The sequence below is a fragment of the Battus philenor genome, unplaced genomic scaffold (assembly GCF_028537555.1).
Source record: "Battus philenor isolate CCGP_79_NKW_IND1 unplaced genomic scaffold, ilBatPhil1.0.hap1 SCAF_10, whole genome shotgun sequence".
Taxonomy (NCBI): domain Eukaryota; kingdom Metazoa; phylum Arthropoda; class Insecta; order Lepidoptera; family Papilionidae; genus Battus; species Battus philenor.
The window spans coordinates 1,396,484-1,540,662 of record NW_027181662.1 but is presented as its reverse complement, the minus strand read 5'-3'; the positions used below and the strand labels follow the sequence as shown (position 1 = coordinate 1,540,662).

At 34.6% G+C, this 144,179-nt stretch overlaps 7 protein-coding genes across 7 annotated transcripts; 3 read left to right on the top strand and 4 right to left on the bottom strand.

The window, feature by feature from the left end:
* Positions 1 to 38,565: 38,565 nt before the first annotated feature.
* On the bottom strand, positions 38,566 to 47,328 carry Mpc1 (mitochondrial pyruvate carrier). The gene is made up of 4 exons (XM_068768801.1): positions 47,223 to 47,328; positions 46,833 to 46,902; positions 46,233 to 46,333; positions 38,566 to 39,267 (listed from the first exon to the last, which is right to left on the bottom strand). Exons 2-4 carry the CDS (start codon positions 46,895 to 46,897, stop codon positions 39,092 to 39,094), a joined length of 342 nt encoding a protein of 113 aa, XP_068624902.1. The 5' UTR covers positions 46,898 to 46,902; positions 47,223 to 47,328; the 3' UTR covers positions 38,566 to 39,091.
* Positions 47,329 to 51,927: 4,599 nt separating this feature from the next.
* On the bottom strand, positions 51,928 to 65,150 carry LOC137923724 (uncharacterized). Its single transcript, XM_068766982.1, has 11 exons — positions 64,262 to 65,150; positions 63,077 to 63,210; positions 61,686 to 61,815; positions 60,154 to 60,319; positions 59,535 to 59,715; positions 58,352 to 58,469; positions 57,563 to 57,683; positions 55,977 to 56,096; positions 54,775 to 55,063; positions 53,956 to 54,073; positions 51,928 to 53,568 (listed from the first exon to the last, which is right to left on the bottom strand). The coding sequence occupies exons 1-11, from the start codon at positions 65,033 to 65,035 to the stop codon at positions 53,314 to 53,316; spliced, it is 2,406 nt and encodes an 801-aa protein (XP_068623083.1). The 5' UTR covers positions 65,036 to 65,150; the 3' UTR covers positions 51,928 to 53,313.
* Positions 65,151 to 66,318: 1,168 nt separating this feature from the next.
* Positions 66,319 to 73,201, top strand: mRpL1 (mitochondrial ribosomal protein L1). The gene is made up of 8 exons (XM_068766519.1): positions 66,319 to 66,395; positions 66,476 to 66,525; positions 66,600 to 66,730; positions 68,504 to 68,717; positions 69,593 to 69,760; positions 71,487 to 71,720; positions 72,257 to 72,354; positions 73,032 to 73,201. Exons 1-8 carry the CDS (start codon positions 66,377 to 66,379, stop codon positions 73,162 to 73,164), a joined length of 1,047 nt encoding a protein of 348 aa, XP_068622620.1. The 5' UTR covers positions 66,319 to 66,376; the 3' UTR covers positions 73,165 to 73,201.
* A 482-nt stretch (positions 73,202 to 73,683) lies between these two features.
* Positions 73,684 to 94,331, top strand: Rab11 (RAS oncogene family member Rab11). The gene is made up of 6 exons (XM_068766507.1): positions 73,684 to 73,983; positions 74,395 to 74,516; positions 89,002 to 89,234; positions 89,738 to 89,853; positions 91,139 to 91,268; positions 93,353 to 94,331. The coding sequence occupies exons 1-5, from the start codon at positions 73,944 to 73,946 to the stop codon at positions 91,264 to 91,266; spliced, it is 639 nt and encodes a 212-aa protein (XP_068622608.1). The 5' UTR covers positions 73,684 to 73,943; the 3' UTR covers positions 91,267 to 91,268; positions 93,353 to 94,331.
* A 2,559-nt stretch (positions 94,332 to 96,890) lies between these two features.
* Positions 96,891 to 108,624, bottom strand: LOC137926479 (glutathione S-transferase 1-like). The gene is made up of 5 exons (XM_068770088.1): positions 108,599 to 108,624; positions 99,605 to 99,782; positions 98,904 to 99,101; positions 97,753 to 97,955; positions 96,891 to 97,173 (listed from the first exon to the last, which is right to left on the bottom strand). The coding sequence occupies exons 2-5, from the start codon at positions 99,749 to 99,751 to the stop codon at positions 97,044 to 97,046; spliced, it is 678 nt and encodes a 225-aa protein (XP_068626189.1). The 5' UTR covers positions 99,752 to 99,782; positions 108,599 to 108,624; the 3' UTR covers positions 96,891 to 97,043.
* A 10,591-nt stretch (positions 108,625 to 119,215) lies between these two features.
* Positions 119,216 to 121,465, top strand: LOC137924063 (glutathione S-transferase 1-like). The gene is made up of 4 exons (XM_068767381.1): positions 119,216 to 119,375; positions 119,878 to 120,075; positions 120,458 to 120,660; positions 121,184 to 121,465. Exons 1-4 carry the CDS (start codon positions 119,229 to 119,231, stop codon positions 121,311 to 121,313), a joined length of 678 nt encoding a protein of 225 aa, XP_068623482.1. The 5' UTR covers positions 119,216 to 119,228; the 3' UTR covers positions 121,314 to 121,465.
* Positions 121,466 to 123,638: 2,173 nt separating this feature from the next.
* LOC137925563 (glutathione S-transferase 1-like) lies at positions 123,639 to 138,579 on the bottom strand. The gene is made up of 5 exons (XM_068769030.1): positions 138,512 to 138,579; positions 136,481 to 136,628; positions 131,886 to 132,086; positions 125,318 to 125,523; positions 123,639 to 123,985 (listed from the first exon to the last, which is right to left on the bottom strand). Exons 2-5 carry the CDS (start codon positions 136,619 to 136,621, stop codon positions 123,874 to 123,876), a joined length of 660 nt encoding a protein of 219 aa, XP_068625131.1. The 5' UTR covers positions 136,622 to 136,628; positions 138,512 to 138,579; the 3' UTR covers positions 123,639 to 123,873.
* Positions 138,580 to 144,179: the final 5,600 nt, after the last annotated feature.

Below are 144,179 nucleotides of genomic sequence, written 5' to 3'. Positions count from 1 at the left end.
ATGTGAAATTTGACCAACATACATGACCAAAAATAATTGTTTTACAATATAAACAAGGTTTTTTTTATTCCCAAAACACCTCTCACTATTCGATAGACACATACAAATAATTAGTCAATTAATTTATGTTTGGATTAAAACATAATAAACGTTATAACATATTATACTTGTTAAGTGTGAGTTGGGCATATAATACTTTTTTGTTCTTTTTTTTCTTGTCATGTTTCTTCAATTAGCACACCAGTTAAAACAAATTGAAACTATAATATATTCTTATATATAAAATAGTAAAATATAATTAACTATTAAAGTAAACGACATGGTCCATAGGGTTAAAAACTTGAAATGGCAATAAGCAGAGAACAAATAGTAGGTGAGGGTTATGATTTAGAAATGGAGACATCGGAGCAGCAAGCGCAGCGAAAGACACTGTCAAAGAAGATGCTGGATGCTCGATGCTCCGAAAGGGTCTTATTGAAGATCTCGGAAGAAATCTGAAGAAGGAGTCCATGTCCAGCTTGCGTCTTGCGCCCGAAATAATAATGATGCTTATATAATTTTATAAAAAGAAGACTGGCACAATGCGCAGACGCATTTTAAGGGGATCTATACGAGAGAAATAAAATCGCTAAATAAGAAAAAAACATTATGAAAATACTGTACCGTAGGAGAGATTAATGTGTAGAGGACATTCTAATTTAGCATTTTGTATTACGTCAAAGTATAAACCGGGAAAAAAGTCGATGTTTGTTTCTCAGATTCAGATTCATACTGAGATTAAGATTCAGATTAAAATTGAGACTCGGATTCAGATTCATATTGAGATTGAGGTTGAGATTTAGATTGTCATTGAGACTCAGATTCAGAATTATATTAAGATTGAAACTCAGATTCAGATTCATTTTGAGATTGAGATTGGGACTCTGATTCAAATTCAAATGCTAATTCAAATTCAAATTCTTATTCAAATTTAAATTCAAATTCATATTCAATTCAAATTAATATTCAAATTTATAATTCAAATTCAAATTCACTTATATTCAAATTTAATCCACAATCTAATTCAAATTCACTTCTAACTCAAATTCAAAATGAAATTAAAATTCACTTCTAATTCTAATTCTTATTCAAATTTTATTCTAATTCAAGTAATAATACTAATTCAAATGCATATTCAAATTCAAATTCAAAACAATTTTATTTCTAATTCAAAATACCAAGGTTTCGAATCGTCAATTATTTTAACGTTATAAGTAATAAGCTACCACCGGCTAGTAATGCTCCTCCGTAGAGTAGAAGGGCCTAGAAACGAAAAAGTTGATCTTTTAAATTAATGTTAAGAATATTTTTTTTATGTGCATAATAATATCAATCATGTAAATGAGTCAACAAACCAAGTTCAACACGATTCGGTCAACTAAAACTCTTAAATACCATAATTAATTTTATTATAATAATATACTTTTAATATTAGATTTAAAACTAAGAGAAGGCAGGTTTGAGATATCTCGTGGAACTTTATTACATATGAGTAAAACCATAACGTGAAGAATTTGTTAAATGTTTGTAGACAAAATACAGGCGTTACGTGTTTATTTTTATTTCTTGTATTTATACCCTATCACTATTTTTTATATAAAATTCTAAGCATACCTCCACCAAAAATCACCACCATGATCGCTATGTCAACATTCAATCTATCGAGTGAGAGGCCTATTCACGATATTGAAAGACCTTTCATTATTCATTTAACATGTTCTACGTAAGAACATGCTATATACATAAGAAAAGGACCAATATTTAGCCACTTCCGCACATGGTAGTCGTGCAATAAAATGCACCGCCCGCCAGCCCGCTCATAAATGCGTATGCGGCAAACAATGCGAATCAAAAGCTAAATATTGGTCCTTTTCTTACTTAGGATGGACTTCCGTGAAGTAACGCCTGATTCCATTAAATATACTATATACGTGTGTTAAGTTAGTTCTCACGATATATAACTGGATACAACATATTTTCATTACTTACAATATAACATAATAAACTAAAAGATTTTGTATTCAAAAGATTATGTTTTACTCTTTCCGGCCGGACGATGTCATGTCCGGAAACGAGTGTCCGGATACACGAACAAACCCTCGGCGGCCACTCGACCGTTGACAAGTGCAGGCACGACATGAAACTGCTAGGGGTTCAAAACTCACACAGACACGTGACTTTAAATAGTGACTTAGTTGTATCGACTATTTATGTACATGTTAAAAATACGACGAAAGTCTACTAATGTATTATCGGTGATAGATGACAATGAATTATACAGCCGTATAGAAAAATGAGATTTAAAGAGAGAGGAGAGCCAAAAGAGAAGGTAGAATGTATCAAGAATTAGAGGATTCAGGCAAATTAAAGACATAGCTACATGGCATGCAGAACAGATTGCCACTGGAACTCTAAGGTTCTGGAGTTGACACCACCGACCTGCAGACACAGTATAATTTAATCCACTCACAAAGTTAATAGACTTTACAGGCCTCTTCCTCCGGTTCCTATTCGGAACCTATGAGTGAGGCCTATTCCCAGCTGTGGGCGTTCCAAGGCTGTGTCGCGTATTGATTACTTTCATTCTTCTCCGGTTCTCTATATATGATTTGTCCTAGAAAAATTCCGAGCATCACCACGGCTGGTCAAATGACGATAAGATCAATTCTAGTGTTTTTAATATTTGTAATTAAAACACGACCTGTAATAGGGTTGTTTTAACACGCGAATTGAGTTTCCTGAATTTGAATTACAGTCCATTATCTCGCTGTACCTTTGCATTAGCTGTCTTAGCATTTAAGAGCACAGTGGCAGTTATATTTGACTGAACAAGTTCAATGTGATTTATCAGTTGGGCTCTCTAGAACGGTAATCAACAATGTGGAGACGCGTGTGTGTGTGTATATGAATGTGAGCGCGCGCGTGTGTGTGCCATGTGTCATAAATTGTTATCCATTTCCAGTCACCTTAGAGTGATCACTCTGAAACATATAACTTCATCAATTTTTTTCTATGGAAATGCGACCATCCAATACTGGTAGAAACAGATGATAAACAATAATTTAAATTTGGAAATCCTATCAGCAAATGAGATGTACATTCACCAGCTGAAAGCTTTTACATTCGAAATTATAAATCATTATCTTATTAGTTGTAAGACGACCACAGCTGGGCATACGCCTCCCCCATAGATCGGTTGGAAAAATCTTACGTCCAGCTTATTCCGGTTACCTTATCAACATCCTACCTTACGCTTGTCGTCCTGTGATTCTTGATGCTCCAACGGCCACTTTACATTTATATTTATATATACATACATGTTATGTTTATATGTATATAAACGTATGCACATATCAAGGTAAAAAAATAAACATTAATTTTTAATTAACTTCGGTTACAGTGAGGTTCAATTAATAAACATTAATTGAACTTCACTTAATTTAAATAAAAAAAACTTTACTTCAGGAAACAAAGCTTTATGTTATTTATTTATTTATATATATATATATATATATATATATATATATTATACGACTTTTTGCCCGTCCGAATGTTATATCATGTCCGGGCTCGGGCCGTAGATACTTCGTTTGTGTTTCTCCGTTGAAAGATCGTAACAGCAATGCTGACATCTGGGAGTTATCTGTACCCTTTGCGTTATTACGAATGCCGACAACGCTTTGCAAGGCTGCAGGGGGCGGCGAACAAAGCGAGCGAGCCGTCCGTCTAGACGGCGGTGCATCGGAGATGAGGAAATTAAATAATTAAATGTATAATTATCTGTATATATTCATTTTCTAAACTCAAAACATCTTTATTCAAGTACGTATTTACACATACTTTTGGATCGTCAATTATTGTAATATTATATGTAAGTTTACGGGTGGCTGGGAATGTTGATCTGCTACGAACAGCCAACGAGAAACTCGACGATTTTTCTTTTTAACACGTTCACTGCGGGCCCAATTTTGAAGAACTTTCAGCGGGTGTGGCTGAGGTCGAATCAGCCTCAAACTGAACTTCCTAGTAGTGCGGTTGAGGCCTTTTCTGCCTCATGTTTCAATCATTTTTTTACAATATTGAGTTAATGCTTCGCAGACATAAAGAAAGAAAAATATTTGTTTTTGTCATACCTCATACGGTTGAGTGTAAACAGCCGCCGCACTAGAGAGAAAACACGAGTTTTACACGCCGCACCAGTGCAAAGTCTACCATGAGGCTGAATTTTATATGTACATTATAATATCAATCATTTAAACGAGTCAACTAACCAAGTTCCACACATTTCGATCAACTAAAAACTCATGAATGTTGTAGTAAGATTTATTTAATAATAAACTTAAAATTTTAGATTTAAAACAATGAAACTGTAGGTCTGAGATATCTCGTGGAACTTTATTGTATATGCACAACCTAACCTCTGAAGGATTTGTTAATTTTTTGAAGACGAAATTTAGGAGTTCACGAATTAATTTTTATTTCTTGTATAATATATACGAGTACATATATTCCGAATTATTGTCCGCTGCACTAAAGGGAGTCTTCAAGCTGAACTGGAGCAGGCTCGGCATCAACATACAACGTACATCCTAACCTAACCTAACCTTTTTTTTTTTTTTTTTCGGTGGGGGAAATCTTCCGGTATTCAAGATGCCCTGCCTCTGGGGGAAGGACAGGGGTATGTGGGATTCCTACCCACTAAAACCCCCCCCGGTGGTCGCCCTCTGCGCTAAACGGGGGACCGCGGTATCTCCCGGTCAGGGATCGCCACGCGGTCTTCCCTTGCGCCTTGCTATTTTTCGATAGCCCGTCCCGGGGTATGCGTGGATACACTACCCCCGAAACCCTCGTGGTACTATCACGATGGTTCGGGACCACGTCGAACCATCGTCCGCCTCAGAGTCGCCGAAGCTAATGGGAGTTTAGGGCCCCCACCCTAAACTCCCGCGACTCCGAAGGCCCCGTTCATGGTAGGGGAGCACCATTCCTCGGAGGGCCGTCGCGAGGCGCGTCTCTGCGCTGACGGCGTCGTCTCCGAGCGGGATCTGTCCTCTGCCGATCCCGTTCGGCTGCCTCCTTCTGGACCATGACGGTTTCACAAAAAGAGGCCACGGCCCTCCACGCCGATGACCCACTCAGCATCGCCGACACGATTGCTGGCAAGGAAAGGTCCTGTCCGATCTCGTCCGCCAGAATTCGCCGCTCCGACTGCCACGCCGGGCAGACCGCAAACGTGTGCGAGGCGGAATCCTGGGCGGCTCCTCCGCAGTGGAAGCAGTTCGCCGTCGCTTCGCGACCAATCCTACACAGGTAATCACCAAAGCATCCGTGCCCGGTGATCATCTGCGTAAGCCTGTAGGTGAGCCTTCCGTCTCGTCGCTGCATCCAGGCCTCGAAGACGGGCAGGATCGCTCCAACGACGCGTCTGCGCGCATAGCGCTCTTCCGAGAGCTTAGCGCGCCACGTCGCAAGCGCCCTGCGCCGTTCCTGCCGTCTGACCGCCTCGAGCACACGGTTCGGCTCGCCACCGCCGTCTCGGCGGAGGGTGCGGATTTGGTCGTAGACCCTCGCATCCGACTCCGCTAGAATGTCCAGGGGCGGAAAGCGCGCCAGGACTGTCGCCGCCTCGAACGATATCGTGCGATATCCGCGTACGATCCGTATGGCCATCCTCCGCTGGACGCTGTAGATCTTAGTTCTGCAGCGTCGAATCGCCAGCCTTTTTGCCCACACGGGCGCCCCGTACAAGGCTACGGACCGTACGACCCCTGCATAGAGGCGGCGGACTTCCTCCGTGGGTCCCCCGAGATTAGGCAGCAGTCTATGCATGGCACCCGCTATCCTCTCAATCCGGGGGACGAGGCGATCGAAGTGCTCTTCGAAGCCCCAGCGGCTGTCCAAAGTGAGGCCGAGGTACTTCATGTACCGCCCCACCGTGACATCGTGCCCACCGACGCGAACGCGCGAGTCGGGAGGTTCCCTCGTTTGAGGCAACCGGTGGAACCATAGCGCCTCGGTCTTGTTTGGCGCTATTTCCAACCCCAGCCCGCGTATTTTAGCGACGACGACTTCCGTCCCAAGCTCGGCGAGCTCCCTGGTCCTCTCGAAGTTGTCTCCGCTGGCGACTACCAGCGTGTCGTCGGCGTAACAAACGACGCTCACGCCGGCGGGGAGACTGACTTGCAGAACAGCATCGTACGCGAGGTTCCACAAGAGTGGTCCTAGGACCGACCCCTGCGGCACCCCGCGCTTGATCTCCCTCCGGTTACTCCTTCCGTTTTGGTCCATGTACACGATGTACCTGTCTCGCAAGTAATCGCCGATGACGCCTCGCAGGCAGGGAGGTACCTCATGCTGGATCAGTCCCTCCCTTATCGCATCCCAGGGCAGTGAGTTGAAAGCGTTGACGATGTCGAGGCTTATCGCCAACGCTACACCACCCCGCGACACGGCCTGCTCCGACAAGGACCGAACGCGCATGATCGCGTCGACGGTCGAACGCCCTCGACGGAAGCCAAACTGGCTGTCGGCAAGATCGGGGCCGACGCGAGACAGATGCTCGCCGATACGAGCGGCAATTATCCTTTCGAACAGCTTGCCGCACTCGTCCAGCAGGCATATGGGACGGTACGCAGAGGGAGATTCTTCGGCCCTGCCTTCTTTCCTCAAGAGGACCAATCGTGCCTCCTTCCAAGGCGTGGGGAACGTGGCTCGGCGGAGACAGCTCGTGAAAAGCTCCGCCAGCTTACCCCCCAAAGACGCCAGACTAAGTACCCAGACCCGACCCGGTATTCCGTCGGGCCCCGGCGCGGTGTTTCGCGCTCTGAGACGGCTCACGGCTCGATCCAGCTCCTGCGCCGTTACCCTCGTCTCATCCGTCCACTCCCACGGCTGTGCCGGGGGGTGCGCGGAGGGACTTGACCGATCTTCCGGAAAAAGAGTATCTACTACCCTCCTCAGAAAGACCGGTTCTAAGGTCTCCATCGTCGGGGGCATCCATGGCCGGAGTTTTCCCAGCACTATTCGGTATGGACGCCCCCACGGATCCCTGTCGAGTCCCTGCAGGAGCTCGACCCAACACCGAGCCTTGGCGCCAGCTACCGCCTTCTGCAACGCCTTTGTAGCCGCCCGGTACTCCCTGTACAGTCTGGCCATCTCCTCCTCCGGAGCTTGCCTTCGCCTCCTTCGGGCTCGGGTGTACCGGCGGCGGCTCAGCAAGCAGACCTTGCGGAGTTCCGCAATTTCCGCCGACCACCAGTGCACCCCCCTGCGCTTGGGACGACCGGCCCGGGGCATCGACGCGTCGCAAATTTGCGTCAATATCTCCCGGAACCAGTTCGCTCCCCTCTCCGGTTCGGACAGAACCTCTTCGGCGTTCGGCCAATCGGCGACGCAGGCGGCGGCCTCTAGCCGGTCTTTGTCTAGCCGCTTCAAACACCAGCGTCGCGTAGTGCTGCCGTCACGGCCGCCAGAGTCAGCGACGGGCCTGCGGATCGCAACATCGAAAACGATGTGGCGATGGTCAGAAAGAGTGACCACCTCCTCTGCAACCCACCAGCCCGAAAGCATACGCATTGCAGCGGGAGTCGCCCATGTTAAGTCCACGACCGACTCCCCCTGCCAGCGCACGCATGTGCTGACGGATCCCCTGTTGACAAGTCGGAGATCCAGTCCGGCCGCCCACTCCAAGACGGTGTCTCCCTTCGGATCGTCCCTAGTATTCCCCCCCGCCCTGCTGTGGGCGTTAAAGTCTCCAAGGACGATCAACGGACAGGGGAGGCAGGCCGCAGCGCAGTCCGCCACCCTATCCAGGTACTCCTCGTAGTCGGCGCGAGACCTGCTGGGAGACACGTAGCAGCCTATCATGGCCAAGGGACCCCATTTAACGGCGACATAGCCCTGTCCCTTAGATAATAAGGTGCAGGGTGGGGAACCTAACCTAACCTAACCTAACCTAACCTTTTTTTTCGGTTGGGGAAATCTTCTGGTATTCAAGATGCCCTGCCTCTGGGGGGAGGACACTATCACACTATCACGATGGTTCGAGACCACGTCGAACCATCGTCCGCCTCAGAGTCGCCGAAGCTAATGGGAGTTTAGGGCCCCCACCCTAAACTCCCGCGACTCCGAAGGCCCCGTTTATGGTAGGGGAGCACCATTCATCGGAGGGCCGTCGCGAGGCACGTCTCTGCGCTGACGGCGTCGTCTCCGAGCGGGATCTGTCCTCTGCCGATCCCGTTCGGCTGCCTCCTTCTGGACCATGACGGTCTCACAAAAAGAGGCCACGGCCCTCCACGCCGATGACCCACTCAGCATCGCCGACACGATTGCTGGCAAGGAAAGGTCCTGTCCGATCTCGTCCGCCAGAATCCGCCACTCCGACTGCCACGCCGGGCAGACCGCAAACGTGTGCGAGGCGGAATCCTGGGCGGCTCCTCCGCAGTGGAAGCAGTTCAACCTAACCTAACCTAACCTAACCTAACCTAACCTTCAAATTGCCGATGATATAGTCGTAACGGCTGAAACCATGAAGGACCTGGGGACAAGGCTCGATGATCTCGGTAGAGCCTCCGTAGAAGTAGGCTTCAAAGTAGACATGGACAAGACGAAAGTTACGTCAAATGTCCATGTCGTGCCTACTCGGGCTGGCGGGCGGTGCACTTTGTCGCACGACTACCACTGCATGTGCGGAAGTGGCTAATTATTGGTCCTTTTCTTAGTTAAATGAATGTAAATAAATAATAGTAAAAACATTTCAAATCGTGTACGCAATGGAAATAAACAAGTAAATCGTCAGTGAGCAATATACTTGTTGACGGCCGGGCCTAAAGGCTTGTCTACAAAAGCCGATTAGCGAGGCAGGGTGGATATAAATAATTCAACACGCGCCTCGCAGTCCGGCCTCAGGATATTTTGCTTCCACCCTCATCGTGATGGAGACGAAGCTTTATTTCTTTTGATTCCATTTTTCTCACGTCTCTCTGATATTACAAGATCAAATAAACTCGCGGAACTTTGAATTATGCAATAATGTTCTTCTGTTTTGTTCACTGTTGGGATAACTGGTTTTGTACGAAGACATGGCGCGGGCTTATATCGCTCTCGAGGGTCCGGTTTGAGGTCTTGATTTGATGTATAGATTGCTTTACCAATTATTTTAATTTTATACTAATACTATTTGGAATGATGTATGTATGTGTATATATATACATATATATATGTACATATATACATGCGTGTACACATTGCCAACGCATAGACGCCCGTTGCAGGACGTGGGACTTCTCTAGGAATATCTATTAGGTGATATACAATAACCGCCACACTTGGTATTGTGGTATTAGGAAATATATATGTATGCTTAGGAAACAATGTTTGTGAGTAGTGGCAATCTGATATAATTAGTGAACAAAGTGAATTGTGTATAAGGCTATCACAGGAATTGAACCCGCGACTTACGACCGAAAACTCTCTTAAAACTTTTACATCTAAAACAATGAACCTGTATATATTGTTATTTAAGTAGTCGCATTAAAAATGTTATTTCGGTCTTGTCTTTTCTTTTTATATGTTTTCTATGATCTACAATACCTTTTACATTCAAATTAACCAACTTTGAATATTACTAACAAATTTGTATGAAGTTTTTTTCTCGACTAGAGATGGCGCTGTTCTCAATTTACAAAGCTTCCTATTTCGTGCCACGAAAACATCTCAGTAGCTAGGTGTCCCGGTTTGAGATATATTAATAATTCAGCAAACGAACCGGCGGGCCGGATTTCCTCTGTCATTTTTACATGTACCATTTAAAGGAACATGAATTACCGAAATCTTTATACTCTGTTTTCTTTATTTTGATATACTATTGAATAGAATCTCGTATTTTGTTTACTGTTTTTATATTTATTGCTTATGTTTATGATATATATAATACTTTATGACATTTGTTAAATCAAACACGGTTATTTCTGAAATGAAAGTTTTATTTTCGTTAATACTATACAGCACACAAATTTAATACGAGAAAACAAATTAAAGATAATTACATGAAACGTAGGTAACGACATTCAAAGCATTTAACTCCTATTAATTAGTTTTAACATTAATTCTCTTGATTAAAGATTGAAGGTTAGGAAAAAAAAACAAAATTTTCACGCAAGTCATTGACACATTGACAATTTGACATTGACAGTTTTTTTCATTAATTCTAATTTGTATCGCTAGTGTTTTTTTACAATATTTTTCTTCGCTTTTACTAAACGCAGACAGTTGGGAGAGTATTGCCGCTATTTGATACGAATCTTTCTTCTCTCAACAAGTCAGCGTTTTCTCATCATTTACAGTTTTTCTACTTACACATAAAACTAAAATGTATACATATAAACAATACAATTTGAAGGTTTTACTAAATTATGCATTAATTGGTGCATTATTTTATATCAAGTCGCTGCCCAAACGCTATAGACCGGTAAATGCCTTGAGCTTTAGGACAATATGCCGTGGCCAACTCATCAAAAGTTCTGCCGTAGATTTTTTATTTAGAAAATCCGGTAAGTTGAACGGTGGTATATTAAGGTTTTCACATAAGGTCACGTGGTTACGTCTTTTGGATTCGAATCGGTAGCAGTGTCTGCACTGTGGAGTCGTCATATGGGCAAGTATCGCTGTCGATTATTTTAAAACGGTGCAGGTACTGCTTGCAGTACTCATGCCTGCTTAGTAGTAGTTGTGTGAGATGGAAAGATGTCTTAATGAGTTTTCGCAGTTTATGTCGAAGAGTTTCGAAAGGAGTCCTATGGTGTGTCGACCCCGAACCGAGCTCTCGTATCTAGCCTGCCAATGAATATATATTAAAATCATTCGTAGGACTTGAGTTCCACCAGCCATGCCGAATTGATAATCAGTAAATCGATGTCTTGAAGTTTTTGTTTAACAACGCCACCGAATTGGTCCGAGTACGAGAGAGTTCGAAACTGGTCTCTGCCGCCAAGGAAAATGCCTTTTGTAATGACAAGGATTCGGCATCAACGTCACTTGCGAATACATCACTCGCCTTTGGCTTGCTATCTTCATCATCATACCAAAATCGATGAAGTACCTCACGACACGATAAATATACGGCGTGTTTAAATACAAAATAAAATGTTCATAAGACACGTGAGTATACAGCCCATATCCGGTTTCCGAACGAAGCGACGATGCGACGCCGTCTGTCGTCCGGTTCACGTCAAAATGGCGCTGGTTTAACGAAAAAAAGGCGGGAAAAATAAACAACCATTTATCTACATATAACATGATCGTCTACATACTTATAAACATGCTGATTTATAAATTAACAGTGATTTATATGAAAATTGGTAATTATAGTTAGTTATATATTAAATTTAAAAATTCATAAAATTTCGATCTTATAATATGTCTCAAAGTAACCAAAAGAGCAAAGGAGAGAGTTTTGCACTGAGTTTCGCTGCGAGATCTAATTAGAAATAATAATATTTGCAGTAGAACCAAGATCATCGACTAATGACAGAGTTAAGACAAGTTACGGGAAGTCGAGACGTGCCTCGCGACGGCCCTCCGATAAATGGTGTACCCCTACCATAAACGGGGCCTTCGGAGTCGCGGGAGTTTAGGGTGGGGGCCCTAAACTCCCACTAGCTTCGGCGACTCTGAGGCGGACGATGGTTCGACGTGGTCTCGAACCATCGTGATAGCACGACGAGGGTTTCGGGGGTAGCGTATCCACGCATACTCCGGGACGGGCTATCATAAAATAGCACGGCACGAGGGAAGACCGCGTGGCGATCCCTGACCAGGAGATACCGCAGTCCCCCGTTTAGCGCAGAGGGCGACCACCGGGGGGGATTTTAGTGGGTAGGAATCCCACATACCCCTGTCCTCCCCCAGAGGCAGGGCATCTTGAATACCGGAAGATTTCCCCTACCGAAACAAAAAAAAAAGTTACGGGAAGTCGCTAGACGCGGGCATGCCGGGGCATGTATGCGGGTCTTTGAACTACGCCTTGCAGTGGGCATCCATCGGCTGAAAATAAAAAGAGAAATAATAAGCAAAAAGATAACAAAGATATATATGTACTAGCTGATCCCGCAAACGTTGTTTTACAAAAAAAAATATTTTTAATTTTCAATTTAAAAATAAGAGTTGATCGTAGAGGGGTGAAAATTTAGGGTTGTATGTATTTTTGTATGTTGTATCATAAAAAAATAAAAACCAAAAATTTCGTCAAAAAAAAAATTTAAGGGTGAACAACCCTTATCACTTAGGGGTATGAAAAAAGATAGTAGCCGATTCTCAGACCTACTTAATACGCATATAAAATTTGGTAAAAATCGGTCAAGCCGTTTCAGAGGAGTTCAAGTTCGAACACCGTGACACGAGAATTTTATATATTAGATAAGCGCTACTGTGATATTGCGCCTGTATTAAATTACCATAGTAGTGATGCACTTTATCGATATTAAAGTAAATTGAATTGTATTTTTTACTTACAGAAAACATTTAGTTAACTAGCAATAGTTAACTAAATGTTGAAAGGTTTTTTTATTACAATCCATAAACAAGATGATTGGTTACAGGTGTTAAAAATTTAAAGAAGTGAACGCATAGCTCAATTTTAAGTTTTTACACTATTTCACTGTTTCTATTCAGCTTGTCACAATGAAATTTGTTGCATTAATTATAAAATAATGATTATTGTGTCTGTTTTTATATATATATATAAAGTCGCTTTCTTAAGTTAAATTTACACGACTACATTTTTAACAAGTTTTTATTTCTAATCATGAATATCTTCGCCTTCATTATCAATATCCTTTTGCCATCTAATATACAAATCAATGCTGGAGCGGTAAAATCAATCAGTTTTTCTGTAAAATATGTCGACAGAAACGACATTACTTTCCGGTACCCCTAATATATTCTTCATTAAACTTTTCTCTATTAAAGCCCTGTTCATAATTTTCAAAATTAATCCTAATAAAATTACAAGAGCGGAGAGTTTAATAATATGATTAAAAATAATAACTCCGAGTAAAAAATCATAATACCCTCAACACCGCTCGAGAGAAGTCTGTCCATCTCGCAGCTTTAAGTCGGTCTAATAAAAATAAATGTCTCGGAGCAAATTAGCGAATAATGAGTGTCGACCGAACACCAGAGCGGACGAATTTGCATAAAATTAACACGATGAAAACATACGGGTGTAAATTCGGACCTCAAAAAAAATATTTTACTATTACCATACCTTTCGTTTTGCTACTTAAAATTTATGATTCCAACCCCACAAGCAGGCTAGGGTATATATGTATGTATGTATGTATATATGTATATATAATATATATATATATGTATAGGGGCTAATCACTCGCTTACCCGAAACTAAACGATTAAAGAAACTTAAACAGTACATAACCGGACCGATCGAGCAACGACGAACTTTAGCACGAAAACACGGAAACGAAGTGCGTGCTGGAACGTACGAACACTAAACGGAGATAGCCGATAAGCCCAAGCAGAAGCAGATATGCTAAAATACAAGCTGCATATACTCAGTGAAATGCGCAGAAAAAAATACGGATAACTGAGAACGCCCAGCGGCCTTACATTTCTTTTCTCGAGGAAGGAGGATGAAGAAGGAATACGTGAAAACGCAGTGGGATTGGGAGACGTGGAAGGTTGCCGAAGATATCACGCGTCGGTTCCAAGTCTTCGTTAACAACTGTCTTCGACGTATTCTCGGTATATACTGGCCTGAGAAAGTCTCCAAAGTAGATCTCTGGAAACGCTGCGGTGAGATGCCGATCGACCAGCAGATCAAACGCCGCAAGTGGAACTGGATACGCCACACTCTCCGAAGGGACCGTGCTCACATACCGAAGCAAGCCCTTGAATGGAATAATCTTAGTTATTATTTATGAATCACATTATTAAGATATAAAATATAATATTTAAAACGTAGAAAGCTCACGTAAGTTTTGTTTGTCTTCCAAAATCTCATAACCAGTTTCTTAAAAATTAACACTCACTTTCTGTCTCTAAGGAGTAAGATGTCCAAAAGACTGGAAGTGTAATGTATAATTTAGTTATTGAAGTACCGGCATATTTATGTATACTTGATTATATTAACATCATTTTTAATAATTGAAATTAATCATCTTTTTATTTTTTCAGCTGATGGATGCCCGCTCCAAGACATAGGCTTTATAAGATGACCACGGTGGCCACGATCAGGTCGTGGTCACCAGTCAAGATCGAGCTATGTGCGCCGTTCTCTTCCACATCAGACGACCAATTCTTCAAACTATGTCAGTGATCTTAATTCTTCTGTGGATCTCCTCGTTTCCAAATAGATCTCGCAATGAAACTCCGATCATCTCCCTCTCCATTTCTCTCTGGGTTACCTTCAAACTTCTTATAAGGCCCGTCGTAAGTGACCACGTCTCAAATGATTTCGTAAAAATAAAATAATACACTTTATATACGATTTTAGGCCTACGTTATCTACTGAACATTGAATTCCTCAGTAGATTTCCAATGGGACTAGTTGAAAACAACCAGAATCAACCATTTTCCAACTTTTAAAAAAAATATATAGGGATTACTAAGTACGTTAATACATGATTGCTGCGATTGATCAATTTGAATCTAGAATAAAAATTATGTTACGAATAATAACATTATTCAACTTAAAGATTCGAGGGTTCCAAACGCATCTCGGACTGAAAGCCCAAAACAAACACAGACGAATTTTTTCTGATCACGTCACGGCCATAGACGCCCACTACTAGGTATAGGCCTCCCCCAGACAAATCTATGGTATATACCATAATCACCACTCTCAGCAGGCGAATTGGAGGAAAGAGGAAAGTGATATTACATTACACAGAGAAGGTTGCTGCCCATTATTTGAAAATTTATTTGCAAACAGTGAAAATCCTATGTAATTAATGTACAAGTTGTGAATTATACAGGGTGGGCCTCGGAGTTTTGCGAATTTAAAAAATTCATAAAAAACTAAACAAAAGTAATACTAAAATAAATTTATTTTTAAATTAAAGTAAACATTTGGGAAAATCGTTTTTTGAAAATAACATCATCCAGATGCGCACCATCCCGCTGCAAACATTTTTTGAATCTCGTCTTCAAATTGCCGAAAACTCGTTCGCACATGGCGCGCGGAATTGCGGCCATTTCTCCGTGGATATTGGCCTCCAACTGGGCAATTGAGGTCGGATTATTACTGTAGACTCTACTCTTCATGTAACCCCACAGGAAAAAGTCTAGTAGGGTTAAATCCGGGCTCCTAGGTGGCCATGGAATGTCACCTCGGCGCGAAACGAGTTTTCCAGCGAACTTCTTCTTTAAGACTGCCAAACTCTCGTTAGATGTATGGCATGTGGCGCCATCTTGTTGAAACCATGTCGCACTATTGTACCCTTGAAATTCTGACAGCGGCGGGAAAAAGAAATGGCGTAACATGGCTATGTATCGCTCAGTATTTACTGTCACAGAATTCCCTCGCTGGTCTTCAAAGAAAAAGGGTCCGATGATTCCGTGTGCTGAAATAGCCGCCCAAACTGTCACTTTTGGCGAATGCAAAGGCTTTTGGTGTTTGAAACGTGGATTGTCTGAGGCCCAATAACGACTATTTTGTTTATTTACGTGCCCATTTAAGTGAAAATGGGCTTCATCTGAAAAAAGAATATTGTTGAAGCGCCGAAACCGCTCAAACATTGTTTTGACGAAATCACGTCGTAAATTGTGATCATTCGGCTTCAAATCTTGCACTAGTTGAAGTTTATAGGGGTGCAATTTTAAATCTTTCTTCAAGATTCGGCGCAAAGTCGTTCTTGATACAGAGAGCTCTACTGGTCGCTTGCGAGTTGATTGCCCAGGCGGAAGCTCTGACTTCGTTTATGTTTTCCTATGACCTTGTTGTCCTTTTGGGCCCCTTAGGTTTCTGATTGAGGGTCAAACCGATAGCCTCGAACTTCCTGACCCACGCCCTAATCAAACTTTCACTCGGACACTGTTTAAAGTCATGCAATCCATAGTGAGAGCGAAATAAACGTCGAACAATAACGCCCGAATCGGCATTTTTGTAATAATTTTTAACACAGAAGTTGTATAAGATTGTATCATGAGAATGGAATCTGCGACCTACGATCGCAAGTGTAACCCCCCTACCGCTGGACTATCTATGTAAACAAAACATTCCCAATTCGTACTCCCAATCCCAAGCCGTAGTATTACTTAAAATACTCTGCACAGTAATTTTTTTTTATTAATTTTTCTTTAAAGAGCTTTGTTTATTTATTATATCATAATTCGATTACAAGATTACAAGATAGTATATTATTAGATTGTACATGATTGCTTACAAAGTAGTAACTTATTTTATAAATATTTAATGTCAATAATCAGGCGTTACCTCGCGGAAGTCCATCCTAAGTAAGAAAAGGACTAATATTTAGCCACTTCCGCACATGCAGTGGTAGTCGTGCAACAAAGTGCACCGCCCGCCAGCCCGCTGATAAATGCGTATGCGGCAAACAATGCGAATCACACAACCGCTACCGCCAAATTACTCAACACGTGTTTCACCCCTCCACGGGCCATCTTCAGGAGTTATGTTACACCGATTAGTGCCGTAGTAGAGTAGAGACTCTGTGTTTGACACTTTATTGCACGGAAGTGGCTAAATATTGGTCCTTTTCCTACTTATTTTTTAAAAAAAGTATGTGTTCATTTCTATAATGTCCTTTTTTATCTGTATCTGCCCACCATTATAAACTGTACCCGAAATATCTAATATCTATGCGATGTCATTATGCATACAGTTATAGAAATTTTAATTAAAACTATTTATGTCAAAAAAAAGTTATAAAATTTTTAAAACACAAAATTTTTCACAAACTCTCCGCGATAGAATTTAAATAAACTCTGAAGTTATAAAAACTGACAATTTGAATTTAAAATTATGGCGAAAAAATTCACGCAAACGTCGGAAGCGAGTCAGTTGAATTTGGTACGACTTCCGCTTCTAAAATGGCACTGTTTCCGATAATAAAACTCATTAGGCTGTCAGCGCTTTTGGTGTAACCGCAGCCGTTGTACACGTGATTATAATTGTAATTAAACCGAATTAACTAATTGCAATCGATGACAATACATATTTTTTTATGTATAAACCAAGCTACCTTGCGTGGAGAAAATCTACCATAAAGGAAAAAATCTACCATAAAAGAGAAAATCTACCGGATTGGCGATTACCGTGTGGTATTGTGGTACGCAGAGGACGCTGCTGTTCATCATCTGGAAATTTGTGATCCGTGGCAATTTTATATGCTATACTTAATTAATGCACAAAGAGTGAATTATTTAATATAGTAAGATAAGTATCACGGGAATTGAATCCGCGATGTAGGATCATAAAACCCAGAAATCCACCGCTGTGCTACCATTGCTTAATACCACTAGTCTACTAGTATGAATTTATTTATATCAAGTTCCATTTATTTTAAATAAATGTTCATTATTTATTGTAATATTTCTCAAAATAATATACAGAGTGATTGTTATAGGTGTAAAATGTATAAAAGGGTGAATGTATAGCTAATTAGTTGTCAATTTATGGTAAACCCTATCCTAAATTAATTGTTATAAAAATAATAAAGAACGTATGATTACGTTTATTTAATAATTATTGTTTACTGTCTATCCCTGCAGAGCTTCTTTTCCAGAAGTTATTGGGCCAGACGCATTAATAAAGAAAAAATAAATTAATGTAACATGTTTCAAAGCATTCATATATTTAACTGATTACACTGTATAACAAACGAGAAGTTTGTATTCCAAAGAGGTGAGATATGTGGTTTCAACGAAACAAAAATCTTCCGGATGGCATAATTTCACAGAACTAGCGAATATTCCTATATTAGATTATTGTAGTAAATGAAATCTAAGTTACTTCTACTTAAAGTCGCGGGGGTGAATACTGTTACGTACTGTGGGTTCTAACTCGAAATGAAACACCTCTGGTTCACAAGGAGTCTTTTATTTACAAATCAGATGGTCACCCTACTTTAACACAAAGTATACTTTCGCTTAACTCGTTCGCAACCAGGGTCTTCTGGGAAAAACGTCCACAATAGCCCAACATTTTTTTGGTGGTTATATTAAATGAATTGAAATAGATTTTACGTATGTATATTTAGAACAGTCTAAAAAAGTAAAATAAGTATTCTTTTAAACTGACCCAAATATGTGACGCTGGGCTATAGATAAAAACTAAACCCTGTAGCCCACGTGTCACATATATATGACACATTAAATTATAAGAAATTGATTATAAGACAAAATAAAATTATAAATACAATTTATCGATATGAAATTCATTTTATTTTGTATGATAAATTTTAAAACATTTGTCAACGCACAATCCAATCGGTTGTCCATTGTTTGTTTTGCAAATCTCACAGGCGTAGAAAGTAGCTTTGCGCTGTTTGTTTTTGGCACATACATGGCATCTAACTCGTTTCTCCAGCTTTTTCACAAAGTGCTGTCTATATAAATTAGGGCCGTGTGAAAACATAGGTATTTCGCTATCAGAATTAAGTAGTGTGAAGGCAATATCATCTCGAAACTCTAAATAAGTTGTTTTAGTTGAATGAATTTTATTGTGCATCCAACAAGAATTCCAAATTGCCACGTCAAGAATATGAAAGAAAAGTTTTAAATACCAGCGTATCGACTTCCTAGGGGTAGAATAATAGGAAATCATTTGGTCCGCTCTATCAATTCCCGACATATTTTTATTATAGTCTGCTACAGTGGAAGGCTTAAGTTTTGTATGCCCTCTTTTGGACACTACTTCTTGAAGTGACGCCTTATGTTTTGTAGATATTGTCAGGACATCCCGACGATCTTTCCATTTCTGCACTAAAATATTTCCTTTTCTTGCAAAAACAGATTCATTCTTTTTTAATTTTTTTTCAATTACAATTGTCGGGTTGCCTTTGCGATATCTGCGAAGTGTCCCTGCAACGAGGGTTTTATCGTTATAAAGAGAAGTAGCTAATTTGACACTATTATAATAATTGTCCATAAATATAGTATGCCCTTTTCCTAAATATTTTTCCAACAACTGATAAACGACGCAGTAAGAATGTCCATCTTCGTTACTTACAGTATTCTTTCCGCTGTAAATAATAATATTTAGCACGAATCCATCAGGTGTACATAGCTCATATATTTTAATTCCGTATTTGGCTTTCTTTTGTGGAATATATTGTTTAAATATTAAACGCCCTTTCCATAATAGTAAAGCCTCGTCTATTGATAAGTTCTCACCAGGGTAATAAACCTTTTGAATATTTTATAGTATATGATTCAACACTTTATCGATTTTATAAAGACGATTTGTTTGATCGTCTGTTTCATCGTAAAACCTTAGGCAGCGAAGTATTGATTTAAACCGATTTCTACACATAATTTTTCCAAATAAGGGATGATTATAAAGCATATTTGTACTCCAATATGCCTTTAACGAAGGCATCCGAATATTGCCCATCACGATACATAGTCCTAAGAATTTTTTTAATTCGTCCTCTGTAACCTCAGTCCACTTTTTTAAATTTGAATTAGATGAAATATGTGTGGTATTCAGCAAAACTTCAGCGTGAGCATTTGTCCAATGCACGATTTTTCCAATGAGAACGTTATCGAATAATAACGAAAAGGCGTCAAAAGGTGACCTATCTATTGATAGATTTGCTTTCAAACCCTCTTCTCCAATAAAACCGTGCAAAACAGGGTCTATATCGTCTTCTGACCAGTCTGAATTATTTTCCTGTACTCTGCTATTATCATTGTTAACACTGCTATAATTATCTTCGATGGAGAAATCATCGTCATTTTCATCACTAATTATTGAATTTGACGAGCTGCTCATTTCTTCACAATCCGTAATAGAAAAATTATCAGTTGGATCTGGTACTGGTATATTCTTATTAGATTCCATGTCATCACTGGAATATATTATGCATCTGTTCTTCATTTGGGGTTTCTTACGAAAATTATACATTTTGTTGAGGGATATGTTTCTGTTAAAAATCTTATTTATTTGGCTTCACAAATTCTTTTTCTTTTTAATTTTAATTTATTGCCTACTAATTTCACTAACCTTGCTTAACCGACCTATTCAACTGCTATAAAAACTGTAAATAATCTAATACGAGAGCAGACCAACTAGAGATTTGATGCATTTTATAGTTTTAGAACTTAACAATTTAGTTCAATACTCAACATGTTCAAACATGCTTTTGTAAATTATACAAAAATATCTGTCACATATATGTGTCGCCGGGCTGTGGTAAAGAAACGCGGTGACACATATATGTGACGATTGGTAGCGAACGAGTTAATCCAAACTTCGCTTCCAAATCGCTCAAGAAATCACTGTACAAATAACTTACCAAATTGACACTTTGTATCACTGATCGTAAATCTTAATCTTATAACTCGAAAAACTACATTAAACTGTCGACATGGGAATACACTTATTTATACTACGGATAAGGTTCTAGTAAGTTCGAGATAGTACTCGGTTAGATTTTCCGAGAACCGTACACAAAAAATTATGAATAATTTCAAGGTCACGTATGTTCTTGATCCTAGGGTTAAGTGTTTATTGTTTAGAAGGTTCTGTAACTCGTGCTTTGTAACAATACTTAAAATTTAAAATTTAACTTGGCATTTCGGAGAAAATAACTTTAATAATTTACTCCTTTAAGTCTTTGACAAACTTCGATATAGTAATTCAAAGTTTTTTCCTCTAAAAGCCGCGGGTGAATAATAAAAAAAATTTGAATTTTCTTTCATCAATTATTTACATAGGTTCTACTGTTTTAGTTGGATATAAGTTATAAAATTTTAATTAACTTTAGTAAAGGAACCTTAAACATTTACGAATGTATTTTTAAATCCTAAACAGACGGTACGTTTTACAAACTTAATTAATATGGATTTTTCAATATCAACATAGTTTTCTTTGAGTCAAAATATAATAATAAATATATATGAACGCCATTTAGTTTTTTATCTCGTTGTAAAAGAGTCCAAATATAGTAACAATTTTATATGAAGGCCATTTACTTTTCTATCTCGTGGGAAAAGCCGTAAGAGTTAAAATAATACTGGACATATAACAATTTCAATGATATGCAACCACAACATGAAAAATACAAAATAAAAAAAAAAGATTTCCGCGTCTTCTACCCACTCCAGAACCTTCCAGCTTGATATATTTCGGTTGCCACTTCTACGAGCTTCTTCGAGGTACATCGGTCACTTTGTTTCTTCTGCGTTTTATAAGTTTGATATCAATAAAATCTTTAGAAAAATTAAAATTTTAAGTAAGAAAAGGACCAATATTTAGCCACTTCCGTACATGTAGTGGTAGTCGTGCAACAAAGTGCACCGCCCACCAGCCCGCTGACAAATGCGCATGCGGCAAACAATGCGAACTACACAACTGCCACCGTCAAATCACTCAACACGTGTTTCCGATTAGTGCCAAACACAGAGGACTCTCTGTTTGGCACTAATCGGTGTAACATAACTCCTGAAGATGCCCCGTGGAGAAGTGAGGGGAAGTGTCTAAATATTGGACCTTTTCTTACTTAGGATAGACTTCCGCAAGGTAACGCTTGATTCCGGTAAATAATTTTTTTTAAAAACTTGGTGTGTTTTTATTCAAATTTATCTTTATATCAGCCATATTACGTCCAGTATTGAACATAGGATTCCTCCAAATATTACTCAAGCGGTCTCAAGTATTTTCCAACGACCGAATCATGGTTTTCACTCCAGAACCTTAGGGTCCCAGCAACTACACGCTCCGCGTGACCTATCACCGCTTGAACTTGGCAACTTGATAAGGCATTTAAATTATAAAATATTTTTTATTATAAAAACTTTTTCCCACATATAGAATGACCTATCATCTCAAAATCGTCGTTCAACGGCTGAAAATATGATGACGATGGTAATAATTGCAACTAAACTTAAACTAAAGGAGTATATTAAAATACCCATGTATATTTATAGACCTTTTACAACATAGGTGGTAAAAGTTTTAAGACGGATTTTCAAAAGGGTACCTTTACGAGGGTCATTATTCGCTAATTTTCTTTGGACCTTTACTTTCAGCTAACGAAATCTCTGCGGAGGTACCCGCTTCGAGTGCCCTAGAAAACTCAAGATTTAAATCCTATTATTTATCTCAAGTGTATTAAAAAAAAGAAAATCTATTCAAAACGTTCGAAATTAAGTTCGAATATTTAATAAAGATAAGGGCTGGCTGACTTTAATAAACTGAAGGTTAAAATTGAAATCATTGCAAGTGAAATAAATTCTTTTTTGCCATCCCTGAGATATATTTAGCAATTATAAATATCGAACACATCTATTTTGCTTGTAGGGGTGAGGGGTGGTCGTTAGTACGGGCCCCTCCTTCCGTAATAGATAATTAGATGTAAATAAAAACACTTGCCGGATAGTTAAACTTATATAATATCACAGCAATAAATCTCAATCTAAGTTACAAGTATTTCCTTTGTCGAACAGCGGTTGAAGCGACACGTCCGCTCGGTAGCGGGGCGCGTCAGAGAGAGGGCGAGATGTACCGAGTGTAAGAAGGGGCATGCAATAGATGCGTTCACAGATAATAAATTTGGGTGCGTTCTAATGAACGCTACAGGGGCAACATTACGTCATCATCAGCGGCGCATCGAAATGGGGAATTCCACAGAAATATAATTGTTCACTTATGTCGATTTAAATACGGGCGAAACTCAAACTAATATCCCACAGCAATAGTCACTCTACTGACGTCGGCTCACCGCATGGCAAAACAAGTGCAATCCTCAAAAGCCAAGCATAACATTCTCCACTGTGCGATACGCAAACGGTGTCGGCCCTACCCCATTGTCATTAACAGCGTGGGCGATCCGAGTTAGGATCGATATCCTTCCTTAGATTGCCGAGTGGTAACCAGGTAAGCCTCGTCTCAGCTGCTTCAACCTTCATCAGAGTGTCAAAGGTAGATTCTGAAACACGAATGCTATAGTTCTAAGTATAGTTCACTGACCCTTCCGCTCCGTGAACTCATATCCGACGAAGCTGTAAAAGCCCTAGGGCTAGGAACATTAACTTCATCGAATAGAATAGAAATAAAATGAATATACACACTTCTACTTATGGCTTTGGTTTGTAATACCTCAAAACCTACCGGCCCTTAGAAGAAAAAATCATCGTAAAATATATTCCTGTTCCAAGAATAAGATAGGGGAACCAGAGATCCCCAATAAGAGGAGTCATAACAAAGTATGAGGTCCATATAAGAATGTGTAGAAGACCAGTGCGGTGATGATCAGTCAATATAGGCTGATAGGAACACTGCGACTGAGATCGTTTTAATTTTACGTATTCTTATTAAAGACTTTTAAATTTATTTAACGGGAAGTAACTTTCCGCTCGAACTAGCTTTTAGCAGTGCACGGTACCTGAATATTAGATTGATTAGAAACGGGTGGAGTGTTACATTTAGTTATCGTTGTAATGGAGAGAGGATGCTCTTAGTGTCTCTACAATTCTCTTGCTGTAATTAAGTTTTTCAAGAAGCTCTACGGTTTTAAAACAGTTTCTTTATTTTTGAAAAGAAACTACCTGAATAAGATAATTACGAAATTGTTATAATAACGTTAGGTGGTTTATGGTCAAGATGTATGTATGTACAATAAAATTCCACATTTTTAATATTTAAAAACAATATTAAAAAAATATGTCCAAAAGTAAGTTTTTCAAGAAGCTCTACGGTTTTAAAATAGTTTCTTTATTTTCGAAAAGAAACTACCTGAATAAGATAATTGCGAAATTGTTATAATAACGTTAGGTGGTTTATTGTACAAGATGTATGTATGTACAATAAAATTCCACATTTTTAATATCTAAAAACAATATTACAAAATATGTCCAAAAGTAAGTTTTTCAAGAAGCTCTACGGTTTTAAAATAGTTTCTTTATTTTTGAAAAGAAACTACCTGAATAAGATAGTTACGAAATTGTTACAATAACGTTAGGTGGTTTATTACACAAGATGTATGTATGTACAATAAAATTCCACATTTTTAATATTTAAAAACAATATTACAAAATATGTCCAAAAGTAAGTTTTTCAAGAAGCTCTACGGTTTTAAAATAGTTTCTTTATTTTTGTAAAGAAACTATCTGAATATGATAATTACGAAATTGTTATAAATATGTTAGGTCTTTTATTGCACAAGATGTATGTATATACAATAAAATTCTACATTTTTAATATTTAAAAACAATATTAAAAATATGTCCAAAAGTAAGTTTTTCAAGAAGCTCTACGGTTTTAAAATAGTTGCTTTATTTTTGAAAAGAAACTACCTGAATAAGATAATTACAAAATTGTTACAATAATGTTAGGTGGTTTACTGCACAAGATGTATATGTGTACAATAAAATTCCACATTTTTAATATTTAAAAGTAATATTAAAAAAATATGTCCAAAATAGTATATTATTATATTCAAGAATACTATACTGATGTTAATGCGTAGAATTAAATGTTGTCGATGCTCGCTCAGGTAGGTAATTATTGTCGCGGACTCTTTATAAAGCTGTATTTGTAAAGAGCAAGTGTTGAGTTTCTCGCCGGCTTTTCTCTGCAGAACTGTCTTCCGAGCTGACGGTAGCTTTTTTGTTTTTACTACAATAATGTCGACATGTTATGTTGCTTGACGATTCAAAAGTGCTTGTTGCCTATTCAAATATATTTAATAGTTGTTTTAAAACTTACGGATGTTGTTTGTTAAAATATTTGGAAAAATAATGTATACATAGGCAATATGTCCAAAACTTAAATACACGAAATACAACTACTTACAAAACGTCACATAGGTAGTGTGCGACAGAGATAGTGCTCTAAGAAGCCGAAATTAGCCGATTGTCTCTTTCCAAATGTCGATGTGCAATATTTATCGTCGGGTACTGTATTTATAAATCAAGAATCAAAAATAAAAAGTTTTTATAAAAGTTTTCGTTCAATAAGAGTTCTATTATTATTCTATTATTTCAAAAAATTCCTTCGTATTCTAAACTACCGAATGCATTGCCCCCGGGATTCTTATAAAATGTTTTTAAACAGATACCGAATGTTATCATTGAAGGATCGACGTTCTCTAATGGACGCCACTATACTTCAAAATATTTGTGGTGGCCATGTTAACTATTCGGAACTGTTGTCCGAGGTAAACTTTCGAATTCCTGCAGCAAGAACGCGTTCTAGATCTCTCTTTTTTATCAACGGCTAGGACAAATATCGGTAAACATGCACCCTTATACAGAATGTGTGACTTCCACAATTCATATGTTAGTGATATTGATATATTCTCGTGCTCTCTCGTATCTTTTAAAAAACAATTTCGTTCGAAATTATTGAGTACATACAATGCAATTTAAACCATAACATAAATATAATTCAAATATATAAACAAACGTAATATAAATATATAAACCATAGTCTTTGATCCCTGTTTAGTAATGTTTTTATTTTTATTTACTTTTTCATTGTTTGACTATAAATCATTATATGTTCTCAGTGAGATAGTTATAAGGTAACAACTGTAACTAATTTTATATTTCTAAGCTTCTAAGTTTGTACTTTCTTACTGCCTTTTGTTACTGTCTATCTAAAATAAAGTAAATAAATATTAAAAGTTCAAATATTCAATAAATGGATAATATCTTTACCTTTTAATAATTAAATATATACTAGCATATAATTAAAAAAAGCTTGAAACTAACAATGGAATTTATTAATGTGATTTGCAAATTAATCTGAATTCGTTAGCAAATAAATCTGTATACATACAAACAGTAGGTTTGTTGGCTTGTTGGCAAACTACTCTAATTGCCGACAGCGGTACATGCGGCGGTGTTGATTGCGCGATGAATAAACTGTATATTTATTTAAAATATATTCCGACACTTATTTATTATCTTTTTCTTTATTATAGCTTTAAGACATTTAAAAACAAATCAAGAAATTACGTGGGATTACTTCTGTTCACAAACAAGTTTCCAGAAGATCAGCTGCAACGTTCTCTGTGTACCGTAATACCAAAGTTCAATCGCCAAACCGCTTGCCAAATGTTGCGATTACCTCATATCCCCCATAGATATCTTTGGGGGAGACCAAAGAACAATGACGACTTATACATTAGATAGAATATTGTGTTACAATGTCAATTTGAAGTATCAATTAAGTTCACCTATCCTCCGATTTACACGGTAGATACGTTCCTGAGAAAAACGTGTAAATCGAAAATCAAAAATTTTCAAGTCAAAACCGTGTAATTCGAAAAACTCGCAAAAAACGCATAATTTTGCTATTTAACAAATGTGATTTTTTTCACCTTTTACTTTTAGGTGTACACATAAATAAAAATAGAATGCATTGATAAGTTAAAATATTTAATATATTACGGAAAAACTGTTTTTTTTTTAATTTAATTACAATATACATTAAACAGAAGAACAAAAAGTTAATTACTCTCATTCTTTTTTTCGGAATCGAAGGTTCGAATTCACTTTCATCACTCGAAGTTATTTGTGCCGATTCGATGTTTGAAGCAGAAACATTTACATTATGAGAGATGATAATAAAATCGGTTATTAAAACAAAAAAATAACTTTTTTGGAAAACCGTGTAAAACGAGTACCGTGTAAATCGGGGAATAGGTGTATTTAACACTTTATTGTAAATCGAAGACAAAGGAAATTATAATCAGCCAATCACACTCTTACAGAAAAAAATAAAACATATTTCACAGTGACCAGTTCATTTATTTATTTAATAATAAATTTTATTATACAGGTAATTTTTTATTTCATCACTTGGAAAAAAGTGTCCCATAGAGAAAATAATAACGAGGAACTTCTTTTTTAATCTGTCGTAAATCAATATGAATATAACCTAATCAAATCAAAGACACGCCATAGATAACAATAACGCGCCTTCCTTTTTGACGTCAAATATTTGACAGCTGGGAAGAGATGTTTTAATCTACTCTGTGATTTGTTATTTAAAAGAAAAGTTATTTTTTTTTACTTGGTCACGCTGTCAGTATAATATAATATACATTTTTATAAGTTTTATAGGTATACGACTTTATATAAGTGAAAACTACATACAGTAAATATTAAAATATAAAATACATTTCGCGTTTGAAAATCGAATCGAAGACTCTAGATGGAATTATTATGAAATATTCCTGGCTTATTAAATTAACCTATTTTAACATTCATCACATTCCTGCACTCTTGTCAGAGTGGTAGTGGTCATGGTCCAGTCTATTCTGGTGCCCCTGCTGTTCTCGCTAAACGTCGCCATGTAGCTCATTATTTAATGGAATTAGGCGTTACCTCGCAGAAGTTCATCCTAAGTAAGAAAAGGAGCAATATTTAGCCACTTCCGCACATGCAGTGCGCTATGATTTTTTCGCAAACTCACTCTCTCTCTCTCTTTCATTCCCCTTTCATACTTCATATTTTCTATCTTTCTCACAACATTTATTTACATTACATTCACGCATCGCTTCTTATCACTTTTCACATTTCTTGTTACATTTAGTTACATCATCCACCAACCAGCAACAAAACCGTAAGAAAGTGTGACTTTTTTATGACCCCCCTTATTGGTGACCTCTCGTTCCCCTATGTTATTTTTGGGAATATATTTTACTATGATTTTTTCGCAGAATTTCTCACTTTCACTCTTTCACATTCATCCCTCATTCATCATTCATATTTTCTATTTTTCTCACAACATTTATATACATAACATTCACGAATCGCCTCCCATCACTCGCAACATTTCTTGTAACACAGTTCTGTTTTGCTTAGTTTTATCACTCATCACCCTACAACAAAAACGTAAGAAAATATAGCGGCTTTCCTCCTTCTGAAAGGGATGCAATACTACATCTATCTCCACACATTTCCACTTCACAAAACAGCAACAATACATTAGGCCATTCATTTTTATTTATGTCTATATTATCAAAACATTAAGGAAATCAAAGACATCGATTCAGCTCCGGTCGCGGAGCTTAAGCGCCCGTTAAACCATAAACTTTTGTCGAAGTGCTTCCTAAAGCACTTGCATACCTCCGCTCGGCATCCACAACGCACTACATCACTATTGTAAGTGTCAATAAATAGCCTAAATAGCCTATTATAGTATATTACCAAATATGTATTATTGAAATACATTTTGTAATATATTTAGTATCATCAACATTAGCAATGGAATGTTCAATACTGGGCATAAGCTTTCCACATAGATTTCCAATAACAACGATACGACTCTAACAATATCGTCTGTCCTTCTTGTGGGTAGTTATTCTTCATTACTCTTGAAGTTCCATACTACTCCAGTAACTTACTTCTCCGTGGTCATCTACTGCGTGCCTTCGATGTCGAAGATAAACTCCAAGCATAGATCTGTCTTTGGCTTTTTGAGCGACTATATCTTTCTAATAACGGCCGAAATAAGAGACCATTTGTTCTGTTATTAACTACTTACTAGTTTAGTATATTATAAATAGAAAGTATGATTAATTGGAATAGATCATGGAATGGATATAAGAGAAAAATAAGGAGAATTAGGTTGTGAAGAAATGCCTCCCGAGTTGTAAGACGCAATAGGGCGCGGATGTCAAAACGCACACGATGTATTTAAGAACACCTGACTCAAATACCTAAAGATGTGACTAGTTTTTCTACTATACATACAAGATACAAGTAAACATTGAATATAAGTAATAATATAAAAGTAAAAGTAATATTCATTTCTATTTCTACCTCTGTTTATTCTTTCTGAGGCAAGTGCAATCCAAAACAATTTGATGTTTTTATTTATTTTTGTATTATGTTTATAAAATGTAGTATACCTTATTTATTATAAGTATATGTGCTATGTGTTTGTGTATATATTTATGTGTGTATGTATGTTTTGTACACGTTAACTACCTATTATTTATACTTCTATCTTTTCTTTATGGTTGTTTGTAAGAGATTGCCTTTTGTGATGAGACCGCCCAATTTACTCTTTTATATATTATTATGAAACTATTTAAATGTATCCTACCGTATACAATAAAGAACATTAAATAAAAAATAAATTAATAAGTAGAATAAAACAGCCATGAAACATGAAAGTAAAGTTTTGGAACAGACACCATAGATCGACAAGTAGTGTGAACAGATGTCCTTGTTTAGAAAAGATGCAGAGGTCTTCCACGAGAAATATGTGGGAAAGACCTGTGTCCAGATATGGACGGCTTACAGCTGAAACCTTGGCCCTATCGTATCTTCATCTGTACTGCAAGGCATAAGCTGCAAAGATATATATGGTTGATATACCATGATCGTCTCATTTGACAGGCAGATTGGCGATGGATGTGTGGTATTATGGTACGCAAGGAACGCTGCTGAACACGCAGATAATAAATGCACAAAGTGTGAATGTATATAAAATTATATGTGATACCACTGCTCGATAACACGACCAAATTAAAAAGTATGTCAAAAAAAACCACCATTGACCAAATTTATAACCTTGTTATAGGATCGTCTAAACATCGCTTTACGAAACAAGAGAAATACAAAAGTGTTGTTCGTATAACAAGCCATAAGCCATCTAGCCGATTACATTCTGATACTGTTTTAATAATTCATGCGACGTCCCACGACCAGCTGCGTTGGATGATATCTCCTAAATCGTTCACAGAGATAGCATTCTTACATGTACAAGATATCTTTTGTTATTTGTCATTACAATATAAACATTTCCGGCTTTTAGAGAAGAATGTATACATATTTCGTCACATTATTTAATTAGAATCTTTTATAATGATTATATACCGTATCCTTAATAACGCTTTTGCAGTTAATGTTTCGATTAGTGTTTTAATTTTAAATGAAGTTTATTCTATGATTTTTCGAGGAAAAAAAAGTGTATATTAAGGAACCTAAAAACCGCCAAATCTATCGAAATATTGGCTAATACATACAGTGATCAATAAGTATCTTAAAATCAAATTAATCTTTTTTGTGTGTGTGAAGTTAAAAATGTACTATTGGTGATCATATCCCAGTAACAACAATGACATTTGCACGAAGATGGACTATACCTGTGTAGGTGTATAGTGTAGTGAATGAGGTGTAGTGTAAGTTGTGCAAAATGAGGACTATTCGGCGGTAGGAAGGAAAGCGGACGGTGTTGGAAAAATTTAGCTTAGTTTAATTTACCTTAAAATAGTTTAAGGTTTAAGTTAGCAAATAGTTTAAGAAGAAACTTGAATAACTGTCACACGCAAAAACGTGAGCAAAAAAAATTTCCGAAATATTAAACGTAAATGTAAAACAAAGGCACTGGTGCTAATTTTTATAAAATATAGATTCCAATAATATATCTCAGTATACTTACTTTACTATTTGTTATCTAGGTGCCGTAAATAAACACATCGAAAGCGGGGAATTCCACAGAAATAAAACTGTTCATTTACGTCGGTAAAAAACGGGTGAAGCTTTTATTTCTGTGGGATTCCCCTTTCCGATGCGCTGCTGATGAAAACTTAATGTTACTACCATAGTACCGATCTAAATAAACGATTATATTTCTACGGAATTCCCCTTTTCGATGTGTCGCTGACATTGACATAATACTCTACAAGATCTTCTGAGTAAAAGCGACATTTTTAATTCGAGACTAATCCTAACTATAATAGTTTATAAGTGTACTTATTTTCACCATTAAACTGTATATACAGTTTGATCGAAAATTAAAAAAAAAGATAGAGATATTGTATGCGATAAATCGGTTCATTTATCTGTTGAATTGTAAGTTCGTATTTTGTTTTAAAAAAAAAAAAACAAAAATCATTTGTTACATTTCCCGCTATTCCAGACAGCGCCGTATTCATTTCGCGGGTAGGTGAATATAATTGAAAAACTTCGAGTCACGGCTACAGCCTCCGCTCTAAGTATCCCCTTTAAATATAATATAACCGCGGTTCAACTTAAACGCTACGAAAGTTTAATGCGGGAATTGTTAGTTTTAAAAGCGTTAACCGCTCTATTCGCTGAACTTAAACCGTCAAGTTTAATAGTTATGTGTAAGTTGAACAATTTGTTTTGTTTAAAGTAACAAATATATACTTAGTTGATTTAAATGTTCTGAAATGATAACGCATCGGATTGGCAAGTTAGTGATAATACAGGCCACATAGCGTACAGAACTGCTAGCAACAAGCCTTCAGATTCTCTTCTCTTGGTAATATATGACTTAGACTCGTGTCGTCCCATATCTGAACGATAATTATACATTATATAATTTTTAAACTATTTATTTATTTTAAAACTTTTTTACATATATATATATATATATAACGGTCAGTTAATGCACAAATAATTTAACCCTTAATAGCCTAGAGTTTCAATTTTGATACCAATCTGTTAAACCGAATGTTCACATTACTATTAGTTTTTTTTTATACGTTGGCTGTACGAATTTTACTGTTGTATTCTTTCCAACGAAATTTAAAAAAATGTATTTTCCCTTCATCTAGACCCTCAAGCAAACACAGTAACATAAAAAAATCACTTTCGTACTTCAGGCTATTAAGGGTTAATAAAAGCAGGTGATACAAGTAAAATCACAAAATAAAAAAATAGAGAAGGAAGTGAATCGCGTAAAAGTACCTTACATAAACATACTAATGGCTAACTTTTCTTACTATATATAGAAATACAATGACATTCTTATACAAAACAAATGTCAAAATTGGTACAATTTTTTTTTGTTGGATAATTAAAATCATATTGACTCATTAATCGATTTTAAATATTCATTAAATATGTATAGACGAAATCGATTTTTTACTGTCAAAACCTATTGTTGCTACATAATGGCCACTAAAAAACACAACTGTCATAAAGTCATTTTGACGTTTATTATATATGTCATTTACACACATTGACACTACACACGGATATTTCCTCTGTTATGGCGATGTACGTTTGCGACTGTATTATTACTAATAAACATTGGAGTGATAACAAACGCGAGGTTTCATTCTGTATCACCTCCCAAACTATTATAAATTATTAAAAAATACGGTGAATATTTTTATACTAGTAACTACTGTATTTACGTTCATTTAAATGTACACGTTTGATAGTCTGATTCATTAAGACCAGGGGTGAGCAACCTTTTTAGGTCGGAGGGCCGCAGTTTCAAAAATAGTGGGACATGAAAAAAAATAAAGTATATATTCAAGGTTCAAACCATGTTCTAAACGTAATTTATGATATGTATGTATGTATCTCTTATATTCGACTAACCGCGTAACGTTCATTTACTTTTCCGGCAGTTATTTCCACACTATAATATATTAAATACTTACCATATAATTATTTGGTAGTGTAAACATCACCCTTAACCTCAAAAATTAACTTTGACACAAGCTCATTAAGGTTAACCACACTAGCGCTATTAACGCATCGTTAACGCGCTATATAATCCCCCGCTATATGCTAAAACGTGTTAAACTGCTAAATAGCTTAAACGTATTGCACGCGAACCGTAATATCCGTCAAATTTGCATGTATTTTACGAAATAAATTGATATCACCTGAGTGGACCAGTATACAGGGTGGTTGGTTATAGATATAAATAACTAGCTGATCCCGCAAACGTTGTTTTGCAAAAAGGGTTGATCGTAGAGGGGTGAAAATTTAGGTTTGTATGTATTTTTGTATGCTGTATCATAATAAAATAAAAACCCAAAAAATTGTCTAAAAAATTAAAAATTAAATTTAGGAGTGGACCACCCTTATCACTTAGGGGTATGGAAAATAGATAGTAGCTCTTCTCAGACATACTAAATACGCATGTAAAATTTGGTAAAAATCGGTCAAGTCGTTTCGGAGGAGTTCAAGTTCGAATATCGTAACACGAGAATTTTATATATTAGATTTGGCGTGAATTTAAAGGTGTTCGGAGAATAAAGGTGAAGGGCCGAGACGAGAATTTATAACGTAAATTCGAATTAGCGCCGGCGTGTAAGATGTCACTTAGCTGATGAACATGGCCCAAGCCAGGCTTCTCCCGGGCAATAGATCTACACTCCTGTGGCTGGTGCGCGGGCGCATTGAAATGTCTGTTATAAAAAGATCCACCGAGCCAATAGCGCGCTTCCACAACCTCACGCCATTTGACACGTACCGTGCCCTTTCAAGTGTTCAAATATTTTTTACATTATTACAAATTATGTGACATTTCTACCATTTATATTTTTTGTTAAAACTTTAATTTAAACATATGAAACAATAATATTACAGTTACAAGAGGTAGAGAATGCGTTCAATTACTAAGCGAAGAGGGTAGGTGGTTTCTAACTAAAATGTAATATCGACTACATCGAATACACACTTGTGAATTAATTCAAAAAAAACATATACATTACTTATGAGCTAAGTAACCATTTAAGTTCATTATAAGCAACACCGAACACTAATCTATAGTACATTAAACTGAAAAGCGATGTGAGAAGTCAAATGCGCTTGAAATCTGATTTGTTGCCAACGCTCTCGTGTAAGATGCATCTAAATTGATTGAACCGTCTGATATTGAACCCTGCATTCGCTTTACGCAGAAATAATTCACACGTCACCTACAGAGATGCTAATGACGCATAATCTAATAAGGTTTATCGCTTTCCTCGTCATTCCGACGCCGTCAACTACTGAAGCAGCATATGTATATACGAATACATATATATATTTCAATGTGACCGCGTTGTACTTTTTATTCGCCTGTATGTCTTTTTTACCCTTACATCTATTTCATTCTATTTCATATCCATATCAATATATATACATATATATGAGTGTGTGTGTGTACACGTACATATGTATATATATATATATATATATATATACTGAGTTGGAATATCATTTATCTCTTTCAGCCTATCTTGGAAGATGTTTTGTGTCTCAAACGCATCAAGTCCCGATTGGTCGATGTCATATTGGTTCTTCGAGGCTTTATTGCCAAAAACTCGAAAGAGTTCCGCAACCACGGTATTCAACTGGTTTCAATCCGTACGACTTCCGGCTATTCAGCAAAATAAAAAGGTCAGGACGCGGGGAGAAATGCGGGGACGCCGTATTGATGTGAGGAGATAAAGACCCAATCGAAAGTCTTGAAGACTATATCGGAATAAGACTATTCCAATTGTTTCCAGAACTGGATAGTGTTGGCAAAAGTGCGTTTTATCTGACGGAAACTCTTTGAAGAGGATAAAATTGATTTGGAAGTCTAAATAGAGAATGTACATTTTATCAACAAACTCACCTTACTTCTTTATCACAGCTATATACTGTACCTTACTGCTATAATTTCGTTGCAAATCTCATAGTAACATCATCATATTAGTTTATATAGTTATGTCGACAGATATACGTGCGAGACGATAACTTCAATAATTGTCTTCAACTGTCACTTCGGCATAATCCAGCTGATTGATAACTTGAAGTGGCAATGGGCAGACTACATAGTCCGTAGTACAAAAGACCACTGGGACTTAGAGGTTCCAGAGTGGAGATAACAGACCTAGCAAGTATTTAATGTAATCAGGCGTTACCTTGCGGAAGTCCGTCCTAAGTAAGAAAAGGACCAATATTTAGCCACTTCCGCACATGCAGTGGTAGTCGTGCAACAAAGTGCACCGCCCGCCAGCCCGCTGATAAATGCGTATGCGACAAACAATGCGAATGACATAACCGCCACCGCCAAATCACTCAACACGTGTTTCATCCCTCCACGGGGCATCCTCAGGAGTTATGTTACACCGATAAGTGCCAAACACAGAGATCAACTCTGTGTTTGGCACTAATTACGCATTTATCAGCGGGCTGGCGGGCGGTGCACTTTGTTACACGACTACCACTGCATGTGCGGAAGTGGCTAAATATTGGTCCTTTTCTTACTTAGACCTAGCAAGAACAAGCCTAGCATAGGACGTCAGACAAGGTGAATGGCGCTGGACGCAGTCCGCTATCAACCGGTCCTAACCCATGGGAGAGGCGTATGTCCAACAGTGGACATCTTATGACTTAAAGATTATAATACACTATATCGTTTTAATACTATTTCCACTGTAAGTATTAGGGGGACCGAAAAGTAATGTTTCTGTCGACATATATTAAAGAAAATTCAATTGATTTTTATCGCTACTTAAAATTTGTATACTATATGGCAAAAGGTTGTATATAACGAAGGTGAACATATTTTTGATTAGAAATAAAAACTTGATACAAATGTAGTCGTGTGAATTTAACTTTACTAAGACACACAAATATCAAACTTAATTATTATTATTTTTTTCGCTTATAGACGGACAGCGAGTAAGATAGATAATTATAATGATATTGACTCATTAATCCATTAAAACCTCCATTAAATATATATATAACAGACTATATTAATATCAATAGCATTATCTGTGGTAGCATCTGTCACCGCTCCGTTTCCCGCCAACGTGCAGGTGGCGTACGAACAATGGCTGCCGTCCGGAGACGCAGACAATAAACTACATCTCGATTGTCTTTAGACAAGTGCGAATGTATAAAGGCCAGGTCGTTAAACAAGACATATGCTAAATATATTTGTGATTAAAATCAGCTTCTTTATTCATATATAATATTTACTTTAGTCGTTGATAAACATGCGTACATTTTTAAACGGTTTTATTTAGTTCAACCTGTACCGAATTTGTTTATTTATTTGGGTCAAAATAATAAATTGAAATTTAAGCTCCTTCCCGTTGTCAGATTGATCTAGAATTTGGTACACACATTTAATTTAGATGACATTACAATATAATAAAATCAATAACATTATAAATCTAAGATGGCCGCCGATACAAAATGGCGGATTACATATTTTTTCTTAACCCGCTCTATATGGGTATCAAATGAAAGGGCTACACTAGTAAAACACGATGATTATGTCAAAATTTAAAATTCAAGATGGACGCCGTTCTAATATGGCGGACTAGGTACATATTTTTTCACAACCACCACAGTATGGGTATCAAAAAACCGTTTAACTTAAAAGTTTTTTAAATGTATTTATTTCTAAAAATTATTGAATAAATACCTTAATTTTCTTCTGGTAGAAATGTTACGTATTACTCCAATGTAACGATATACGGGATGTTTATAGATGTAAATGCTTTGAATTGATGAATGTACAGCTCCTTTGTACAAAGTTTTTAAAACTGTTTTCATACATATTCATCACTTTAATTTTTTTATTAGTATGCTACTGGCCAACAACTTCTGTCATTATGTAGGGACAGTTTAGTAAAAAATATTTAATTTGAATTTGTAGATATCCAAATTAGGTTATTGTAGGTTCCATGCATTATTTGACAGCAAATGAGCTATTTATTCAACCCTTAAAGCATTTACATCTATAACCAATCATACTGTATACAAATAAAATTTTCAATAATTTCATTGGGATATTTTTAACATTTAATCGTATGGTAAATAATGTCGCCCATGTGTAAAGTCAAACCCGCTTCAAATATAAACAACCTAAAAGGTAGTAAAAATTAATAAATAAAAAACTTTTTTATTCATAAATCAATCTATAAAATGGAAGACAAAAGAAACAATTCGTAACAGATCAATAACAGGGTATAATTTGATTAAATCACAATAAATATTCGAAAAATATAAATGTTACAATACAAACAACGGCATCTAACTTTGCGACCACAACTTAATTCGCTAAAAAAAAAATTATGCGTGTTGACATGGTAACACTGTGAACGAACTAAAATAACTGCAGCAAGAATAAAATAGACATCATTTTTATTTATAATCTGTTTCTCATGTGACATGTCTTTATTTAACAAGAAAACCTTAGAAATGTACAAAAAAAAATCTTTATTAATGCTAACGAGAATAAACTTTCTAAATATATGACATCCAGATATAAGCCTCGTGTTCCAACAGATTTAATTTCAAAGTAACATAAATATGCTAGAAAAACAAAAAAAATATTTTCTTAGGTTAGTCAATGTTCAATAAATATCTACCCTCACATATAAAAACATGCAATTGTTTTACAAATACGTTCACAGTACACAACCTTCACAAAGCAACCTGATATGTTTCTAAAATGACATTACAGATTAAATATAAACACGATTAAGTCATTTTTTCTTACAGATATAACAAAATTAACATCTCCCGTGAATTTATTTCTACCCTCGCCGACATCAGTTGTGGCCGCGGCGTCGAGTGTATAAAGAATTGACTACATCTACTTCTGTTTTTAAAATTGTCTACACACAGATGAGCACCGAAAATAGAATGGGCACAAAGGTGAATTTGCAACGATCCTATTTCTAAAACTACCTGCATTCATTTCGAATTTACTAATCTGTCGACATTGTCATACATATCTTTGTTGATCTTATTTAAACCCATCTGAGTTTGTTATATTATCTTCTATAAGTGCATTTGGAACCCTCAGTGCTTTATTGGAGTGCTCAATTTTATTCTAATTTCTCTTTGAGTTCTGACATTACTCTCATCGTCATGGCCTCTTTCGACGTGTGTGTAATCTTCTTAGATTTATATTGAATAATACAAGATTTTTTTTCTATATAAATGGACTCTTCAAACATTTTATTTTTATGGCATACACAAGTGATCACTAAATCGCTCTTTGTGGATAATCATCATTCATCAGGTTACTCATCTTTTCTGTATATTAAATAATATCACAGATTACATATGGGTAACTTTTCCTTCTCGATTGTACGTATCTCTATATATATATTTATTATCTGCTTATTAATAATTTCCCTAACTGATCCGATCACTAAAGAGAACATAACAGAAACTTTTGATTATGGTTAAGATTTCAATGAAAATATAAATTCTGTTCGAGACATACCTAAACATATATATACATCAACGCATGTATGGTGTACCCTTTACATTAACATAGAAAAACATCTACTCGAATATAGTGCTAAACGGGCAAATCGTTTTGTTAAAATTATTAACACCACAGTGACACATGTCAAACTTCAAAATTTGACACTTACGAGATATGTGTTACCATAATAGCATTAAAAAAGGTAACATACACCATCGCAGTGCTGCTACATTATAAAACTGTGGGTAATTATAAATCAGAGTTGCCAATGTCAATGTATCTTATTACCTGTATTTCAAACAATTAACTATCTGGTATCACCAAAACATTTCGTAGTTTTTTTTTAATAATTCATACAGCTAATCAATAGTAATTTAGTCTGTGTTATTACTATTCTAGTGTACACCAATTAACTCCAAATCGAATCGAGTTAAAAATTCTTGTCAATTATGGTGACAGATAGCTTTAAAACTCTAGATTTCTGTAACGCCAACAGTGGGCATATATATTATCGTTACATTTTAAAATCCTTTGAATTCAAAATATTGGCAAAGTTTTAACCTACTAAGATTTGTAATAACCATAATATTAATTTTTAAATCAAATATACCCGCATTTATATATATCATCATATCTCGTGTATATACTCGGCTACCTAAGAAGATTTGTGCGCCAAACACTGGCATTTACGGGGAATCCCATCCAAACAGTCAACAGACAATCACAAACAGTAACGGTCGTAAATTTAAATAAACATTGTCGACAGATTAAAAATATAAATTCGCGATTGATAACGTCATAGACAACAATAATCGATATGTTATATATCGATTTTATATTGGTGAATAATCGATACGAATTCACCAATGTGCTCAGACCTAAATCATATTTCATATTGCCTAGTTAAAATTTCCGCTACTTTTTTAATTCGTCTTTCTTCTTCTCGCCTTGCACGTAGTGGTAGTTGATGAACCTCGCACCTTGTGTAAGCTGAGCGCACTCGTTGGTGAAGTGGCAGGCGAAGAGCAGCATGTTCCTGGGCTGCACCCTCCAGGCAAACCTCATGAACATCAGCGAGTACAGTGTCAGAGCTGCAATCAAACCATCAATTAAACATATATACATATCGAATTAAATATGACTCAACTAGAACATTTTTTATGCCTTGAAGGTTAAGACAGGGGTGACGAACCTTTTTAAACAAGAGTCTAATATAAATTTTAAAATTATTTGACGGGCCACACATAAAGTAACACTTATTTATAATCTACAAAACATTATTTATAATAAACATTAGAATAAAAAAAAATGTAAAAATAGCGTAAAAATATATGAAAACAGTCCTAAAAAATTATTAATTAAAATAATAAAATTAAAGTTCCATTAGGTACTAATAGTTTTAAATTCATTTTGAAACTACAATAAAATTTTAAAATAAAAAATATTTACGAATGTGGATAAATCAAAATGTAAAAATAAGAATAAATCCAATAAAGGTTCTAATTCATATTTGGCTGTAAATTAAATAAAAGGTATCTTCGTAATAATGAAAGAGGTGTGTTGAATTAAAAATTTCTTCTTATATAATTAAATATTACATTCAATTTTGAATAATTTAAAATGGATTTAAATGGTGAATACCTTTAGTAATTGCGTTTATACCTAAATAAAACCTACCAGTATCCTCCATACTAAGTTTGAATTAAGTGCATCCGTTTTTATGCGTGAGTGAAAGAGACAAAAGATGAGGAAAATCCTGTACGTCAGGTGTTTAATGAAGAGGGTTAGGAAAGGCATTGTCTTTTATTCTATTTCTAATATAATAGGAGATAAAACCTTTATGGTATATTACTAAACTAACTGGCCTGACTGTACTGATGTCATTGCCTACTTAATACGAAAAAAAAATAAACATATTTTAAAGTTTTTTTTTTATAACAGACTGCGCACCGGACAAAACATTTTTAAATTAAGAACTCTTTTGGTATCTAAAGGCTGTATCCTGTTATACATATATATATTTTTTAATTTAATGTGGTCTGATCTTTTCTACGATGTTATATATAGTAATTTTTTAATATTGTGTCAACTATAAAGGAACACATAAAATAATCATCGTTAATAGGGTAAGTTTTATTGTACTTTTAACTTGTGTGTACTGCTGGTGTACCTTAATAAATAAAGTAAACTTATATTCATTATGTATTATAATTAATAAATTGGTTTATATTAACCACTTCACTGCGGAGCGCCTAAAAATTGAATTACTCTCTCAGCCATTTATCCATGATAAGGGCAAAATTGATGTTTTTGGTTGTATTTGGTCTGTTTGTACGCAGCTGTCGCGTCTATAGTCGAACGCCAAAAGGCGCTGTTCGCTGATAGAGAGCGTCTATAGCCAAACGCTAAAAGGCGCTGTTCGCCGAGAGAAAGCGTCTATCGCCAAGCGCCAAAAGGCGCTGTTCGCTGAGAGATAGCTCCTATAGTCGAGGGCCAGAAGGCGCTGTTCGCTGAGCAAAGTATCTATAGTCGAGCGCCAGAAGGCGCTGTTCGCTGAGAAAGTGTCTATAGACGAGCGCCAAAAGGCGCTGTTCGCATCAACGGGATTAATTCACTAGTATAGTTCCTAGGTAAGGAATAACTGAAAGAAGATTTATAATAGCAGTAGATCTTTAATATGTATATTAAGAGTTAGATAAACTTTTAATATGTATATTAAAAGAATTACCTGAGGAACACCTCCAGATGCTTCATGGAAACAGGCAGAAATAGTAAAACTCATTTCTTACATAATCTTTGAAAGATATCCATCCACGTGCCATTGATAAGGCGTAATGATAATGCTGTTATTAGACCGTCGCGTTTATGTACCGAGGTCTACTATAGCAAATAGCATATGACAATTGTTACTCATGTAACCCTTGAATTTATACAGGATGATTGGTTATAGATGTAAAAACTTTACAGGTGTGAATCAATAATTGAAGATTATATAATGTACTAGCTGATCCCGCAAACGTAGTTTTGCAAAAAAAATATTTTTTATTTTCAATTTAAAAACAAGGGTTGATCGTAGAGGGGTGAAAATTTAGGGTTGTATGTTATTTTGTATGTTGTATCATAAAAAAATAAGAACAAAAAATTTCGTAAAAAATTTTAAGGGTGAACAACCCTTATCACTTAGGGGTATGAAAAATAGATAGTAGCCGATTCTCAGATCTACTAAATACGCATACAAAATTTGGTCAAAATCGGTTAAGCCGTTTCAGAAGAGTTCAAGTTCGAACACTGTGACACGAGAATTTTATATATTAGATATATCATATCTTATACTCCATTGTTAAGTAATATATAACGTAATGTTAATTTAGTAAAAAATACTGATATACTACATATTACAATTATTTATTATATACTATCTGATCCAGACTTTGTACTTCCAGAAATTAATGACAATAGAAACTAAATTCAAACAGAAATAGAAACTAAATTAATGTAACTTATTTTCGAGTGATCACTTTAAAATACTTGGAAATATGTGTTAAAATTTCAACGTTATTCGCTGGAACATGTGCTATACATTAATCAAACACCAGGGGCGACTTGACCTATAGTGCAGGGTGTGCAATGCACACAGGCGCCGCAGTCTCAGAAATTCGACGGGCAGCGAAACAGAAATTAGTTACATTTTGCTTCTATTTCGCTGACCATAAAACTTAAAACACAAGACGAAACATGAACAATCACGATACGCCGCATAGTTTCGCAACAGAGATGTGCTTCAGGCATAAAAACAATGAGTGTTATTCTGCCGTCATAAAAAGAAAGGCTGTAACAAATACCATACAGTCATTTATACCTACATATTAAATAGCCTGGAATACGAAAAAACTTTCTTGTTACGACGGCAAAGTTAATAGTTATAGCCGCGGGGGGGGGGGTCAGGTCTAGGGGGCGCCAGGGTTTCATTGCACACGGGCGCTACACGAGCTAGAGCCGCCCCTGTCAAACACCCTGTGTTGAACATCGATGACAATGGTAGAACACTGAGACTTGCGATCATAAATCGTGGATTCCATTCCCGGAATACAATCTTATATAATTCACACTTTTGTGCATAAATGATATAGGATGGCCACTGCTCACAAATAAGTTTCAAGAGTATTGGCAACAGCGTCCTCTGTGGACCATAATACCTAATTACTATCGCCCCTGATATCCCCAAGGAAGGCCTATGCCTTACAGTGTCTATAGGCTAAACCAACCTCTACAATAGTCATCTACAATATAATTCAATTAAAAATATTCCATTAAAAATCTAACAATAATTGAATTGTAAAACAAAAAAAGCAGTTAATTCGCTTTAAACATATCTAAAATCTGAGAAACATTGATAAAGAGTTATACATAAGATAACAGACATTCTTCGAATTTATCACTTGTTACAGAAAACTCTAAGAATTGTTATAAATGAAAATAAATAAGATTTTTTTATTTTATGATTAATTCGAACACAGAAAGACCGGTAAGGCGAGTATAATAAGGGTGGAGAGGATTTATGACCTACTTCTCCCAATTCGACTTACTGTATACAAATTGACTAGAATTGTAGAAACATGAGCAAAGGTACGAACCTTAGTAGGTTTAGAATAAGGCTAGAATATCTTCTGCCTGTCAGAACAGGCGAATAAAAAGGCATAGTGGACGTTGAGCGTGGGAGCCTACATTGCCTCCACAATGAGATCCTCAGAAGGGCAGGAATGCGAAGTGGTCTGGTGTTGCTGCGGTACAGCGATGATGCTATGGGAAGACTGCTTGCTCCCAGGATGTGTCTTGGCACAGCACTGAAGGTCAGCTTCTAGTTTCGGCGACCCATTCAAAGGTACCGAAAATTACTACCAAGGAGGTTTAAGTTGGTAAGAATCTCACATAAACCTATCCTTCCTCCAGAGGGCAGTGTATCTCGAATCCACCATAAATATTCCTCCCCGATACTAAAAAAAGAATTACTTAACTTCAATTAAGTTGAAAATATTATAGGATTTAAGTTAGGAAATAGTTTAAGATACATAAAACATTGTGATATGAAGAAATGTGTACAAGAAAACATCAGGAAATACTAAACATACTAAAGTTATAAAGACACGGATAGTAATTTGCAAAAACCAGCCCGCAGAAACAAGACAAGGTACATTATTGAAAACAATGTTAAAAAACAGATGGTTTTGTTTGATATACATACAATAAATATCACCCTGTATAGGGTAAGGAACTGTATCTTTCATATAAAAAATAATGATTTATGTCTTTAAATTTATCTATCAAATAGTCAATAAAATTATAGTACATTGTAAAACGTTTTATATATCTCAGCTTATCTGTATTCATGTTTATCAGATATAATTTAATTTTCTCTGATAAATCAAAACCAACAATCCCATATCTAAAGTGTAGCTTGCACTACTGTGCGAAAATCAGCTGATAATATATATAATATGCAAAATCAAAAGTATACATACTTCCTCTGAGATGAAATAGATTTTATTTATTTATTTTTCGTTTAATACTTAGGATTTTGAATTTATATTTACACAGGGTGATTGAAAATATCTAGTCTAAGGCGTGAATGTTCAAAAATCAATGGTTTCAGAAATAATAAATAATCTAGTGGTAACATAGTAAGTAAATGATTTTCATAATTAGAATTACTACAAATAAAATTATTTTTTACCATCGTTGTCTAAAAAATCAATTAATGCCACGTATTTCTAAGTGATCACTTTATACAGGTGATTTTAGGGTGTAAACACATTAAAGCTTTTAGCTGTCGTATAAGCTATACATTGAAACACAGTACATACTTCAACCCAATTAATAACTGACATATAAAATATTCATATATAATTAAAGTCTCATTTCTCATTTCAGCCCATGGATGTCCACTGCAAGGGATAGGCCTCCCCCAAAGATCGCCACGACGACCAGTCCTGTGCCTAGTGGACCTCGAGAACCTTTCAGCTCCAACAGCCAACGGTTACTCGAGTGATTTGCCATTGGCACATCAGACAAGCAATTCTTTGAGAAACGTTGGTGATCTTAGTCCTTCTGCAGATCTCTTCATCACTGATTCAATTTCGCAGCGAAACTTTGAGCATAGCCCTCTCCATTGCTCTCTGAGTGAACTTCAGCCCTCTCATGAGGTAAATCATAAGTGATCACGTCTCGGATCCTTGTCATCATTACTGGAGTTTCACTACAACCTAAATAGCTTTTGTAGTTAGACTCACTAATCATTGAAAATATGATTGAGACCTAGAGGTCTTTTAGGCTGGACCTAATGTGATTTTTAAAGTAACAAAATACACGTCATTCCTATAGTAACCCTATGGAATACGAAGTAACATCTCTGGTAACATTTAAACACCAGACTATTTACATAAGTTTCTCAGTATCTTCATCATTACCAGTATAATTTACACATATACTCAATGAACCTCAAGTTACCGAAGGTGCATACCTATCCCATATATACACAGTGTCTTTAATCTAGTTATGATGGTAGGAGAAATGAAAAATAAATAGACCAGGTCAGACACTATCACTGTATCAATAAACAAAAGTTCATTACTAGACATAATAACCTAATGAAAAAGTTAGGTGAATTTTATTTATAGAATATAAATTATTTATTTATTCTTCTAAATCAACTTCATCACTGACAAAGTAATCCTGGTCTAATAAAAAACTCACTTTTGCCAACCCTTTCTCTAGTTTTGAAAACAGTTGGAATAGTCTTTTTCCAGTATAGCTTACAACAAGACCTCCTTCGATTAGATTTTTATCTAGTCAATCATGTGAAAACAGCATCACCAAACTGGCTTTTTGAGTTTGCTGAATAACTAGAAGTTGCACGGAGTCAAATCAAGTAAATACGGTAGTTTCAGAACATCATCCATCGAGTTTTTTGAAAAAAAAAAACATTGCAAAGAACCAATGCAGTATGACAACAACCAATCAAGACATTTGAGACCCAAAACATCCTTTAAAATGGTTTATTATTCTATGATCACAGTACAAGGTATCTAGTAAAATTCTTCACAGTATAGGACCATTTCCAAAGTTTTTCTTTGATTTAATTTTGATGAAAGTATGAAATATAGATTTTGAGAAGCGCTAGTGAGTCAAATGTTAATTTTATCCAAAGGTAACTGAGTCCTAGCAGGAGTTCCCTGGTCATATCACTATGTATCTACATCAGTGATTCCCAAAGTGGTCTATATCAACCCCTAGGGGTCTATGACAACCTGCAAAGGGTCTACGTCAGCGAAAAAAAATTGGGGGTCCATGAAATGAAAATGGGGGTCCTTGATAGTGGATCTCAACACATACACTGATAGTACCTATTTACTTACATCATACTATCTTATAATATCAAAACATTTACATTATTTATAAAAGTACCTATGAAGTAAAAAAATATTATATATGTTTATAAAATTGTGTAAGTTGTAGGATGTTGGTATTCACTTTGTGGTTGCAATTCATTTTGAATATATACACTTTTGAACTATACATTATACTTCACTACAGTTAAAAATTTACAGAAAATCAACATCAGGTAAGTAGAGGGTCTACCCAAAATACAAAAAAGTTTGGGGAACTCTGATCTACATCATATTAAATTCATTTTGGGCATTGTTAAACTGCATCGAGCTTGAAAATTATAAGCTGTGATATTATGAAAACAAGTGAGATATTTTTTGCCTGTTATATTGTTATATTAGATGTACAAGAACTATACATTAGTCATCAGAGGGAAGCGTGGAACTATTTTTATTTATAACATTCACAAACAAGATCTGTGCCTTGAGAGAATCATATTGAATTAAACCATCATTTCTATCAAAGGATGTCCACAGATGGACATATACTCCTTTATAGACTTAAAATAAGACTGGTTACTAGCAGCCAGTTTATGCTATCATTAAAGCCCTTATTATGTGTATGAAAAAAAAAGTTTAGAGCGCAGGCTAGGAAATCATAAAGAATATCATACCAAGTGTCATTTTGCCACTAATAAAAGCGGGATCCTTTTGTGTGTCCGCTATTGCTGCCAATGGTATGCCCCAGTTTGCCACAGGTCCCCAGAAATGTGTGCTGTAAATAATATTAATATTTATTTAATATAAATACAAGCATGTCTTGCTTAGTTTCAACAAATATGTAAGTAAAAGATATCCTAGCAATTATATTAAACTACAATTTGATAATATATGTAAATTGTTAGGTTCCATAAATTTTGTATTACACTTAATGAAGGCATTAAAATGATTATTTATATGATCATAAGCTTTTAGGGTACATTTAATAAAATTGGTTTAAAGACAACATTTGAAAAAAAAAACAATTTTATAATGGGCAAGTGATACAAATAAATATGTCTCCTCCTTGTGTGTGAGACTTTACAGATTAAAAATAATTATTTTTATTAATTTATCTATCATTAAATCATTGTTTCAACTGACTCCATCATACCTTAACAATAAAAAAAATTACTTTAATTTATCAGCCTTATTATTCAAAATGTTAAAGATGGTTTATGACAAAAATTGGATATTTTAAATCATAATGACAATATCAAATTATTTTAACAAACCTCATCAAATAATTTCTAAATTCCTTGCTTTTTAGGCTATCGAGTAGTTTCCTTATGTAGCTCATGATTGCTGAAAAATTAGGGAAGTCGTTATCAAAGAATTTAAAGAATACGCAATTTGTATAAATTTAAATGTTAAACTGTATTATAGACACGTTATAAATTTTACATATATGTTATTAAATAGAAAAAAAATCTATATAAACGAGCGAAACAAGAGGATAATTTATACTTTTAAAATAATAATTAGGGTGTAGTTAACGGCATATATAATAGAATAACGTGTTTTGTAACTAAACATGTCAAGGTTATACAATCCATGTATTTTCATTTAGTAATGAATCAAAATATATAACAAATAATTGTTAATTATTAATTATAATAGCTTACCTCTGTACTTTTTACTTTCCGCACACTAAAAATTTAATTTACCTAAAAACGACAACGTCCTCTATCACTTTTTTTCGTACTGGGCCAATGTCACTGACACTGTCATTAAACTGATAAGTGATAATGAAATAGAGATTGAACTAGTACAAATAACACTTAAATTGAAATGAAAATTTCAATTTGAGTATTATTTGTTAATTAAACCATTATTAACACTGTTTTATTCGTACCCGATAACTCACTAACTATAAAACGTCAATGAAAATATTATTATAAATAGGATAAACATTAAAAAATATTAATTTTATAATTGGACAAATGGTTTTATTATATTAAATTAAATGCAAAACTATTTAGTGATCGAATGTCAGTGCTTTTGTCAGTGCTTTCAAAAACGTTAAATGTTATACAAATATATAATAACATTGATAATGTTTTTTTTTAAATATATTATTAAAATGACGTTGTTATATACAATACAATTATTTTTATTTATCAATAACTTACGTAAATGTAGCCACGGGCTGTAGGGTTTTATAATATTGATTAAAACTGCTTTTAATTAACAAATACGTAGTCGAAACATTTAAGTATTTTTATCGACGCTACTTACGTTTATCTTTGTTTTATTAATTAGATTCATCGAATTATTTTTCCACACAGTTTATACTATATAAGAACATTTTTCGATGTCTTTTTGCTCCATAAACCAACAATAAAGCCATAGACATTATCCATCAATAATACTTATCAATCAAAACAGCCGTTATGGACGAATTATTAAATAACCCCTGTAAACAATAGTTTTACATTCAAAATGCAATTTCATTTATTAAAAAATGGCACTCCTTCGCATGCTGGTTGTGATGTATATGCTCCTATATATAATATTATACTTTGGTTTGGTAGGAGTACTCTTATATATACGGACAGTTGTCATCCAAAACAATAAGTATGTTGTTTTCTGTATATATTTTAGGTTACTTTCACTTTAAATTGTTTGGTAGCGAATCATTTGCTTTCTCTGATACCTTAAACTAATACACACTTTGCTGTGTCCTTGGCAATTCAATTAGCAGAGTATATTTTATATGTATAGATACTATAAGTCATAATGTGCGGGATTTATAATTTTAAAAACTTGTGTATCAGAATTTAAAGCAAGGGTTGGCAAATTTGTAACACAATAGAGGAAAATACCACAAATACAAAATTATTTTTGATTCAGAAACTTACAACTGTAAACCAAATTTTTTACAAGTATCAAAAATTTCGAGTTATAATTTATTTCAATCCGATAGTCCCCAGGGATATATTTTAAAAAAATCACATGTTATCCAAAGAAAAGAAAAACTTAATAAATTGTATTTTTAAAGGTTAGGTTAGCATATTTGTTACAGGTTATAAGTAAAATATGTATGCAGTCTTTTTCAAAATATCAAAATTTTAACGATAAATTAAATAAAACATGTCAAATACATATTATGTAAAAATAATATTTATTTAAAAATTATATTCTCACTATATTGTCGCATTACTTTTTCTTCTTTTAAAACTGTTTATATTACATTAAGTTATAGATGCCCACTGCAAGGCCTTCCCTTAGGATATCTATCGGAGGATATACTATAATTGTACACAATGTGGTATTGTGGTTACATATATGCTCTTGAAATTTGTATAAAGAGTGGTTAAAATGAATTATGTTTATAAAAGGATTATTTTTACAAATATTTTACATTAACAAAATACTGCTAAATCAAATGCCACATACAACCTTCCAAAATTAAAAAGATCTTTACTTACATATAAACTTTTTTTTTCAGCTTCGACGAAATGTACAGTCAAAATGGTTAATAAAACAAAAAAAATTGAAAAAATCTTTTATTAATATAAGAAAATATAAAAGGCACTAAAATGGACGGTACTCGAAGTCTTTTGATTACGAACGAAACACAACACGAAAAATAATATTACAAAATAAATGTTTATAGCAATGCTTGGCCATCATTAACATACTTAAACACGTAGATTAAAAAAATAATTTTTCATTTTTGGCGGTATAACCAATATTGCGTAAGTTATAATATTTCGGTTTTCCAGACTAATTACTTAAAAATAATTAATTAAGAAATATATATTTAGTGTGGACAAAGCTTAATGATATCTTATAAAACTATAAATTAAAATGAGATTTTATTTTTAAAAATTTGCACTTTCAATTGATATGAGATTCATACATAAGTTACATACATACATTTGATATGTTTTATGGATGTGCAACCAAAAAATATGTTTTAGTTTAAATTTGATTGTTATAAAGGAACAATTTCAATTCCATTTTCTTTTATAATTAAAGTTTTCTTCTGTGGGAAGCTGAAATAGTTTTACACTTGTCACTGGATAATGTTTAACTTTTATAAGCACTATTTGATATCAGATAATATCAACAATTGTATAAAATATAAAAATGCGTTTACACGTTACACTTTTAGATGCGTAATTATTTTTTTAATGTAACTCCAGTTTGTTAATATGTTTCAGTTATATGACCTCATAACATTTGATACAATTTTTCTACTCGACAATTATAATTTAAAAACCATTATTTGTTGTTTGATTTCACTTATTTTAAATCAACCTATTTCAATACGAATAAATATCCCATGAGAATTATTTCGTCATTATGGATTGCTTATATTTTGTCGGGGAACGTTAACCATTCTAAGAAGCATTTTCGGTATCTTTTCTTTATACAAAACAAATAGATTTTTTCCCTAATATTGTACTACAAATGTAAACGCATCCTTACATTGTTATGTTTTACCAAACTACTACAAATATTTTGTAAGTAGGTACATTTTTATTAAAAACATTTGGTTAACATATATTCCTTACAACATTTTTCATTTTTATGTGATAAAACAGATCACCTATACCACTCGTGTAAACGCATCCTAATTACATCCATATCATCCGGCTATAGCATGTGATACTACGGTACAGTATATGTATACCTTAGACAATTACGAATTTGTCCCAATTTTGAAATTTTAGAGAAAATACCAATGTCTAAAAAATTGTATAACATATTTAAAAAAATTATATTTCTATTTGTCAACTATGTGATACAATCTTAAATTATCTAGAGCTCCTATAAAGCTATTTTGACTTAATTTATAATTTTTTTTACAAACTATTTTGCATTTAAAGTGAATCTTACTAAAACTGATTACCTTATACATGATTCTATCAAAAATAATGGAGATTCATATATGAACACAACTTTTATGACGCCATTATATCATTACAGGTTGACTTGAAAAATATACAGGGTGATTTGTTATAGATGTAAATGCTTTTAAGATATGAAGGTATGGTTCATTTGTCAGTAAAAATAATTACACTCAAAATTTTCAAATGCAACGTGTCAATAATTTCATTACGAAGTCTGCTTTAAGGAGAGGCTGTAAAAAACATTAAATAATAAACTGCCTTCTCCTTCATGTCTCTCATCTCCATTCAAAGGTTGTCTGGTAGAGATTAAACCTCGAGGGGTAAGACTGTCTCTTGTACCTTCATATAATGGTGTACAATAATGTGTAAATATATAAATTATTTATTGAAAAATGAGCAATAAATTCATCCCTATGTACTTTTTACACCTATAGCTAATCACTTGGTATATACATGTTCGACGATGCTTTATACAAAAGCCCATTTACAGCAGCCATTTAAATTGTAAACTAAATCCGGTCATTAACAAAAAATATATTCACAGATAAAATAAATGAGTAGCCAAATGTCAAGTCTAAAAATGGAATAATTTTACATTCAAATATTATATGTGGAATGTGTTATCTTTACCCCTTTTACTCTTGTCTTTATGTAATAAATTTGCAAACAAAAACTTATATAAAGATTCAATTGAAAGATTTAAATTTTTAACTAAAATATATATATTAAATTTATGTACAAATTGTCCCATAAATTAACGTCAAGTCAAAATCAAGATAGAGCAGTGGTTTAGTCGCAGAATTATTTTTTTCATTTCCTATTAATGTTTAAAATTATTTCGATTCAATAAAATAAATTAATTTTATGTAACCATATGACGTTCTTTCTATTTATATAAAAACAAATATCAAATCAAATGACCTCGTTTGACGTTGATTTATGGGACATCCTGTAATTCGATTTTATATAATATGAACGGTCTGAAAATTATTGCACTATTTCTAAACGTAAAATGCACAATAGTATAAAATTTGTGCTTGTATTGAAATAACAATACATATTACACACTGACACTGGAATGTATTATTTATAAATTAAGTATGACTTGTACATGTAACTAAGAAAATGTATTAATTATGATATATTTCTTAATATCTAATATGTTGTTGCTTTACGTTCAGACTTTGAATTATGAAATGTTTAAAAAAATCGATTATTTTAATCAAAAATATCGTGAAATCGATTCGAAAATTTAACTTTTTATATTTATGTATGTAATGTCCAAAAATATATACTCTGTAAACATTAAAATTGCTATAAATTAAATTCATACTTATTAAAAATTAAAAATCAAATATTAAAACATAATTTCACAAAATCATGAAATCATACAGATAAGTTATACTATATTGAGTGATTTAACAGATAAAGAATATTCACAGGCTATCGATTTTTACTTTGGAACACTATGATGAAATATATTTTTGGACTAAATCAGTGACAGCAAACCTATTTGTGTCTTATTTGTAATTTATTTATTTTTTTCAAATTTTGCGATTTAAATTTATCTTTCATAACAGCTACATTTGGTAATTAAAAATATTACCAACTTGAAAGATTTTACAATCAAGTAAGGGACTAATATATAGCTAATTCCGCTTACACCGACCAGTGCCAAACACCGATTGGCACTAATTGGTGTAACATAACTCCTGAGGATGCCTCGTGGAGGGGTGAAACACATGTTTGGTTTAACGGTGGCAGTTGTGTAATTCGCATTGTTTGCCGCATACGCACTTATCAGCGGGCGGTGCACTTTGTTGCACGACTACCACTGCATGAGCGGAAGTGGCTAAATATTGATCCTTTTCTTACTTAGGATGGACTTCCGCTAGGTAACGCCTGATTCCATTAAATAGGTCTTATTTAAGTCTACGGATGAGACCTATGTTCAGTAGTGGACATCCTATGGCTCAAATGATGATGATGATGCAATTTATAACTATTAATGACACTAAGAAATGTCACTGAGCAAAAATAAACTTGACTTTTTATTTCAAGTACAGACTATTTGGATGCTTTCTTACCTAAAGTTAAACGCTAGATTATTATGGAAAGAGCTTTTATATCAAACTAATCCCAGCGAATAATAGGTCAGGTTAGGTGACAAACCTTTAGGTGGAGTTTATTAGAATATGGCTAAAGTATCTCCTGCCTGCAGTAAGAGTCGATTAAAAGGACATTGGGTTTGCGGAAGTTGAGGGTGGAGGGCCTTTATCTTCCACTCAATATAAACCAGAGAAGGGCAGCAGCGTGACAGTCTCATGTAGCTGCGGTACAAGCAAGGGTGGGGATATTACTAAGGAGCACCTGTGTTTTCTTTTGGGAGATGGATCTCCAAAGGTATCAAAAGGACGACCTCTGAGGTGGTACTAGTGGGTAAAGAAACCCACATAACCCTATCCTTCTTATGATAAGATTTTATCTCCAAGTAAATCATAATCAACCAAAATATATATTTACCTTGTATACCGCAAGGCTACCATTTATGTAGACGATTTAAATTAGTTGATAGATAAATCTTTAAAGCCGCCTCGATAGATACCGAGAAAAATAAATAATCAGTTACATATACTAAACGGTATTACCATTACAAATTAAGATGTTTCAATTAATAGAGTTTCCGAAAATTTTCACTTGACGAGATTAAAAAGCCAAATCCATAATTTCTGAGCGATTAACTTTAAATATAGCTTAGATAAATTATCCTGTTTTAGATAATTAAACTTGTAACTGTATTAAAAAGTTAATAATTTTTACGATGTCAGGTTTGATTGAATTGGCAACACTGGTATTATCTGAATTTTAAAACTAGCAACACCACAGTCAATATTATGATAAAACTGCTTTGTATAGCAGCTGCCCCTGCAAGCCTGCATTTGAACATGTCTATACGTGTTTCCCTATCAGTCATTATGTTCTGGAACTCGGCTTCGACTATTTGTCCGTCGTAGTACGTGGTTAGATCCTCAAACGGATATTCATATCCCTGTAGACACTCGCACTTGTAGCCGCCGGCTTCGAACCCACGACCGAGGATTGGTACACACTGTTGAAATGAGAAAAAGCTTTTTTAATATAATCTCTTATCACTAGAATCCACCGCAGGAGCGCTATATATTTATGGCGTGCGAAAGAGACAGCGCTCTACAATATTTCACGCCTTGTGATTGGCTGACAATTTTCTGTTATTTCATTGGTTATGTATTGTTTTCATAGTTTTAAGAATTTATATGACTACAGGCTAAGTGTAATCAATACAAACACTTTGGCCTTCATGGTGTCACTATTTCCAATACCTACCTGGCCTAGGAAGAATTTTACAAAACAATATTAAAATTTATACAGTGATCCCTTCTATAAAACCAGTTCAGTGTTAAAAGAATAATCTTCTGATAGTACAATCTATTGGAATAGTTAAATAATTAGCACTTACATAAGAAGAACTTCGGTCACACTTGTCTGTTCCTTTGAAAGCATTGGGCACATAATACTTATCGGGGCATTGATTGATATCCAAAGACATAAGTGCCATTGTAACTGCCACTACACCCCTGGAAAGAGCAAGAAGATTTTCAAAATAAAGATTGAGAAAAGATAATATATATGACATATATACCCATATATCTAACAATTAAGGTAAATAGAGCAACGAAATAATGGTAAATAAAATCATAGTGAACTTGTATGCGGTAGAGATAGTAGTAAGTATTACAGTAATATCTTTATAACCCTTTATAACCTATAATTCATCCACAGACCAATGACTGGTTTTGCACTGCCCGTATCTAGCAATTTGCCACGACTTTAATTATGTCGCCGATATCCCTAGTGGTGACCCCCCACCCATGCCGTGTCTACTGGCACGTGGTCGCCACTTGAAAACTTTTTAGCCCTAATCGCCATCTGCCGTCCCCACTGCTTGCCACTTTAAATTAGCAATTTTTCACTATGTCAGACTCCATTTTTCTCATTTTTGATTCGATCTCGCAGCGACACCGAGCAGAGCCATTGTATATATATATATGTATATATATATACATACATATATATAAATACATATATATATAAATATATATATGTGTGTGTGTATATACACGAGCCTCGAGCGATAAGACTATCTCTTGTACCTCTATATAAATTGTTCCTTTTATTTAGTTATTATCTATGGTGTACAATAAAGTTTAAAAAAATGGAATATATTATGTAATACAATAATACAGATAACTTGTTCAATGTACAATTGAATACTTACTTAAACTCCAATTTGACTTTAACATTGTCCCATCCGAAGAAAGGCGAAGCGTATGTGACCACCCATTGCTTCAGAGGTCCATCGCAGTCGTAATATGGTTGGGTCCAGTGCCCATGCTTAATGTTTGCCGCTCTGTAGAATGTAGGGTACTTCTCGTATTGTCGCAAATGCTCGCCCAATTCATCGTCACGCAGTTTCATTTTGAGGAAGAACTTCTCCAAATTATCATAGTTCGTCGACCATCTTTGTTTAAGGAATTGGAACCATTGCTTATTTGTGTAAACATCCTCTGTAAGTAAATTAATTGAACACATAGATATTAATGAATACAGTGTAATGATAAATGGAAGAATTTTTTAAATTAAAAACTATGCTTCTTATACTAAGAAAGATTGTGTATCATATAGATTAAATATAAATAACTGTTAATAAATACAAAACAATAAAAATAAAATAAAAACAATGAAAAATGCTATAAGTGATTATTTTTGTTTTTGATCACTCTTGCTGCTACTCAAATGACATTTACAGAATCAGCAGGTTTGAGGCAGTGCCCAGAGTGCTCTTAGCTTTTTTGTTTTTTAGCTTCGGCTAGGGCTCCTGTATACTACTATTTTAAAAGATTTAGAGGGCCCCTGAGCTTTTCTCTTCGGTGAATGCTCCATGGAGTGAACAAGGTTAAAGGCTTCCACAAGAGTAAATCGGCTTGGATAGTTGCCAATGCCTGGCTATTATCACCTACCACCACTTCAGAAACGTTGTTACTCACAGAAATGGTGAAACTACAACAATGCTTCTGTCTGATATAATCTGGGGATGGCATCCTCTGTAATATATGAGATGACCTTGTTTCCAGCCTTTCTTTATTAAATTTATTTGTCATGATTCTCAGATTAGTGCATTTGGACCCTCATAAACATGTATTTTATGTTAAAAGATGCCATTACATAACTGTTTCTATTAAATTGGGCTTTTCTAAAATCCTTATGACATAAACACTTAATCACTATAAATGAAATCAAGTGGTTAATAATATGAATATATATATTACAAGTTATAGGTTGATTTTGAACCTCATGGTCTTAGCAATAGACTTGAAATTACAATGTAAATCTAAATAGTTAAAATTTTGTATGAACTTACGATTGATTTTTAACCATATCCCAAAGCAATAGAATTGAAATTAAATTACAATAACTTACCAGTCTTATTCAATCTTGCTAAATCTTCCAGTTTGTACTTTCTAGTGTTCAGCTCAGTCTTATAGGCGAAAGGTGCGAAATACGTTCGATTTGTGAACTTATTTCTGTCCCAATAAGTACCTGAAATACAAAATTAATATAATATATAAACTTTATATTGATTCTGATAAGAAAAAACTGTTGAGTTATCTGTAACGCTGCGATTTCCCCTACTATATATATTTATATGCCGTGAAGACTTCAGTATAATATGATGACCTCAGTACACCTCAGTAGCGCGGTGCTCATAGTACAATGCTGCAGAGCCCCCAGTAGGTGTCATGGTTTACATTGTAATACCACTGCTGCAACATTTCCAGAAAAAATGGTGCAGGGCCACCAGTATAACGTCGTGACGCCCATAGTTTAATGCTGCAGAACCCCCAAAATATGTATCAAGGTCAGTGGCGTAGCTATGGTGTTTGGGGCCTGGGGCAGATTGGGGCTTGGTGCCCCCCCCCCCCCCCCCAAAGAGTCTTAATTCCTTATTTATATATTTTTCACATTTTGGTACAATTTTTTGCCCATAAAATAGTAAAAAATCCGAAGCTCAATTTTGTTTTTTTCTTTAAAATATTAAAGAAATCAAAATTTTTTTTTTCTTAAAGGGACATGATCCTCGCCCTTTTTGTATAAAACAAAAATGTGTTTCCAGAATTTTTAGAACCCTTTATGAACTCATCTTTCTGGTTTATACATTAAGGGAGAGAATAATGTCCTTAAATGTTGAACACATATATATATTCTTGTACATCTCATGAACACAGATATGTGTTTTGTGATTTTGGGCCCTTTTAAAAAACACTTTATGTGTTTTACGAATGAAAGGCTTAAACACTGTGTATATTATAATTTGTAACCGTTAACTTTCTTTTTAATGTTCATATTATTTATCAACTTTTTTACCACAAAAATAGTAAAATTCGATATTCTTTTTATGTTAACTTACTTTAAATTTTGGTTTTCATTTTTCTTTTAACATTTCATTATTCATTATACAAAAAAAATTATTTTCAACTTTGGTGCCCCCCCTGCTTGTGGTGCCTGGTGCGCCCGCCCCGCTCGCCACCCCCTAGCTACGCCACTGATCAAGGTTCACAATATAATGCTTCAAAGCCCTCAGTATTCCCACCATAATGGCGAAGTGTCACCAGTACAATGCCGAGGTGTGTGTGTGCGAGTATAATTATGCGGTACTTCGTGTGTGCCGTGAAGTCCCCTATATAACGCTGCAATACCCTTAACATAATGCTGAAGTGCTTCTAGTATATTTTCACATCCTACAGAATCTTCTATCAGAGACAAAAATATATCACGAGGACACCTGCATATCCTTTTACTTCACCCAATATACAGGGTGGGACAAAAAAGAGCATATAACTCGTCATATACATATTAAGAGTTTATTCATGTTTGTTTATCGAAACAAGCTACTCATCTAGCCCACCTTGTGCATCGGACTGGACATAATGGAATGCTGCCTTTCATATTGTGCTTACAGAAGCCTTTAGCTCCAACAGTGGGAACATTACAAAAAAAATTCTCACCTGCTGACCAAATTTTGGAGTCACCGAGGATGATAGCCAATGTCTCCCCAATCATCTGATCTTCAGTTAACGGCTTGTCCGCAACACGAGTGCCACTGAACACCTCGTACGGATCTGACACCTGCAAAATTTATCATTTAATTATAAATTCTTTATTGTATATTAACACAGGACATAATAAGAGATCATATATATAAGTCCTTAAAGTTGAACTTAGCCATATATAAATAGACAAGAGGGTGATATGGATTAAATATGAGATCTGTAAATAGCCCACATATTTCCCAAATCCAACTCGGTGATGACATACGAATACAGGACAATGTTGCTTATGATGGGATTCATAAATAGGCTCAAGGACTATGTAATGGAACCAGACTGCAGAAGAACCAAGATCACCAACATGGCTCAATTAATTGTATGTCTCAAGTGACTAGGCTCCTGCAACTAATGATCGTTAGGGTCGTTTCTCGAGTGACGATCACTAGCTGGTAAACGTTGCATAGATAGGCCATACATTAGGTGGATCAACGGCATATTTAAAGAGGTCGCTGGATGCAGGCAGTGCAAGTTCAACTTCCAAGTTACAATTTTACACCAATAAGTTAACAATCTAGTCTCAAAACCAATATCAGTGTATTTTAGTTTATCTAGGTTAATAATGGAAGGCATAATTTGAATTAAAATTATGTTAAAGCAGTTTGTCTGAACTTGATAACAGTAAATAGTAGATTTAGTAGTCCTAATCAATATGTTCAATGGGGTCTTAAAAATATGAATGCATCATACCTGTAAGAAAGCGCTGATAAAATTGGCAAGGCGCACTGCCATTTTGGCCTGGTTTTCAAACTGCTCTTCAGCGCCAAATGCGATATCACCGTTCAGGAACAGATCCGTTGCATTATACCTGAAACCAATATAATTAAATTCACCTAAGAAGTATGAGAATATAAAAACTTGAAAACCAAAGATATTTAGATGAAAACACTCAAGCTTTATAGGCAGGCTGATTCTTCATTTTTACTGCCATAACTTGAGAACGACTTATGGTTTCATAAATTTATATTCTATAAAATTTTTACTTTTTGTTAAGTATTAAAGTATTTCTATTCTTTAAATTTAAATATAACAAGTTTTGTGCAAGATCTCATGATATTTTTAATTTATTTTAGAGAACTTTTGATGCCATTATTTGTGGAATAAAACATTATTTGATGTCCACCATGGCTTCTCTAGACAGAACACAACGAAAATATTTAATTTTCAATGATTCTTGTGCAAATATAAAACTAAATTTTACGATAGCTTGGGTTATGTTAGCTTTTACAAATACTGACATTTGTGGCTTATTGGCATACACTTGCGTTTCTAAAAAACTTCTAGGGAAAATGGCTACCTTTCAAATTTATCCACCACATTACAAATAGACTTCTATGTGGGACGATTACGCCGACCGTAAAATTAGTGACGTGTTACGTTATCAGAACAGAAAACAAATTTTAATAAAACAACGTTATTATAAGCATATGTTGTCAAATGTTGAATTCATAGTGATTTAGCAAAAGTAATAAATGACATCTAATTTGTCAGATGTAGCTTTAACAAGATTGCCATTACTAACTGTCAATAGGCTGGGCAATAATAAAGCAGGCTGCACTCAAATCCTTCCACCATGTGGGCAGTCATCCTATACTGTGTTTGCCTGTACGTGGTCTCCATTCCAGATGTTAAGGAGCGGCCAAGTAGCATACCAACTGCCACTTTGTCCTAATAATAATATCTTTAGTTCTATAAAAAAGATTGTTGGACTGGTACCGAAATAGTGTCAAGGTCAATAAAATTCGCTGAAGGCAGACATCATAAGTCTGGTCATGGTGGTGACCTTTAAGGGAGGCCTAAGCAGCGCAGTAGATGTTTATAATAAAGACTCTATATGGTAAAAGAATGATGTAAGCTTCTTGGTGTAACTCACTTAGAGCAGTTGTGCGGCTGGACTCCTCTGATGAAGTTGAGGACCTCGAAGACATTGATACGCTCGGTGTGCAGGGCGGCCGGGCCGCTGCTTGCGTTCATGTACTCGTAGTAGCGATCGGCGTAGATAGCGCGGATGAAGGGATGGGCTTTCTCCCATCGCACTGGCAGCTTCTGCACCCCTATACATAAAATAATAATCTCTTTATTTTTTTAAATATACTTGGTGTATATACGTCACTTTGCGTCGTAGATACGTTCAAAAAACATACAATGTAAAGTGAATTAGGATTTCCTATAGTAATCCATGAAAAGATCAAAGATAGGTTCCAGGGGTACGAAAATACTACTTTTTAAAAAGAAAATAGAACAAAGTAAACATTTAAAAAACAAAAATAATATGACTCTGTGAATAAACAATTTTAAAAAATATTATCTTCTTTTGTAAGGAGAAACAACACATAAAAATGTATATAAATTTATTACAGTACCCAGCGACAAATATTGCACATCAACCTTTGGAAAGAGAAAATCGGGTATTTTCGTCTTTGTAGAGCGTTATCTCTGTCGCACGAAATACATATAAATATATAATATCAATTATATAAAGTCTTACTTACATCCAATTTCTTTGCAATCAAAATTATTATAATACTGGTCTGAAGTGGCTCTTTCTATGATCTCTCCTAAATAAGGTCTCCGAACTATACTCGGCAATCTGTATCCTGGTCTACATCGACATTGATAGCCGCCACGTCTGAAGCCCCAGCCATGAAGTGGTTCGCACTGGAAGAAATATGGATAGCACATTATTTTACATCATAAACATAAAGCAATTTAACAACATTAATTAAATGCTTGTTAATATACAGGTGGTTAGTTAAAAATCTTAAATAAATAAAATTAAAAAACTCTATACTTTCAGAGATAATAAATAGTGTAATGATAAAACATTAAATTTTATAAATTCGGATTTCAACATATATTATATCAATTGTTTTCTGTCTCCCTACAGACTTTCTAAGACCAAAAGTTATTGGCCAGGCATTTCAAAAGTAAAAATAAAATAAAGGCTTTTTGCTGGCAATACTTCTTACATTATTTTGACAGTATCAAACATGTGTAAACATTACTTAGATATTTGGTTAAACACCATTTCACTTTCTCTTACTTGGCTCTGTTTCACACATTTTTAAATATTCATTCCAGATATTAACATCCCTGCTTTGTTTTTAAAATTATGTTTCATTTTTCCAAAAAAAAATATTTTTTTGTTCACATTTCTGCATGTGACTGTGTTTACCAAGTCTCTTAAAATATTTCCTACCTTAAATTGTAAACTATGTAATAATAAATCAAAGTCAACTAAATATTATAAGATTTTTTAATATTAGTGTCATGTTTTTGATGCTATAACAATATCTAATTTTCAAAATAATTTTTTGTGTGACCACTTATTCATCCCTACTCTAAATTGCCATCCTCAGGTTGTACACCAGTATTTATGTGGTGGTTGCTGTTTTCACCACATCTATCAATCTTGCAATCACATCTTGAGTCTCAACTATGTATTATATGTAAGAGTTCATGTGACATTATATTTATATATTTTAAACTTAATTGATAATAAATTTTATATTATGAATCAATATCTTTGCCATTAATCATTTTAGCCAAAGGAAGACCACTACTGGACATAGACCACCTCATAAATATTTGGGAATCTTTGTATGTCCTAATTGAATTTGAAAGATTGGTGCTGGAATGAAATAAGCACTTTGATATATTAGGGGGCTGGAAAGTAATGTCGCTTTCTTAAGTTAAATTCACACAAGTACCTTTTAACAAGATTTTATTCCTAATCAACAATATATTCACCTTCATTATCAATGATTTTTTGCCATCTAGTATACAATGTCTTCAAAGTATATAATGAGTTATCGAATGACAATCAAATATCAACATTCACGGAAACAACATTAATTTCTTCCGATACTTAAATGAATATATATAATATAATTAATATAGAGCTTTACAAGAAAAAATTGAACGATTCTGATGCAACCAAAACAGGAACTAAAATCTGACAGTCCTGTCAGGGTTGCCTGTACAGTGCTATAAGGTAAAAGCCACAGATATATTATATAATTACCTCAGTTGTTTCAAGTTTACATCGTGCAGTGCCTGCAAATCTATTAGGCCTATCATTGCCAAGACTCACATTACATTGATTTATGTCTATTCGATCAAAGTCCATTTCCATTACAACGGCAGCTGTGTATCTGTAAGACAATGTGTATAAGATCAGCTTGATGAAGTGAACTAAACTAATTTAAAGGCAACATTTCTGTTCAGTTCAATTAAGCATTATTGATATGTGTTTCCTTAAAATGGCCCCAGGTCACCTAGTGATGGCTATGCTTAGTTTTGCTGCAAACCTCATTTCAGAAAAACTATGATCATCAACATAGCTTCCATAGCCTAACCTCATTTGAGAAAAACCACGATCACCAACATAGCTTCCATAGCCTATGGCCATTGGTGCCACATGATGAAGGATGAAAGAAAATGTTGGTTGTCTTGAACTCCTTCCACTTATAAACATTTTTTGTGCAATACTTTAATCACTAAAGGCTCTCTGCGACATTTCCAATGTGTCCGCACAAGAATATTCATTCCACAAACAAAAGTTCTTTGCTCAACAAAATCATTCATTGTAAAAATCTAAAAACATGTGTAAACAAAAAAAGCAAGGGCAATTAACACATTGTTGAGCGGTCATGAGTTAACCCATGTTTTTAAGATAAACATTACAAACCATTCACAAGTAAACTCATGATGGGTTTTTTTATAACTGTTATCTCTGCTGACTACCATGCAGTGCATTTGTTGGTCAGTATAATAAAAGTTGTTTCTCTCACTTATAAGAGCTGCTAAATCTTTAGTTGTAAAAAATATTTCATACAAAATAAAAAATGATGATGGAATGTCATTAAGAATCTTTTGAAGAATTATATGCAGATGCTTTATCCTATTGTCCAAGTGATAATGAATCAAATTGTGGTGGCTGTGAAAATTATATCAGAAGAGAGTGACTCTGATATTAGACCACCAAAATATTGATGATTTGAAAAAGAGTGAAACGAACCTAATATTACACCAAAATTACAGAATTATTTAAATATTCCTGGTGCAACTATTGAACTTGGTGACAGACTATCAGTAGGGTACCAGGGGTAGGGCACCAAGGGCTTTATTATTTAATAGTAGAGTTTTTTATTTAGTCATTATGCAGATCAATTTGAACCATTCTCAAATGAATTACCTAAAATTTATGCAAAAACGGCCTGGGTGGTGACATGAGATTAATTTTCAGTAAAATTTTCCATTTTAAGCCTTTTGACAACAACACTTATTGGTAAATGTTATATACAGTCCTACCAACTTAAAAAAAAAAGTTTACCCTCCTAATGTCCGGGGGTTTAAAATTTTACCTTACTTTATGATCACAGTAGTACTTGATATAAATAAAATTTGACTTACGTTGGGAATTCAATATGTCTAAACTGTGTGTGACGAGGGTAAATATCGGCTACAGGTGAAACTGCTCCCACCAACCATTTGTTCAGTCTCCCACAGTCAAAGTAAGGTCGGGTCCAATTCACTGGGCCTTGGATCTAGAAAATTACCACTCTCTATTAAAATATTTTATTTGTAGTTATTACATTATTGGTTAATAAATGATTACTTTTCTGAAATTCCATATTACTAATATTACAATTATTATTAAAAATTAATGCAATTTTAGAGTAGTCAGAAAAAGTAACAGACAGCTCTGCAGATTGGTTAGTTTAAAAGGCAGCAGGAAAACTGGAAAATACGAAGCTGATGGCTGATGGGGCCTAGACTTTCATGAGTAAAGATTGTAGACCAAGTATATGTATAGATTAGAGTAATATATATATATTTATATTTATATGTATATACATATGTATGCATGCATAATGTATAATCTAATATATAAAATTCTCGTGTCACGGTGTTCAAACTTGAACTCCTTTGAAACGGCTTGACTGATTTTTACCAAATTTAATATGCGTATTCAGTAGGTCTGAGAATCGGCTACTATCTATTTTCTATACCCCTAAGTGATAAAGGTTGTTCACACTTAAAAAAAAAAATATTTTTTGTAACGAAATTTTTTGTTTTTATTTTTTTATGATACAGCATACAAGAATACATACAATCATAAATTTTCACCCCTCTACGATCAACCCTTATTTTTTATTTGTAAATTAAAATATCAATTTTTTTTTGCAAAACAACGTTTGCGGGATCAGCTAGTATATACTAAGATATGATTCTATAATAAACTACCAAGCAGCATGGTTAATTTATCCCTTAGTAATTTCAAGAAATTTATAAAGCAAAGGCTCTATCAAGAGGCATATTTCAAAGTATGTTCATAATAAATGTGCTTGGAAAAGAATTGTACTAGTTTTAAAAAAAAAATCATAACAAAATCAAAAAAGTTTTTAGTTAGTTCTCAATTGGTGACATGTTACGAACTAATGTAAGCTTAATTTTAAGCAGATAATGATGATTGTAATAATCACATTTAATAAAGCAATTTTGATTTAGGAAGCTCGGCTTGATTGAATACTTTACTTATCCTCTGCTGTATTATTGTGAGACTTTCTTCTTATAAAAGTCTCTATTGGTACTAACCTCATCATTTCCTGGAGGTCCATGGAATGTGAATGTCTCGTTAGTGTTATTAGCGTATCTGATTTCAACTTGATATGTTGTCTTTGTATCATGGCGTTTTTCCACTTTGTCGGGTAACCATTTGAAATACCATTCATTGGTACGATAATAGTCTGATGTGTAATCCTTTGATAAACTATCTGATTCAAACGCTCCTAAATCCAATACGTGAAACGTATTTAACGTAGATATCTTTTGTAAATGTACAGGATCGTTAAAATCATCAGCTCTAAATGCTCTCGGTGCGAATCTCGGAAGAGTTTTGTTGAAGAATCCTCTATATGATGATGTATACGAGGTGTTTGGCGAGAAATATATAGAACTGGCGTTAATGTAGGGATTTGCTGCGACATCAGCTACAGACGACAGAAAGTAGTACATCATACCGGGATCGTATGTATCGTTGATAGCCGGCCTTATGAACCGCGATTGAAGAATATAACTCCAGAAAAACGCTCTGTTCATAGCCATGTTGTGTAAATGCAACATAGCAGTTCGGTTAGGAAATATAGGGTTAATATTTATCTCTTTCACATCTGGGTGGTGCGATACCGAATTCTCCGGCAGGTACAAGTCATCTAAATGCGTAATATAACAGTTATCTGCAGTAACTTTGTCAACCTTCTCACGTATTTCATCAAAAGTATCTCGTAGCTGCCATTCATACTGCCCGGCCACACCCCACAGTAATACACAAAGGGATATAACAAGGAGAAGAGAATTAACCTTCTCCATTATTAGTATCGTTTTCACACTTATAAAATACAAGATATTAAGACTTTAAAAAATACATTTGTGCAGTTAAAATCATATAAGATTTTGTACCCGTCTTCGTACGTTTGTTTTCGAGTTTTAAGTTATCACCATAGACCACTGTCTATAGACTGTGTTGCCAATCAAAGGGAAAAATAAAACCTAGAGAGAAGAATCTCAAAACGGATTTTTTTGTTCTCTTATTTATAACTGTTAAAATGATATTCTATGCTTACTTAAATACCGGTAATTTTTTAAAATACCCTTAATTTCAAATGAAATTTAAATATATTTAATAAAACAGCCGTATTCGCTCGACTTTAATCGATGGTAAATATTTCGTGTAATCTAATTTTATCACATTACACCTTTGTAAATATCAAAGATATTTTATTCTTCTATTTTAAATATTTGTTATCAAAGTTTAGTTAAGTAGTCAATAAATGGTACAATTGATGTGTTTATTCATTTTAAATTTATACCTACTTTATTTTTGAAACCATGCGTGGATACAAAGAATATAATAGTAATGAATAAAAAAATTTTTACCCTCGTAAACTATTCTGATAACGTAAGTTTTTTTCCCAAAAGTGAGAATTTCTAGGCTAATTTCATGGAAAAAGCTTGTTCAAAGGCTGGCGACTTAGTCTATATCCAACGAATTATTCCATGTAGTTTTTAAAACATTTTTTTGTACCGTTTCAAATCATAATATTCAAGGACATTCATTGAACAAACATATCACCAAGTGTTTTCTTGGTGTCTGAAAATAGGCCAATAGCATGTTTATTTTAAGTTTATTAGGTTCGTATAGGTTTTATTAGGTTCGTTTTAAATATAATATTTTACTCTACTCTACTCGACATCTTTTCACAAAACGTTGGCAAAATGACACTAGTTGGCCGCCAACCAAATGACGCTATTGTCATTAATTTCTCGGCCAAATATCCATCGATAATATGAAAGAATGTTAAGTTATTTTTAATGAGAAAATACTAGCTAATGAGCTTTATAGCATTATTGATTATTGTAAGTCATCAAACACAATTTAGAATTTAAAAAATTGTAATAGTAAAAAAAGTGTAAAGTTAAATTATCTTGTATTTATTCTAACGTGTTTTACAAAACTAATATTCTTATCGATATAAAATAACAAAATTTTGTAATAAATTAATAAAGAAAATATAGAATATCCAAAGCAAAAAATTTAAATGTCAAAATCTGATTGACAAGTTATCTCTGTATATATTTTAATATTAACCTCTCATGGCCTGAAATATTGTTTTCAGTGGAAAATAGAAATAAATATATTTTTTTTGAATCATGGCCGGAACATTAATACGTAAGTTACATAGCTTGGCATTAGAAATTTATTTTCTGTATACTATTTGTTTAATATTAATACTATTTTATAATTTTCAGGTTCACTTTTTAACAATTTATCGCTGTATGGGACAAATAATTCAAATTTAGTTAGTATTATTTAATAATTTTACTTAAATTAGAAATATCAAAGCGTATTATAATCTTTATGGAATAATTTCAGAGATCAATACATACTTCTACACTACATTATGCTGCTCGTAAAGGCACCAGAGCAAAGGCTCGTGCCAAGAAGGTAAAAGTGGAGGTCACTAAAGTTGGATTCATACCTCACAATCAAAGAAAAAAGGATAGGTAAGTTTTATTTACATAAATAAACAAAGTACATTTCGGCACAACTATGTACAGTCCATTTTCTCGGCGTAAGTGTAGAGTCTGTAATCAATTGACATTCGCTGCAGTGTCTTATTAATTAATTAATTAACAACTTAACAATATGATTATATTATTATTAATTAATAATTGTTAAAATTGTAACAAAATTTGTAGTAAAGAAATATAATTTTGTTTCGCCTTCAAGCAAGGGTAGTCAGGGTCAGTCCATGTTACCCCCTACCGCCAAACAACTTACAGTTCAATAAAGTCACAACACCATACACCTACTTCAGTATAAGTCCTCTTTGTGTAAAGATTATCGTTGTAACTGGCACAAGATGGGATACACTGCCCATTTTTAAAAACTGAACATTTTCCATGATAATTCCTATTACAGTGAACATGTTCAGTTAATCATGGTAAAGTAGGAAGGTAAACATTAGCGAGGAAATAAAGATTACTAAGCATTCAAACTCCAGAAAATGTGACATTAAACAATATTCACTAGACATATGTAGTGTATTATTGTCTGTTGCTCCATCTAAGTAGTATTAGTATTACAATGATATATTTATTAAAAGACATTACAAGAAGAAACAATACTTCATTTAAATCATAGATTGGAGGAATGATCAGATATATTCATACACTATATCTTAACATACCTTTTTCATAAATACTTAATAAGATACATATTTCATAATATCCCTAGTTGTGTGAAAGAATATAATTTAAATAAATTACAAGTAAGTTTCCAATGTTTTTTGTTTCTAAAAATATTGGAATTGCCCCAGCACTTAAAAATAAACAACAGCACAAATCATATGACAGAGGAGAAAAAATAATTACAACAAAAGCTTTACTTCTTTGATATTATTATGGATGGCTGGCCTAGCCGAGTGGGTATGCATGAAGCCCCTCCCCTGCGCCCCGCACTTAGAGGGCCTGTGATAAATGTGCATATGCAAAACCATACCCCGTGTCCCGCATTTCGAAATTTCTCCCACCAATGCGCAGGCTTGAATAAATCATAGTAGGGATCGGGGCACCGTACCCAACTGCACTCTCTCTCGGACATGGTACCCCTTAACATAGCATAGTAGGTTTTGTTAAAATTAGTTGTAGTTTATTTACTTGACCATTCTGTTCATTTCTTTTCAAAGTTAACCTCATGTGTCAAGATACAGTCCACTAAATGTCTATGTAAAAAGTGCCTCTGTAGAGTATGGAGGAACTTTTTAAAACCTTTTAAAAATATATTACAAAACAACATACACAATAATCTAAGTTACTGCATGTATATAACCATTTTACAATATACAAATGAACTATAATACAGTTAAGGTGATATTTGCAATGTACAGGGTCAAGTCAGATTCGCAACACAGTTGTAGAGGGCTAACTCTATCTTTATGCTCCTAGTGACACCCACATCTGTCCCTTAAACAATGGAGTACCTTTTCTGTTCAGTTTTCTTAACACCAAGTTTCCTACAAAGTCATATTTTAATTGATTTTTGAGCCGAAGTAATAAAGGTTGCTAACCTCTGTTCTATATAATATTTATATATATGCATGTAGCACATTTGTGGAATGGTTTTCTAAATCAGTATTTGTAGTGTAATTTAAAATTGGAAGAGAAGTCTGTTACTCAACATTATGCTAGACCCAGGCCTCTACGCAAAATCCATAGAATCATAAGAGGTTACTTATTTAATATTTATTGTAAGTTCATTCTCATTGCTCATTTCAGTGCAACTAAAACAGTTACCAACAAACATATGGATGATACATACAAGCGGGTGTCCAATGACAATGTGTTTCCTATGAGATATTATCGTTGGGTTGTCTACACAGCAGAGGATGCAGTCAGAGCCCATCAGGAAACTCATCATCCCACCATGTATAACCTTCCTGATGCCCTTGTGTATGCAAGGGTTGAGATGAATATGGAAGCCATTAAAAAGGTGATCATTTTGTTTGAACTTCTAAATTAATATTGATCTTTACAAGTTTTACCACTGAAGATATATGTAATCATGAAATATCAAGTTATATATATTTATATGTGTATGTGAGTAGGGTACATTGAGTGTTGGGATCGAAAGGTTCTCAGGCTACCACGTGCCAGTGGATGAGGAAAGGCTTTTTGCTAGGTGAACTAGCAATATGGTCAAGGTTGTGGCAAGTCGCACAAAACCAGTCACTTGGTCTTTGGGAAAAGAAAAAAGATATAAAATATAAGATGGGCTTCTAGTGGTAATGATGATTAATAAAATATAACCTTACAGCCTAACCATAAATATTATCACCTGGGATGTTACACAGACCTAAGGTGATAATATTTACAACAATCTGTGCCGGTGGTACAGTCACATGGAAATAATAAGCTTTTTTTTTGTTTGAAATTTTTACAAACAAAACAAATAGTATAAGTTACTTATTATTACATCAGCTACCTGCCTTAAAATTGTTATTTTCATACATATAATCATATGCCTCTAGTAAAAAGCGATTTAAATGTATATATATAATGTATTTTATACTTATGCATTAATTATATGGAATTGCCAGTGATCATAAATAAGTTTCCAGAGGATGGGCAGCAGCATATTCTGCATACCATAATACCACACTGCGATCGTCAACAGAGACCTAGGCGAGCTTCTTAATATATATCATCAGCCTACATTAATAGTTGTAGTCTAGCCAGTATATTACTTCATAGTTCCTCATTTATTGATCACCAACATAGATCTTCGTGAAGTCTCCGGTGAATCACCAGATTAAAAATGTCCAATTTAAAAATGATTGATTTAATCTATATATATTTTATTAACAGAATCGATATTTGGAATCATTCACCCGTCTGACCTTGTTGCCACACTCATTCCCTCGTGATGAAGAGAGGACTATTCTAGCATTTTGCAAGGGTCCAGAACTAATCAAGAAGGCGCTAGAAGCTGGAGCCACAACTGCTGGTGCTAATGAGATTGTGAAGAAAATTCTGGTATGTCACTACATTATTTTTTTTTTCATAAAGAATCAAGTCAAATGGTAAAAGGGATAATGTTTTATGTATTAAAACATGAATCTACAACAAATCTCGTTAGGTTAGGTTAGTTATCTTTTTAAATGTGATTTCAAATGTGAACACAAGCGGAAAATTTTTAGCCATAAACTAAAAAAAAAATATCAGCTCTTGTCTTCTCTCCGTCATATAATTTCACTATGTTATAATTGCCGCATAGAATTAATAACATATGCATAATTTATATCATTGGTTACTAATAAACTAGAGATGTGTTTACATATTAACAAAATGACAGTCTATATCAAGAGTCTGTGCAGCACGGACGCGTTCTCTCGCTCTGTACCGTTCCCGTTTATGACACTATGTCTTTTTGGATTAATTTCTGTTGTTCTATAGTTATGAAAGACAAAGGACCTAAAATGAACTATGTGGTCCATAATAAGGAAACAGTTTAACAATTTAAAATGTTATCGTTGTATTAGAAGCTCAAAGTACAACGAATCCAATAATGACGATTTTATTTTGAATTTATTATTAAACTAGCTGTGCCTGCGGCGTAGTCCTTGTGGAATTAAACAAAAAATATCAATATTTAATAGAATCAAACGTTACCTTGCGGAAGTCCATCCTAAGTAAAAAAAGGACCAATATTTAGCCACTTCCGCACATGCAGTAGTAGTCGTGCAACAAAAGTGCACCGCCCGCCAGCTCATTGATAAATACGTATGCGGCAAACAATGCGAATTACACAACCGCGACTCTCAACCGTGCTAACTCTGTGTTTGGCACCAATCGGTGTAACATAACTCCTGAAGATGCCCCGTGGAGGGGTGAAACACGTGTTGAGTGATTTGACGGTGGTAGTTGTGTAATTCGTATTGATTGCCGCATACGCATTTATCAGCGGGCTGGCGGGCGGTGCACTTCGTTGCACGACTACAAAAAATATCAAGTTTAGTAGCCTAAGTTACTCCTCATTACAACAACTACCAGCCAGTATAAGTTCCGTCAAAATTGATCTAGCCATTCCAGAGATTGACTGGAACAAACAGAGAGACAAAATTTAAAAAGATGTTATTTCTATATATGTATTCATATTCATGCAGCAAATGGTGGTTGTTTTAATATTGTAAACAGGCACGACAATTTTATTTTTTTGTGTAGATGAATTTTTTGATCGTCTTAAAAAGATTGGTACTTGTCACATCTTTGTCTCATCTTTGTTTAATCTTTCTTGTGTCTAAATCTGTCTGTTTCATTTGCTTAAAAAATGTATTTCCAAGAGCAATATACTGATTCTACACAGTAATACCATATGTATTATTACTTCACCACAATAACTACTGCAATTACCTATCTATACAGGGTGTATAATAGGTGTAAAAACTTAAAAGAATGAATGTATAGGATTTGTAAGCAAAAAATAATACAAGCGTTTACATCAAATTTCAATCATTCTGTATAAAGTGATCATTCTGAAATATGTTACGTTAATTTATTTTCTATTGTTAAATGACAGGCCAGTAATATATGGCTGTGCAAAGCCTGCAGGTACAGATAGCAAACAGTAATCAATTTTAATATATAGTAATATTAATAATAAAAATGTTTTTCATTCAACCCTTAAAAGCATTTACACCTATAACAAATTATTTGTATATGAAATCCAGTGTAACTCGAAGAAAATATCTTTATTTTCCAGGACGGTGAAATAAAACTAGGTGATTATGACTTCGTAATAGCCCACCCTAATATGATTACGGAGATGGTACCAATCCGTGGTCTGATGAAGAGGAGATTCCCTAATATTCGCAATGGCACACTGGACCCGAACATTTGTGATCTTGTCAAGAAGTTTGCAGCCGGAATCCAGTACAGGGTTTTGAAAGATGAACAGCAGGAGAACTTTGGTTCGGTACAGGTTCCAGTAGGAAGGGTGAGTGGAAGGCCTTTTATTTGTTAAATCCCAACATCCAGGAGCTTATAAAATAGATTAAAAATAGTTTTGATAAAAGTTTCATTGTTGAATAAATTTATTGTATTTATTATCTGTACACTGCGCTTGCTGGTGTGGTCTTCACTAAAAATTAATTGTGGTAAATCTAAAATGTCTTCATTGTTAACAACAATATTTAGACATCTGCCTCTTGGAGGTAAAAGTGGAAGTCAAATGCAGAGAATGGTCTGAATTTAATTTACCGAAACCCCTGTATTTATACTTAACCTTAAAATTAAAAACCAATCCTAGAACTAACTTTATATATAGAACCAATCACAATTCCTACATTACAACCAATCATATTGTTTGTGTGAGAGCTACGGGAGATGTGTGAGACAGAGAAAAGTATATGTATATAAATATATTTAGAGTTTTCTTAAATCAAAAAAACACTAATTATACTAGTTTGAATGAATTTGAAGAATAATAAAATAAATTATTTTATATATGGCTAATTGTGGTTATGTTTTCAGTTGAACATGGACGTGAAACACGTTGCTGAGAATATTGATTTTTTACTTAAAGATATACAATCGGCAAGACCGAAAAGAGATGGACTGTTTATTACAAGGTAAATACGTTTGTGATATATTTGTTGTTAAGTCTTTAATTTAGAAATTTTGTACAGGAATCGTTAATAATGGTAATCTTAATAACGCACTAGAGATTTATGTATTGAATACTTCATTTTGTTTTTAATGAAATAATATACAGCCATGTAATAAATATTGATATATAAAACTATCTATTAGAATCTACAGCCGAAATATGGAATAAAAATTATTTAAAACTATTTATTAAAAGAAATTTCAAATTTAATTGATGTGGTAATTAATCTCTCTGTTCAATTATAAGTTTGGAGATGGATTGCCTATCTTAAACTTTATTTCTCATAATGTTTAATATAGTCTCTCATCTCCATCCAAAGGTGGTCTGGTAGGGATCGCCTCTTGTACTATGTAAATTGTTTCTTTTTTAGTTACTATGTATGTTATTTTGTTACATATCCTTTATTGATTGACTGAGAAAATTTTAGTGTAAAACCTCTGCTATGTGACCAGCATTGTCAAGGGCTTGTGACAATGGATATTAGTTTCGCAATATATATCGATAGGTGGCAAACTCATAGACATCGGTCCTAAGGCGCTTATTGTGCGAGCGGGCAAGCTATACGAGCGAGCGAGACAGTATTTTCACAGACTTTGATATGGAGAACTTTGTAACTAATAAATATTAAATCTATTGCAGATGTGTCATTGTTAGCCCACCATCCACTGAGAGATTAAAAATAGATCCATTTGTTCATGTTGACCGCACACTATCAAAGGAAGTCCAAGAAGAAAGTGACGATGAGGGAGACGCTGTTGCTGTAAAGGCTTAGATTCGACAATTCTTGTTTATGTAGTGCTAGGTTTAAAGTGTAATAAAAATATAATTATACCTTTTAGTTGTTATTTAGAAAACCCGAGATATTCCAAAATTATTGGACATGCAGAAATATAAAACTTAAAAACTTAAGTCTTATTATTGTTAGAATGTTGACGGCAGCAAAGTAAAAGCATTAATAAAATAGCAATATCACAAGAAAATTAAGGCCGTTTTGATATTCCTGGACATGAGGGACTAATTTTCCTACTTATAATTATATGTCTATACATCACAATTCTATAGTTTTTTTTTAAAAAACATCGAAATTTATTTGTGCATTCTAAAAAACATTAAAGTTTTTTCCTCGTTTATTAAAAATAAGTTTGATTTAAACTTGATTTTATAAAATTTTATTACAAAGCTTTTGTATTTTCACAGTAATTTAGAAATTTCTGCCATAGACATGTATTTTTCGACACAATAAAAGATGACAGCGCGATTGGTATAAAATTTTAACATACATCATCTGTTCCAAGTCTCAGTTTTGAAGTTTCCGAACGCACCAATAGGGGCGTAAAACAATCCGCCATTTTGTTCCGGTGACAATTTTAGATTTTATTTAATTTAACCCGTGTATATTTAATAAATCCGTTAATTAAAGTGATATTTAAGAAGCTGTGCAGTGTTTCACAAGCCTGTGATATTTTAGTGCCCAATTATTTTTTTTGTTATTGTAAATACTTACGTTGTCAGTAGACCGATTTTTGACGTCGAACGAAGTAGATAATCAAAATGGGCACAAGAGAGGACGAATATGATTATTTGTTCAAAGGTAAGATTATTTACTATTATCTCCTGTTCTCTTTATAGAAATAAAACCTGACTTTGTAGTGAAAAAGAATGTTATCAACTCTTGGATCTTTGTTGTGTTATAACTTCTTGTGACGTAGAAAGAAATACTCTCTTTCTTTTGGAATATATGAATATATCTCATAATTTTTCAATGTTCTTTGTGAAATATAGGTTGTTTATTATATACAAAGATTATTACAAATCAGTTTTGGAGAATCAGCTGTAATAACAGTTGATCGATTACTTAATTTTTTTATTTCGTGAGTCATCTTTGTACTATTGGTATGATCTAATCGTAAATTATGAATAGGGGCGTACTTTCACAAAGGATATTATTATTTAGGATGTTTCTATCTCCGTATTTCAACGTAAATATATTCTTTTGTTACAGTTGTTCTCATAGGGGACTCTGGGGTGGGTAAAAGCAGTCTGCTCTCTCGTTTCACTAGAAATGAATTCAACTTAGAATCAAAATCCACAATAGGCGTGGAATTCGCAACAAGGAGTATAGAGGTAAATATTGTTTTTAAATATTAAACTCAAAAATTCCTTATTAATACGTTATTTATACCTTTGCTACTTATGCGAAGGTGTTTGTAACTGGCCAGTCCTGTTTATATATATTCCCATTAAAAATCTATTTTAAATGTTAAATCGATATTAACAAAATAAATACGAATAAGTAAATCATTTCGTAAGTTATGAGGTATAATTTTTTATAAGATTTATGTCAACCTCATTTATTAATTTAAATTGGTTCAAATTTCAAATTATTCTAGAAAATCTGGCGCGTAAATGAACACGTTTACATTCGTAAGTGACAATTGATAAGGATATTTAAAACTGTTGTCCTCAGTAAAAGTGAATTAATGTGAAGCAAATTTATTAAACAAATATTTCTGAGGTCTAAAACTAAATAAAAAATGCTTATAAATATAGACAATATAAATAATTTATTTAGTATGTAGCTTTGTTATATGTAATGGCTTAAACCACATAGTACAAAAACACTTAAATTTAGTTGATAAAAAGTATATACAGGGTGTATGTTGCTTTATATGTTTTAAATATTCTTAAAAATATATCTGATCATAATTAATATTGTTTATTAAATATTTACCTCCGAATGGAGAGTTTTTTCAAGTTTAATTGCTGTTTATCTTGTATGTTAGTGTCCTGTAGACAATGCAACACTTAATTGTTAATAAAAATAATTAAATAGATATAACCTACTAAACTAAAAGAAAAGGTGTTACCTTATTGCTTCATTAAAAATAACATGGCATAGCATGGCATTTGAAGAATAACTTACTAAATGCTGTTGTCTGCTTCATTGCTGCTTTAAAAATATACTATATCTATAAATAACTATTTTAAGACTGTAGGAATATTATTAGGAATATAATAAATAATTAAAAATAATACCTACATGCATTTGTCATATACTTTAAAGTGATATATAAAAATTAAGGTAGCCATTTGTTAGCAACAGGCAATGTATATTCATTTTGTTATCTCCAACCTCATTTTTAGATTGATTATAATTCAATTATGTTCAATTCAGGCAGATTCAATTTGTCTTTGTTACATATCCTTTATACTAAATGATCCTGTTTGTGACGACTGGAATTTTCACATATTGTTTAAAAGTCATCACTTTGAAATATTTTATTTTATTTTATCCATTTGAATGTAACATATATATACCTATACTTTATGCAATATAAAGTTACAGAGACAGTTTGAAAACGAAAACACTTTTTCTTACTATTCTATCAATACATTTATTATTTATGAAGCTATTGACTTTTGGATAGGGTTTACCTTATATAAATAGAAAACAAACGAGCTATACAGTCACTCCATTAAAGTTTTTTCTCCTTTAAGTGATCAGCCTATATAATAAGTAATATGATCATAATCTAATATCTTGTGTAAAGTTCCTCTTACACAAGATATTATTATATGTTTTATTAGCCATAAATCATAGAAAATGTGCATAATGTTAGTTTCATGTTACTGTTACTTTTGGGCACCTTCAATTAGAATGATATATATCTTTCAGTCACACTACATTAATGTCAAATTTTCTTATGGGGTTCCTTGTATTTAGTCACTCCTTGGTGTGTTAAGAGCTTACTTTATGAATATCTAACATACCTGAGCTGAAGTTCCTGAGAGACTGTGTTGACACAGGCCAAGTTCAGTTACAAATTGCCACTTTTGGATAGATGGTTCTGGGGTATGAGGGTTTCATTATGATAATTTCCTTGACTAATTCAGGAGTAGTGATATATAAATTTACTCAAAGTGACATGTTTGAAACTCCTATAACTATTTATAATGTGATCAAAAAGTGAAGTGAAATTGTCATTTAAAAGTCTCAGGCATTAGGAAGGCAGGTGATTTTTTTAATATTATTATTGAGATAAAAATGGAATTGAAGGTCTTCTATGCTATACTGGAAAATGACTATCCCGACTGTTTCAAAGACTGGAAAAAGTGTTGATAAAAGTGCATATAATTTTTAAAGGTATGAAATTTATTTGGCAGAATAAATAGAGTTTACATTATATAAACAAATTCAATGTAGTTTTTGATAATAGTGTGTTGGTTAAACAACAGTATTTCTAACCATTAATAGAACCTTCAATATGCTCGAATTTGGTGAGACAAATATTAAATAAATATAGAATAAAATCTCATAAAGTAAATATTGCCTTTTATAAATCAATTGTAAACCTTATCACAAATGAAATCAATGTTACCTAATGTACCATTTCAAGGTGGGAAGTTTTTATGTTTAATTACTACTGATAATTTAATCATATTATTAAATTATTCATGAAAGATAACTGGTGACACTACATTAGTGTTGCTAGAATACGAAATTACCTTATTGGTCTGATTGTTAAATGTCTCATTAGGGGAGAAAATGTTATTGAAACCTCGTATATCTTTTGTTAGATATGTATATATCTAATTGACATAACTTGTCAGCTATTTGTTGGTTTACCCTGTGTCTCTTGTCTTGTCTCAGCGGGCTGATTTCCGCAACTAAGCGGCAATGCCTTCGTTTTACGTCGTGGTTGGTCTTAATTAAACAAACCCAGCTCCTAGAGAAAACTCAGCAGTACCCTGTTGTTGCCGGCGATCTCTGAGAAGCATCTCGGCGATCCGACATACTTCTGTACGTCAAAGTAGTACGTGAGCAGCAGTCTTGTCCACCTTCATGCACGCTCCGCACTTAGGACTGTCCGTAACGCCTAATGTAAATAAATGTTTGTTAAAAAGACCAAGACTGATTAAAGTCCCTGCCACCAAACCCAGTCGGGGTCGCATCAGCCAGAGCAAAACATTAGAGAGCCGGCAGCTTATGGTAGGCATTGTCTCTTTTGCTTGTGAGCACTCCTCATGGCTCGTCCATTGTTCTCTGTGTTGACTCCTAGTATGCTCGACTACTAGAGATAGTTTACCGTGTGTGTACCTGGTTATTGTATGGAGAGGTACCTGAGTATGTTGTTCAGGGCTGAAAATCAGTCACCATGTAAAGCATTGATAATGCAAGCAGCAAGTATCAATAGCTCAATCCACAAATGAGCTGATGTTTGGACTTGGCAGACACAAGTCCATATAGAGATTTTGCTGCCATATCTTTGGCATCTACCTCCACTGTATACAAATTCACTATGATATATTGATGTATCTTTTTTATGTGCTTGCTATATGTATGTAGAAGGCAAAACCGAATAGGCTAGTAAAGGTCATACACATCCAATTAATGATATTGTAACTGAAGAAGATATTTACATATATAAACATATCTTCATAAATATAGTACTCTAGGATTTTTTTTCATAATCATATTTTTTAAAAATGAAAATACTTCTATACAAGTAGTGGCAGTGATTGGTCTATAATTTATATCCATTTAGGATCATTTACAACAATGTCAAGAATCTCGGAATACCTTATTTTGAAATTAGAATTGAATTGGGTTTGTTTCACTGTAATGGCATATTTCATTATAAGAGCTACAAGGTTCCTTTGCGGCAATAATATATTAAGAATCTACAACAGTGTTTCCCAATGTGTAGCCCATGTCCCAAAGGGGGCAATTTGATCGTTGAGGACGGCAATCCAAAAATGGACTCTATGATTTTAATCCTTTCTCTTTAATATAAAATTATGTACTCTGACGGTTTTTTATCTTAGATACAACATGCAAGAATTCTGGTACACAAGTTTAATTCTAAGGTACCAGTGTCACATTGAAGCATATGTTAATTATTTTTATCTTGTATTTTAATCAGTACTGGAGTATAAGTTTATTGATGATATCTGGTTGTCTATGGCAGGCCTTATAAGAATACTGTTTACCCAAAGGGAAGAGTTATGCTTGTAGCTTCTCCATGAGATTGAATCAGAGATGAAATTCAAAGAATTAATCACAGATGCAGCTTGAAGAATTGCTCGTGTGAATTGGCAGTGGGTGGGGCTTATTGTACGTACAACCAACGGCTTTTGGGATCGAAAGATTTTTAAGTGGTGATCACCAACCGGTATGCCCATCAATAGGTGACGCAAGACTCAAGACGTGTCATAGTGGCATTTTTTGAAGGAAACCTATGCCTCGCATGTGCGTCAATAGAATGACATGATGATTATGACGAATACAGATTATGCTTCAGAAGGTTCCTTTCATTGTTTATTTAGATACGATACGTAATACGGGGTCATATCAGGTTGTTATACAGAATTGCTTTTACAAGCGGTCATATAACGCAGGACACATTAGCTTGATATGATGATATATTTAGTTGTTAAATATGTAACCAAAATATATAGTACCCCATAAATTGTTCAATTCGCAATTGTCACTAGACATACTTTATTCCTGTAGTCAGTTTATTTTTAATTAAAAATTAAACGTTGGTACAAAAGGTTCTTTGTACTCTGTATTGTCTCAATTAGATAAAAAGCGTATAATGCTTATTTTATGACTTGCTTCTATGCCACGTTGTGGTATTGTGATCCCGATAGTGCAGCCATGAGTTTAGAAATAATTTCGGGACAGCTTGATAAATTATGTTCCTGATCATTGATATATTATTTCTATGGTTTATGTATAAGTATTATTTATTAACAATTAATTAAATTTGAAAATATTATTTCATATAACTTAAACATTATTCAGACATTGTCATATGGATATAGTGAGTTTTGTTTAAACAGCTGATTGTGAGTTGGTCTTTTTCAAATTGTTTTCAATGAACCCAAGTCATGGAGTAATACGATTTCATTGTGTATCTTTTATTATTACTAGAATAACGATAGTTTATAAATCTGAAAGTGAAATTTGTTTGTTTGTGTGAAATGGAAGCCTCTCCTAGTGAACAGACTGACCGTAGATAAGCACAGAGAAAAATGCCTACATGGCATGGAATAGGTTAAATCCTTGGCCTGCCAAGAATCTAACAAAGCCTACATATAAAAAAAATGAATATGGAAAAATTAAAAAATATAAAGTTTTTGCTTCTTGACGGTAGAGGTATGAAGCCGTTAAAGAAAGGCCTACCTATGGCTTGCTTTCATTTCATTCACACCGAAGGAGACGAACTCTTTGGTAGAATCCTAACAATGTCATAATTTTAAAAAGTACTTTGGTGAAATTTATTTTCAAATATAATGTTAAACAATTTTTAATATATCTGAAGTGCATTCTTTTTAACAACATTTAAAAATAATAACACCCAGAATGCATCATGTTGTATAATTTCTAAGTTTCACAAAAATTGCTTCATAAATACCAAAGCTATGATAATTTTAGAACGTACAAGTTTGTCCCAAAACGTGCGGTCGCGGGCGTATGTCTTACAAATTCCTTTGCGATCCTTCATTTAAACAATTGTATATATAAAAAGGTAAATTCAATTTGAATTTTAATTAGCATGTCGAGACTGTCCACGGTTAATGAAATTTGTAGATACTCTCACTATACACATTTGGCAGTTCTCCAGAATATTGTACAACCGATGATAACCTACGCCGACCTTATTTTTAAAATGTAAATACTATCTCTATGGCCATTTAGTTACATCCGAACTATTTATAATAAAGAGCTTTAGATATAAGCAAGGAATAAGTTTGAAATTAAAAAAAAAAATGGAAATTAGATCGTTCAAGCCCAAGGACTTTGTAGGTGTTTCTTGTACCAAGTCACGATATATAATGTCCGAGTGTTTTAAAAGTTTCGTGGCTTTTACGAGTAATATTGTAATGATCCGAAACGGAGCTTTCATGGGAAACAAATCTCGGGCAGTGGTAGCAAGGAATGAGACTCGCGGATTCGATTCCCGGTACAATCTTCTATAATTCACACTTACGCATTTATTATATAGGGTTGCAGCTGCTCATAAGTTCTAGAGGATGGGCACTAGCGTCCTCTGTTGTATCATAACACTATACTGCGATCACCAACCCGCCTGCCAAGCGTGGTGATTATGGTATATGCTCCAATATATATATATATATATATATATATATATATATATATATATATATGAGGGAAAGGTATTATATGAATACGAATAATTATATTGGCCATAAATACTTTACGTTATAATTAAAAATAAACAAAACATTATTTTTGAATTTGGAATCTGTCATTTTTATACTATTGTTAATTTTTTTCTTATTTTCGCGCCAATATATTATAAAATGTTATGTGATACTAAAATGAGCATACATAAAGTAGGTATGGTGCCAAATAGAATTTTAAAATTACCTGCATACGAAACTCTTTACAATAGAGCTATATTTTAATAAACAAAATGATCGTATTTATGCTGAAAGCTGTTAAAAAGCTTTGCAATTAGTTAACACAGTACAACGTGGGCATCATCAGACTTGAGTGATGGTTTAGTGGGGTGTTAGCTATGGAGTGATATATATATATAGCTAGGCGATCGCAGTGAGGTATTACGTTACACCGAGGACGCTGCTATCCATCCTCTAGAAACTTCTTTGTGAGCAGCGGCAATTCTTTATAATCAATGCAAAGATATCACATAACATTCTATCTGGGAACCTGCAACCTACGATCGCAAGTCGGAGTCCTAACCGCTAGGCTACCACGCACCGCTCCTAATATAAATACAGAGGTTAAAAAAGACTTCAAAGTATTAAAGATATACTTAATATATTAGAGCTAGAAAATGATGGAATCAGTGGCCTACAAGGTGGGCAAGCGGACATTGATAAGTTCGTTTCGAGTAATGATTTAGTGGGGTGTTTGCTATGAAGCAGTGATATATATATATATATATATATATATATATATATATATATATATATATATATATATTATTGGTGTGTTTGTATATATGTATATATTTGTACGTACATCTTCAACTACTCTCTCATTTCCATCCAAAGGTTGTCTGGTAGAGATCGCCTCGAACGATAAGACCGCCTCTTGTACCAGTATATCTATTATTTCTTCGTTTCCCTCTATTTATTGCCTATTGTATACAAAAAAGTGTTAATAAATGAATACATAGAGAAGCTAAAACAGATTGTTTATGAAAGTTTAAAATTAACCTGGTACTACACCAATAGTAAAGTTTAACTTAAAACGCTTCAGAGTAAAACTAAATTACCATCGGAACTTTGCAGACGTGCGATTTTTGATGCGGAATAATTATTTAAAAGACTGCTGCTTATATTTCTAGCGCATATTTGAAGTTTTTTTTAATCTACAGCAGAGTTCCTCAAACTTTTCCGTGTCGTAGACCCCCTTGCCATGTTTTTCCGTGTTGGGTAGACCCCCTACTTACCTGATATTGATTTCCTGTAAATATCTAACTGTAGTGAAGTTTAGTGCTAAAAACTTAAAGTAAAAACACATGTTAATTTATACATTTATTAGTTGAATTTAAATTAAAACTACTCAAAATAAAATTTTGTATCTGTTATGTAAAATATACGTAACATTAAATAAACACGAGACTGCGACTCTCAGGTTTTTACAAGTTCAAAATGTATTGCGATCACAAAGCGAATACCAACATCCTACAACTTGCACAATTTTATAAACATATATAATAATTTTTTTACTTCATAGGTACTTTTATAAATAATGTAATTGTTTGTTGTCATAGACCCCTAGGGGTCGATATAGACCACTTTGGAAATCACTGATCTACAGGATGTTTATTTATAGCTAATTTGCTGTCAATTTTTATGGTACATTCTATTTGAAAGTCAACGGTTTCATAAATAATAAATAACGTAATATAGTAAAAAAATCAGTTTGGATTTAATATATATTACAATTAATTATTATCTACTATCTCCGTGCAGACTTTGTACTTCTAGAAGTTGATTGGCTTGTCACATTTCGAGGTAAAAAATAAATTAATCTTAGGTATTTTAGAGTGATCACTGTTTATTGGAAATAGGTGTTTTAGACCTTTAACTACTTACACATACACTGTTCCCGATTCGAATCTAAAAGACCTAACCACGAAGCCCTTTGAGAGAACTTTGATATACCACCGTTCAACTTACCGAAACTCCACAGGAATGTACCCCGGAATCTTTTGATGAGTTGGCCCGGCAACATTGTCTTAAACCTCAAAGCATTTACGGGCTGTAGTGCTTGGGTAGCGACTTGAAATAAAATAATGTACCAATTAATACATGTTGAGTAAAAATTATATTGTTCATAAATAAATAAATAAATATGTGTATATATATATATATAATTTCCATGTTACAATGTTAGTTACCGTATTCCTCCGAAACGGCTTGACCGATTTTAACCAAATTTTATATGCGTATTCAGTAGGTCTGAGAATCGGCTACTATTTTCCATACTCCTAAGTGATAAGGGTGGTCCACCCCTAATTTTTTTTTTAATTTTTTAGATTTTTTTTTGGTTTTTATTATGTATATTGTATTATGATACAGCATACAAAAATACATACAACACTAAATTTTCACCCCTCTACGATCAACCCTTATTTTTTATTTGTTAATCAAAAACTTTATTTTTTTTTTGCAAAACAACGTTTGCTGGATCAACTTATATAACAACATAGCGATACGAATTAAAATGGATAAAAAATACTTTATGCTCTAAATATAATTTACTTTTCCTATTTACAATGCGACAATTTAATAACTAGTTCAATTTAGAATAATGATAAGGAATAACTCGAAAGCTTTTTACGTGAATTCACTTGTTAAATGCGGTCGGATGGTGATGACGTCACAATCGACATGCAACCGTCTGGATGGCGGCGCGGCTTAGTTCCCGAGGGAGCTCGACGACCCTACGCGGATAACTTACAAGTTGTATTTAAATACGTTAACAGTGCACCCCGGTGTCTGGCTAGTTAAAAACATGGGCAAAAGTTACGTATCAGTTCGAAATTTAAAAAAAAAATGAAATCTTTTTGTTTTAATCAATTATAAAAGCGTTGAAAGGTTGAATGTGTCAGGCCGAAAACTCCTGGTACAAAACATCTAGAGAGAGATAGCAAATCATAATTATAAAGATGGAAGTAGTCATGAAATACTTGTTTTTTAAACGGTTTTATTTAGTTCGACCCGTACGGAATTTATTTGTTTGGGTCAAAATTAGAAATTGAAATTTAAGCACCTTTCCGTTGTCAGATTGATCTGAAATTTGGTACACTCGTTTAATTTAGATGACAATACAATATAATAAAATATAATAACAAAAACATTATAAATCTGAGATGGCCGCCGATACAAAATGACGGATTACATATTTTTCCTTAACCCCCTCAATATGGGTATCAAATGAAAGGGCTACGCTAGTAAAACACTATGATTATGTCAAAATTTAAAATTCAAGATGGACGCCGTTCCAATATGGCGGACTAGGTACATATTTTTCCACAACCACCACAATATGGGTATCAAAAAACCGTTTAACTTAAAAGTTTTTTAAATGTATTTAGATTTTTGATCAGATCAAAAAACTGGAAGGTCATCGTATGGAGAACTATATAGAGAAGATGTGAAAAAAATTTGATAGCGATCGGATCATTTGTCTCCGAGTAATCACTCCAGCAAATTCGAAAAATGCTGTTTCGAGAAAAACGCGTTTAAAGATAAAATGATCGTTTTCGCTGTTATAAATGGATTAAAGTCATACTTACAGCTAATCTGCTATTCCAGGCCCATATAATTCACCTTCCTCTTCCTCAAAAAGGGCTTGTTAAGCTGAAGAAGCTTTTCTTCGAGATGATCGACCCTCTTTTGAAGAAGCCCGTTGGCGATGATCTTGCTAGATCCATTAGTCCGCAAAAAAGATTGATCCCATTTATTCTGACGCCCAAAAGACGCATCACAACAACAAGACGTCTATTTATTTCAAATGCATTATCGATCATTGGTCCAGAATTAATGCACGAATTACCGCATTCACAAATGACAGCTATTTTAAACCCCAGGCCTCTTGGACTTGCTTGATTAAAAGTAATTTCCTTGTGACAAGTTTTGCACATCACTAAATTGCTGATTGCACTAAATACTGAGACAAACTGTAAAATACAATATCCATGGGATGGGTCAATCACAATATTCTCATCATTATTATGCAATAGTTTCTCTGCGGACGTACTTGTATGCCGTAGATTGCTGTGTGTATGTTGGTTTCCAGTAAATTTTCGTTTTTTTGTTTTTGATTGGTATCTGGGAACATCGTGAGTTCCCTTTTGATTTTTTACTTTTATTGTTTACTCATTTTAAATTAAATAAAATGCGCTTACGAAGTACTCGATTCAACGGTCAGAATAAAACTAAATGTATCTGGCTCCGAAAATACGTGACGTGGCAGTAAACGAAAAATATACCGAAATAATTATATTTAAATATTTCTGTATACTTGGAGGCTCACAATAGAAACCGGAATCCTTTTTGCAAAGGTTGGAAAAGACGGTAGACTCCGAACTATAGCCCAGGTATGTCCCGTAGCCAATGCAAGTACCTAACTGCCGAGCGGCTACTCTTTTAAACGGCTGTAACTCAAAAACTATTTAAGATATCGATTCAAAATTTTAGTATGTTATTTTTAAAGGTATAACCTATCGAAATATGAAATATAAAAAAAAATCGATTTTTGGAAAAATTCACACTAGGTGTGCCCCTCAAGAGCTCTGCGTGAATTAATAGTATGTAGCGGACCGAGCCCGAAGCCAAAAGGTTAGGCGCCCTCCGCGCTGCAAACCCGCGGGAACTGCAAATGCCATTTAGGTAGCAGTGAAACTCCAGTTATAATGATATACGGATCCGTGACGTGGTTGAATGTCACCCAAAGAGCAATGGAGAGGGAGATGATCGGAGTTTCATTGCGAGATCTAATCGGAAATGAGAAGATCTATAGAAGAATCAAGATCTCCGACGTAACTCAAGAATTGTTTGTCCGAAGTGAAGCAGAGGGCGGGGCAGATCGCTCGTGCAATTGATGGCAGTTGGGGCCGAAAGGTTCTAGATTAGCGAGCATGAGGCGGTAGACGTGGCCAGGTGGACCGAGGCAGCACATGACCAGTCATTGTGTCGATCTTTGAGGAAGGTTTTTACCTTGCATTGGGCCTCCATGGGCTGAAAAAAAAAAGAACGGTCCGAGCTCAAGGCTTCGCTACCTTAAAAACAGGTCTTGACTAGGCTTTCTCTGCCGCATGATAAACCTCGGTATCTATGTTATAAAATACCACAGGTAGCGGTGAAACTCCAGTCTATACAACAAGCAATAATTCCAAAGCCACCATTTTTAAACAGCTCTGATCGTATTTAAACCTCTTGTAACAATGTACATATAATTTTAGAATAATGTAACGGATTATTTATTCATGTGTTATTGGAGTAATCATGACGTAAATAAATGTAAGAATGATAACACAGGTGTGTCCAAGCTCTTGTACTGTATCGATCCTTGCGGCCTTGGCCCGGGCGAAGCAATCGATAAGTTTAAAACTGGTGCCCGTAAACTGAATTATTTCGACTTGTCGCCACGGCCATACAAATTATTTTGTAATTTTACGCGACCTCTACTCGGTTGAATTCTGTAGTTTAACAGACGGTATGGCACACATCAACTATATATTATATGAATCATTTTTTTATGTTCACTGCTGGACATAAGCATACCCAAAAGATTTGTAGTAGCACTGTTGGGAAGCCGCCTGCATTCACCGAATTCTTCCAACGAACTTATCAATGTCCGCTTGCCCATCTTGTAGGCCATCATTTCTACCATTTTCTGGCTCTAATATATTAAGTATAACTTTAATACTTTGAAGTCTTTTTTAACCTCTGAATTTATATTAGAAGCGGTGCGTGGTAGCCTAGCGGTTAGGACTCCGACTTGCGATCGAAGGTTGCAGGTTCCCAGATAGAATGTTATGTGATATCTTTGCATTAATTATAAAGAAATGCCGCTGCTCACAAAGAAGTTTCTAGAGGATGGACAGCAGCGTCCTCTGTGTAACATAATACAACACTGCGATCGCCAAGCTCTATGGCATCTCTCCATCAGCACTATAGATGGTAGTGGGCATCTATAGGCTGAAACGACAAAGATGATATATATATATATATATATATATATATATAATGTGTGTGTGTGTGTGTATATATGTATCACTCCTTCATAGCTAACACCCCACTAAACCATCACTCAAGTCTGATGATGCCCACGTTGTACTATGTTGACTAATTGCAAAGATTCTTTAGAGCTTTCAGCATAAATACGATCATTTTGTTTATTCAAATGTTGCTCAATTGTAAAGAGTTTCGTATGCAGGAATTTAAAAATTCTATTTGGCACCATACCTACTTTATGTAATGCTATCACAGCGATGTGTGTGTATCATTCACATATATGTATTCAATGGTAAAAGTCGAAAGGTTTTTGTTACAAGTTTACGATTATTTTGATATACACACGAACATCCTGCATGTGACCTTTGTGTTTATTCCTTATTTAATCGAGGAATTAAAAGTTCATTGACGTTTCGTGTTAAAGTGAAAGGTGCTATCGGAACTGGTTTTGCATCGCTCAATGAGCCGTTGTAATCGCACTCGTGGCTGGATGTAACAGGCGCTCGGCTTTTGATAACATATCATACAGGGTGATCGGTTTTAAGTGTAAACATTATAAAGAGGTGAATGTATAGCTCATTTGTCTGCAAGAAACATTAGTTTAACACTTATTTCCAATCGAACGATAGAAATTGATCACTTTGAAATATGTTATGCCAATTTTTTTTTAAATTTGTGACAGTATGAAGTCTGCGAGGATAGATTGTAAATAATAATTATTTTTACATGTAGTAATTCGAAATTTGAAAAAGTTATGATTCTTCTGTCTCTTCTCCCAGCGCTAACGCTTTCCGAAGTGGTGGAGTAGTGTTATTGACCAGGCAATACAAATTGACCAAGTCTAGATGAGCCTTTGTGTCGAAATACTAAGCGAATGTCTACCTGGGTCTCTTTGCGGAGATCCTTGAACGAGGTCACTCCGTGGAGGGTTAGCCGAAGCGATCTAAGAACTTGCCGGCCTTCCAATCCTTCAGGAGGCGAAAACTGCGGAATCTGAATATGCAAACATTTTGGGTAAAAGTGGTAGTCCGATAAAAAAAAATAAAAATGGTTTACCATACATTCAATAGACATCAAAGGAGCTATATATAGAAATATGTATGTTCTATATATATATAGAATTATATATATTCGTTTCACCTTGTGTTGAATAATGTACACGTTACATATATTAAAACATGACGTAATATGCAATGGTCTCTATACGTAGTCAATTGAACTGTTACCGGTTTAATATTTCGAATGTTCCTTGGTTTCATATAGATTTTAACTACTTCCGTTCGCCCAATTTAAACGGACAGGAAGTGAATAGTCAACATGTATGGCTGGTGACCTCTAACGGTGTCTAGGTCAATGTTCTTAATTATAATACGAGTATATTGCAGCAATCAATGCCACAATCTAGTCGTCGTAATTGAGATGTTATTTTTTTATTTTTTTTTAATTCAATTTAAGACGTATGTTCGTTATTATAATTTTGTTATAGACTTAAAATGAATTCTTAGATCGGTGTTTCCCAACGTGGGGCCCATGCCCCACAGGAGGGCATTTGTTTGTTAATCCTTTCGGTTCACATTCGAATAATTTGACCGACAACCATATGAACATACAGAGTTTAGAGAATTTTGGTAATGAAATTATTTATCCCGTTGCAACTTATATAAATTACTTTGAAATAAACAAGAATGAACATGTTAAATATTGTCTGAATTTCAACGACGTATCAGAACGTCATGTGCGACTTTGTCCAAATTAATGGGTGACTTTGATACGTCGAATGCGGCCAATGGGTTAAATTGGTCAATTTAAAAGTGGACTCAACACGAATTTAACTTTTTCGCTTTAATATAAAAATGATATATTTTACTTAGTGAGCGTAATAATTTTATCCAATAGATTCAGGCGTTACCTTGCTGAAGTCCATCCTAACTATGAAAGGGACTAATGTAACTACTTGCGCTATGCAGCAGCAGTCGCACCGGCACGCAGCACCGTACGGTGGTAGTTTCGCATTGTTTGCCGCATACGCATTTATCAGCGGGCTGGCGGACGGTGCACTTTGTTGTACGACTACCACTGCATGTGCGGAAGTGGCTAAATATTGGTCCTTTTATTACTTAGGTTGGACTTCCACAAGGTAACGCCTGATTATATTAAATAGCTATATATTATAGTCCCTTTCAAGTTTCGTAATAATTTTAGAGAGTCATAAGGTGAGTCAAAGTGTGTTAGATCAGTTTAGAATGTCTTATGTGGTTGTTGCATTCGAAAGTATGACTATTCAATAGCGGTCAACTGGGTAAAGTGAGCGGGAGGGATGGCATTAGTTAGAAGACTAAGAGACCAATGTTACGGTTGACAGGTGGACGGCAAGACGATCAAGGCGCAGATCTGGGACACGGCGGGCCAGGAGCGGTACCGCGCGATCACGTCGGCGTACTACCGCGGCGCGGTGGGCGCGCTGCTTGTGTACGACATCGCCAAGCACCTGTCCTACGAGAACGTGGAGCGGTGGCTGCGCGAGCTGCGCGACCACGCCGACCAGAACATCCTCATCATGCTGGTCGGCAACAAGAGCGACCTCAGGCACTTGCGGTCAGTTCACTCACCACACGCGTACAAGCCGGGGAAGCCCCGTACGCCACCAACAACAAAAAGTCATAGGTTCCCAGGGGTTTTTATGTGAAGATTAGAAAGCTGCATTGCGGTTTAGTTCCATCTACGAATTGTTTTCAAGGACAAACAAAAGTCGAAATTTGCGCCTTGCACAATTGAACAAGCGTTGGAGACGGCGGCAGCGCTAAGCAAGTGTCGACACAATGCACTGATAATAGAATATGCAAGTTGGTACAAATGACAGTTACAGACCTTTTTTATTATCTATCTACATTGGTAAAGTCAATCCAACATTTCAATTCTTCACTATTATCAATATATTCACCCTATTAAAACAGTCAGCCGGCGGGGGATTCTCCTCTTATATATAATTTAATCCATTATGTAACTAGCTTTAAGATTCTTAGACGAAATAAATGTAATAAGAAATAATAAAAGGTACATGCCGATTAGCATAAATAAAAAATAAATATGATTGACAGGTCCATCCCAACAGAAGAGGCGAAGGCGTTCGCAGAGAGAAACGGTCTTAGTTTTATTGAAACATCCGCCCTGGACTCCACCAACGTGGAGCCCGCGTTCCAGAACATATTAACTGGTAATCACTTGTTTATAACCATCCAGGGGTCCGCAACCTTTAATCCGTCTATCATCTTTTTGATAAAGGCGTTCGTTCCGGATTTACATATAAATAGATATTAATGTCTCTGACCTAAACGTTTTTAATTAAACTTAAATTTTAGATGGATTTAACACGCGGCCAAAAAGGTTACTGACCTCGGTTTTTGATTACGTTCATATTTGTTGAGTGGGAGTAATTTATCTGTTATATGTGCGTTTATAATGCGATAATAATTTACAACTCGGGGTTCACGAGTTTAATCCTTTAGTTTTCATATCAAAATATGTAAGTACATAACGTTATATAGAGGGGCGTAAGAATTTTGTAAAGTTTAAGGTGGGTCATTACTCAAAAAAGGTTGGAAACTTCTGGTTTAGACCTATACCCACCATGTGTAAAATCTCTCATCTATACAAATGAATAAATTGGAGTGTATGTTAGTAATATTAAAATAGCAGCCTTTTTCTAAACGCATAAGAATGTATATTTATGTATAGTTTATGTATCAAAATTACATTTTCTTAAAAAAATAATTCTGTCTGTTTGTTCCGGTTCCTTTCAAATGGCTGAATCGATTTTGACGGGACTTACTGGCAGATAGCTGATGTAATGAGTAACTTGAGGTACTTTTATTTTAGAAAAATTCATTAACGACAAAAATCGGAAAAAACTGAATATTTTTATTTTAATTCCACGCAAATAAAGTCGCGGGCACAGCTAGTGTATGTATTACCCACTTGGATCATTTGCATTGATCAATTGTATACACCGTGAGAATACAATTTGTTAGAAACTAAAATCAGATTAAGTTCCCCTATAATCGCATTCTTCAATTTGAGAGTTCCTATCACACTGATCTAAGAATGTAATGGATTCAGGCGTTATTTCGGTTTATCGGTGTAACATTACTCCTGAGTATGCCCCGTGGAGGGGTGAAACACGTGTAGAGTATATTAACGGTGGTGGTTGAATGATTCGCATTGTTTGCCGCATTTATCAGCGGGCTGGCGGGTGGTGCACTTTATTGCACGACTACCACTGCATGTGCGGAAGTGGCTAAATATTGGTCCTTTTCTTACTTCCGCGAGGTAACGCCTGATTCCATTAAATATAGTATTGGTATGGTTTACCATACATTAATTAGTTCTTATGTCAACCCCTAGGGGTTACACACCTATAATAAATTATTTTTTGTATTAAGTAAAGTAAATAGTGAAGGTAGGAAGGAGTATTAATGTATAGTATTTGGGTGTTTTTTCAGAAATCTACAGGATCGTGTCGCAGAAGCAAATGCGCGAACCGCCCGAGGGCGACGTGATCCGGCCCGACGCCGAGCCGGCGGACGTGCGGCCCGCGGCCGACTCCGTGCGCAAGCAGTGCTGCCAGTAGACGTTAGTACCACGCTAATATCATTCTATCACTAGCGGCCCCAACCGAGCTCCAAGCTACCGCTATTTTGAACGCCCATGATGATGCCTTCGTCTTAGTTGACATTTGTTGTAATCATCATGGACCGCGCGAGAGTGCCTACTAGTCCCTTCTACTCTCGCCTTCAGAGTCTGCGGGGCGAATTGTGCCGATTGATGGTGAGTGGCAATTGCTGGATGGTCGAATGGGAATAGGCTTGGGCCGCAATTGCCTGGGGCTCGGCAGATGCCCTAACTCCGAACCCCTGGAATCAGCAAATGACGGCAGCAGTGACAGTCCGGTTATTACCTCACCGCATCAAAGTATACTACATATCGTAGACATACCATCACCAATCTCCCACATGTCACCAGTGTACCACGTCAGTCGAAAATCAAGCTGCTTCATTCACTAACAACCACTAAATTACTATTCTGTATACTGGATTAAAACCTAACCAAGGCTCGCTATATCACTCTTTGACCATCACACTTCATCAATGCACCACACCATACCACATCACATTACAACACATCACATCACACCTTATAACAAACTTGACCACTCAACTCTATCGCCTAACAACCAACACACCACTATGGCGTGGATGATGGCAACACCACACTGATAAATAGTGACAAGGAAGGCCTGCATTTCTCAAATATTGCAGAGGGATAATTGAGGGCGTAATTATTAGGTATAAAGGTAAAAATCGGTGTAAGTAATTAAAGGAATAGGAAGAAAAGTATAACACCAATGTGAAATAAATAAAGCCAAAATAAACAAAAGAGAAAGCTATGTAAATAAGCAAAAATTGTTTATTTGTGATAAAATGTGAAATTAAGTAAATTAATTAAGGATATCAAATAGCAACGCAAAAGTGTAAGCCAATAATAATAAAAGTAATAAATAACTGTGTCTGTAATAGTAGAGGAATGAGGTGATGGAAGTGATGCGATGTATGGAAGGAAAATTAGTATGGTATGGAATGCTAGAAAAAATTCTAGAACGTAAGGCAAAGAAAGAAAGATGGTACGACAAATGAAAGATGACCAAAGAAATATAAGATTATGTGAAAAAATTAATAAGATTGTAATGCCTCATCCCACAAATATGATAGGAGAATACAAGAGTACCCCAGTAGGGGGAGCCATTCAAACATAAAAGAAAAGATCAAACAAAAGTTTTATTATAAAACATTGGCAACACAGCTAAGAGAGAAGCAATAACCAGTCTATTTATACATACAAGCATAATGTAACTAGCATATCGTTTTGTTTGACTGGCCAAAGACTGCTCTAAGAAAAACCCATGCTCATGCCCTTTACACCCAAAGGGAAATGTTTTTTGTCCAAAACTTCTTTATAGAGTGATTATATAGTAAACAATATATTTTTGGTCTGTGGCTTGAATTGAATTGAATTCAGAAAGTTCAGACTTATTTTTTTGTCAATTTAGGAAAATTTAAATGTCGTTCTTCTTATTATTTTGTATTTAAAAATCAGGGCAACATAACATAGAGTTTTGGTTGAAAAGATATTGCTAATTTTGATTTTTTTTTGGGAGCAAACTTTTCATGGTATACAAATTTACTCTTTAATTGGATTTTATTGAATAAGTAAGTAAGTGACTCGGTGTTTAGCACTAATCTGTGTAGCGACTCCTGAAGATGCCCCGTGGAGGGGTGAAACACGTGTTGAGTGAATTTACGGTGGCGTTTGTGTAGTTGGCATTGTCTGTCGCATGCGCATTTACGAGCGGGCTGGCGGGCGGTGCACTTTCATGCACGACAACCACTGCATGTGCGGAGGTGGCTAGATATTGGTCCTTATTTAGGATGGACTTCCGCAATTTAACGCCTGAATCCATTAAATATATATGGATTTTATTGATTAAGCTTGTTAAATAAAGTAAGTTTTAAAGGCAAAGTATTAACAAAATCTTACTTTTGTGCATAGGTATGACGTTACGATATGATATTATTTTTTGTGATATCCAATATAAAAGTATCTTTACTTTTGATTTGTGTGTAATTGCATATTAAAAAGTAAATAAACTTCTATTACAGAATGTCCAGTTATCGTCGGAGCCGAAGAGAGAGAGAGAGAGGAATACTAAAAACACAAGATATGAATCATTCCCAGACAGCGGTCTATTGTATAACAGCGGTGTTGCCAGTTGAAAGGTATCCCGCACATGGTAACAAACAACTACAGGCAACCTGAAGCTCCCTCTCAACTGGCAACACCGAAACACCAATTCAAGAGTGGCTCATGTAGATAGCTTTGTGTAATTATTGATATTTAGTATGGGAGCGAGTGAAGTTAAAAATAATTGTCGAGATGCGAGGCCATTAAACAAATACCTTCTCGCTTATATGGTTTACACGGCCCGTGTAACTTGTTCCCGTTTATTTTATTATATTATTTGAAAGCTATTTTCGTTTATGCGGTAGATAATTCATATTGTATTTATTTAGAATAAAATCAGACGGCTGTCGGTCCGGTACGTGATTTTCGAACTTATGCGAAGTCGGCTTGAAGATATTGTATAAGAGATGTTATATAGCACACAATTGCTTCGCAGTGGAGATATTTCATTTTGTATAACACTAGCCGGTAGTTTTACTAAGAGATAGCTTTTTTAAACGATCATTATTGTTTCATTATGAACTTGTGCCTTCACACGGAGGGGACGAGGCCTCTCAACTGTGCAATGAACGAGAGCATATAAGTATTTCACGTTATTTCTGTTAAACGATACGTTTGTGGAACGAGCCTAGAGTGATGTCGCTTGCTGATTTGGATTAGGTCGTTGCACTGGGCGTTATTTTAACCGCGTTTAGTGATGTTGATATCCAATGCTCACCGGGATGTGTCTGACCCGCTCCGGTAAAGGCCTACGTCCTTTGAGTCGAGGGATTAACGCAGTGTTCGTTGTATCTAAGAAATATGTTATTATGGTCTTACATATGCATGGTTATTTTTTTAGTGCCTATCTGTAATTACTTTATTAAAGACAAAGATAATAAAATATAATGTAAATTTCTTTTGGTTTCATTCATACCCTATATTATTAACGCCCACTGCAAGGCATAGGCGTTCCCCGTATATCACCAAGATGACTAGCGCTGCCAGCATACAGCGACTTCCCGAGACCTTAACTTTGTCGTGGTTCTCCTTGTGTGTGTGTGTGTGTGGGGGGGGGAGGGGGGGAGCTACCCACGTCGCGTCAACTGGCTCGTGGTCGCCCATTGAGAATCATTCGGCCCTGACGTCCACCGGTTGTACGAGCCTTGGGCACCGCCCACTGCCACTTCAGACAAGGAGTCCTATGAGGCGGTAATAGTTGTGATTGTTTATAGGTGTAAAAGCTTTAAAGCTGTCTGTAAATTATTTAACCCTTAAATGCATAATGATGAAAAATTGCAACATACCACTTGAACAATAAATGAGTACTACACTTAAAGTAAATTCATGGTGTTGTACATCTGCAACATATATATATATATATATATATATATATATATTTCCTTGCATTGTAGTATACTTATGTGTAAGAAATATTTATTTAGTATTATATAAATCATGCATTTAAGGGTTAATAATCAAATGGTTTAAGAAGTAATAAATAACATTATTATAATATAATAAGAAAAAAGTTTCCATAATTCGGATTATTATATATTAAAAGTTAATGGCGTCGTATTCAGAGCGATCACTTTATACAGAATGATTGGAAATTTTTTAAGCTTTTTGCTGACAAATGATTCACCTTGAATAATGCATTATATGGGATATAATGCAGCCTGATATATGTGATGTACACAAAGGGACCGTCGGAAAAAAAAAAACTTATTCTACTAACGAGCCAGTCGGGGCTGAAGGCGCGACATCAGAAACGAGCACGTAGGGTGATTAAAGCAATAAAGTTATTTAGGTTCTATTGTGCGTTTCTTTTTACTGCAGCTGGCAGGTAAAATGAAGTATGGACTATAATAGAGACTTCTTCCTTGGGTGGCTTTAATGTTTCTATACCTCACCTGACAGCGTGGAACTAAAATTAACTGCAGCGGTTTTTAAAGAGTGGTGCCAAGGTAAGCAGTTTTTAGAAACCTTTCTGTGGAATTCCCCTTTTCGATGCGCCACTAACGATGACGTAATGTTTCTGCCATATTATCAAAGTAAATTAAGAATCATATTTCTATGGAATTCCCTTTTTCGATGCGTCGCTAACGATGACGTGATGTTGTCTATACAAATACATATTTTAAGAATAATTGGTATTTTAATTCTATCCCCATCTCGACACGTAATAATATGTTGATTAACCATGTTAGTTCACCCTTTTTAAGGCTTTTACATCTATAACTAATCATCTTGTAGATCAGTGACGAGCAACACGTGGCACGTTTTTCAAAAGTTTATTTATATATTATTGTATTATTCCTCCATCAATGTATTAAAAAGTGAAAGATAATAAAATGGTGATACATGCTAAATCGAAACAATTAAAAAATAATAACCACTGATCAAAACTAAATGATGCACGACTAGAAAGCTGCGCACGTTTTACATATACGTACGAAAAAATGTTGCCAAATTTTTCATTAAAATTTTAAATTACATTACTTTCTCCGTTCGTATATTGTTTATTTTTATTTTGCATTAAAATTTGTATATTATTACATTGTAATGTTTATAAAAAATAAAGTTTTGCAAATTATTAATAGGTGTTACATTATGTGCGAGCCGCCAAAAAAAAATTAATTTAAATTGACCCGTTTATTAAAAATGTGGTTTGCCCCCGTTGAAGAGAATAGAAGAAATTTATAGCACGTGACACGCAACATATAGTATTTTGTATTTACTTTTTTTATTGTCCCCGTTATTGTGGACATCTCTCCTATTTTATTTTTGGGATAGGGATATAATATATATATATATATAAATATATTTATATATATATATGTATATATATTTATGTCAATCATAAATATTTACATTTATTTGTTTTATTTTCATCCACTTTCGTTCTTGCATTAATGCTTCATATTTCATCTTTTGCCACATTTCATGCATTTACTTTTTATTTTTGGGTTTTATAATATTATTTAATAAATTTTCGATTGTTTGAAACCTTTTTTTATACAATACTAGCTTATTTACAAGTAGGAAAAGGACTAATATATAGCTACTTCCGCTATGCAGCAGTAGTCGTGCAATGAAGTGCAACGCCGAATTAGAAAAAGGAAGTATTCATTTATGTCATTTGTAGACTTTTAATATTATAATAAAGGAAACAGTCGACAACACTTTTTTGTCATTCCATGCCTTTTAAACTACGACATGTCAGTTTAAATTAAACTTTCAAGAAAAAGCCAACATTTTTACGGACAGTATTTTTTTTCACATAAACGGGCGTTTCATAATAAAAACAATTTGAAACGACTGATTTTGGAAAAGGGCTACTATAGACACACTTTTTAAAAATTAAAAAAAAAAATAAATAAAGAGAATGATGCCAACTGTGATAATATATATCAATTTAATTTATAAAAATGTATGATGTATGTGTATGATGTTAAGAAAACTAAAAGGGGAGTTAAGAAATAAAATAGGGATATAAAATAATTAATTAAAAATTGAAAGTTCCCTGTCCCTAAACGAGAACGAGAGACGCCTAACAACGGAGGCCATAAAAAAAACTTTTACAGCTTATTTCCGATCACCCTGTGTTAAATTAACTGAAATATAATTTTACGATGATGATTTCATGTAATTTATACACATAAGTCTGAACTCGGGCAAGTCTCTTTTGAATTCGTGAATGCATTTCTCAACGATGTCCTCGACGTACGGAGCCGTGGATTTTACAAGTTTCAACCATCTGAAAAAAGATTACGTACAGGTGATAATTAACTAGCTAGAATGATGTTAATTTTTATAATTATAATTTAATAATAAATCATCAAAATTACAACGTTTTTAAACGGTTTTATTTAGTTCGACCCGTACGGAATTTATTTGGATCAAAATTAGAAATTGAAATTTAAGCACCTTCCCGTTATCAGATTGATCCTAAATTTGGTACACACATTTAATTTAGATGACAATACAATATAACAAAATCAATAACATTATAAATTTAAGATGGCCGCCGATACAAAATGGCGGATTACGTATTTTTCCTTAACCCCCTCAATATGGGTATCAAATGAAAGGGCTACACTAGTAAAACACGATGGTTATGTCAAAATTTAAAATTCAAGATGGACGCCGTTCCAATATGGCGGACTAGGTACATATTTTTCCACAACCACCACAATATGGGTATCAAAAAACCGTTTAAGTTAAAAGTTTTTTAAATGTATTTATTGACCTCACCTAAAAATGTAAGTATTGACCGAGAGCATTGTGTACACTTCTCTGACGTTGATGTCTCCAGGGGAGCTCTACTGAAACTCACCTGACGATATTAGGGTACTCTTCGACGTCGGCGGCGAAGGCTGAGATACAGGACACAGTCACGCTAAGGGCCAGGTCAGCAAGCGTCAATTCAGACCCCGCCGCGAACTTGGAACCGTCTAGGAACGTATTGAAAAAGCCTAGAGCATCCTTCACCAGCTTTAACTTTTCTTCTTCCAGCGTTTTTCCGAATACATACGGATACTAAAAATACAAATCTTATAATAGTATTTTAACAGTTCGACTGGTAACCGGTGCAAAAGCGCTGCGTAGTTTTATCTTGAAAACTTCGAACTTCGAATTTCAATATATATCTTTGTTCATTTCCGGATACTGCACTCGTAGCATATTTTAATTTATTTTTCTCTACATTACTGCTTGAAATCATCGTCAAGGAAAACGTACGAAAATAATTAGTAACATTAATTGATACTTGTCTAAACGAGTGTTTCATTTGACGATATCTAGTCTTGCAAGAATTAGGTTAAACTAGTGATTCCCAAAGTGGTTTATATCGACCCCTGGGAGTCTATGACAACCTGCAATGGGTCTACGTCAGCGAAAAAAAATTTGAGGGTCCATGAAATGAAAATGGGGGTCCACGATAGTGGATCTCAACAGATACACTGATAATACCTATTTACTTACATCATACTATCTTATAATATCAAAACATTTACATGATTTATAAAAGTACCTATGAAGTAAAAAAATTATGTTGTTCTAAATTATTTTTAATTAAAATTAAGTTGTAGGAAGTTGGTTTTCGCTTTGTGGTCGCAATACATTTTGAACTTGTAAAAACCTGAGAGTCGCAGTCTCGTGTTTATTTAATGTTACGTATATTTTACATAACAGATACAAAATTTTTTTGAGTAGTTTTAATTTAAACTCAATTAATAAATGTATAAATGAACATGTGTTTTAACTTTAAGTTTTTAACACTAAATTCACTTTAGTTAGAAATTTACAGGAAATCAATATCAGGTAAGTAGAGGGTCTACCCAACACGGAAAAACATGGCAAGGGGTCTACGACACAAAAAAGTTTGGGGAACTCTGGTTAAAACACTAAAAACAATTGAAGGATATCTTATTACGTCATGGATAAATATGTAGATATTATTGGAAAAAAATACTAAAGCATACGTACATAATAATCTTTAAAACTAGCGAAAATAGTTCCAATATCGAAATCCAATCTCTGGTCGATAAGTGCGCGTGTCCGAATGTCTTCGGGATAGAGTTTCTTGTCTCCGTACTTGACTAGAAGATATTTCGCAATACTACGCGACTCCCATAATACGAAGCCGTCGTCCACGATTGTCGGGGTGGTATGCTGAGGGTTGATCTAAAAATGGAAGATCCTTTATGATTAATTTGAAAAACAAAATATTCTTTATTCGAAAGCACTTTCGTATCGTGAACATAAAATGTCGACATTGTTGTCCCAAATGAAAGCCTCCGGGTCTGAAGGCAGCGACCACGGTCAGGTAGACGCGGCGTGGACAGGTCTCCCACTCGGTGGACCGACGACATAGTGAAGATCGAAGGAAGTCGCTGGACGCGGGCAGCGCAGGACCTCGCAGTAGCCGTCTAGCAGCTGAAAAGAAGATTCTTTTTAACTTTATTTATATAAGATAACACTACATTACATTATATAATAAGCAAGTGTGCCAACGGAAGTAATGTTGCTTCCTACATTAGTCAAGGCCTGTACCGCAGGTGCAGCAGCAGTGACGCTCCATGTAGATGTGCGTGTATTTATTATTTGTGTAGTTTTTGTGATTAGTTGTGTAATTATAGTTGTGTGCAATGAATAAATTATAAATGTAATATGTATGTATAAGGTACCTTCACGAATTCAGGTTTAAGATAGTCGGCCTTTATAAAATCTAGGAAGTGATATTTTATCTTCGACTCGATATTCAACGCTGCGATCGTCAAGGACACGAGGGTGCACGGCGGCGAGCCTTGTACGTAGTAAAAGTCAATGGTCATCTTGAATCACGTGTCGATCTTCAATTGTATCCTGTAACCACCGCGCCATATTAGCTTCAAACAAGATTACATGTTACATACGTGTTGTAAGGATTCTGATACATCATTGCAGGAACGTACGTCGCTAACCGTTGATGGATCACCTGAACAGAAGCAACTTCATGAGGAAAATAGTTAAATAGAAACACTCCATCTTCATACATGGACAATTAGATTAATTAAGCATATAAGTTTAATTTGTAGTTTCTGTTTTTTCAGTCCATATACGCCCACTGTAAGGCATAGGCCATTCTTGAAGATGTCCACAGAGGAATATACGGTTGGCGATTGTATTGTGGTACGCAGAAGACACTTCTGCATCCTCTGGAAACCTATTTGTACAGCAGCGGTATTCCTATACAAATAATGCACAAAGGGTGGATCATTCTAGATTGTATCGCAGGAATCGAACCCGCGATCAACAGATCAAAGTGTCTTTTGATTGTACATCTTTGGGATAGATCTATATGTAAGGTGAGATCCTGTGGCTGAAATTATTATGAATAGACACATAGAAACATGAATAGATGAAAAATAAAATTGTCTACTTTGTGTCATTCATAGCAGTGTTTTCACAAGTTTTTTGTACGATGCTCTATCTTAAAATTTTTATGTAACATATATACTCTGTGTTTAGCACTAATCGGTGTAACATAGCTCCTGAAGATGCCCTGTGAAGGGGTGAAACACGTGTTGAGTAATTTGGCGGTGGCGATTGTGTAATTCGCATTGTTTGCCGCATACAGATTTGTCAGCGGGCTGGCGGGCGGTGCACTTTGTTGCACGACTACCACAGTATGTGCGGAAGTGGCTAAATATTGGTCCTTTTCTTACTTAGGATGGACTTCCGCAAGGTAACGCCTGATTCCATTAAATATATAATATCTACATGCAGACATACTCTGCACTTGTCAGTGAACAAGACCGATTGCCATTGCTCTGCCGTCCAACCGATATGTTCGCGTGCAAATACGAGTACAAGGCAAACTTGTAGGTGAGCTGTAGTCAATTTCGAACCTCTGTCGACCCATTTTGGAGTTAGGTTAGCATTTTTTAATCGCCTTCTAACCGTCCGTTGACTGACAGCGACTTTTTGGCCCTTTTTTAGGCGCTGCTGCGCAGCAACACCGATGAGATGGAGATTTCTGAGACATGTAGAGACGACAAAACGATCGTCTCTCTCAAAAGTGCGCCGTCGACAATTATCTGGCCTCCTAGAGTAAGAATTTGTCTTTTGAAACCCTCTGTATACTCTGGACACAGCAGATTGGCACAGATTTACTCAACGAGCGACTACTCGTTGGCTAAAGCCCTGGTGTACCAAAGGGACAACTTGAGCGACTTATTCTAGTCTTGTATTCATAGTGTCAGCGAATTGGTAATCGTATCTCGCGGAAATGTTTTCAGGTCAACTTCCGATAAGCGACTAATAAGGATGCGTTGTATTGTCTCATGTGAAGTTTTTGCTGTTAGCCTTGCGGCTTTTACAGCTTCATCGGAAACGTGTTCACGGAACGGAGGGGTCCGAGAACTATATAAAATTTATAGGATTCGAGTATCCGAACTCGCATCAGTGCTCAGCGGAGAGACGTCGAAGACAGAGGGAAGTGGCCGTGAGATAGAGGCAACGGGGCAACCCAGCCAGCCCTCGAGGACAAAAACCCAGCGCGACCTTGCTGGCCGGCAGAATTTACGACTAGCGCGCATGTCTGGTCAGTGTTGCTGAGGTGTACTGACTGAGGAGTTAGGTGATGATGGCAGCGTGGACCACTCGGCAATCTAAGGAAGGATACTGATCCTACCTCGGATCGCCCACACTGTTCGTTTGCGTATCGGACGGTAGGAAGTGTGGTGAGTGATCTTTGTGCATCGCACGCGTATTTTCGTGCGGTGAGCGGTCGCTTGTGGAGTGGTTGTTGTAGATGGTGAGTTATCGCTTCCAGTGTGGTGAGTGTCTGAAGCGTGTGGTGTGTGGTGAGTGGATTGTGGGAACCCTGCGATAGGATCAGTAAGGACGTCTTTAGGACGCCTCACGAGGTTTCTGAAGGAAGTGCTGGTATTGCTTACGGGGGTTGCATAGCGAAGCTCGTTAGTACTGCAAGGAGTAAATTTAACGCACTTACGTCATACCACGATATTTTCAAAAGTGATGATTTGATTAAAATAATAATTTGTTAATTAAAAATTAAAATAATAAGCTTTTATACAAAAATACTTTTTATTTAAACTTTTTTTAATATTTATGAAATAAAAACGGCACTTTTTGTCCATTTTGTGTGGGAGTCGATTCAGCTGCAAGCGAGTGTATATTATGTAAATGTACCAATTAACGAGTTGTACTACGAAAAATGTACAGATATAGCGACAAAATAAAGGAAGCAAAGAAAAGCAAAGAACAAAGAAGCATAGCAACAAGATAGAAGAGAATCAAGATACGTTCGACGAACTTTAAATCAAAGACCTATCTCCCACAACATTATACCAAACGTTTAAACTCGTGTCGAGTGAATTATCAAATTGCCCGCTTGTTGAGCGCGGGCCTCTTTGTAAATACTGATTTATAGCGATCACTTGAATATTTCATAAGAAAAATAACAGTAGAGGGTAATTTTGATTGAAAGTACAATCAAATTCGACTCGCCTATATCAGTATCTTTCAGGTTAGGTGAAAGTAAAGCTATAAGGGGTACAACAGCGACCTGATTGATGAAGATCCTTCGACACTTACCGACGTAATTAAATATTTAATGATCACTCTCACAAATATGCTTAACAGAGTTAAAACAATTCATTGCTTAGTTTTATTGTTACTTAAATATACATTAAAATTTTAGTTTATTTACGTTCGTCTTACTTTTAAAATTAACTACTCTATAACTGTAAAACCGTACAATGTACACATATATATGTACGTACGTATAGCAATGTCCACGCCCCACAGTGGGGCAACTTGAAAATATGTGCCACACGAGTTTAACCCTTTCGCTTTAATTACAAGTATATATATGTTACATAGGGGAGTTTTTGGAATTTTAGAAAGGCTAAGACATGGTTCATAAAGGTTAATATATATATATTTATATATATATAGATATATATACTAGCTGGTTCCACAAACATTGTTTTGCAAAAAAAGTTTTAATTTAACAAAAAAAAAATAAGGGTTGATCGTAGAGGGGTGAAAATTTAGGGTTGTATGTACTTTTATATGATTTGATATCATAAAAAATAAAAAAAATATTTGTCTCCAAAAAAAATTTGGGGTGTACAACCCTTAACATTTAGGGGGATGTACAATAGATGTCAGATTCCCCACCCTGGCCGATAAGCACGCTGAGATTCACGAAAATTGGTCGAGCCGTTTCGGAGGAGTTCAATCACGCACACCTATTAGATAGATATATTATATGCTCTTAAACTCTATTCAAAACATTGTCAGTGATTAAAAAAATACGTGTCATATTTTTTGTGTTTTTTTCTTATATTATTTGATGCTTTACCACTAATGCTTCTATATGTAAAAAATGTTAATTTATTTACGAATATGTATATATGCAGACATGTAAAACCCATAAAAAATTAGTCACGTTTTTTTGTAATCAATTCATTCAGAATCAATCTTTGACAATATTTTGAATAAATTTTTAGAGCAATACATTCTTAGGTTCAGTTATTTGAAAAATTCTTTATACTATAAAACGATTTTTTGTGTGTATTCATTTAAGAAACTTGTTAATGAATATGCTGTGTTAGTAGAAATTAATAATTCAATATAAAACGACGTGGGTTCCAAACATGATATGAGAAGAAAGACGGATATATTTTTATGATTACTTACACAATTATTTAGGTTTGTTGTTTTTCTTTTCAACAGAGAGACGGACATTGAAAAGAAAAGGTGCGCTGCCCGCGTTCTGCGACTTCCGGCGACTTGAATTACGTCATCGGTGTACCTCAGAGTTCCCCAAACTTTTTTGTGTCGTAGACCCCTTGCCATGTTTTTCCGTGTTGGGTAGACCCCCCTACTTACCTGATATTGATTTCCTGTAAATTTCTAACTGTAGTGAAGTTTAGTGTTAAAAACTTAAAGTAAAAACACATGTTAATTTATACATTTATTAATTGTATTTAAATTAACTACTCAAAATAAAATTTTGCATTTGTTATGTAAAATATACGTAACATTAAATAAACATAAAATAAACTATAAATAAAATAACATAAGGAATAAGTCAATATTTTTATTGAGAAGGATGAACCTGATGCTTTAATAATAAATTATCAACATTTGGCGTCAATTTTGTAAGGGTAAATCTTAAATCTCCTCGGCTAATGATGTCCAGTCTGTTTCTTTTTTTCTTCATAGGTACTTTTATAAAAAAATGTATATGTTTTGATATTATAAGATAGTACGATGTAAGTAAATCGATACTATCAGTGTATGTGTTGAGATCCAATATCGTGGACCCCCATTTTCGTTTCATGGACCCCCACATTTATTTTCGCTGACGTAGACCCACGTTGCAGTTGTCATAGACCCCTAGGGGTCGATATAGACCACTTTGGGAATCACTGGTCTACCTAGTATTGCGTCTTTGCCGTTTCTACTGGCTAATGGTCGCAATTCGTGAACCTTTCGGCTCGAGCAGTCACATCGGTGACCATAATTCTTCTCCGGAACTCATTTATGATTCGATATCGCAGCGAAAATCCAAACATAGCCCTATGCATTATGTAAACTTTAATATTCTATTTAAAAAAGTACAAAATAAACAATAAAATATTATTGAATATTGAAATATTATACAATTAAATATTTTTATATAAAACCAAAAATTAACACCTAATTAAATGATAGTAAATAAATCTTTATTTATTAACTTAATGTCATGATTACATTATCTTGAATTTTAATATCAACCTTGATTATGTAAATAAAAAAAAATGCAATAAACATTTAAATAAATCACTTATGTCCAAGAATACAATTATTACTTAGATATATCATTAATATTGATTTAACTCAAATAGTATTATTATTTAATATAATTACATAAATGTTATTCATTTTATTATTTAATTGTGAAGAAATATGTAATTACTCAAAGTATATAACTCTAGTAAGTAATTTTTGCTATGCACTGTTCAAAATTCATTTGCACCTTTTTGGTGTTGCAGTTTTACGTCAAATGAGTTTTTAAATTAAAAAAAACTTTAACATACAGATATTTTATAAAGCACTGATACATAAAATAGGTCTGTATATCTTTTAACATTAATATTCTAATAAAGACACGCTAAATTTTGAAAAGTCAATAATATTTTGTAACCTTTCAAAGTGAGCTAAGGTATTCCAGTAGTAGACTGAAATGAATGGAATGATTGAGAAAGGAAGATGGAATTGTAGAATGATAGAAGGAGGAAAAAATTTATTGTGTACTATGGAAGACGAGAACGAAAATAAAAATTCTAATGAAAAAAAAATTATTAAGAAATACAAAACCCTGTTCCCAATTAAATAAGGGGTGGAAGGAGAGGTCTCCAATAGCGGGGGCCATCAAAAAAAATAGTAGACTGAGACTTGCGATGTTGGGTCGCGAGTTGGATTCCCGAGATACAATGTTATATAACTCACACTTTGTGCATTAATTATATAGGATTGCTACTACTCACAAATAAGTTTTCTGAGGATGGATAGCAGCGTTCTGTGCGTACCATAATACCACATTGCGATCGTCATCCAAGATCCAAGTGTGGCGATTATGGTAAATCCCACACAGGTATCCTTGGGCGTTTCCTGTACCTTACAGCGGGCGTCTATAGACTGTGACGGCCCTTACAAATGTTTTGAGGAAAAAATTTATTTATTTTTTTATTATATAAAATCATTAAAATCTTTATTCATTAGATTTAATAATTTTAACATATCAAGCATTCCAAGTTACCATTACTGTTTTTTTTTTCAATTTGTTTTTTGAGGTCATTAATTTTTTTATTGGAGTTTTATTAAGATAATTTATGAAGGTTTTCGAAATTTACATTACAGACACTGGGTGACCCCATAAAAATCCTCAGCGCATAGTTACCTTCATATTATTTTTATAATCTTTTTAACTAAAACTATAGGTTAACGAAGATCACGGAATAGAAGAATAAACGCTACATATTAGAGCCGGTTTGTGTAAACACAAATGAGAAAAACGGTTAACACTAATAGTGGTTTAGTGGGAAATTTGTAAATTTTTCGTGAGAATTTCGTGGCAGGTGACATTGATATATCCACTCATGTGTCTTCAGGTTAATAATTATCTTCAGGCGTTTAGCATTGTTTATCGATGTAAGAAGATGAACAGCCAAAGATTATGGATGGTAAGATAGCCTTTTTAAATAGGATTTATCAAAACCTCTGAAATCTTATTTAATTGCATCCATGGCCGGGTGTACGTGTATTTTAGAGTTTATAAACCACGACGTTACGTATTCTATATAGTATTACATACTCCGTGCATTGGTTATATTTGTCTTTGTATATATAATTGTGTCAGCAATAAGGAGTTTTTTTTCTTAATAGTAATTTTTTTACAATTTGATTTTACTTATTTCGTCTTCTATATTATCTTGTTTCACCTATCTTCATTTATTTGTCTCCACACCGCCTAAACAGTTAAAAATGGTAGAGAATGCCTTCTGCATTATGTTCGCCGTTATACTATAAATTGCATAAAACTTGTATTAATATTTATTTATTGATAAATGAAATTGTAATGTAACATAAACAATTGGGGGCCGAGATGTTCAGGGATCCTAGATCATAGCTGAATCATATGAATTCTTTAAATTATCGCTTGTGTATATGATGAGAAGTAAGTATGTCTTGAAACATATTTAATAAAAATTAAAGTTATAGAACGAGAACCACATATCCCAATGGATCGACAAGTTGAGATGGCAAGAGGCAGTCCACATAGTGAAGAGATCTGATGGCCGCTGGGACCTTAGGGTCCTGGAGTGAAGAGTCCACCGACCGCCAAATGCAGAGTTAGACGTCCATCCACAAGGTATATAGACGACCTGGTTAAAGTCATCAAAAGATGCTGGAAAGAATCCTTGTCTAGTCAGTCTTATTGAAAATCTATAGTGGGGGCCAATATCTAGAAGTAGACTTCCTGCTGCTTGAATGGTGATCATCATTAAAGCAAAGCATTACGGGTTATTTTATTGAGATATTGATTCTTATATCGTTATAGCTTTTGTGCTACAGAAAAGAGCTGTTTTAGGACTTTCTTCTAGAAAAAAAAAATAAAAATACATAGTAAATGTATACTTATAAATATTATTTTATTTTCTAAGTGCACAAAAATATTGTACTGACTGCTCTAGAATTATACTAACGAGCCAGTCGGGGCTGACGGCGCGATGTCAGAAAAGAGCAGATGGGGTGTTTAAGGCGTTTAAGTTATTAAAGCTCAATTGTGTAGTTGCAGGCGATAACATAAAAAAAGTACGGAATACAATAGAAACTTGCCCTTCAGGAGGCTTTATTGTTTATTTATTTCACCTCTCCACCCGTGTTTTGTTCAAGCCCCGCACTAACTTAAAACTATATTAAAATATATAAGAATACTAGTGATGTACGTAAGGTTATCATTAGAAAAAAAAGATAATAATTAAATGAAATCTAGTTTAATCTTTCTTCAGTTTAGTAACACTTTTGTGGGCAACTGTTCTGTTTTCCAATTATTGTATAGTAAACTTTTTTACATGATTACACCTATAACTTATTATAATAGATTTCCTAAGTACAATCAAAAACATGCACGCGCCACATGCTGCTCTTTGAACGATTATTTTTGGCTCCGATTGATTGTCGTATTATTTCAATATTTAAATTTATATTACCTATGTCAGTTTCCGGAAAAATCGAAACAAATTGCTGGTGTGAATAATTATTATTATTATTCCACCATAAAATTAGCGAAATCCAAACACCGATCATAATTAACTAACCGGCATCTTAAGTATTATTAGGAGTGCTGTATAAATTTTGTACTTTTGCCATATAATTTCAATAAATATAATTTAAAAAAAAATATATTCGTTTGCGTGTTTTAAACGTGTATTAAATAGCGGCTCCCGAAAAATTACAAATTTCGAACAGTGACCCGAACTATCAAGGAGACTGGCCACCCCTGCTCAATAACATTGTTAAGAATTTTTAGTGTTATTAAGGTTTAGAAATTAATGTCTTTTACTACTGTTTCAAGGAAATTTGTAAAAGCGATAATAAAAAACTCATAAAAGTTTTATATGCGCTCTTGTCGCGACGCATTTAAAACCCTCGTACTTCTAAGGTTAATTCTATTATCATAATTGCAGCCGTACGAGGTAGACTGTAGGATATGAACATCTCCTATTTATTTACATTAGAACAAGTATGTAGCTGCCAATAACCAGTATCTTCTACGATCTTCTATATGGCTCTTGTTATCAGGGACATTTCGTACATTCCCCTGTCTGAAGTACGCAAGCACAATATGTTCTTCATAATTTTTTCACTGACTTTTTTGTTTTTATTTTCATCATTTATCCTCTGCATTCACATCTGCATATCTTTCTTTTATTCGTAGTATTCTATTACATTTCTTTCCATATTTCATTTTCCTCCTTCCGACGACTTTGAAAAGGTCATACTATTAGGTATTTCACTGCGTAATATCTAATTTGCTTTATAACATTCACACGTGATTACTAAATTATCGTAAATGTATAATAAAAAGTAAATAATCGAATAATCCAACTGTTACTCACCGCGACTGCCTCTCGCGAAGGTTTGCAGCCAATTGGCATTATAATTTTGTTACGTTGGCAACACGCTTTCAAAAAAAAATTTAAACAACAACATTAATTACGGCATTATCTCGTGTCATTGTATTGTAGATTTATTCAGAAAATTTGTGATTTTATCTAGTTGTTTTTAAATATGACCATGTAATGGAAAATTCTGGAATATATTAATTTAATCGATTTAAAACCAATTATAACCGCACCAACCAGAGTAACGTATGGTTGAAGTGGCAGTGCATAGAACAGATGTCCCCATGGATATGGACAGTGAACGTGGCGTTTAATTCAGCACATACGTGTCCACCGTAAGGCATAGACATGTAAGGATATCTATGGAAGGATATACAGGAAACACCACGCTTGGTAGACGGGTAGATCGCAGTTTTTTATAATGGTATCTATCTGGCCCGACCATTGTATGCGGGCTATGCCCGTAATATTCACTTCTGGCCCGACCTTCGTACGCGGGCTATGCCCGTAATATTAGCGTTTGACCCGACCATCGTAAGCGGGCTCTGCCAATCATTGTAGGTTAAGGGGTTAAAACTCCCGGGCATTAGGAAGACAAGTAACTTTTTTCCCTAAGTTGTTAAAACTGTCTATAACATTTGCCAAGCCTCTGTTTGTCATGATTCAATTACATACGACTTACACGTGTTTTTGTCAAATGTTTCAAATTTTATCAAAGGCCCTCAAGTCAAGTTCGTTGCCAAAATATATTTTTCTGAAAACCAACGTCAAAAATTTGGCCAAAACCTCCGGATTCCTTTAATTTGGCTCGATGTGGCTTCTGATTCCATTTGGGTACAATTGAGAAGATAAAAACCGAATCGAAGGCCTGAAGGCTGTACCGGAAAAAGACGTTTCGAGGACTGGAAAAAAGCGTTGGAAAGATTGCGTTTTATCAGACGGGGATTACTTTGAAAGGCGTAAAACTTTAGAAAAATAAATAAAGAATTGTTATTTTATAAACCAATTCATCTTAATATTTGATCACAGTATAACATCAATGTTAAAACTTGTCTAAAAGTGCTATTTTAATATATAAATCAAAATGTAAAAACAACAAATTTTTAGTAAAGTCAAGAGCTTGAACTTTTGAATCATTAATAACACTACGCATAACTGGTTATAACTTCGTTCAAGGTTTTGACTAAAGACATACTCTGCTCGAAGATGCATAAAACGGAACCTAAAAAAAATACAGGCTAAAACAACCGTGATAAATATAAAAAGGAATGATTACAACTGTAAATAAACTTAAATATCTAATAAATTCAGGCGTTACTTTGCGGAAGTCCACCCTAAGTAAGAAAAGGACAAATATATCGCTACTTCCGCTATGTGCTCCACAACTACTACGAGTAATGTTACACCGTACACGGTGTTACATTACTCCTGAGGATGCTCCGTGGAGAGGTGAAACAAGAGTTGAGTGAATTAACGGTGGTAGTTGTGTAATTCGCATTGTTTGCCGCACGCGCATTTATCAGCGGGCAGGCGGGCGGTGCACTTTATTGCACGACTACTGCTGCATAGCGGAAGTAGCTATATATTAGTCCTTTTCTTACTTGTATATAAGCTAGTATTGTATAAAAAAGGTTTCAAACAAAGGAAAATTTAATAAATAATATTATAAAACCCAAAAATAAAAAAGTAAACGTATAATTGCGGAAAGTGAAGCAAAGGATCAAACATGATGCATTAATGTAAGAACGAAAGTGGATGAATTAAAAAAATGTAAATATAATTGAAATATATATATAAATATATATATATTTAAATATGCAGCATATACGCACTATTGCTTCCATTTCTCTAGCATCCCGTCTCAAGTCTTTTATCCGTTGAAGTATTAATAAGTTATATATATATATATATATATATATATATATATATATATATATATATATATATATATATATATATGAATCGGTATTAGCGTTACTTCCACTAGATACCATTATAAAAAACTGCGATCTACCCGCCTACCAAGCGTGATGTTTACGATATATCCTTCCATAGATATCCTTACATGTCTATGCCTTACGGTGGACACGTATGGGCTGAAACATACGCCACGTTCACTGTCCATATCCATGGGGACATCTGTTCTGTGCACTGCCACTTGAACCCTACATTACTCTGGTTGATGGTTATAATTGGTTTTAAATCGATTAAATGAATATATTCCAGAATTTTCCATAACACGGTCATATGTAAAACCAACTAGATAAAATCACAAATTTTCTGAATAAATCTACAATACAATGACACGAGATAATGCCGTAATTAATGTTGTTGTTTTAATTTTTTTTGTTTAAAAGCGTATTGCCAACGTAACAAAATTATAATGCCTGTTGGCGGCAAACCTTCGCGAGAGTCAGACGCGGTGAGTAACAGTTGGATTATTCGATTATTTATATTTAATGAAACATTTACGATAGTTTAGTAATCACGTGTGAATGTTATAAAGAAAATTACATATTGCGCAGTGGAAGACCTAATAGTGTGACATTTTCAAAGTCGTCGGAAGGAGGAAAATAAAATATGGAAAGAAATGAAATAGAATATAACGAATAAAATAAAGATATGTATATATGAATGCACAGGATAAATTATGAAAATAAAAATAAAACAGTCAGTGAAAAAATTATTAAGAACATACTGTGTCTGCGTACTTGAGATAGGGGAATGTACGAAATGTCCCTGATAACAAGAGCCATATAGAAGATCGTAGGAGATACTGGTTATTGGCAGCTACATACTTGTTCTAATGTAAATAAATAGGAGATGTTCATATCCTACAGTCTACCTCGTACGGCTGCAATTATGATAATAGGATTAACTTTAGAAGTACGAGGGTTTTAAATGCGTCGCGACGAGAGCGCATATAAAACTTTTATGAGTTTTTTATTATCGCTTTTACAAATTTCCTTGAAACAGTAGTAAAAGGCATTAATTTCTAAGCCTTAATAACACTGAAAATTCTTAAAAATGTTATGGAGCAGGGGTGGCCAGGCTCCTTGATAGTTCGGGTCACTGTTAGAAATATGAAATTTTTCAGGAGACGCTATTTAATACACGTTTAAAACACGCTAACGAATGTTTTTTTTACAAAAAATTTATTTATTGGAATTATATGACAAAAGTACAAAATATACACAGCACTCCTAATAATACTTAAGATGCCGGTCAGTTAATTATGATCGGTGTTTGGATTTCGCTAATTTTATGGTCAAATAATAATTATTCACACCAGCTATTTGTTTCGATTTTTCCGGAAACTGACATAGGTAATATAAATTTAAATATTGAAATAATTCGACAATCAATCGGAGCCAAAAATAATCGTTCAAAGAGCAGCATGTGGCGCGTGCTATTTTTTGATTGTACTTAGGAAATCTATTATAATAAGTCAGAGGTGTAATCATGTAAAAAAGTTTACTATACAATAATTGTAAACAGTACAGTTGCCCACAAGAGTGTTACTAAACTGCAGAAAGATTAAACTAGCTTTCATTTAATTATTATCTTTTTTTCTAATGATACCCTTACGTACATCGCTAGTATTTTTATATATATTTTAATACAGAGAGAGAGGTGAAGTAAATAAACAATAAAGCCACCTGAAGGACAAGTCTCTATTGCATTCCGTACTTTATTTTATGTTACCGCCTGAAACTACGCAATTGAGCCCAAATAATTTAAACGCCTTAAACACCCCATCTGTTCTTTTCTGACGTCGCGCCGTCAGCCCCGACTGGCTCGTTAGTACGATCCTAGAGCAGTCAGTACAATATTTTTGTGCATCTAGAAAATAAAATCATATTTATAAGTATACATTTACTATGTTTTGTCATATTTTATATAGAATCTTTTCAATAAGAAAGTCTTAAACAGCTCTTTTCTGTAGCACAAAAGCTATAACGATATAAGAACCAATATCTCATAAAAACAACCCGTAATGCTTTGCTTTAATGATGATCACCATTCAAGCCGCAGGATGTCTACTTCTAGATATTGGCCCCCACTATAGATATTCAATAAGACTGGTTAGACGAGGATTTTTTCCAGCATCCTTTGATGACTTTAACCAGGTCGTCTATATTCCTGGTGGATGGACGTCTAACTCTGCATTTGGCGGTCCGAGGAATCTTCACTCCAGGACCCTAAGGTCCCAGCGGCCATCAGATCCCTTCACTATGTGGACTGCCTCTTGCCATCTCAACTTGTCAATCAATTCGGATATGTCGGTACTTTCGTTCTATAATTTAAATTTTTATTAAATATGTTTTAGGACATACTTCCTATGATATACATAGGCGATAATTTTAAATAATTCAAAGAATTCAGCTGATTCAGCTATGCTCTAGGATCCCTGAACACCTAGGCCCCCCATTGTTTATGTTACTTTACAATTTCATTTATTAATAAATAAATATTTATACAAGTCTTATATAATTTATTATATAACGGCAAACATAGTGCAGACGGCATTCTCTACCATTTTTAACTGTTTAGGCGGTGTGGTGTCAAATTAATGAAGATAGGTGAAACAAGATAATATAGAAGACGAAAATACTACTTATTGCTTACACAATTATATATACAAAGACAAATATAACCAATGCAAGGAGGGTATAATACTTTGTAGAATACGTAACGTCGTGGTTTATAAATTCTAAAATATACGTACACCCGATACGATTTAAGAATAACCCTTACAAAATAGACGCCAAATGTTGATAATTTATTATTAAAGCATAAGGTTCATCCTTCTCACTAAAAATATTGACTTATTGCTTATGTTATTTTATTTATAGTTGATTTTATGTTTATTTATTGTGACGTATATTTTACATAACAGATACAAAATTTTATTTTGAGTAGTTTTAATTTAAATTTAATTAATTAACGTATTAATTAACAAGTGTTTTTACTTCGAGTTTTTAACACTAAACTTCACTACAGTTAAAAATTTACAGGAAATCAATATAGGGTAAAGTAGGGGGTCTACCCAACACGGAAAAACATGGCAAAGGGTCAACGACATAAAAAAGTTTGGGGAACTCTGGTTTAGGCGGAAACAAGATAATATAGATGACAAAAAGAGTAAAATCAAATTGTGAAAAAAAATTCCTATTAAGAAGAAAAACTCCTTATTGCTCACACAATTATTTATACAAAAACAAATATAACCAATGCACAGAGTATGTAACACTTTGTAGAATACGTAACGTCGTGGTTTAAAAACTCTAAAATATACGTAGACCCGACCATGAATGCAATTAAATAGGATATCAGAGGTTTTGATAAATCCTACATAAAAAGGCTATCACACCATCTATATCCTTTGGCTGTTCATCTTCTTACATCGATAAACAATGCTAAACGCCTGAAGATAATTATTAACCTGAAGATACATGAGTGGATACATACATCAATGTCACCTGCCACGAAATTCTCACGAAAAATTTACAAATTTCCCACTAACGGTGGTTTTAACCGTTTTTCTCATTTGTGTTTACACAAACCGCCTCAAATGTAAAACGTTTATTCTTCTAATCCGTAATCTTTGTTAACCTATAGTTTTAAATATTGTTTTAGTTACAAATATTATAAAAATAATATAAAGGTTTTTATGGGGTCACCCAGTGCCTGTAATGTAAATTTCGAAAACCTTCATAAATTGTCTTAAAAAACTTCAATAAAAAAATTAATGACCTCAAAAAACAAATTGAAAAAAAAACAGTAATGGTATCCTGGAATGCTTGACTTGTTAAAATTATTCAATCTAATGAATAAAGATTTTAATGATTTTAAATAATAAAAAAATAAATTAATTTTTTCCTCAAAACATTTGTAAGGGTCGTCACAGTCTATAGACACCCGCTGTGAGGTACAGGTACCCCAAAAGATACCTGTGTGGGATATACCATAATCGCCTCACTTGGATCTTGGATGACGATCGCAATGTGGTATTATGGTACGCACAGGACGCTTGCTGCCCATCCCTAGAAAACTTATTTGTGAGTAGTAGCAATCCTATATAATTAATGCACAAAGTGTGAGTTATATAACATTGTTTCCCGGGAATCTAACTCGCGACCCAACATCGCAAGTCTCAGTCTACTATTTTTTTTTGATGGCCCTCGCTATTAGGGACCTCTCCTTCCAACCCCTATTTAATTGGGAACAGGGTTTTGTATTTCTTAATATTTTTTTTTACTGGAATTTTTATTTTCGTTCTCGTCTCCCATAGTACACAATATATTTTTTCCTCCTTCTATCATTCTACAATTCCATCTTCCTGTCTCAATCATTCCATTTATTTCAGTTTACTACTGGATAACCATAGCTCATTTTGAGAGGTTACAAAATATTATTGACTTTTCGAAATTTAGCGTGTCTCCATTAAAATATTAATATTAAAAGATATACAGACCTATTTTATGTATCGCTGCTTTATAAAAAAATTCTGTATGACAAATTTTTTTTTTTTAAATTTAAAAACTCATTTTAGCTAAAACTGCAACACCAAAAAGGTGCCAATGAATTTTGAACAGTGCATAGCAAAAAGAAATTACTAGAGTTATATACTAAGAGTAATTACATATTAATTCACAACTAAATTATAAAAAGAATTTTATTAAAAATAATGTAATTATATTAAAAATAATATTGTTTGAGCCAAATTAATATTACATAAATTGTGCACTTTAATGATATATCTAAGTAATAATTGTATTCTTGGACATAAGTGATTTATTTAAATGTTTATTGCACTTTTTTATTCTTATTTACATTATCAAGGTTGATAATAAAATTCAAGATAATGTAATCATGACATTAAGTTAATAAATGAAGATTTATTTACTATCATTTAGTTAGGTGTTAACTTTTGGTTATATATAAAAATATTTAATTGTATATATTTAATTTGTACTTTTTTAAATAGGATATTAAAGTTTACATAATGCGTAGGGCTATGTTTGGATTTTCGCTGCGATGTCGGATCATAAATGAATTCCGAAGAATTATGGTCACCGATGTGACTGCTCGAGCCGAAAGGTTCACGAATTGTGACCATTAGCCAGTAGAAACGGCATAGGCACATACTAGGTAGACCGACGACGTAATTAATGTCGCCAGAAGTTGCATAACGTGGGCAGCGCACCTTTTCTTTTCAATGTCCGTCTCTCTGTTGAAAAGAAAAACAAACCTGTAATAATATTGCTACATAAAAAGCCGCCATATGTGAAAGTTCCCGCGGACGTCGTCACAACGCTCAACCGTTTGCGCGTCTCGCCCACTCGTCTCGCTCACTCGCACGGCGTGCACTATACGTGCTCTTGCTTGCGCCTTGGCAGGTAGCCAAGGCGCAGCATGTGCGCCCGCGGCCGTTGCAGTTCTCGGAGAGTCGGATTTGAACTAGAGAACGATGCGCAACCGCTCGTAGGCGCATTATTCATTTTCCGGGCACAAATTATGTTAATTATTCAATAAACGTTTTTCCACATCACAAACCTAAATAATTGTATAAGTAATCATTTAAATATATCCGTTTTTCTTCTCATATCATGTTTGGAACCCACGTCGTTTTATATTGAATTATTAATTTCTACTAACACAGCATATTCATTAACAAGTTTCTTAAATGAAAACACAAAAAAATCTTATAATAGTATAAAGAATTTTTTCAAATAACTGAACCTAAGAATGTATTGCTCTAAAAATTTATGCAAGATATGGTCAGATTGATTCTGAATGAATTGATTACAAAAAAAGCGAGATTAATTTTTTATGGGTTTTACATGTCTGCATATATACATATTCGTAAATAAATTAACATTTTTTTACATATAGAAGCATTAGTGCTAAAGCATCAAACAATATAAGAAAAACGCATAAAAAATGAGACGCGTTTTTTTGTAATCACTGACAATATCTTGAATAGAGTTTAGAGCAATTCATTCATATAAATATGTATGTATATATCTAATATATAAAATTCTCGTGTTAGGGTGTGTGTGATTGAACTCCTCCGAAACGGCTTGATCGATTTTCGTGAATCTCAGCGTGCATATCGGCCAGGGCGGAGAATTGGACAACATCTATTTTTCATCCCCCTAAATGTTAAGGGTGGTCCACCCTTAATTTTTACAGCATATAAAAATACATACAACTCTAAATTTTCGTCCCTCTACGATTAACCCTCATTTTTTATTTGTTAATTCAAATTGCCCCACTGTGGGGCGTGGACACTGCTATAGACTCTATTAATATTAGTAACAGTTTTGTGTACATTGTACAGTTTTACAGTTATAGACATACAGTTATAGAGTAGTACATTTTAAAAGTAAGACGAACGTAAATAACTAAAATTTTAATGTACTTTTTAAGTGAGAATAAAACTAAGCAATGACTTGTTTTAATTTTGTTGAATATATTTGTGAGAGTGATCATTAAATATTTAATTACGTCAGTAAGTGTCGAAGGATCATTATCAATAAGGACGCTGTTGTACCCCTTATAGCTTTACTTTCACCTAACCTGAAAGATACTGATATAGGCGAGTTTAATTTGATTGCACTTTCAAGCAAAATTACCCTCTACTGTTATTTTTCTTATGACATATTAAAGTGATCGCTATAAATCAGTATTTACCAAGGGGTCCACGCTCAACAAGGAGGTAATTTGATAATTCATTCGACACGAGTTTAAACCTTTGGTATAGTGTTTTGGGAGATAGGTCTTTGATTTAAAGTTTGTCGAACGTATCTTGATTCTCTTCTGGCATGTTACTTCGCTTCTTTGTTCTTTGCTTTACTTGCTTTATGCTTTATTTTGTCGCTATATTTGTACATTTTTCGTAGTACAACTCGTTGATTGGTACATTCACATAATATACACTCGCTTGCTGAATCGACTCCCATACAAAACTTTTTATATAAAAAGTATTTATGTATTAAAGCCTATTATTTTAACTTTTAATTAACACATCATTTTAATCCAATCACCACTTTTGAAAATATCGTGGTATTAACGAAAGTGCGTAAAATTTACTCCTTGCAGTACTAACGAGCTTCGCTATGCAACCCGCTATATAAACCCCCGTAAGCATTGCATCCTTATTAGTCGCTTATCGGAAGTTGACCTGAAAACATTTCCGCAAGATACGATTACCAAGTCGCTGCCACTATGGATACAAGACTAGAATAAGTCGCCCAAGTTGTCCCTTTGGTACAACAGGGCTTTAGCCGACGAGTAGTCGCTCGTTGACAAAATCTGTGCAAATCTGCTGTATCCGGAGTATACAGAGGGTTTCAAGAGACAAATTCTTACTCTAGGAGGCCAGATAACAGTCGGCGGCGCACTTTTAAAAGAGACGATCGTTTTGTCGTCTCTACATGTCTCAGAAATCTCCATCTCATCGGTGTTGCTACGCAGCAGCGCCTGAGAGGGGCCCAAAAAGTCGCTGACAGTCAACAGACGGTTAGAAGACGATTAAAAAAATGCTAACCTAACTCCAAAATGGGTCGACAGAGGTTCGATATTGACTGCAGCTCACCTACAAGCTTGCCTTGCATTTGCTCGCGAACATATCGGTTGGACGGCTGAGCAATTGCAATTGGTCTTGTTCACTGACAAGCGTAGAGTATGTCTACATGTAGATATTATATATTTAATGGAATCAGGCGTTACCTTGCGGAGGTCCATCCTAAGTAAGAAAAAGAACCAATATTTAACCACTTCCGCACATGCAGTGGTAGTCGTGCAACATAGTGCACCGCCCGCTGATACATGCGTATGCGGCAAACAATGCGAATCACACAACCGCCACCGCCAAATTACTCAACACGTGTTTCACTCCTTCACGGGGCATCTTCAGGAGCTATGTTAGTTACACCGATTAGTGCCAAACACAGAGTATATATGTTACATATAAATTTTAAGATAGAGCATCGTACAAAAAACTTGTGAAAACACTGCTATGAATGACATAATGTAGATAATTGTATTTTTCATCTGTTCATGTTATTATTCATAATAATTTCAGCAACAGGATCTCACCTTACATATAGATCTATCGCAAAGATTTACAATCGTAAAAAATACACTTTGGTTTGTTGATCGCGGGTTCGATTCCTGCGATACAATCTTGAATAATTCACCCTTTGTGCATTAATTGTATGGGATTACCGTTGCTGTACAAATAGGCTTCCAGAGGATGCAGAAGTGTCTTCTGCGTACCATAATACAATCGCCAACCGTATATTCCTCTGTAGATATCTTTAATAATGGCCTATGCCTGACAGTGGGCGTATATGGACTGAAACAACAGAAATTAAAAATTAAACTTATAAGCTTAATTAATCTAATTGTCCATGTATGAAGGTGGAATGTTTCTCTTAAACTATTTTCCTTATGAAGTTGCTTCTGTTCAGGTGATCCATCAACGGTTAGCGACGTACGTTCCTGCGATGATGAATCAGAATCCTTACAACACGTATGTAACATGTAATCTTGTTTGAAGCTAATACGGCGCGGTGGTTACAGGATACAATTGAAGATCGACACGTGATTCAAGATGACCATTGACTTTTACTTCGTACAAGGCTCACCGCCGTGCACCCTCGTGTCCTTGACGATCGCAGCGTTGAATATCGAGTCGGAGATAAAATATCACTTCCTTGATTTTATAAAGGCCGACTATCTTAAACCTGAATTCGTGAAGGTACGTTATTCATACATATTACACTTATAATTTATTCATTGCACACAACTATAATTACACAACTAATCAAAAAAACTACACTAATAATAAATACACGCACATCTACATGGAACGTCACTGCTGCTGCACCTGCGGTACAGGCCTTGACTAATGTAGGAAGCAACATTACTCCCGTTGGCACACTTACTAATTACATAATGTAATGTAGTTTTATATTATATAAATAAAGTTAAAAAGAATCTTCTTTTCAGCCGCTAGACGGCTACTGCGAGGTCCTGCGCTGCCCGCGTCCAGCGACTTCCTTCGATCTTCACTATGTCGTCGGTCCACCGAGTGGAAGACCTGTCCACGCGGCGTCTACCTGACCGTGGTCGCTGCCTTCCGACCCGGAGGCTTTCATTTGGGACAACAATGTCGACATTTTATGTTGACGATACGAAAGTGCTTTCGAATAAAGAATATCTTGTTTTTGAATAAATCATAAAGGATCTCCCATTTTTAGATCAACCCTCAGCATACCACCCCGACAATCGTGGACGACGGCTTCGTGTTATGGGAGTCGCGTAGCATTGCGAAATATCTTCTGGCCAAGTACGGAGACAAGAAACTCTATCCCGAAGACATTCGGACACGCGCACTCATCGACCAGAGATTGGACTTCGATATTGGAACTATTTTCTCTAGTTTTAAAGATTATTATGTACGTATGCTTTAGAATTTTTTTCGAATAATATCTACATTTTTATCCATGACGTAATAAGGTATACTTCAATTGCTTTTACTGTTTAAACTAATTCTTGCAAGACTTGATATCGTCAAATGAAACACTCGCTTAGACAAATATCGATTAATGTTACTAATTATTTTCGTACGTTTACCTTGACGATGGTTTCAAGCAGTAATGTAGAGAAAAATAAATTAAAATATGCTACGAGTGCAGTATCCGGAGATGATCAAAGATATGTTGAAATTAACAATACAAAAGCGCTTCGTCGAAGTTTTCAAGATAAAACTACGCAGCGCTTTTGCACCGGTTACCAGTCGAACTGTTAAAATACTATTATAAGATTCGTATTTTTTAGTATCCGTATGTATTCGGAAAAACACTGGAAGAAGAAAAGTTAAAGCTGGTGAAGGATGCTCTAGGCTTTTTCAATACGTTCCTAGAAGGTTCCAAGTTCGCGGCGGGGTCTGAATTGACGCTCGCTGACCTGGCCCTTAGCGTGACTGTGTCCTGCATCTCAGCCTTCGCCGCCGACATCACAGAGTACCCTAATATCGTCAGGTGAGTTTGAGTAGAGCTCCACTGGAGACATCAACGTCAGAGAAGTGTACACAATGCTCTCGGTCAACTCTAACATTGTTAGGTGAGGTCAATAAATACATTTAAAAAACTTTTAAGTTAAACGGTTTTTTGATATCGATATTGTGGTGGTTGTGGAAAAATATGTACCTAGTCCGCCATATTGGAACGGCGTCCATCTTGAATTTTTAATTTTGTCATAATCATCGTGTTTTACTAGTGTAGCCCTTTCATTTGATACCCATATTGAGGGGGTTAAGGAAAAATACGTAATCCGCCATTTTGTATCGGCGGCCATCTTAGATTTATAATGTTATCGATTTTGTTATATTGTATTGTCATCTAAATTAAATGTGTGTACCTAATTTAAGATCAATCTGATAACCGGAAGGTGCTTAAATTTCAATTTCTAATTTTGATCCAAATAAATTCCGTACGGGTCGAACTAAATAAAACCGTTTAAAAACGTTGTAATTTTGATGATTTGTACGTAATCTTTTTTCAGATGGTTGAAACTTGTAAAATCCACGGCTCCGTACGTCGAGGACATCGTTGAGAAATGCATTCACGAATTCAAAAGAGACTTGCCCGAGTTCAGAGCTATGTGTATAAATTACATGAAATCATCATCGTAAAATTATATTTCAGTTAATTTAACACAGGGTGATCGGAAATAGACTGTTAAAGTTTTTTTTATGGCCTCCGTTGTTAGGCGTCCCTCGTTCTCGTTTAGGGACAGAGAACTTTTAATTTTTAATTAATTATTTCATTTCCTTGTTTTATTTCTTTACTCCACTTTTAGTTTTCTCAACATCGTACACAAAAATCATACATTTTTTTAAATTAAATTGGTATATATTATCACAGTTGGTATAATTTTCTTTATTTATTTTAATTTTTTTTAAATCTTTAAAAAGTGTGTCTATAGTAGACCTTTTCCAAAATCAGTCGTTTCAAATTGTTTTTATTTTGAAACGCCGTTTATGAGAAAAAAAATACTCTCCGTAAAAATGTTGGCTTTTTCTTGAAAGTTTAATGTAAACTGACATTTCGTAGTTTAAAAGGCATGGAATGACAAAAAAGTGTTGTCGACTGTTTCCGTGATTATAATAAAAAAAGTGTACAAATGACATAAATGAATACTTCGTTTTTCGAATTCTCTAAAAATTAGCATTACATGTTCGGAAAAAGTATTTGTTTTGTGGTATGCGTATTGAATTTCTATAAATACAATTCAATTTAAAATTTCTTTATTCGTGAAAGCATTTACATGCACTTTTGAATCGTCGATTATTTTAACATTACAAGCAGTAAACTGTCTGTATAGAAGAGTCGGCCAAAAACTCAACAGATGCTCTATTGAATGAAATTTAACAACTTTTCATATGTACATTATAATATCAACAGTATAAATGAATAAAAAAAACAATTTCCACACATTTCAATCAAACAAAAACTTTTTAATGCTATAATAGGATTTTTTTAATAGTATACTTTTAATTTTACATTTAAAACAAAGATACGAAAGGTCTATGATATCTTGTGGATCTGTATTATATATGCATACATTTAAACCCATGATGGATTTGTTAAATCTTTGATTTAAATGAATACCTTATACTTCTTAGTAAATTTACCCTGGACTAACGTTTTCAACAATTGACGTTTCTTTTCCTTTTTTATATCACATTTATGGAAACCTTACGAATGAAATAGAAATAAAAATAAACTTAAATTCAAACCCTTAAAACTTTTATTATCTATTTTAAATCAAAACATATATGATATGATTATTTTTATACAGTTTAGTTGTAATTATAACGGGTATTGTGCGATGAAGGTGTATATATCTTTTAATTAATAAAAATAAATGTTTTGCAATATTTCAGTTCTTTATTTAAAAGTTACAAAATATAAAAAGTATAATGTAAATTCATATAATAAATCTGCAAGTTAAAAATGACAATTGACTTTTATTGTCAAATTCAATTTGACGTATGTTATACAGACTTCGCTATGAATTCGAATAATAAATGAATAAAAAATGACAGCTGACGTTTATTGTCAAAGTCAATTTGACGTATGTCATACAGACTTCGCTATGAATTCGAATAATAAATGAATAAAAAATGACAGTTGACGTTTATTGTCAAAGTCAATTTGACGTATGTCATACAGACGCTATTAATATTCGCTATTAATTCGAATAATAAATGAACCAAGATCAGTGTCGGAACTTTGAAAGAAGAATTGTTTGTCTGAAATGACAGTGGGCAAGGCGCATCGTGCAACAGACGGACGTTAGGATCGAAAGGTACACACACACTTGGGTAGATACTGTCTTGGTTAGCTATTCCCAACGTTGGGCCCACGTCTCACAAGGTGGTAAATTTGATTGTTAGATGCTTAAGAATTTTAGAAAGGCTAAGGTGGAGTATGGTACATAAAAGTTTTAAAAATACCGCTCTATGTGGAACGACGATATAGGTCGCGATTCTGAATCCATAAGATCGGTCATAATGGCATTCTATAGAGGAAGCCTGTGTGTTAAAGTTGACTTCTATCGGCTGACATTATGATAAATACAGACTATTCTATAGTTTTTTTTTAATTGTTTAAGTTTAGATACGTAAAAGGGGCGCATAAGAGCGCGTTATACAGAAACGCTTGTAGGTCATATAACGCGGAACTAGACAACCGTGTTATAAGAGTAAATACTGTATTCCGTTAGCTTCTGATAAACATGCTGTGCTTAAAAAAATTACCATATTGTACATTATTACGTTTTGTATTTAATGAGTCAAAGTTATTTTATTAAATGAAATTTTTGACATATACTGATCGTGCATTACCCGGCGATAAATATTATACATCGACATTTGGAAAGAGACAATCGGCTAATTTCGGCTTCGTAGACCACCGTCTCTGTCCCACACTGCCCATGTGACGTTGTGACAGTCGTTGCATTTCGTGCGACAGAGATAACGCCCTACGAAGCCGAAATTAGCCGATTGTCTCTTTCCAAAGGTCGATGTGCAAATATTTATCGCCGGGTACTACATGTTTTTGCGATTTTAAATCATATGGATTTTTAAATTAGCAAAATTATTATTAAAAAAGAAATAAGAAGCTGGGAAATGCTTAAATCATGTTTTGTTATATAAAGAAATATCTATGAATAATACAGTCTAGAATTTAAAGCTCAGTTCTCGGCATCATCTGGTCGACCATGGCTTTGAACTCCATCAAGCCTATCCCGTTCGCTTCCTCGTATTTCGGCGCTGTTGTCTTCACCAGCTCATACCATCTGGAAGTACCAAGGTTGTGCAGTAAATAAAGGATGGCTTGTTACAATTAAAACTATATAAAGCAGATTTCCCCAAACTTTTTTGTGTCGTAGACCCCTTGCCATGTTACTTACCTGATATTTATTTCCTGTAAATTTCTAACTGTAGTGAAGTTTAATGTTAAAAACTTAAAGTAAAAACACAAGTTAATTTATACATTTATTAATTGAATTTAAAATAAAACTACTCAAAATAAAATTTTGTATGATGTAAGTAAATAGGTACTATCAGTGTATGTGTTGAGATCCACTATCGTGGACTCCCATTTTCATTTCATGGACCCCCAAATTTTTCTGCTGACGTAGACCCCTTGCAGGTTGTCATAGACCCCTAAGGATCGATATAGACCACTTTGGGAATCACTGATATAAAGGAACAGTACGTTTAGTAAACAATTGTAACAATACGTAGTTCACTTTATAAGATGTTAAAGTCATAAAGAACAATGGCCTATTTCCAACTGTAGACATTATACAGCTGAAATGATGATAATAAAGGCTGAATCATATTATACTGAGCGGTAAAAGCGCAGCGGTTTATTAGACTTGCGAACTTAGATTCCAGGTTCGATACCCGGAATACAATCTAACATAATCCACTCTTTATGCATTAGTAATATAGGATTGCCACTGCTCACAGAGTAGTTTTCAGAGGATGGGCAGCAGTTTCTTCTGCGTATCATCTGCGATCGCCAACCGCCCTATATCTTCAGGATAGGCCTTTGCCTTGCAGTGGGCATCTATAAAACGATGAATAACGGAAAAAGATGGTCATTATCTTTAACTCGCTCTACCTGGTATTAAAAACCTTGTATATATCAATGAATTTTCCAATTATAGATGTTACATTATCCCAAGATCACCAACAAAGCCTATTTACAAAAATATTGATGCACGCTGTTTCGAGGTTGAAATTAACTTTTTACATTCCAATAGGAAATATAAAATAATGTAAAATAATTCACAGTGATCATTTTATGCAGTGTGATTAGAAATAGATGTAAAAACTGTTAAGATTTTTGCTAACGAATAAGATAAAATCGATATTAATTTTAACCCTTAATAACCTAGAGTTTCAATTTTGATACCAATCATTTAAACCGAATGTTCACATTACTATTAGTTTTTATTATACGTTGGCTGTACGTATTTTACTGTTATATAATATTCTTTACAAAGAAATTAAAAAAATATTTATTTTCCCCTTCATCTAGACCCTCAAGCAAACACAGTGATATTAAAAAAAAATCACTTTCATAAATCAGGCTACTGAAGGTTAAAAATTATTCTTACCGAACTATGTTGGGATATTTATCAAGTTTGATGCCGACAACGTCTATGGTTGACACGGTGGACACCAGACTCAGATCTGCCAGGGTTAGTTGCTCCCCTGCCGCGTACTTGTAGCCCTCCAGGAAGGCGTCAAGGAAGCCCAGCGCCTCGTGCACCTTGCCTAGAAGCGCTTCATCAGCTGGAGCACCCGCGAAGATCTGTGGGAACTGGCAACAGACACCTCATGTTACAGATTCATTACTATATTACGAAATATTTACATATACCTCGAGGTACCCATTTAAAACGCTTATGGGCAACTAGCGCCATCTGTTGACACCGTTACAAACTACAGACCTCCGATATTTATTATATATACACTGTAATTCTGAGCACGAGTTTATTGCGATATATTGATATCTAAGAAAGAGTCTAATATATAGCTACTTCCGCTATGCAGCAGTAGTCGTGCTATGAAGTGAAGTTAGACCGGTCTAACATCTGAGGATACCCCGTGGAGGGGTAAAACACGTGTAGAGTATATTAACAGTGGTAGTTGTGTTTCGCATAGTTTACCGCATGCGCATTTATCAGCGGGCTGGCGGGCGGTGCACTTCATTGCACGACTACTGCTGCATATCGGAAGTAGCTATATATTAGTCCATTTCTTAGCTAGGATGGACTTCCGCGAAGTAACGCCTGAATCTATTAGATATATTGATATATCAATATATAATAAGTCAATGATATATCGTAAATATAATCACAATAATTAACATTTCTTTTATATTATTATATATTAATTAATTATTTGTGTATGCTTTATGTAGCATTTGAATGTATCTTTTAATTATTTAGTTATTTAAGTGATGAGGACCCTGAGGGCTGTTACAATTATTAATACATCAGCCAACGACATAATATAATTAAATTTCGTAATTTAAAATAACCAGACAAATAAATTTATACATGAAATTAATTATTATTTGTTTAATTAAAAAATAATTAATCTTATTGGCCTGTTGCATTCATATAATTAACATAACATATTTTAGGAATAGGTATAGCATTTATAAATATCTTATCTGCTAACAAATGTGCAATATATTCTCTTTTATTACCTCTTTAATGTTATGACTACCTATTTACAATAAAACTGTGGAATACGTATATATCGTTAAACAAGATACGGATAAATTACTGAATAAAAAAAAATAGCGGTGATAGATAAAACTTATCTGTTATTGTTATCTGTTTACCGTGTTCTTAGTAAAGATTATTTTAATGTGTTTGCGTGTTCAAAGAAAGACGATTTGCTTCAGAATAATTCAATTTTATTTGTATTGTTACCGAGATATTTTTTGCTGTCAGCTCAAAGGCTTTTAACAGCGTCATCGGAAATGAGTTCACGGAATGAAGGGTCTGTGAACTATACTAAACTATACCATTTAGGTATCCGAATTTACATGTAGCAAAGATAAGGCTCTCTTGGTCCTTTGGACTGGAACTGGACCATTCGACAATCTAAGGAAGAATACTGATCCTACCTTGGATCGCTCACGCTGTTCGCGGCGGCGGCGTCAGCAGGCCGACTCCGTTTGCGTATCGGACGGTAAATGATGAACATCGCACACGTTTTCCCGACGAGTGGTCGTCAATGGAGAGGTTATTGTTGAGGATGTGTTTGCACTTACAGAGTTGTAAGTGTCTGAAGCGTTCGGTGTGTGGTGAATATTTTTGGCCCCGCTATTGGTAGCCTCTTGTACCCCTATTTTGTTTGGGACAGGGACTTTATTAACAAATAATTTTATTCAGGGTTTTATGTTTATTCTACACTCACTTTCATTCTTTTCAATTTCTTTTATTATTTCCTTTTATCCTTCACAATATCTTGCAATTTTTTTTTTGTTCTTTCATTCCTTCTTGCTTTCATCGCCTTCCTTTCCTCATCTTTTTTTACTCTTAGGTGGCTAGGTACAATTTTATTTCTAATCTTTATTTTATTCTTACATTTTCTATCATTATCTTTTAATATCACAAGTTTGTTTAGATTAAACTTTTTAATACATTAGAGTCGTGTCTCACATTCTATTATTATTTAATAAGTTCTTTTACATGTGCATATTATTCATTTTGGTTCAAGTTTTACTATTTGGTTTTGTTATTTTTTATAGTTAAAAAAAGCGAGGTGTGTGGTGATTGAATTGCGGGAACTATGCGATAGGATCCGTAAGGATGTCTTCAGGTCTCCTTACGAGGTTTCTGAAGGAGGTACCGTGGGGGTACGTAGGGGATTGTGGTGGGAAAAGCCCTTCTCTAAGTATGCTTTTAAGCATAAAACGCGCTTTTGCGCGAAGCGGGTCCTCAGTAGTTGTCGAATTGCGTATGCGCATGGAGCTGCCACAAATATTTGTTTTATTTATTCTGTTCGTAGTTGCGTGATGCAGTTATTCATTTAACCCTTTCCACTCCAAGGCTGTTATGTAGCATCGATAAAATTTAATTGAATTATAGTATCTTGCGATTCTAGAATATGTTTCATTCATTCGTGATTCAAACATTTTAGTAACAAAAATCTTTCCTGTTTTAAAATTTTCCACAAAAAGAAGTAGTACACCATGTCGAGTATCACTCGACAGTGGAGCTTGTGGAACAAAATCAGTGTCGAGTGACACTCGACATTGGAGTGGAAAGGGTTAAAATAGGTTAACAACAAAATTATCTCTTTACACTACTTGTTACGGACGGATAGTGTTGCGCTTAGCGTGTATATGCGGAACTTTACCCACACGACCCGTGACTCAAATTCGCCGAAATTACACAATGGCGAACTCTCCCATCAGCAAACTCGTCGCAGGGCCGTTTAAATAAAAGTAGGGATTTTTTTACCATACCACGCTCTCTCTGATGATCTTAACATGGTATAATTTAGAAATGTAAATAGATAACAAGTAATGTACTTAAATGTGATAAAATGTGATATTAATGTTAACAAACAGAAATAAAAATATAAAATGTAATGTGTAACGAGAGAGGAATGAAAGGTCACAGAACGAAAGAGAATGAAAGGAGAAATGTGTAAGAAAACTGAATGAAAGATCTTAAGAAGTATACATGAAGATAAAGAAAATAAAAAAGATGTGAATAATTAAATAAATTTGCCCGTAAAGTCCCTGTCCCACAAAAGATAGGGGGTACGAGAGACCCCCAATAGCGGGGGCGAAATAAAAAAAAAACATGGTATAATTAGTTTTTGTATAATATTTTAGTTTGTATTTACACCAATATTTATCAGCATAGTACCAGCTTCAAGGTTTTGACTCCATACAGAGAAGAGCAGACAGGCTAATTGGTATCGATGTCTTTGTAAGCATTAAGCTTCATAGCTTGAAGCATCAGCGAAAAGTTGCAAGTTTATAAGTATTCTACAGACTGTATTTTGGAGATTATGCATCGGAATTGCACCAAATAATTCCCCCATCTTCTTTCTTCTACCGGACAACAAGATGCACGGATATACCACGTTCGAAATTCCTCCCACAAACACTAAACGTTTTGCTAATACTTTTATAGTACGGTCAGACAAGCAGTGGAACAACCTGCCGGCGTCATTGTTTTCAGACAATTATAGCTTAGGTGCCTAGAAAAGAGTGAATAGTTTTCTTCTAGATAAATATGTATCATCCTAGACCTTGTCTTTGTTTAAGACCAAACGAGACAGAGGTCAAACGCTTTGCTTATAAAGGATAAATAATATTATAATCAGTGTTAATAAAGATACAAATTTCTTTGCTGTAACATCCTACGATTTTAAAAAAAGCAAACACCACGTCTCACACTACAGACTGGCCACTATGTAATACGGCCGAATGCAAAATAATCGTAATTAAATAATCATTTATTAAAATCTTCTTTTCAATTGTCTATTTATAAAGGTTGTCTCCGGCTTGAAACGCCTTTACGGATTCGATGTCTGGCTCATTCCACGCTTTATTCTCTGATTCCATCAGGGCATTAGTTAGGAGTGTCCATTTACTTGATCAGATAAGCTGGTAGGAGATTATTTAGGGTTTTTTACTGTTTACTTTCTTTACAACTGGTAGTTTGACTCAGTTCACTTTTATATTTTAATGGCTTCCGTTTTAAGAGAACTTTCGTTTGTGGGGAAGGGATGTTGCAACTAGGGTAAAGATTTTTATCATTTTATTCCACTTTCTTCTTTTATCCTTCACAACCTCTTATATTACAATTTACTTCTGTCCTTCACAATCTATCTTTCTTCATATTCAAATCATCTCCCGTGCATCACTTTCCTTCCATCATCCTAGACCACATTTTGCTACACTATCATAGTTTTACATTTTTCGATTTTATTTAAATTTTATTTGGCTCTGTGTTTGGCATTAATCGGTGTGACATAACTCCTGAAGATGCCCCGTGGAGGGGTGAAACACGGCGGTGCACTTTGTTGTACGACTACTACTGCATGTGGCAAGGCTAAATATTGGTCCATTTCTTACTTAAATTTTATTGTGATCACAAAAAGAGAAAAATTGAGTTTGTTTTGGGGGCATCACAGATCACAATGCGTTCGAAACCCTCGGAAAGACTACTTTATCATCATCATTCCAGCTACAGGACGTTCACTATACAGAAGCCACGTTCACAGATTTCCAATAGAACCAGTTGCATCCAGCCTCTTCTGGAGTCTACCAACTATTCTTCGCGTTATGTGTTCATTGCCAGTTCAGCGTTATAGTGGAGCATATTTGGATTCTAATTTGTGATGAATTTATATAAAATTATAAATTATCTTTAGTGGATATAATAATATAATATCAAAGGCGCAATAACAATTTACCGTTCATGTAACAAGATGGCACTAGATATAGGAGGACTAAAACATCTCAAGTTTCAAACTCACGACCGCGAATGACCCGGGCGTATTGATTACAACACGGTTGAATTTCTTGTTTGTCTCCTGACTTTCTAATGCAACTTAAAAGTATTGTAAAATCTAGAAGTGTAACAAGTTTTAATTGATTTTATACAATGGTCTACAATGGTCATTTATAAAAATATGTATTCCGTTTCTAACAATGTACGAGTAAGAGCAGTTTTAGTATGATTATAATTTCGTTGTAATGCCCTATGGTACTCGATGTTTACATGGGTTTACATGGGGTTGTACATGGGTACAACAAAACTTGTCTTTTTTGTTTTGCGTGTGATCAAATTTTATTAGATTTTTTAATGTAACGTTATTGATTATATGTATATATATATATGTATATATAACAATTTTTTTTCGATCCTTCGGTAAGTTGTTCTCTAAGTTAAGTATCACAAACCTTTTTTCATATAAATAAGAAAAACGTGCGGATGTTGTGTTTACAATCTATATATATATATATAAATTAAATAGGTGTGTCTGTTTGTTATATTAAAATAACAGCTTTTTACTACATACTCATGAATATATGCGGTATATACATAAATTTTTTTTTAATATTTTTGTCTGTCTGGTTGTTTGTTCCGGCTAATCACTGAAATGGTTGAACCGATTTTAACGGTACTTATACTCGCTGGTAGCTGATATAATAAGGAATAAGGCTACATCTATTTCAGAAAAATTCTTATGGTATAATGACAACAAAAATCAGTGCAAGCCATGCGAAGCCAAAATTTATATATACGAGTATACCTATCCCCCGATTTACACGGTAGATACGTTCCTGAGAAAAACGTGTAAATCGAAAATTTAAAATTTTCAAGTCAAAACCGTGTAAATCGAAAAACTTGCAGAAAATGCATAATTTTGCTATTTAACAGTCGTGATTTTTTTTTTCAATATTTTTTGGTGTGCACAGAAATAAAAATAAAATGCATTAACAAGTTAAAATATTTAATATATCACAGAAACAGTTTTTTTTTTAAATTTATTTACAATACATTAACCAGAAGAACAAAAATAAAACCAAAGGTGTTTTATTATCCTTTATCACTGTTAGAAATTACTCCTTTTTTTCGGAATCGAAGGTTCGAATTCACTTTCATCACTCGAAGTTATTTGTGCCGATTCGATGTTTGAAGCAGAAATATTTACATTATGAGAGATGGTAATAAAATCGGTAATTAAAACAACAAAAAAATTATTTGGAAAACCGTGTAAATGCGAAAACGTGTAAAATAAGTACCGTGTATATCGGGGGATAGGTGTATATATATATATGTACTAGCTGTTCCCGCAAACGTTGTTTTGCAAAAAAAAATAGGGTTTTAATTAACAAAAAATAAGGATTGATCGTAGAGGGGTGAAAATTTAAGGTTGTATGTATTTTTGTATGCTGTATCATAATAAAATAAAAACCAAAAAAAATTGTCTAAAAAATAAAAAAAATAATTTAGGGGTGGACCACCCTTATCACTTAGGGGTATGAAAAATAGATAGTAGCCGATTCTCAGATCAGTAGAATACTGAATACGCATATAAAATTTGGTAAAAGTCGGTCAAGCCGTTTAGGAGAGTTCAAGTTCGAACACCGTGACACGAGAATTTTATATATTAGATAATATTATTATTACTTACAAAGTATTGAGCGAATCTCGGAAACAGAGTTCCGACGTCGAAGTCCAGACGTTGATCTACCAGCGCTCTGGCCTCGGGCTCATGAGGGTAGAGTGAGCTGTCAGCACCATATTTGTTCACCAAGTACCGGCTGATGGCACGCGACTCCCATAAAGTGAAACCGTCGTCCACTATCGTGGGCACAGTGTGTTGTGGGTTCATCTGGAAACCAACCCAATTAGTAATTATAAATAGGAACCTAATACGAGCACTTGTACAGCGGTAAGGTTTGAGATTTGCCATCATAAGCTGCTGGTTCGATTTCTGAGATACAATTTTGTGTAATTCACACTTAGTGCATTAATTATATAAGATTACCACTTCTCAAAAGAAGTTTCAAGAGTATAGGCAGCAGCTTCCTCTGCGTCGACTTATACCACATTGCGATCGCCAACCACCCTCCCAAGCGTGGTGATTATAGTATATCTATGGGGTAATCTATTCTTTAACACGTTCACTGCGGGCCCAATTTTGAAGAACTTTCAGCTGGTGCGGCTGAGGTCGAATCAGCCTCAAGCTGAACTTCCTAATAGTGCGGTTGAGGCCTTTTCTGCCTCATGTTTCAATCATTTTTTTTACAATATTGAGTCAATGCTTCGCAGACAAAGAAAGCTATATTTGTCTTTGTCATACCTCATACGGTTGAGTGTAAACAGCCGCCGCACTAGAGAGAAAACACGAGTTTTACGCGCCGCACCAGTGCAAAGTCTACCATGAGGCTGAATCGGCCTCAAGCCGCAGTGAACGTGTTAATAATCAAATCTTTACACCGTTCTAAGTAAGAAGAGGTTCAAAGTGCACCGCCTAGGAGTTATGTTACACCGATTAGTGCCAAACACCGAGTGCTTGAAGCTTGCAACTGCAGATGCCCCGTGGAAGGGTGAAACACGTGTTGAGTGAATTAACGGTGGCGGTTGTGTAGTTCGCATTGTTTGCCGCATACGCATTTATCAGTGGGCTGGCGGGCGGTGCACTTTGTTGCACGATTACCACTGCATGTGCGGTAGTGACTAAATATTGGTTCTTTTCTTACTTAGGATGGACTTCTGCAAGGTAACGTCTGATTCCATTAAATACTTTACACCATTTGCGTTAAAAATGTATTTATTTATCTATTTAGATAGACTTCCTTGTTAAGTCTAAACAAACTTGAGGTCTTTTTTTTGTTATCAATTTTTAAAATTTTCTTAACACGAGAGCTATAGCGATTTAATTCCGCTTACAAATCCTTATTTAAATTATATTTTTTTAAGTATGTTTTGTTTGATGATGTTTTTAAATTCAGGAAAATTACAGGCTTTTTGGCCAGGTAGACGCGACGTGGGTAGGATTCCCCGCAACGTGAACATAGTAGTGGGGGAGGCATGTGCCTTAGAGAGGGTAAATTTATTAATTGTAATACCGTACAATGTTGACCATGAAAGTGTTATTAATATTGTGAAGCCTAGAGAAAAATATAAAATTAACGACGTCTGTACTTCCTCCATTAGGTAGACCAGCGAGATGAATGTGGTAGCGGGCGTAAGAAGGCCCAGGGTCATCTACAGAGCAACGGAGAGGTACTCTCAGATTTCGCTAGGAGATCAGAAATGGGGAGATCCGTATAAGGACCAAGATCACAGATGTAGTTCGAAGAATTGCTCGTCTGATGGTTGTGACCAAAAGGTTTTCGAGTGACGACCACGAGCAGATAAACGCGGGAAGTCTTTTGGTCCGGGTAGCGTAGGACTGGTCATTGTTCACTCTTTGATGAACTCTCTATCACTAGAATTACTCCCTAAAACTAACCAAAGTAGAGGACTTAATGCTGTAAAAATAAATGCTAGAGAAGAATGTATGTCTACGTCTTTTTGGGCACCTTCGAATTGGTATCTTAGCGGACGACCTAACCTCTTTTATTCATTTGTTTATTTAATTTTGACCGTTATTTAGATTTGTGATTTACGTCATACGAGAAAATCTAGTATGTAAATGACGAAGTGAAAATATTTTAAATCTCTCTATACGTCGTAGGCAAATTTCAAAATTTTTATAAATATTTTTTTGTTTTAATTGTACCACTCTCTATATGCACGGAAAAGTTTATATTGCAGCGAAATAATCAATGTTGACAAAATTATTTCGCTTATCTGTCAATTCATCGGTCTACGCATGCGCAAAATGTAAGGACGCGCGGCGTATGATTTGTGGGCGGTTGTCAAAACCGCATCTCACGCCGAAAAATATTATGAATAAATACATTTAAAAAACTTTTATGTTAAACGGTTTTCTGATACCCATATTGTGGTGGTTGTGGAAAAATATGTACCTAGTCCGCCATATTGGAACGCCGTCCATCTTGAATTTTAAATTTTGACATAATCGTGTTTTACTAGTGTAGCCCTTGTATTTGATACCCATATTGAGGGGGTTAAGGAAAAATATGTAATTCGCCTTTTTGTACCGGCGGCCATTTTAGATTTATAATGTTATTGATTTTATTATATTGTATTGTCGTTTAAATTAAATGTGTGTACCAAATTTCAGATCAATCTGACAACGGGAAGATGCTTAAATTTCAATTCCTATTTTGACCCAAATAATCAAATTCCGTACGGGTCGAACTAAGTAAAACCGTTTAACCCTTAATTAGGCGCATGGGGTCAGGGCCGCTTGAAATTCAAAAAATAATGGCTTACAGTCTTCAGAGCGTGTTAACGCTCTTTCTAGCTTCCTAACTCCCCGCGGGGTATGCAAATTAGTCGCATCCAGAACATTAACTCCTGGGCACACATCGCTGTCCTTTAGAGAGCTGACCCCATGCGCCCAGTTACGTTCCATTTTTTGGCAAACGTAAGTTTTTACTTTTGTGATTTATTTTGTGTTTATATTAGTATATTGTTTACTATTTATCTTTGTATGTGTGTATTTTGATACGGTATGATTTCTTTATGTATTTTTGTGTTGTTTTTTCTATGCTTTTTCTTTTTTTTGAATTGAAATGCCTAATGACAAACAAGTATTGCAATGGCTGGATGAAATGCTTGATAAAGAGTAAGATGTTGCTGGTTCGGATTCGCAAGACGAAACTTTAAACGATTCTGTCATTGATAGTGCTCATAATTCAGAAAGCGAAATTGAGGAGTCTGAACATATCCAAGACATCCCTGTACCACCGGAAGATAATTATTTTTTATCTCGACATACTCAGAGAAATGGCCCGAAAGTGAAATGATGTAAAGTACCACCATCAAACGCAGTAAGGACCCGAGCACAAAATATTATTTTACATTTACCTGGAGTATAAATATACCTGGCATCAACCCATTTGTCATACACAAAGCGAATACTGAGAAAACTTTGACATATACAAGACGGATTTTCTTGAAGAAAATTGCTGCGGCACTTGTGGAAGATCACCAAAAACGTCGCATACAACTACCTGCTGTACCAGCGACAACAAAAAAAACGGCTCCATGAAGTTTATAATGTGAACAAGACGGTTTATCAATCGACAGCTAAGCGCGGGCGCTGTTCATTATGTCCTAGAAAGGACGACAAAGAAGTGTCAACAAAATGTTTTAAGTGTCGTAAATTTATTTGTCAGCAACACTCAAGGATTTACTGCGTCGGATGCAGAACAGAAGATTCCGCTGATGAGGCTGAATAAACTTTATTTCTTAAGTTGATCTCGGCTATGCCAAAAAAATAGTTTAAAGAGAGGTTTACTGTTTTGTTTTTTTTTTTTAATATTTTTAATGTCATAGTAAGTATTTGTTTCTTAAAGTTAAGTATATTAAAGAACTTTATTAATTACTATAGAAATCCATTAAATTTTATTCCTTTTAGATACTCTTTTCTCAATGTTTTTTTGGGGTCATTTAAGACCCCATGCGCCTAATTGAGTGATTTTCTTAATGCGCCTAATTAAGGGTTAAATATAATAATGGCGATCGGCGTCAAGTGACATATGTGTTGTTGTTTATGAATTTGTATTAAATATTTAGTGCTGTGAAGGAATATGTAATTAAATACTATCTTATATCAATTTTGAATCAATGTATAATATTTACAAATGAGTGGTGAAAGTTATATGTAAAAATTATTTCATTCGCATGACAAATAATTTATTACGGCGTTGGTGTATCTGAAGTTGTAGGCGGATGACTTTTAAAATAAACTATCTTTCATCAACGCGTTTTTATTATTGTCTTTAGGTGTTATCTCTAACATTGCCTACATAACCTGTTAAACTCCGCCACAATATAAATAAAATGAACTATAAAATAGACTTATCTTTATTTGTAATGCTATATGTACCTGGCTACTAATCTTGTATATGTGCAAATATATATACAAATGTGTTGCCATATTTTCTTCTAGAGATTCTTTTTTCAATTTTTTTCTAATATGTTATATTATATTATAGATTACGTAAATATGTTTCTTCTATAATATAATAAAATTTTAATTATTATTTATTTTTTTCTTTTTATAGGTTGTGTGTTAATTGCGCATTATTTTTTATTCCACAGTGCTCATTAAATAACCTTTATATATGTAAAAAAAACTATCACCTTTAAGAAATGAGGTTGCATTTGCTCTCCAGCTTTAAGGTTCACGAGGTTCGGGTTGAGGCTGATGTTCAGGGCGGCCGCAACCAACAGCACCAGACGGCACGGCGCGGACCCCGGTGTGTAGTACAAATCAATCGCCATTTTGAACCTTAAAACAATAAATCGATATCAATTTTTTATAACAACAATTAAATAAATACAATACTGTAACCATATGTTATTATTCCATTTCATCATCACCCACTCCAAGGTATGGGCCTCTCAAAGTTATATATGGGGGATATACTATAATCACCACGCTTGGCAGACGGATTGAAGACCACAGTGTGGTATTATAGTACGCATAGGACGCAGCTGTTAATCCTCTGGAAACTTATTTGAGAACAGTGGCAATCCTATATAATTCATCATATATTATTGATATTGATACATTCTCGTGCTCTCTTGTATATTTTAAAAGACAATTTCGTTCGAAATTATTGGGTACACACAATACAATTTAAATCATAATATAAATATATGATATAGATATATAAACAAACATAAGTTTATAAACCATAATCTTTGACCCCTATTTATTAATGTTTTTACTTGTTCTGTCATTGTTTGACCATAAATCATTAAATGTTTTCAGTGAGATAGTTAAAAGGTAGCAATTGTAACTAATTTTATATGTGTCTATGCTTCTAGTTTGTACTTTCTTACTACTTTTTGTTACTGTTTATCTCCAATAAAGTAAATAAATTAATGAATTAATACACAGTGCCAATTACATAAGACTGTATCCCGGGAGTCGAACATGTGACCTACCGATAAACAAAAATTTTGAAAATTCTCTGATATTTCCGCTTTTATTTGATGTTTTATATCTTTGAGTTTATGAAGGACTTATCATCTAAAATGCTCATCATTATTATTTCAGCTGTAGTGTTAATAGTTGGACATAGCATTCGCTATAGGTTTCCAATAGAAACAGTTGGATGCCGGTGGTTCGTGGTCCCATTCCAGAAATTTAGGGGTCAGAGGTGATTTATTCTACGCGCTATATCACCTACAACATTGTCATTTTAACTTGCCAATGCGCTAGGATATGTGTCTTAAAAGTCTAAGGATTCCCATATTCCTGTTTCTATCTCTAATAGAAAAACACAATCACACACAAAACATCGCATTGAACGACCGCTAGCTTGTCAATGATACCTGCATTAGCTATATCTATTTACAATAATGATAAAATTCAAAAATGGTACTTTCAATAGGTTTCTTTTAATGGTTAATCTATATTTTATACTCATTTTTTACTCTACTCTGCTTCGCAATGTGTTATAATCATGAAGAAGACATATTTTGATAAAGTTTAAGAAGACATAATTATATATACTTTATCGGATATAGACTAAAAACAAAATCAAGCGAAATCATTGCCAAGGATTCTTGACATTTAATTATTCGTTATAATATGTTTTTTGAATTAATTAATTTTATGTATGCGTTTTGAATTTTATTAATGGCAGAGTTCAGAGGACTGCGTATTTTTGTTATCGAAAAAAAATTACAATTTTTTAATTGTTAAATAGAATAAAACGGAAATATAAAAACAATTACAATTATTCATTAAATATATTTTATTTTCACAAGTTTTACGTAGTCATAGTGATTCTACAATATATATCAACATATAGTTTACAGAAAAGATTAAATTTATTACACCATATTACAGTTTTCATTGTAATGTTATCTTTTTTATATCATCACTGCATAGCATACATTACTTATCATGTTATACTTTTGTTTGATAAATAATTTAAAGTTGTATGTTTAAATTTGGAAATATGTGTTATTTTAACAGTTATTTATAAGTATATATACGTATTTAAAATAATCAATTAGTCTTGAATGATGCCGGCTTTGTTAAAACTTATAAGTTAGATATATACAATTAAATATGATAATAAACTGAATTTTTACATATGTTTTACGTATGGAAATGTTAATAATAAAATGCTTATGATTTGATTATATTGTACTTACAAATTACGTTGAAACAACCGTCCGAAATGGCAGCTGAACAATCACTGACCGGTTTTGAATATTCTCCTCGGCCGGTGCACGTCGTGTTAACATGGCCTTGAAATATGAATACAATCGCCGGTTAATAAATTTATTTTTCGCTAGTTTAACAATTCAGGATGACTTGTTATTAATATATATATATTTTAATAAATACTTTTAACCTTTTTAATATAGAAGAGTGTAAGTGAAAACAATTTAAAAAAATATATTTTATTATTAATTTTAGGTTAGAAATGCACATTGATCTGAAAACTCACAAGGATCTTGGACCGGTTTTATATCAGTTGTTTTATATTTCATAGTTTTTTTAAATTACCTTTTTAACACCTAAGTAGCGAATATAACCTCTGTTATTTTTTTTTTGGCAAAAAATATTATACCTGTTGTCTGGTAGAGATCGCCTTGAGCGATAGCATCTTTTGTATCTCTATAATTTATTTTCCTTCTAATTATTATCTATAATATGTAATTTAGTTAATTTTCTATTCCTTTTTATTTATAGTGTTTTGATGTAAAAATAAAGTATAAATTAATAAATATTACTTTACATATTTATAACTTGACTGGTTTTTTGTCGATGTAGACATTTGTAAATACCGGTTGCTATTATCGAAAGCCTTTTGGGAGGCTTTAATGACAAGGTATATGTACACCTATCTATTTCATCATCGTCGTTGTTTCAGCCCATAGACGCCCACTGCAGGGCATAGGCCTGCCCAAAGACATCTAGGGAGGAATATACCATTATCGCCACGCTTGGTACTGGTACTGCGATCGCATTGTGGTGTTATGGTACGCAGAAGACGCTGCTGCCCATCCTCTAGAAGATAATTTTTGAGCAATGTCAATCCTCCTCATGAGAATCGAATCCGCGATCTTTCATTGCCAGTCGCAATCCAGTTTTGCTCCAACTGCCACGTATCTATGTATACGAAACTAAAAGGTCTCCGAGTTTAAGTTCAAGTTCAACTGCTTCTAGTTCAAGGTGAGTGTTTTTTTGTTAGCGGAATTTAGTTTTTATTCGTTTTTTATTATAAAACAAAAAAAAGTTCTTTGCATTTAATTATAGTATACAGGTGCCATTTAGTTTCATAACATCCTGCAGGTAGGCACATGATGACGTTGCTGAAAAAAGCGGCAAGTTCTTTAGAAAAGAGAACGAAAAAGAAGATATCTGGAGGTAGAAAGGATCATTCCTTCTTTTACTTATTTCCGGACTTTTTCTTGCAACTTTCTGCTTTAATCATTGGCGAAAGTTCATAAATAAATGCCCTTCCAATCTCATTAAATAGCATCTTATTGCATTATTTTAAGTTAATAATATTTTGTATTTATTCATCATATTCACACGCACTTTTTGACAGAAAGAAAAAAAATTACAAACGTTTTTTTTTCTTCATATAACATTTTTAAGGTCATCAAAACCAGCCAGATATAAATAAAAACCAAAGAGGTTTTATTTCAAGTATATATTTACTGTATGCGACTTTCCCAGATATATGCTAATAAATATATATCCAGTGTATTGTTGGGACAACGCATGTGCTAACGCATCTTCGTATTTCTAGAAATTCGCCGCTGTCTCAAAAACTACCACGCAAAAAGTGTACCGAGAATAATTTTTAATCATTGATATTCGCATCTATTTTAATAAATATATATCATTGAAAGCTATTATTATTTTTACATCGACTTGTGCGTGAATTACTTCGGAGCTTACGTAAAGGTAAGATATGATTATTAAATCATATTATTGTATTCCATGACATCCAGAGACTAGACGCTCGATGGTGAACTAGGAGTGTCTCCCGCCGGGGAGACCCCTTCCAAAGCTATAACCTCACAACAAATCAGCTTAAAGTCCTGGGACTGATCGCAGATGAAATAAGGAACACAAAAAAATATTATTGTATTAAATAGCAGATAAATGTGCCTGGAGTTAATATGTTATTTTTCATGTGACAGACTATCTAGAACAGGAAGAAGTTGCAAATTTTGCGAATTCCAACGCTACGATACTCATCTCACTTCACATAAATGCGAGGGTCAAAGTGGGCCTTCGTCGATTCCTACCGCCGAGTAGTCCACACTACAATACAGTCACAACACTATACACCTACACGGGTATAGTCCATCTTCGTGCAAAGGTTTTTGTCGTAACTGGGGTATGACTTGCCTGTGTAGCATTTTCAACTCGAATACTTCCTGTTTTCTATCAATTTTAATGAAATTGCACACAGCCAAAACGGCTAGCAGCGTAACTTCAACTATATAACTAAATAACTGACGTAACTACGTGTTCATCACCAGATTTTTATTAATATAATCATCATTCCAAACCTAGCAGAAGTCTATGTATAAAATATTTGAGTTAGCAGTCATATTTGTCGTGTCCTTCACGAATCTTCCATGTTCATGTCGAATTTACCGCGCGTCGCCATTTTTATACGTTTAGGCGGGTACAACTAGCGCCATCTGTCGACGCCTATCAAAACTAATGAGTTTCGATTTATTAATGTCTTGACTTGTAGTACAATCGGGTATTGTACTTTAATGTGTTCTTTAATGTATAAATTAATTTATTTTAGCGGTTTATTATTTTTTGGACCCGTCTCACTGTGGTTAATGCAGTAATAACAGGTCTATGTCTATTGCTTTTCTTTCCGAGAAACCTCATGTTTTGATTGTCTGGTTTGTGGCAACTAATCCTTATATCATTATTGATAATTTTTAAAATACTTAGTAGATATTCATAGGTATGTTCTATCTCATCAATTCCATAGAATACTACATTTTTAACTTTGCTTGTCGTTCTAATTTCTCTATAGTTATCTGTTGTGTAATTTGTTTCTGCGAGTTTAATGTTCTCCTCTCTATTTATTACCGTTTTCGTTTCGTTTTCTATTTTTTACCGTTTATTTAATTTTTTCGTTAATTCTTGTTCTTGTATTAAGTTCTGCATTTCCTATCTCTTCTTTTTGCTGAACAAGATCGTTTTATATGATTTCAAACATTTTGATAGTTTTTGGTTTAGTGCCCTCTAGTGTCGAATAGAATTATTTACTTAAACAGCCTAGTTTTAAGTTGTTTGCAGTTCGCTTACTCACCGTTAGATGGCGCTATTTCATTAATACTTTTGGCCGGAAAAACATCTGAAAACTAATTTTGCTTAGGAGGTTAGATAGATGAAATTTAATTTCTTTCTCTTTTTAACTCTATTTTACAATCGTTGTACACTTTCGTTGTAATGCTTTATGGTACTCGATGATTTTTGTTTAGTTATATCGAAACTTGTCTTTTTGTGTTTGCTTCTCTTTAAGTTTCGTTATTCGACTTCTTTTTTAAAGTAAATTTGTCCTAGTCAATCTGTGAGATCCCTGTACTGCTATAGGCGGAATATACTGTCAGCTAGCTAATGTAGTAAGGAGTAACCTAGGATACTTTTATTTCCGATAAATTCCTTTTAATATAATAATATAATGACAACAAAAACAGAAGGTATTGGCCGGTCGCCTTTGATCATTTGATTTTGCTTTTCTTAATCTTTTTAATAAGTGGAACCCTTATAGTTATCACTTTCATTGTGGAAACCATGGTCTGTTTCAATAATAGGTTTAATTTAATATTCTCTTACTGGATTAATGCGAAAAAAATGACAATATTTTCAAAATATTGACTTTTTAAAAAAAATACCAGGAAATGTTCCGACGCGATGTTGGACTGTCGCATTTGCATCAAGTATCCGGATTAGTAAGTGTAATTTAGTTGCGCCTTTATATTTTAGGTATAAAAAAACCACGTAACTTTCGATGAAGCCCTGAGTGATTTCCACGTATCTCTTGGGTTCCGGAACACAGTTTAAGAAACGCTTTTATGTGTATATATATATATATATATATATATATATATATGTGTGTGTGTGTGTGTGTGTGTGTGTGTGTGTGTGTGTGTGTGTGTGTGTATTCGGTATAGTGTAATATATTTTGAGAAAACGTCTTTAATATTTTTATTACTTACAGAAAACAGAGTCCCAACATCGAAGTCCAGTTGTTGACCAGCGTTCTGGCTTCGGGTTCATGGCGATAGAGCGAGCTGCCTGCACCGTATTCAAGTACCGGTTAATGTCACGTGACTTCCATTACGTTAAACCGTCGTCCTGGATCTTGGCCTCCGTCTGAGGATTTATCTGGAAATTTTTATTTGCAGTTTATTAGAGAACCTTTAGAGCACTGTTAGGACAGTAGAGGGTCGACTTCCAATCGTAGGGGGCGGGTGCGATTCTGGACGTACATATTTTATATATTATTCCATACCAATAAATGTAAAAATGAAAGGAATGAGGTTGTATTTGTTCTATAGCTCTAAGGTTCACGAGATTCGGTTTGAGGCTGATATTGCAGTCGCTCGGCCTCGCACACGCTCACGGACTGCCAGGCGTGGTAGTCGAAGCGGCGGATCCTTTTGTACGAGATCGGACAGGACCTTTCCTTGCCAGCAGTCGTGTCGGCGATGCTCAGCGGGACATCGATGTAGGGGGGCTGTGGCCTCTTTCTGTGAGACCGTCATGATTCAGAAGGACGCGGTCGAACTGGATGGGCAAAGGGCAGATCCCGCTCGGAGACGACGCCGTCAGCGCAGGGACCCGCCTCGCGATGGCCTTCCGGTGAATGGTGCTCCCCTACCATAAACGGAGCCTTCGGAGTTGCTGGAGTTTGGGGTGGGGGCCCTAAACTCCCACTAGTTTCGGCGACTTTGTGGCGGACGATGGTTCGACGTGTTCACGGACCATCGTGATAGCACTACAAGGATTTCGAGGGTAGCGTGGACCATACACGCATACAACCATGTCCTTCCCCCAGAGGCGGGGCATCTTGAACCTCCTAAAGGTCCCCCCCTCCCAAAACCAAAAAAAAAATATTGCAGTCGCAACCAGTAGCGTAGCTCGTTGTGTAGTACAAATCTATCGCCATTTTGGACCTTAAAACAATAAAATTGATATCATTATTTTATAATATCGACAAGGAAAGAAATAGAATAATGTAACCATGTGTTATTATTCAATTTACGAACAGATATACCTACAATCTTTTCAGATATTTCAGTTTTTGTTTGATGTTTTATATCTTTGAATTTATGAAGTACTTGCATCATTGTCATAAAATGCTGGACATTCGCCATATATATTGCACACACATTACAATACACTCCAGTGTAATATAGCTACGAAGTTCATACGACAAGAACACGCGGAACATGTTCTTAGGTTTGTTTTAGTGAGCTCATGTGGTACCAAAATATAGAAATTTTCTACACCCAGCTATCTTTAAATTGGTGTAAATGAAGTTGTAAATGAAACTATTTTGTGGTCAATTTTGAAATCTTCAGCTGATATCAAATCATCAAAAATCATAATTTCCGGATTAAAAGTGCGAAAATCAACTTTGTGCACTATCTCTGACGCTGCATTGGGTCTATAAAATTCATATTTTCTTAATTAGATTTAATCGTTTAAAAATTTAAACAAATTTTTACTTACATATTTCTTTTTTTAAATGTAACCATTTTAATGTCACTGAACAAATAGGATATAGTCAGATATAAAAAGTGTATAACAAGTTAATACATA

Bases quoted from the DNA above. Each gene is read 5' to 3' on its own strand.
- LOC137925563 (XM_068769030.1), bottom strand. From the start codon at position 136,621: ATGGCGATTGATTTGTACTACACACCGGGGTCCGCGCCGTGCCGTCTG. The intron at 125,524-131,885 runs GTAAGTAATAAT...GTCTGTTGCCAG, and splicing joins CGAGATTCGCTCAATACTTT to TTCCCACAGATCTTCGCGGG. The intron at 123,986-125,317 runs GTAAGAATAATT...TGGTACTTCCAG, and splicing joins AAATATCCCAACATAGTTCG to ATGGTATGAGCTGGTGAAGA.
- mRpL1 (XM_068766519.1), top strand. The intron at 68,718-69,592 runs GTGATCATTTTG...TTTTATTAACAG, and splicing joins ATATGGAAGCCATTAAAAAG to AATCGATATTTGGAATCATT. The intron at 72,355-73,031 runs GTAAATACGTTT...AATCTATTGCAG, and splicing joins GATGGACTGTTTATTACAAG to ATGTGTCATTGTTAGCCCAC.
- Mpc1 (XM_068768801.1), bottom strand. From the start codon at position 46,897: ATGAGCTACATAAGGAAACTACTCGATAGCCTAAAAAGCAAGGAATTT. The intron at 46,334-46,832 runs GTTTGTTAAAAT...TATTATTTACAG, and splicing joins TTTAGAAATTATTTGATGAG to CACACATTTCTGGGGACCTG. The intron at 39,268-46,232 runs GTATGATATTCT...GTTTGATTGCAG, and splicing joins TAGTGGCAAAATGACACTTG to CTCTGACACTGTACTCGCTG.
- Rab11 (XM_068766507.1), top strand. From the start codon at position 73,944: ATGGGCACAAGAGAGGACGAATATGATTATTTGTTCAAAG. The intron at 74,517-89,001 runs GTAAATATTGTT...TACGGTTGACAG, and splicing joins TCGCAACAAGGAGTATAGAG to GTGGACGGCAAGACGATCAA. The intron at 89,854-91,138 runs GTAATCACTTGT...GTGTTTTTTCAG, and splicing joins GTTCCAGAACATATTAACTG to AAATCTACAGGATCGTGTCG.
- LOC137926479 (XM_068770088.1), bottom strand. From the start codon at position 99,751: ATGACCATTGACTTTTACTACGTACAAGGCTCGCCGCCGTGCACCCTC. The intron at 99,102-99,604 runs GTACCTTATACA...TTCCATTTTTAG, and splicing joins TTAAACCTGAATTCGTGAAG to ATCAACCCTCAGCATACCAC. The intron at 97,956-98,903 runs GTACGTATGCTT...TTGTATTTTTAG, and splicing joins CTAGTTTTAAAGATTATTAT to TATCCGTATGTATTCGGAAA.
- LOC137924063 (XM_068767381.1), top strand. From the start codon at position 119,229: ATGACCATTGACTTTTACTTCGTACAAGGCTCACCGCCGTGCACCCTC. The intron at 119,376-119,877 runs GTACGTTATTCA...TCCCATTTTTAG, and splicing joins TTAAACCTGAATTCGTGAAG to ATCAACCCTCAGCATACCAC. The intron at 120,076-120,457 runs GTACGTATGCTT...CGTATTTTTTAG, and splicing joins CTAGTTTTAAAGATTATTAT to TATCCGTATGTATTCGGAAA.
- LOC137923724 (XM_068766982.1), bottom strand. From the start codon at position 65,035: ATGGAGAAGGTTAATTCTCTTCTCCTTGTTATATCCCTTTGTGTATTA. The intron at 61,816-63,076 runs GTAAGTCAAATT...ATTGTCTTACAG, and splicing joins AGACATATTGAATTCCCAAC to ATACACAGCTGCCGTTGTAA. The intron at 57,684-58,351 runs GTATGATGCATT...TAAATTTTGCAG, and splicing joins TTATCAGCGCTTTCTTACAG to GTGTCAGATCCGTACGAGGT.